This window comes from Sebastes umbrosus, chromosome 12, assembly GCF_015220745.1.
Source record: "Sebastes umbrosus isolate fSebUmb1 chromosome 12, fSebUmb1.pri, whole genome shotgun sequence".
NCBI classification, from domain to species: domain Eukaryota; kingdom Metazoa; phylum Chordata; class Actinopteri; order Perciformes; family Sebastidae; genus Sebastes; species Sebastes umbrosus.
The window spans coordinates 24,355,957-24,500,135 of NC_051280.1; the positions used below are offsets into that span (position 1 = coordinate 24,355,957).

At 39.4% G+C, this 144,179-nt stretch overlaps 10 protein-coding genes across 19 annotated transcripts in view; 2 read left to right on the forward strand and 8 right to left on the reverse strand.

Annotated features, from left to right (window-relative positions):
• The window catches only part of LOC119498601 (protein crumbs homolog 1-like), an 11,079-nt gene extending 3,997 nt beyond the window's left edge, over window positions 1–7,082 (reverse strand). Inside the window, exons 1-4 of the mRNA XM_037787610.1 lie at window positions 5,649–7,082; window positions 4,223–5,197; window positions 1,201–1,751; window positions 915–1,080 (exon numbers count right to left, since the gene is read on the reverse strand). Of these exons, the coding sequence (XP_037643538.1) occupies window positions 915–1,080; window positions 1,201–1,751; window positions 4,223–5,197; window positions 5,649–5,697 (1,741 nt within the window). The 5' untranslated portion in view covers window positions 5,698–7,082. The remainder of the gene's footprint in view (window positions 1–914; window positions 1,081–1,200; window positions 1,752–4,222; window positions 5,198–5,648) is intronic.
• A 1,208-nt stretch (window positions 7,083–8,290) lies between these two features.
• On the forward strand, window positions 8,291–17,793 carry zbtb41 (zinc finger and BTB domain containing 41). Its single transcript, XM_037787611.1, has 11 exons — window positions 8,291–8,467; window positions 10,779–12,044; window positions 12,284–12,491; window positions 13,446–13,515; window positions 13,673–13,820; window positions 14,057–14,186; window positions 14,303–14,398; window positions 14,487–14,593; window positions 15,923–16,028; window positions 16,163–16,251; window positions 16,633–17,793. Exons 2-11 carry the CDS (start codon window positions 10,802–10,804, stop codon window positions 17,265–17,267), a joined length of 2,832 nt encoding a protein of 943 aa, XP_037643539.1. The 5' UTR covers window positions 8,291–8,467; window positions 10,779–10,801; the 3' UTR covers window positions 17,268–17,793.
• A 397-nt stretch (window positions 17,794–18,190) lies between these two features.
• Window positions 18,191–50,381, reverse strand: LOC119498603 (complement factor H-like). Of its 7 annotated transcripts, none has more exons than XM_037787616.1 (17): window positions 50,220–50,381; window positions 49,930–50,121; window positions 49,326–49,505; window positions 48,983–49,174; window positions 47,272–47,323; window positions 47,056–47,123; window positions 39,222–39,251; window positions 39,023–39,115; window positions 21,342–21,440; window positions 21,175–21,261; window positions 20,984–21,070; window positions 20,793–20,879; window positions 20,584–20,640; window positions 20,028–20,189; window positions 19,767–19,937; window positions 18,629–18,654; window positions 18,191–18,454 (listed from the first exon to the last, which is right to left on the reverse strand). In XM_037787616.1, exons 1-17 carry the CDS (start codon window positions 50,278–50,280, stop codon window positions 18,443–18,445), a joined length of 1,656 nt encoding a protein of 551 aa, XP_037643544.1. In that variant the 5' UTR covers window positions 50,281–50,381; the 3' UTR covers window positions 18,191–18,442. The 7 variants fall into 7 exon arrangements, with proteins under 7 accessions (XP_037643544.1, XP_037643543.1, XP_037643541.1 ...); XM_037787615.1 differs by having other exon boundaries at window positions 39,222–39,242; window positions 47,047–47,123; XM_037787613.1 differs by having other exon boundaries at window positions 47,056–47,121; window positions 47,228–47,323.
• An 8,523-nt stretch (window positions 50,382–58,904) lies between these two features.
• cdc73 (cell division cycle 73, Paf1/RNA polymerase II complex component, homolog (S. cerevisiae)) lies at window positions 58,905–84,884 on the reverse strand. Its single transcript, XM_037787689.1, has 17 exons — window positions 84,716–84,884; window positions 82,253–82,358; window positions 82,019–82,088; window positions 81,505–81,567; window positions 81,203–81,255; window positions 80,094–80,182; window positions 79,631–79,844; window positions 76,538–76,636; window positions 75,838–75,916; window positions 73,812–73,876; window positions 65,605–65,662; window positions 64,323–64,358; window positions 64,039–64,126; window positions 63,716–63,877; window positions 63,149–63,249; window positions 59,915–60,056; window positions 58,905–59,825 (listed from the first exon to the last, which is right to left on the reverse strand). Exons 1-17 carry the CDS (start codon window positions 84,844–84,846, stop codon window positions 59,789–59,791), a joined length of 1,593 nt encoding a protein of 530 aa, XP_037643617.1. The 5' UTR covers window positions 84,847–84,884; the 3' UTR covers window positions 58,905–59,788.
• LOC119498656 (beta-1,3-galactosyltransferase 2-like) lies at window positions 68,859–73,100 on the forward strand. Its single transcript, XM_037787690.1, has 2 exons — window positions 68,859–70,281; window positions 71,375–73,100. The coding sequence occupies exon 2, from the start codon at window positions 71,454–71,456 to the stop codon at window positions 72,705–72,707; it is 1,254 nt and encodes a 417-aa protein (XP_037643618.1). The 5' UTR covers window positions 68,859–70,281; window positions 71,375–71,453; the 3' UTR covers window positions 72,708–73,100.
• A 791-nt stretch (window positions 84,885–85,675) lies between the features above and the next one.
• ro60 (Ro60, Y RNA binding protein) lies at window positions 85,676–95,040 on the reverse strand. The gene is made up of 10 exons (XM_037788441.1): window positions 95,025–95,040; window positions 93,188–93,333; window positions 90,774–91,377; window positions 89,925–90,145; window positions 89,639–89,785; window positions 89,410–89,547; window positions 89,201–89,317; window positions 88,771–88,887; window positions 88,375–88,521; window positions 85,676–87,458 (listed from the first exon to the last, which is right to left on the reverse strand). The coding sequence occupies exons 1-10, from the start codon at window positions 95,038–95,040 to the stop codon at window positions 87,306–87,308; spliced, it is 1,806 nt and encodes a 601-aa protein (XP_037644369.1). The 3' UTR covers window positions 85,676–87,305.
• A 136-nt stretch (window positions 95,041–95,176) lies between these two features.
• On the reverse strand, window positions 95,177–96,965 carry LOC119498825 (regulator of G-protein signaling 21-like). The gene is made up of 5 exons (XM_037787895.1): window positions 96,759–96,965; window positions 96,592–96,660; window positions 96,434–96,495; window positions 96,172–96,338; window positions 95,177–95,904 (listed from the first exon to the last, which is right to left on the reverse strand). Exons 1-5 carry the CDS (start codon window positions 96,851–96,853, stop codon window positions 95,614–95,616), a joined length of 684 nt encoding a protein of 227 aa, XP_037643823.1. The 5' UTR covers window positions 96,854–96,965; the 3' UTR covers window positions 95,177–95,613.
• A 6,153-nt stretch (window positions 96,966–103,118) lies between these two features.
• LOC119497826 (regulator of G-protein signaling 13-like) lies at window positions 103,119–104,881 on the reverse strand. The gene is made up of 5 exons (XM_037786233.1): window positions 104,708–104,881; window positions 104,530–104,586; window positions 104,373–104,434; window positions 104,121–104,287; window positions 103,119–104,006 (listed from the first exon to the last, which is right to left on the reverse strand). The coding sequence occupies exons 1-5, from the start codon at window positions 104,773–104,775 to the stop codon at window positions 103,821–103,823; spliced, it is 540 nt and encodes a 179-aa protein (XP_037642161.1). The 5' UTR covers window positions 104,776–104,881; the 3' UTR covers window positions 103,119–103,820.
• Window positions 104,882–109,904: 5,023 nt separating this feature from the next.
• rgs1 (regulator of G protein signaling 1) lies at window positions 109,905–112,136 on the reverse strand. Of its 2 annotated transcripts, none has more exons than XM_037787894.1 (4): window positions 111,906–112,136; window positions 111,615–111,699; window positions 111,369–111,535; window positions 109,905–110,323 (listed from the first exon to the last, which is right to left on the reverse strand). In XM_037787894.1, exons 1-4 carry the CDS (start codon window positions 111,936–111,938, stop codon window positions 110,147–110,149), a joined length of 462 nt encoding a protein of 153 aa, XP_037643822.1. In that variant the 5' UTR covers window positions 111,939–112,136; the 3' UTR covers window positions 109,905–110,146. The 2 variants fall into 2 exon arrangements, with proteins under 2 accessions (XP_037643822.1, XP_037643821.1); XM_037787893.1 differs by having other exon boundaries at window positions 111,615–111,694; window positions 112,006–112,123.
• Window positions 112,137–117,988: 5,852 nt separating this feature from the next.
• Window positions 117,989–122,961, reverse strand: rgs18 (regulator of G protein signaling 18). 3 transcript variants are annotated; one of them, XM_037788591.1, is made up of 5 exons: window positions 122,620–122,961; window positions 122,075–122,175; window positions 121,806–121,867; window positions 121,108–121,274; window positions 117,989–119,405 (listed from the first exon to the last, which is right to left on the reverse strand). In XM_037788591.1, exons 1-5 carry the CDS (start codon window positions 122,743–122,745, stop codon window positions 119,151–119,153), a joined length of 711 nt encoding a protein of 236 aa, XP_037644519.1. In that variant the 5' UTR covers window positions 122,746–122,961; the 3' UTR covers window positions 117,989–119,150. The 3 variants fall into 3 exon arrangements, with proteins under 3 accessions (XP_037644519.1, XP_037644518.1, XP_037644520.1); XM_037788590.1 differs by having other exon boundaries at window positions 122,075–122,179; window positions 122,624–122,951; XM_037788592.1 differs by lacking the exon at window positions 122,075–122,175 and having other exon boundaries at window positions 122,624–122,960.
• Window positions 122,962–144,179: the final 21,218 nt, after the last annotated feature.

A 144,179-nucleotide genomic window follows, 5' to 3' on the forward strand; every position in this document is an offset into this window, starting at 1 on the left:
TGAGCCCAGTGAGAAGAGCACGGACAAAAATCAATATGAATATAAAAAAAAAAGTAAAAACTGTTCCAACTTTGGCAAAACATTGTGTGTTCATGTAGGTACCCATCGGTCAAAGTACCAAGTTAATTTTAAAAATAAGTTTCATGGGTTTAACTGTTTAAATAGAGCAGTTTAAAACATTATTGTCTGTTTGTCTGCACAACAGACAAAACAAACCATGGGTAAACAGCATATTGTTCATCTATTGGGTGATTGGCGGTGACGTGACATCGAGGAATCCACAAAACAACAGAGGAAAAAGGCTTCCAAAATGTCTCAGTAATAACACAAAGAGAAAAAGAGGAGAGCTGGCGTTGAATGCAGAAAAGTGAGAAAACAAATTGTAAACGTGTGCAAAATACAACCACTTGATGGCATGGAAAACTCAGGAAAAAAAAGGCTTGAACTGGCAGCTACTCTGGATCAACGGCTCCCCTCCTTTTCTCTTTGTGAACATGTGACATCTCCATGAAGACTTGTCATCATAAACTCCCACAGGCACTTGGCGGTAGACTTAATCTGACCGGGGATTACCACGTCTTAGAGGAATCCTATGTGGGATCCCTGCCTCAACTCTGTCCCCTCTGTAATCAGCCTCGCTGTAATTAATCAGTGCCCGCGCACTGCAGAGAGTCCCTCCAGTGGATACAAACCAAGACCGGAAATGGGCTTATACATTTATTATGGATCCTTTTTCTTGGCAATGTCTTTACGTGTCAGGGTGGATGTACACATTATACTATTCATAGCATGGATCCTATCCCTTTCCATTCTTAGAAAGCCACTTAGACTTTTTTAGCCCATGTATTTTTAAGACAATGTTCTTTCCAGGACAGGAATAGTGCAATAACAGGTCCTCATCTCAAGACACTCACACTCAAAGCCCTGAGAGCGGGGTTGGCAAACAGTAGCGGCGGGGCAGGGAGAGAGCTCGCACCATTTCACTTCCTCACAGCGCTGCCCTGCGGTGTTGGGGGGGCAGTTACAGATGAAATCGTCCCACATGGAGTAACACACTCCGCCGTTGAGACAGGGGTTGACCTAATGAAGAGAAAACAAACCCGAGTAAATCAAGCCTATTGCCTCCAGTGTCCTCATTATTAGTGCAGATAAGGAATGAAAATGTGTTACAAGCTCATTAAAGACAACATAATGACTCACAGCACAGGCATTGTCACTGCTGCATCCTTGTGCAACATTGATGAGTTGCTCCAGGCTGTAAGATCCCACTGGAGTTGCAATGGCATAGAACTGCAGTCGTTTGCTGTTAATCCTCAGATCCTGGACACATCCTTTAAAGTAGCCACCAAACGAGGCAGAAGCCCTTGAGTCTGGTAGTCCGCCAACAAAAACCAGATCCCCGGGATAGGCTCGAATGGGCCTAATGGGCATAGAGCCCTGGCTCCGGGCTGACTGGAACAATGTGGCCGCCGTTCCTTCCAGCTTCACAGTCACCAGATGGAAATGTCCGTCATTGACTGCATCCCGACCAACAAGGGTCTCAAAGTTGTTGACCTGAACTTTGACCCTGCCCTCTTCCAGCCACAGACGGAGGTATTGGCTGGTGCTGTTGGCCAGGATGAGGAGCAGGCTGCTGGACTGTCTGGTGCGAATGAACATGGATGTAGTTACAGAATCACCTGGGTCATCATCCAATGAAAAGGACGCATAACTCTCCAGGTCTTTGTTTCCAAATCTTGCTGTGATATGCTCTGCATGGGCACAGGGAAGAGAGAGAAAAGGCCATGACAGTCAAACTTAAACAAGACTTCATGAACAGTGCATCTTAAAGGAATAGTATGACATTTTGTAAAATATGCTTAAACGCTTTCTAAACAGTCAGATAAGAGGATTGAAACAGTCTTATGTCTGTCCATTAAATATGAAGCTACAGCCAGCAGACGGTTAGCTTTGTTTAGCTCCATCCAGGAGTCTCCACTGGTTGCCTGGCAACTGCTCAGAGCCAAGAAATAGTCCAGCACATAACCCCCCGTAAAACGATAAATTGTCGTTTTTACATTCCGTTTCTTGTGACCAATGAGATACGACTTGTTAATAAATTAGTTTAAATCATAGACTGAATATAAAGATGGACGATGCGTCTCCACTTCCTCCAACTGTACAGAAGTGAATCCAAAATGTCCCGGATACGGGAGTTGCCTTCTTGAGATTTTGACGTCATTTGGAGCCAGAGTCTGCGCGGTAGTTATCGGGCGGTGGAACCGCAGTATCGAGGTCACCCGCCTGTACCAATCGCAAGCAAAGATCGGCCGCAGCTTGTTAGCGAGAGAGACTCACAGCTGTCAATCATGACGTCTCACTCCCTTTTTATAGCATCAAATAACTAATTAAAACCAAACTAATCAGAAAAATTAACACTTGAACGTACATCAGCGTGATAAGAACTACCTAAAATGACAGAAACCATCTTTGGGAAAAATGTATTTGATGTGTACTTTTGACTTTTTAGTTCGGTCCATGTCCCATCCGCTAACATTGAGGGGGCGGGCTTTATGACCTATACTGCAGCCAGCCACCAGGGGGCGATCAAGATGTTTTGGCTTCACTTTTAGGGAGCTGTCATGTCGTACATCTTTATATACAGTCTATGGTTTAAATATTCAGTTTCTCCCTGTTTCCGGTCTTTATACTAAGCTAACCTGCTGCTGGCTGTAGCTTCATATTTAATGGACAGACTTGAGAGTTGTATTGTACTGTATCTCTTTGCCAAAAAGCGAATAAGCGTATTTCCTGCAGCTATCAATATTATGGACCATGAACTTAATAAAAGCCTGTTTTGACAGACAGGTGAGGTTATGGACTATTTCCAGCATTGTTTTGATGATGAAGAATGCTCTCTATTCGGTGACAGGAAGCTGCCGCTGAGGAAACCAACCAACCAACTAACCAACGAAAATGCCTCTCTGTGACACGAGTCCATAAGACTCTCAGATTTGTCAAAGTGAAGGCATGCAGGGTGAGCAGCTCAAACCCACGTTTTTTTAATCCTCAGCCCAGGTGTTGCTGAATGCCTCCTAATTGCATGACTGTGTGGCTAAACATGATGCTATTTCTACTGACTCTGTAAGCTCCTTTAAAGTCTACTGACTAATTTTTTAACCTGCTTGGTGGCTCTCTTTGTAGCTAACCATTGAGATTTGTGCTCTGAGGTTGAACTTGACTTGACCTGTAGCATGTCTTTCAGTAATTCTGTTTAGACAAGTGTCATTACATTTCTACATACAGTAAATCTGTTCATACAGTTAAGCATTCGGTTTTATGCAAATCTAATCCTCATTAAAAACCTATAACAGCAATGAGAGCTACACACCATACTCAAACACATCATAACTCAGTTTCATCATCCTCGGGTAACTCTTGTCTGACATAGCCAGGCGGCAACCACCGGTTCTGAAAAGTGAAGCCAATACTGAAGTGCCTTAAACTTGCATTCTTTCTAATAGCCAGCAGGGGGCGACTCCTCTGGTTGCAAAAAGAAGTCTGATTATATAGAAGTTTATGAGAACATGACCCTACTTCTCACTTGATTTATTACATCAGTAAACATTGTAAACATGAGTTTATGGTCTCAATCGCTAGTTTCAAGTCTTCTTCAATACAGCATGATGTTCATTTAGTAAATTATGGTCCCATTTAGAGTCAAATTGGCGATAAAGCAGGGTATGATTTAGGGCGTGGCTACCTTGTGATGGACAGGTCGCTACCACGGCGTTGTTCGGTCTGAAACTAGTCCATATTTTCGTCTTACAACTTTAACCCTTTAAAAATGTCTTATTCAGCGTTCGGTTGTACATAGCTCCACCCTTTCGTGTCACTTCTGATTGCGAAAAAACAAGATGACGACGGCCAAAATGCTGAACTCGAGGCTTCAAAACCGTAGTACACAAACCCATGGGTGATGTCATGGGGACTACGTCCACTTCATATATTCTATGGTCATAGGCCATATTTTATAAATTAAATAACATGTCTTAAAGGTGTAAAGTGCTAAAAGTGGTGATGCCTCCTCAAAGCAAAAAAATAAAGTTAAACTCTTATTTCGAGAGGTAACTCAAGTTTGTTCGAGTTTTCTTGGAGGAAAGAGGCAAAAAGGAAGAAAAAATTCTGGGAACTGAACCCACTGGTTGCAATAATTTGCTGCCAGTGTGCGTGTACGTCTTACCATCTGCACAGTTGTTTCCTTCATATGGCCTGTGGCACTCACACGTGTAGCTCCTCCAGCCCTGGCTCACACAGCGCCCTCGGTTCTGACACGGGCTGTCATCGCACTTGTCTTTGTCGCTGCATCCCTCGGTGATATTTTCCTGGGCGTCTGAATCTTCTGGCACTACAGCAGGCAACACCAGAAGCGAGTCCACAAACACATCTCTGAAGCAGCCCAGAAAAGCAGGCAGGTAGTCTGCTGCTTCAACCGCTGCTCTGCCCGAACCCCAGTTCCCCCCGACTGCTCCTATGAAGAGGCTTTGACGAACTGTTCCTGGCTCGGGGAGAGCAGACGCTTGCTCAAGCAGCTGGACTTCACCCCTGGAGTCTCTGGTGCAGCCTCCTTCGGTGCAGAGCAGCCTGATGAGGCTGACCACGCCACCCAGTGATGCTTCCACTGTGTACCACTTGTTGTTGGACAAGTACTTCGGCAGCTCCTGAACCAGCGTGCTGGAGCCTTGACCTCTCAGGCTGCGCAGGCAGAGACGCCCGTCCATCAGCTCAATGCTGAGGAGCAGGTCATCCACCCTGCGTTGCAAGAGGGTGCCGACCGGCCTCGCCGTCCTGAAGCTGAACGTCACATTAAGAGGAGCCTCTGGGTCTAGAAGCCGAGTCTCTATGTACATGTAGCCTCGGGACTCAAATGAGAAGACGGTGAAGGTCTGGCATCGGGGGCCTACGAAGCCAGCAAGGCAGATGCATGTATAAGCGTGCTGATCATTGACAAGCAAGGGAGAGCATATTCCTCCATTCTCACATTGGTTGTCATCACAGCCTGAAAGTGCAGTTGTGCAGTTCTCTCCTCCATATAGGCGCCCATTTTGGCTTTGTTGGGAGCAAAGGCATCTGAAACCTCCATTGTGGCTCTCACATAGACCACCATTTTGGCATGGCTGCTGTTCACATCCGTTGATGTCCTCCTCGGAGAAAGTGCCTGGGGAGACAAATACAATCCAATATTTCCAATATCTACTATTTATAAGCTGCATGCAAATTTTAAGCACGTGTCAGTGAGGTTCAGCATACAGTCACAGATATGTGTGTATAAGCAAACTAAAGATGAGAAACCAAAACAACAAAACATAATAACTGCTTAATTTAATCTAATTTATTTTATTTTATTTTATTCTATTTAAAAAATACAGTGTAAAAAACAAAAACTAGAATGTAAATCAACTGTACAAATGCATGTTTTGTTTTACATTATACACTTGTTGGACACTTCAGCCAAAAATGTCAAAACATGACAATGATCAGGTTAGATGACAATCAGGAAAAACATATTTATTTTTTTAAACAACTTATCTTTAACTATAATGACTAACATATGATAAGCATTTGCAAATAATATCCATCTCTAATTACATACTGTATCCAAACATTACCCGCATAAAGCATCCATAATATCCACACATGCAGGCTGAATCTCAACATTGTCCTCAACAAGTCCTCCGAAATTGATAAATGTTTGGCAATGTCTTCATTTCAGGTCAAATACAGGTGGGGAGTTCTTTTGTGTGCAGCTCCATCTTCAGCTCTGCTCCTCTGTGCATGTATGTGTTAACTGATGTGCGTGGGAGCGGTGCAGGCCAGATAGAAGGGATTAGGCTAATGCACTTACAATGTGGTGGTGAAGGGAGGGGTGCATCCAGGTGGCTAATTTGAGCAACTCCAAAAATCCTCCCTAGACGGAAGTCTGATGAAAACAATGGGATGTGAGAGATAATGAACTTTACCAAAAACTGAAATTCAGTTTCTCTTTATTACAACTTCAGTAGGGAATATTCCCACAATTCAACCATAAATACTCCCTGAAAATGGACATAATCATGTTTATACACGTGGGCACAAGCACGCAAAGGTGTACTACAAGGCGTGTCCTCAATTGACTACTTTGGCTGCAGCAGTTGGCTGGACTGAGGCCCGGTCTTTCAAAGAAGTAAACTGGTACTTCTAATCTGGGAAGAACTTCTGCCGTTAAAACGTTACGGACGTCATCACTAGTAATTTACCTGAAGAGACCTGAGAGCTTTCAATTGGCTCAATAGTAATACTTACTGTTCTTTTTAGTGTTACTTGTTTTGCAGTTGCTCTGGCTCAGGTTTCTATAATTGCACGCACGGTTTGTTATGGCCCAGGATTTATAAGAGCATATGTTCATTTTGGAAGTATGTGTAAGTGCAAATATAGCCAGTGTATTTGCACACATATCTAAATCTATAGATAGACTCATAGGATAAACTTTGAGTTAAGACCAATGGTTGAATAAGTATCATATATTTTACTTAAGTAACAGTAGCCCTACCACAATTTTAAAATACTGTTACAAGTTAAATTCCTGCATTCATAACCTTACTTAAGTAAAAGTAGGTAAGTGCTATCAACAAAATAGCTAAAGTTTAATAGTAAAAGTATATCATAAAAGTACTCTATGAAGCCAAAACAGGCTCTGTCAGTGTTACATAATTATATATTATACTACTAAAGTATCATTAGTGGTGTGTTAACATGTAAGCAGCATATTAATGTTGTGACTGGCTGCATTAGAGGTAATTCTAATCATTATTATGTTGGATGGTTTCATTTACTGTATTTCACATGGTCAGGTTTTTTTAAATATTCATTTGCAAAGTACTATAACTTTAGCTGTCAGACAAATGTAGTGGAGTGAAAGGTATAATATTTTCCTTTTTGTGGAGTAAAAGTATAAAAAAACAAAACTTTAAAGTACTAATATAATAAGTAAAGTACAAGTAGGCCTACGTCAGAATTGTACTCAGGTATGCTACATACTGTATGATCATACATGTAATCACCGTATGACCCTGTAAGATCTCACTTGTAGGTCCATAACTGCACTGTGGAATATTGCACAAGCAAAAATAATAACCCATAAAGATCATCTCAAATAAAACAATGTTTAAATCATAAGTTTATGAAGGAAGGAAAATATATAAATAATTATCCTATAATTCTCACTATAAACATAAACCATCATTTAAAAAAACACGTATGTACAATATGTTTTCCTTCTCCATTTTAAAACTGTGATCATAGACAGTGTTTTCTTATAATATCGCGGATGAAAAATAAAATTTAACTAGTTGTCAGTTTTCATTGGGTCTAAAATTTGTATTTGTCTGCTTATCCATTTTTATTTTTATTATCACGCATATTCACTTAAAGCTTTCTTCGATTTGTTTTTGGTCTTTGCTTTTAATTTAAAGGTCCCATATTCAGAAACTCTGCATTCGATACAAGCTGTCAGGATTTCTGCCCATTCGTGATGTCACAAATATACAATATTTAGACCCTTGACACAATTTTAAAAGTAAACATTCTAAATGTGTCTCAGTTTATTCCTGGTTAAAGTGTATGTGAATGACATCAGCTGACAAGATGTACACATGGACCCAAGCTGTTGCCTAGCAACGCAATTCTGTTGCAATTCCGTCAAAATGTGCTAAAACGGAGCGTTTCAGACAGAGGGTAAATACAGGCATATTCAGGCTGACAGTATGAGGAAATAAAAGCTTTTTTTAAACATTAAAGTATGTAAACATGTTCTAGTAGAAACACAAAATACAAATATGAACCTGAAAATGACCATAATATTGGACCTTTAACTAGTTGTCAGAGTTTTCATTGGCTTTAAAATTTTTATTTGTCTGCTTATCCATTTTTATTTTTATTATCACGCATATTCACTTAAAGCTTTTTTCGATTTTTTTTGGTCTTTGCTTTTAATTTAAAATAATGAATACCTTGAATATTTTTGCCTTTCCTTAAGAGCTGTACTGATTAATCGATTAGTTGTCAGCAATCAAATTAATCGCCAACTATTTCGATAATCAATAAATCATTGTTTTTAAGAGAAAAAGTCAAAATTCTTGCTGCATACTTGAGTAGATGTATATAGTTGCTTTCATAGACATTATACTGTATATATGTTTATAGTTTCTTTCCACCACTGTAGAAGACTGAGTTACTGCTATTAGCTTCCAGACTACATTACCCATGATGCCCCTCGTCTCATGAACCCTCTCCTGAACCGTATGATACGTTGTCCGACATCTCTGCAGGATGGGACGCTGGGCCATTACAGACAGATACTCACGAAATGACCATTCCTCCGTGTATTTTCCACATTACCTGCATCAGTCGGAGTGCACAGTGCTTTGTAAACACGGCTCGTATCTTTAAGGTAAGATTTATAATAAAAAAACATCCGGATGTAACGGTAGACGGCTATTTCCGGGTAGCAGTAAGGGTCGTTTGTCACAACACTCCTCGGAGGGGGGCCAGGCCGTCACACTGAATAACATGTTGGGGGTCCTCGAGGTGGAGAGAGACAATCTGCAAATGTCTTGAATTCAGGATAGCAGTGAGGTTATTAGCTGAACATCTCCATCAGGCCTGTGTTATCTATTGTAACTGTTGGCTATTCTTTCTGCTTTGTTTTAATAAATGGGATAAATATACATCAAACGTTCGCAGTAAGTCGTTATTGTGCTTCTTTTCATGCACAATGTCCCCTTCATGAACAGCTGTTAAAGTCAAGTACATTTGCATGCTAAACCATTTGCCTTCTTGTATTAGGGATGTCACGGTACCATAAATCTAGTAGTCGATACCAATACCAGTGAATTTACACGATTCTCGATACCACGGTAAAAAAAACAATAAATCCCATGAAATTCAACAGGCACGCGTTTATCAAAACATTTAAACATTACAAAAAAAACAGAGGCATGTAGCCTTTAAAGGGACTATTTGTAACTTTCAGAAATGCTTCTTAACAGCGACACCTGTGGCCGTGAAATCAACGAAAGTCAGCGTCGGGCTCGCGCTTGCTCGCTCTAAATATACCTGAACGAGCATCGCTCAAAACAGTGAGGCGACACACGTCAGCTAAAACCACAATATCACTCTATATTTCAGCTGCTTGGCAGTAATGTTAGCTGACCAGACGAAGGTCTCTCCATGAACGTGATTTAGATCTGATCCTAGTGTTGGCTTTTCCTGCCTAAGTGCAGGCTGAGGCAGCGGGGCTCTGCAGCGGTGTCTCCCTGCTCTCTCCGCCCGCAGCCGGAGAGAGCAGAGGAGACACCGGCACCCGGTCGGTAACGAGAAGACTACGTAAATCTCTGTAGTGCTCCGTCACTTCACAAGACACGGAAAACCTCTGTTGGTCTGGAGGAGCTGCAGCAGTTATTTCTGCACAAACGTCCCCTGTGCATTCACTAGATATTCTCAGAGCTAAACTAACTCTTTTGCAGTGTGTTGTGAGCGCGCTTTCACGTCTAGAGGTGGAGCGAGCTGAGCTGTCTGAGTGAAGGCGAGCAGACAGAGGAGGAGGGTACAGCGGCTACACGCGAACGCGCATATGCGAGCGTGCATGTGTGACGACCCGCTACATTTATGCGCTTACAAAGTTACAAATAGTCCCTTTAAGTAATAAATAAAAAGATACGTCCATTAAAGGGACTGTTTGTATCTTTAAGAAATTGCTTGTTAACAGCGACACCTGTGGCCGTTAAGTCAACGAAAGTCATCGTCGAGCTCGCGCTTGTGCTCGCTCTAAATAGACATGAACGAGCATCGCTCAAAACAGTGAGGAGACACAAGTCAGCTAAAACCACAATATCACTCTATATTTCACCCGCTTGGCAGTAATGTTAGCTGACCAGACGAAGGTCTCTCCATGAATCACTGCTGATCATAGTGTTGGCTTTTCCTGCGTCAGCCTCCAGAGCTGAAGAAGGAAGAGTAACGTTATCGTCTGCGAGCGCGCCCGCAGGGAGACACCGGCACCCGGTCGGAGACGGTAACGTTTCTCTTCCTGCTTCAGCCCCGCTGATAACGTTTCTCGCTGCAGAGCCCCGTCACTTCACAAGACACAGGAAACCTCTGTTGGTCTGCACAAACCTCCACTGTACATTTACTAGATATTCTCAGAGCTAAACTAACTCTTCTGCAGTGTGTAGTGTGCGCCCATGCACGTGAGGTGGAGCGAGCTGAGTGAAGGCAGGCAGAGGAGCAGAGACTCCGGCCCTGGAGACCAAAGCTACGGTCTCCCCCGCGTCCTCCGACCGCGGCCAACACTGTTTTGCAAAACGGGCTTCACTAAATAGAACTTTGCGGTTTTGGTGCTTCTGTGTAGTTTGTGTTGGAGTCTTGTCTGAACAGCGTAGCCACACGCGAGTGCGCATGGGACACCGACCCGGATTGATTTATATGTGTAAGAAGTTACAAGCAGTCCCTTTAATAAATGGGTGAAATATACCTCAAACATTAGCAATAAGTCGTTATTGTGCTTCTTTTCATGCACAATTTTCACATATAACAATGTCCCCTTCATGTCAGCTGTTAAAGTCAAGTACATTTACATGCTAAGCCATTTGCCTCTTGTGTGTCACAATCCTAATCAAATCTGAATCAAACCCTAGTCATGGAGAGAGTTAGCACATCCATGTTCAATCTCAAACACTGTTTGTATTCCTCTGGTTTTTCAGGAGTGATTCATGGTCGCCCACCGATGAAGAAAAAGCCTTGTAATCCGCTGCGTCCCAAACGCAGCAGGCAGGTCAGCGCCAGCGTCAGCAATGAAGATGCTACAGAGCCGGGCACTGTGCTGGGCTCCAACGCCCAACCGAACTTTGAAACTGTCCTAGAGTCAACCTCACAAACCAGGAGCTTGGCCATGTCGCAGCACAGTCACAACCTCCTCAAATTCTTGAATGAGGACCGGACCCGACAGAGGTTCTGTGATGTGTCGGTGTCTGTGGGTGGGACGCTCTACAGTGCCCACAAGGTGGTGTTGGCCCATGGGAGCAGCTACTTCCACGCTGAGCTGTCCAAGAATCCTGCTACAGCGCACGTGACTCTGGACCATGTGGAGGACTCTGTTTTCCAGCACCTGCTTGGCTTTTTGTACACCTCTGAGTGTGCTGTCGCAGAGACGGACCTCCCGGCTCTAACTGAAGCGGCCCGATTCCTGGACATGATGGATATACTCAAGCTGCTGTGTGAAGAAGGGGGCAACAACCCAGTACGTGTGATCCAGGCACAGGATGAGATAAGAGGGTCTCCTGAGGTGGAAATGACCACCAGCGACTCGCCAGCAGGTGACACAGACATCCAGAGTCCAGGTGACGTTCAGTGCACCATGTGCAGTCGCCAGTTTACCACTGAAAGCTCCCTGCAGAGCCACCTGGCTGAGAGTCACACTGATGCACAGCATGAAACCTCAACTGAGAAAGAGAAGACAGCAGTTCAGAGGACTGCTACCACGCGGAGATCAGCTCGCCGGAGGAGAACACCCACCAAGTACCAGAGAGACAATGTGGAATACACCATCAACCCTCCCGAGGAAAAACAAAGGACTGTATCCCCAAGAGAACGAGATGAAGAAAGAATTGAAGAAGCAGGAAAGCTGGTTGTGGAAAACAAAGCGGCCAAACCGGACGCGAACGAGACATCTAAACCAGCTCAGGGGGAAGACGTAGTGGACGAGGAGGGAGAGGAAGATGACATGAATGAGGACGTGGTTGCCCAGAGGAAAGTTGTTGAGGTTTGCGCAGCAGACAAGAGCGGAGGTCAGCAGGGTTCAGATGTAGAAAGGGCAGAGCACCAGGTTGATGGACAGGTGGAAGTGCCTGCAGCAGGAAGCTCTACCCAGGGTCCAGTGTATCCTGAGGGTCTGGCTCCAGTCATCATCCAAACCTCCAACAAGCGGATTCTCAAGTGCCCCAAATGTGACAAGACCTTTGACCGTGCAGGTGGGAACCATGGAGTAAGATCTAGACTATTAGTGCCATCATTTATGTTATCGCTTAGTAGCTGTGTTACTCACTCAGCTTACCATGCCAGACAGACTGAGATGCTAAAAACAAGAATCTCCTCTCTTAAGTTTCTAGTTTTACTTACTGTTTGGTCTATAAAATGTCTGAAAGTAGTGAAAAATGCCAATCCTAATTTGCCCCAATATTAACTTATACACCTTTGCTGTATTTTATAGGGAAGTATGAGAGTCACACCAGAGTGCACACAGGAGAGAAACCATTCCAGTGTGACATCTGTCTTCAGCGCTACTCCACCAAGTCCAACCTGACCGTGCACAAGAAGAAGCACGCCAGCGACGCTCCCTTCCAGAAGAAGGAGCACAAATGCCCCTTCTGTAACAAACTCCATGCCAGCAAGAAAACCCTAGCCAAGCATGTCAAGAGGTGAGACACTACATTATATTATTATATTATTTTTTATCTGATGATAGCACTAGAGGAAAAGTTAAAAAGGACCTATTATGCTTTTGTGATTTCCCCCTTTCCTTTAGTGTTTTATAAGATAAGATAGAACTTTATTAATTCAGAAGGAAATTCTTGTATATATAGTTATTATTATTATATATATATTATTTTATATAGTTATTTGTGCATGTAAAAGTTCTGCAAAATTACAAAGCCCAAAGTCCCCGTCAAAGGAAGCTACTCTTGAAAACGCCTAGCTTGAAGTCCCACCTTTTCTTCCGTAACATGCTGATGTCACCAAGTAACACATTTGCATAATACCTGTCTAGCGGCTAGTTTGGCACGCCCTCAAACAGAGCGTTTCAGACAGACGGTGAACAGAGGTGCTGCAGCACAGCCAGCATGAGAAAAATAAAGTGTTTTTTGAACGTTAAAGCATGTAAACATGTTCTAGTAGAAACCCAAAATACATGTATGCACCTGAAAATAAGCATGATATGTCCTCTTTAAGGAATCACCAAAGTTTTTACAATTCATCCTGAGGGGGAAATGATTTCCTATACCATATGTCATGGCAATCCGTAGAGATATTTCATTCATGACCAAAGTGGTCGGCCGGCTGACATTGGCATTACTAAAATCATGTTGTTAGCATGGCTATAAAATCTTCAGTTTTACACCTTAACATAAGTGTATTATTAGGTGTAGTATGGTAGTATAACATGTCAGTAAAAAGGGGATGATTTGTAGTAGATTTTCTAGTCTGGTGAAATTTGGGGAAAATACTGTATATGTTCATTTCGACTGTATTGTCAATTTTATATACGTTTTAGAAAGCTAGCTACCTCTACAATAGATCTCCATGATGGCAACAGCTGTTTTTGCTGTCAGATTATATGATGATGGTGTCTTGTATCTTCACTGTCCTGCCAGGTTTCATCCAGACCACATCCAAGAGTTTCTTACCAAGAAGAAGAGGAAGAGTGAAGGCTGGAAATGTGCTGTAAGAATCGGTTTCAGTCATATTACTGCCTAATTATGCAAGCTGATCTTAAGTAAATGCTGAATGAAGATAGATAAATGCATTTTCGCAGTTAATAAATGTTACACTCTATATAAAGAGTTTATTTTGACTGTAACGTTTGAACCTTCGGAACCAGATTTGTCTGAAGACCTTCACCCGCAGGCCTCACCTGCAGGAGCACATGATCCTGCACACCCAGGACCGGCCTTTCAAATGCTCCTACTGTGATGAATACTTCAAGTCCAGGTTTGCAAGGCTGAAACACCAAGAGAAGTACCACTTAGGTGAGAAATATACAGTGAAAATAAATTCTTAAGCTCCTGGGGTTAAAAATAAACCTGTACTCTGTAAACCTTCAGAGAAAAATATGTGGTGTTTTTGCATTTGTCAAACCTATATCGAATGACAAATCTGTCCTTAAACCTTATAATGATGTCCCAGCTGTAACTGTGAACCATGTTACTGTGGGAATTCATGCATTAGATGAAAGAGTTTGTATCATTTCCTTTTTCATTTTCAGGTCCCTTTCCCTGTGAGATTTGTGGCCGACAGTTTAATGACACAGGCAACAGGAAGAGGCACATGGAGTGCACACATGGAGGCAAAAGAAAGTGGACCTGCTTTGTTTGTGGGAAATCTGTAAGGGAACGGTACGTCTCGGTCTCTAGACTTAACCCTACATCTTCCTTATTCCCACAGCTCTTACTTTGACATGCTGAGTGGCAAAAAAACTGCTTTATTGAGAGGTGTGCTTTTCTTCTTATAGGACAACCTTGAGAGAGCACTTGAGGATCCACAGTGGGGAGAAGCCTCACCTCTGTAGTATCTGTGGCCAGAGTTTCCGTCACGGCAGCTCGTACAGGTTGTAGATTTGAAGAATGTGACTGTGAATGTTTCAAGCTCTGTTTTTTTAGGGTTGCCTATAATGAACATTTTTTTTCCTTGGACAGGCTCCACCTCAGAGTCCACCATGACGATAAGCGCTATGAGTGTGACGAATGTGGGAAAACCTTCATACGCCATGATCACTTGACCAAACATCAGAAAATACACTCTGGTACGGTATAAGACAAGCTTTCACACATTTCACTTTGTTTCTTGTTACTATGTAGTACAGTCAGGAATACTGTTAAAAGGGATAGTTCGGGTGTTTTGAAGTGGGGTTGTATGAGGTATTTATCCATAGTCAGTGTATTGCATACAGTAGATGACGGTCGGCACGCCCCCAGTTTGGAGAAACGGACAGGAGTACCGGCAAGTTAAGCATTGTGCTGCTGTGGACGGGGGTAGCAGCGGAACATATTTTAGCAACCTATAGTAAAAGAAAGGCTTACCTGAAAAAGGCAAGAAAACCCAATAAAAACATTTGAGTAATAATAAAAAAAAAAATCAATATCAATTTAAGTGTACACTATATTTAGCATATTTTTACTGCTTTACCTTGCCGTTAGACAGCCCCTTCTGGCAGGGAACTGAAGCCGTTATCTGTGCTCTCTTCAAAGCCACCAGACTTCTTTAACAAAAACACCTAATTTTACATCGCAGAACATGGGGGTTGCTGGTCTACCGCTGCATCAATCAGTTAGTTAGTTTGTTTTATTGTGCAACTTTGGTGTTTTAAAGGGTTAGTTCAGATTTTAAATCCTATTTCAATCAAATTTCAACTACCACCAACCAAACTAATACTTAAAACTTAACTAACTTAAAATCTAAAAGATGAATTCCTTCACTTGGTTATTGCTCTTTGCAGTATGATAGCAGTTGGTTACTATGACTACTATTACTGAAATAGGATTATATGGCTTCCCTGCACTTTTAGGGTATGGCACCTTTGAGCTGATCTATTGTTTTTTAATGTGTGTGTATGAAACTGTTTGTACTGTTTGCCATTCTCGACCAGGTCGCTCTTGAAAAAGATATTTTAATCTCAATGGGTCTAAACCTGGTTAAATAAAGGTTAATGAAAAAATTAAAATTTACCAAATTACTGTTTTTGTTAGAGTCTGGTGGCTTTGAAGAGAGCATAGATAACGGCTTCAGTTCTCTGTCAGAAAGGGCTGTCTGACAGCAAAATAAAGCAGTGAAAATATTTTAAATATAGTGTGCACTTAAACTGTTATTGATTTTTTTAAGGGAGCCTTTCTTTTAGGTGGATAAAAATAAGTTTTGCTGATGGCCCTGTCCACAGCAGTGCATTGCTAAGTTTTCTATCGGTACTCCTGTCTGTTTCTCCAAACCGGCGGTGTGCTGACCGCCATCTACTGTAGAATACACCAGCTATGGATAAATACCTCATACAACCCACTTCAGACAATCAAAAATATCCCTTTAACCTTTCACTGTCTCCAGTCAGTGATTACTTTAACTTAACCTGTGTTTATTACAGGTGAGAAAGCACACCAATGTGAAGCATGTGGCAAGTGCTTCAGGCGCCATGATCATCTGACGGTCCACTACAAAAGCATTCATTTGGGGGAGAAAGTTTGGCAGAAGTATGTCACCTTATAAATCACAGTCACACACACTTATTCTGTTTTTTGATATTGTTGTAAAAGTGGTAATATTTCCTTTAGTTGCCCCTTGTGTTCTTGGTTTCTGTCTCTGTTAATGAGGATTTTGTTTACAGGTATAAAACCGCTGTTCATCAGTGTGAGGTTTGCAAGAAAGAATTCAAGGGAAAGTCCAGTCTGGAAATGCACTTCAGGACCCACTCAGGTAAGGAAACAGAGACGTCAGTGGATGTATTTGCTTGAAATCATATATGAGATCAGAAAAGTGGCAGTTAAATGCTTTGTGAGGCAAACGGTTGTTAGTTTTCTCAATAGACCGTTCACTAAGCCCCGCCCCACTTAGCAACTGTTGCTACGCTTGTCAGTCTTTCTATATTACCACGGCACATATGCAGTTTACAGTGACAATGGCAGATTTACGACTCAAAATACATACTCCTGTACGAAACCAAATGGGTCTTTGATTTCATACAGGAGTATAAAGTCAGCATTCTTACCAGTTGATGATCCATTTAGAGGACATGGAAATAAAGAAGCAAGCTATTTAAACATACCTTTTTGATGTTCTCTTGTATTCACGTGACAGGTGAGAAACCCCACAGATGTCCCGAGTGCAACCAGACATTTCGCATCAAGAAGACCTTGACAAAGCACATGGTGATTCACTCAGACGCTCGTCCTTTCAACTGCCCCCACTGCAGCGCCACCTTCAAAAGAAAAGACAAGCTCAAGTACCATGTTGACCACGTGCACAGCACCCGGTTTACTGAGCAGCCCCTCGGCACACTCCGCGAGGACAAAACAGTCTCCATTCCCTTTGAGGAGCCCTCCAAGGCATACCGCGCTGAACCTAAGTCAGCCCTCCAGAGCGCGCCTCCTCCTACGAATGTCTGCGTGCCCGTCACTTTAGTTCCCGTCCAGATGGCAGGAGGAGCGCAGGGCGTCCTGAACGCTCACAGGGTCTCGTCTCACTCCTCCCAAACTCACAGCGTTGTGAGCATGCAGGCTCAAGGACAGCAGCAGAACTCTAGCTACCAAGCCGCTACAGACCTGGCATTCTTAGAAAAGTACACCCTCACCCCCCAGCCCGCCAACATTGTCCACCCCGTGAGGCCCGATCAGATGCTGGACCCCCGAGAGCAGTCCTACCTGGGCACGCTGCTTGGACTGGATTCAGCTTCCTCTGTGCAGAACATCTCTAACTCTGATCACACACACTGATGCTCAGTCATTAAAGTCATTAAATAAGAGCAGAAGCTACAGTATTCACATTCACACTTGAGTACAGAGGGCAATTAATGTCCACTATGTAAAATGATGAAATTCAAGACAAGCATGGGCAGCATGGGAAAACCTCTTTGATGTTCAGCCTGGTCTCAGGAAATTCACACCTCGTTGTCACTAAAATAAATGTATGTGTGATGTATGTACAAAAAGAAAAAAACTGTATTTAAGCAGTTTTTTTCTGTTGTAACTAAAGTTAAACAGTGACAAATATCAAAGTAACTCTATACAATTGAACTAAAACTGAAAAAGACAGGCGTGGGAGCATTTTTTATACCAATAAATATGAGATGAAAACACAAATTTGAAATGTTACAAATACCGAGGCAACCCTAGTTCTTGGTGGCACAGAGTAACTTGTGTTTTAAGTGTTTGACATTTTTCATTGTATTTTTATAAGAGACAAAGCTATTTGTTTTTTAAGGAGTCCGTTGATCAGAAAAGTAATTGATGACAATATTGATAAATTTATGAATCATTGAAGTCATTTATCCAGTAAAAATAGCAATAATTTGCTGGTTCTAACTTTTCAATTTTGGTTGTATTAACTTATGATAAACTGTCACTATTTGTAAAAATGAATTGGCCTAACAAATAATCTGTTTTAATAACTAAGGAGTTCCAGTTACAGACATGTGTTCACAATTACTTGTTGGAAAGTGTCTGCTCTTCTCAAACTTTGTGTTGTGAATAAAATGAGATTTGAAAGTATTGATGTTTGTAAGTTATTAACCGTATGACAGACTGGCAGCCTGTCCAGGATGAATCCACCTGGGAGAGCCTCTAGCCACAGCGCGGGTATGGATAGTAGATGGAAGAATTTGGGGTCATTTTGACACAAAAACTCTGCAGACTCAATGTAGAGTTTAAATCCAAGTTGAAGACTTTATTGGGGCCTGTCCATCAAATATACACTGTATTTGTTGAGGTATTTTTGGAGCTTTAAAAACACACAGACCAATTTGCTTCTGCATTGTAGGCATTCACAGATCAATATGAAAAGCCCATCACAGTGTGTGACAGCATATTCATAACTTGGTTGTCTCAAAAGTTTTAAGTCTGTGTCGAGGAAAATTCAAAGGTGACAGTATCTCCCCCTTGGTGATAGAGCCTCAGCATTTATTCTGGTTACAAGACAAAGGTTTTACAATCAAAAACAACATAGTAAAATATAATAGAAACAAAGAAAAACATAATTGCATAATCGTAAATGTAAATAAGAAATTAATAAACAGTAGTAGTGCTTCATGTGAGACATCAGCGTAAATACTGTGTGTAAATTCAGGAATAACACTCACCCTCTTTAGGTCAAGCCAGTCACAACCTGAAAACAATCCCACAGAAGCACAGCGGTTAATATGTGGAGCAGCTTGTTGACTCCTCATAGGGAGGTGAAGTCTGTCTGATTTACTAAATGTCTGCAGGCTTTTAAAATCATAGTGCATGTCACAGAAGCATATGCATGTAATGTGTAAAAAAACAGGATTTGCTTCTTTCCACTTATTTTTCTTTGGTGCAAAAAAGTAAACAAAAAACTATTGTCAACGGCCAACACCTTAAAGGTGTTATTGATAACATTTTTATGTAGATGAATATTAAATAAAAAAAAATAAAAAAGGAAGATACTGAATAAAAGTATGGCTTCTCCTCAAAAAAATATTATGATTGTGAATTAATCATTTAAAAAAATCTGGCGGGTCCAAAATGAATGTTTTGTTTATCTCTGTGTGAAAGCTGAAATATTGCCTCAAGTGATGTCACTCGAGTCAGTGTATGTTGGGGCTAAAAACTACAAGTCTGAAATTGAAAGAAATCTGTTGCTGTGGAGTAAGAAAGAAGTGAGCTGTAGCCCGCTCCTCATCTCCGCTTGATGCACCAGGCTACATAAGCCACTACAAGCATAATAACACATTGGAATGACTGATCCAACAGTCGGGGGCTGAGTTGCATTCTGGGTAATATAGGCAGCCAGTTTTGACAGTGAGTCTGATAGTGTTAAATGAGCAGACTACAATGCTAAATCAGTGAAGTACTCTTTTTAAAGGAATAGTCTTGATTTTGAGTGTTAGATGAGAAGACCGATACGATACCACTCCATGTCTGTATGCTAAATATGTAGCTAGTAGGGGGTTTGCTGAGCTTTGCATAAAGACTATGAAGGCTTCATTCCAAATTGCATACTTTTTATTTGTATCTTTAGTATATACTGCAGCTGCCCTTATAAAGTGCATACTGTTGCATGTAGTACGCATACAATGCGGACATACTAAATCTTTTTCTGGCGTACTAAATAAATAGTATGGTAGTATGGATATTGGAACGCACAGACTAACTGAAAAACTATCTGGCAGATAGTTAGCACACACACTGTATCTTAGCTGACAATGATTAAGGAAAAAAATGCATGAAATGTAATGAGCTTAAAGTGATACTTACATCTGGAAAGTGACAGTCTTCCGAAAGTGCACCGGCCTACAGAATAATGTGTTGTCCACCAGTGATCCAGATGCACACACTCCAATCTCACCGTCTCACCATCTTTTATATATTTAACTCCACCAGGTATTAACTGAGGATATTCATCAGTGTTCACACTGCAGAAGGCAGCTGCATAACAGAAACAACAACAACAACAAAATGTTAACTTTTTTTCCAGTCAAACTCTTTGATGGTCTTTTACAATTGACTTGTTTTTACCTCTGCAGGTTGGTACTTCTGACCACGTGCCATCGCTGTAACACACCACGTCCTCTGGACCCACTCGTTTGTAAAACTGAGCGCATTGGTACCTCAAAAACCTTTGAGAATTTCCCACGACATCACCATTAGGAACTACGGGATGGTTTCCACAGTTTCTGACTGAAATAGAAAAAATAAAAAAAGTTTTTTGGAAATAAATATTTCAAGCTGTCAAAATTTCAACCCACATTGGGATTTCCTAAGCCTGTTACTGGCTGTCTCTCTGATGGACCTAATCTATCCCCAAATCACTCAATACGGTTATTGATAAATGACTGTAGATTCATCTTTGTAATTAACTGGCCAGAAAGTTATGAAATACATTTTTGACCAAATAACCCTGAATTGTCTGAGATACTATCTGGTACATGTGATGTACCTGTCTCATTGCAGTCCTGAAATGTTTTAATCTTGGTTCAACCATGTTAACCACGGTAATTTTGTTTTGAAACATGCTGTATAAATAAAGTTAATTATATATGATGTAAAAGGAGTTATTAATGTACTTATTTACTTGTTGTGATTTGATGTTCAGTCTCCATCTCATTCAACCCAGAGCTGCCAGAAGATCCTGTAAAATACAGTGGACACACCACTTAGTATCGCACTGGGATGTTGTTTTCATTTATTTCATTCAGAATTTGATGATACAGAAGAGGAAATTTAATTTGTATTTGACATTTAAGAAATAATAGTCTTCATCTCATACAAATCATAACCTACCTCCACCCACAGGTGGTGTCCCTCTACCAGTTGATGTAGTGTGTCCCCTACCTGCAGATCCACCATCTCCAGTATCCGGTCTGCTGCCTAAGTGGTAATAAAAGACTTTAGATATACAGTGTATACATATTCTATAGTGAGATTAGATAAATGGATATACTAATTCATATTTAATCTAAATCATAACCTACCTCCACCCACAGGTTGTGTCCCACTACCAGTAGATGTAGTGTGTCCCCCACCTGCAGATCCACCATCTCCAGTACCCGGTCTGCTGCCTAAGTGGTAATAAAAGACTTTAGATATACAGTGTATACATATTCTATAGTGAGATTAGATAAATGGATATACTAATTCATATTTAATCTAAATCATAACCTACCTCCACCCACAGGTTGTGTCCCACTACCAGTAGATGTAGTGTGTCCCCCACCTGCAGATCCACCATCTCCAGTACCCGGTCTGCTGCCTAAGTGGTAATAAAAGACTTTAGATATACAGTGTATACATATTCTATAGTGAGATTAGATAAATGGATATACTATACACCTGCAGGTTGTGTCCCACTGCCAGTTGACGTAGTGGACCCCCCACCTGCTCCCCCCACTCCAGAACCACCATGTCCAGTACCTGGTCTGGTTCCTCTGCCTGAGGGGAAAAAGCATTGCAAATACATACAATATATTCAGTCAATTACTTAAACCTGTTTTAATTGTTTTTACCACTTGGGGGCAGCAGAACAGCAACAAGCTAACAAAGGCAATGAAGAAGTTGCCAAGTGAGATTGGGGCCACATGTAGAAAAAATAAATACATCTGAGATTTCTAGAATAAAGTCATATTATTACAAGAATAAAGTCATAGGTTTACGAGAAAAAAAGTCGTAATATTATGAGAATAAAGTCATAATTTTACGAGAAAAAAAGTCGTAATATTATAAGAATAAAGTCTGAAGTTTACGAGAAAAAAGTCGTTATATTATAAGAATAAAGTTCAAAGTTTACGGGAAAAAAGTCATGATATAAGAATAAATTCAGGCGTTTACGAGAAAAAAAGTCGTAGTATTATGAGAATAAAGTCATAATATTATAAAGTAGTAATTTTACGTGTTATTTTAGAGGGGAAATCGAGCATTGTGTGAAAATGAGGAGCGTGGAGCATCTTGTGATGTTATACTTTAGTATAGGTTTTACAAATAACCTTGAAAAGATTGTGCAAGAAACTGCATTTATTCCGAAGAAAGAACCACACGGACCTGATGGGTAAACTACTCTTTTGTGAAGGAGGAAATTACTTTTTTTCTCATAAAGTTATGACTTTATTCTCGTAATATTACAACTTTTTTTTCTTGAAATAGTATGGCTTTATTCTCATTAAATTCCGAGTTTTTTTCTCATAATATTATGATTTTATTCTCGAAATCTCAGATTCTCAGATGAATGTAACTATTTTTCATTTCACACACATTTTTACCACCTCCAGTTTTATCGATTCATTTTTTTCCACCCCTCATACATCTTTAAGTCGTGTAAAGTTGCTATAATAATAATAACAACAACAATAATAATAATAATAATAATAATAATAATAGTAATAATAATAATAATAATAATAATAATAATAATAATAATAATAATAATAATAATAAATTCAACTTATATAGCGCTTTTCAGGACCTCAAAGACGCTTTATAAATCTCACTATAAATCTCTGTAGAAATGAGGGAAACTGCAGAGTCGGGTGATAATTATCTTAATATTATCTTTTGTAACTACGAGTGACACCTTTCATAAATTCACATTTGATCCATTGTTAATATAGAAATATTGATTATAGCAGCTTTAAGAATAACACAATCTATGTCTCCTAGAAATGACTCTTAATGTTCCTTGGCAACGTTCTTTCATGCGTCATGTGATCCACTGTTGATACAAAAACATTGATTAGTCACAAATTCATAAATTTATCCCGTCATATCTCAGCACATTGTCCACTTACTGCACTTTGGGCCTTCAGTCCAGTTTCCAGCGATGCAATAGATGGACTTTTCTGCTCCCTCTACAGTATACCCATCTTCACATTCATACTGCACTTCTGTATCTCCAGGAAACACCTCCTGGTATTCCTGATCAATGATGATGGCATGGGGGATTTGAGGGGGATCACCACATGCATGGATACTCTCTGTAAATAAGCATAGATAACAACAGGAAACGGTAGTTGGTGACATGGGATTAAGATTTTGACACTGATATGATTTTGGTCACTGAGTAACACATCCGACAGACTTACTCTCACAGATCGGCACAGAGGACCATGTTCCATTTACACATTCAGCTGTGGCGTCCCTGTTTTTGTGTTCATATCCTTCATTACATGTTATCCAGATTTTGTCTCTCTCCTCATACCAACCATTTGTGTTTTCAGTGTATATAGCATTGGGGATAGTTGGTGGCATACAGGCTTTTTCATCTGAGGAAAAAAGAACAAAACTACAGTCAACATTTTCATACTTTACAGAACGACTTTTATGAAATGATGACACTTTCTGAAGACAAAGTAAATTATCTACTTGTGTCCATATCACAGGTTTCAAGTTGTGAATAGTTCGATTTAAGAGTGATGCTTCCTTCTCAGTTTCATTTGAATCATTTTTCGAGGCTTAAAGATTTTAAACTATACATAGTTTCAAGAAGCAAAGATTAGAGGCTGTTTGTATAACAGATTTGTTCTTATTTCCGACTGGCAAACTCTTTGATTCATCTCATGACCACTTGTGGGGTCCCAGGTTTGAAATACCAATAAATGTCATTATAAATGACTCGCTCTTTAAACGATATGAAGCAGGTGGTTGCTCCTGGAAGACATTCAATATTTGAACATATAAAGCATTTGTTACAGGTGGAGCAACACATTTCATTTGCATTTTTACAAAGATTCAAAAGTATAGTGAATGTACTTCATACGTTTGTAGGTAATATAACACTTTAATTCTGTGTCGGCATCTTATTTCAGTTTGTTTTTTTTACATTTAGACACTGGACTTATAGGCCTTTTTGAAAGTGTTGCACCCAAAACATCATGCAGAACTGTAAAATGCCATTTCCATGCTATCTGATGTCATTATTTTGTTTTTATTGAATGTGTACTTATTTTCAGTTTATCTTGTAAGACATTATTCCTTGAATTCCACCTTGAACTTTAAAAGGTTTCACCCTCCAGACAACCCAGTAGAGATACTTATGGAACACTTACCTATACATTGTGGTTCATGAGACCATGTGCCATTTAAACATGTGCTTGTTGCCCACCAACCCTCCACTGCTGGTTTACGTCCGTTATCACAGGCATAAGTGAGCTTTGTTCCATGAGGGTAGGTGTCTTGTTCAGGGACCAAATAACCACCATTCAGTCTGGGAGCACGACAAGGCACATTTGCACTTTGTGCTGAAATACAACGACAAACAAAAGTAAATATTAAGCAAATATTTAACAAATTAAGATGTTTCTAAGTTAGAGAATTTAATGTTCTTACCATGCAGCGCTCCTGGAAACCAAACCAGGAGAACAAATCCAAGATATCTTCCCACGTACATTTTGTCAGGACTTAAATCACAACTGCTTTCAAATCAAAGCAGAGCGAAGAACCCATCTGGACCGGTTAATAATTGTTGAGGGCATTTTCCCAAAAAGCTAAGAGGTGAAGAAATAGTAAACATTACGCTGAGTTACAAACAGGAATTGTGTACTCTAGTCAGATCAGTCACATTTTTGCAGCAGTGTCTTGTTCAAATGAGATTACAAATGTAAACAAAGTACACATCAATATTACGTACAGCTGTTGCTTCATATGCTGTCTTTGTCTTTGCTGTCTTTCTACAAAACACTGCTCTTGTTATTTCACCTTTGTAAATTTGGTTTAGCTCAAAATGATTCACTTGATGTCTCAGACAATGTTTTCTACAAAAATCTATGAGACTGTTTACAGTACAGATTTCAAATTGATTACATGGACTACTGCGATCAGCATTATGAAATCACAAAACAAAAATCAGGGCAAAGGACAGACTTTAGAAAGAGATGTGAAATTTAGTAAGTTACATTTAATTACAAGGCAAGATAGATATGAATAAATGATTAATCATAGGCTCAAATACAAATTAATTAAGTTATAATAGTGACAGCTTGTGACACTTATGAGACCCTCCAAGATAGAAGAGAACATCAGTATGTGTGTTTCTTTGAAAAGAAGATTCAGGAGTAACACTCACCATCTTTAGTTCCCACCAGTTACAACCTGAAAACAGTCACATAGAAGCACAGCAGTTAATATATACAGTATGTGGATTCCACGTGGAGGTGAAATAAACGAAATGTGTGTTCCTTTTTCTGCCTAAAACAATCATACATGGTGTAAAAGGTTTTAGTGAATCAGCTTGTTGATAGTTAGTTATGCTCTCCCCAGTTCTTTCTTTTCTTTGGTGCAATGCAAGCAAACAACTAATTACACAGTCCAACACTCTAAAGTGCAGATTGCGTAACAAATGGGGGAAAAAAAACATTATTTTTCCTTTATATGATGATTTCACTAATATTTAAACTTTTGTGGTTTTAATTTTCTTGCTCTGATGACGGAGGACTGTGAAAATCAGCTTGCAGACACAACACTGTATGTTACCTGATCTTATATGATCTGAAATTATGTCTCATTTTAAGTCAAATTCACATTTTTTAAATCCAGTCGTCACCACATTTTCAATGCACAATGGCATTAGTTACAAATACCCCTACAGCATGATAAATATAATAAAATGTTACATCTGTTTAACTTAAACAAGTTGTTATAATCTCCTGTAATGATAATTTTTAGCCATGTTAGCAGCATTGCTCTATGTGGATATTAATGTTGATTGGTCAGTCAGTCCACCACTTTGGTCCAGACTGAAATCTCTCTACAACTATATGATGGATTGTTGTAACTAGTAAGCCTAGTATCATTTAATTTGTCCTATAATTTGGTTTATAACTAAATACCTGCAAAACTTATGACACCATGGCCCAGGGGGTAGAGCGGGTCGTCCTTTAATCACAAGGTTGGTGGTTCAATCCCCGGCTCCTATACTGTCTACATGTCAATGTGTCCTTGAGCGAGATGCTGAACCCCAAGTTGCTTCCCGGGCGCTTTACAGCAGCCCACTGCTCCTAACATGCTTAGGATGGGTTAAATGCAGAGGTCAAATGTCATGTACCTGTAGGCTATGTATGTGACGATTAAAATAAAGTTTTACGTTTTTTTAAACTTAAAAGTTTTCCACAGCATTAATATAGCAGCAAACAACGCTTTACTATGTAAAGATATACAGGAGTACCTGACATAACTGTTAGCACCATAAGCTGCAAGCCTCCGGCTCAGCCGTCGCCATGTTGAGAGCCGTACGGAGGCAATAGAAATGCTCCTAATCTCGCATTTAGCACCTTTAACTTTTATAGACTTACTGTACTCTGTGTTTACTGCTATTGACCATGTGAGCCATTGCCATTGTCAACATGTTAGCATGAAGCTCAAAGCAGCTGTGTCTAAATGCTAACGTCAGAGCCGCTAGGATGGCTGTAGACTCCTTAACTATGTGTTTACCTATAGAGAGCCTACGTCACGCCCCTTCCAGTGGATATGAACGGTAGTCAACGGAGAGACATACATATTTATTTGATCCCGTTTGAATTGCGCCATGAATGACACATATGATGTTTGTCAATTTAAAACATAATTTTGCAAGTCAAGAAAGTCACAGTTTGTCATAGGTTTGTCGTAGTATCATTTTGTTTTGTGTGAAACCGCTCAATCAACTACATCTCTCGTCTCGCATGATATATGTGACCAACACTAGCTAGATAACTTAGCTATGTTCCACACACAAATGTTGGGACTCACCATTCAAGATGGTGGCAAGAGACCACATGAACTCAGTCACATGATCCTTGACCCATGGACTCAGCTCAGTAGCCATTGGCTACTGTAGCATGATGACTCCAGCATTTATCCAGCGACTCCTGGTCTTTTTACCAATATATGATATTTGACCAATATAAGAGGAACTATTAACTTTTAACAGGGTATTAAATGATAAACTGTCACTATTTGTAAAAAATAATTGGCTTACCAAATAGATAAATATCCATAGGTGTACTTGTAATGCTGAGTACACTTAAACTGTGGCCTTAAAATGTATTGTAATACTAACAACATGTCACTCAACAGTTTTGCGTTTGTAATTGTGTGATGCACGGTTATGTGGCGTACATATGAGCACAATGATTACAGGTCGATGTACTTATGTATGTGTGCAAGAACCTTATTTTAAATACAGACGTTAAAACACATAAAATGTGATTTAAAAAATGAAATAAACACTTTAAAACAGATAATCTGTTTTAGTAACCAAGGAGTGCCAGTTACAGACATTTTTTCACAATTAATTGTTAAATTGCAAATTGTTCACCTTCACATTTTTTTTGTGAATAAAAAGATATTTGAAAGTATTGATGTTTGTAAGTTATTAACCCTATGACAGACTGGCAGCCTGTCCAGGATGAATCCACCAGGGAGAGCCTCCAGTCACAGCGCGGGTATGGATAGTAGATGGATGAATTTGGGGTAATTTTGACACAAAAACTCTGCAGACTCAATGTAGGTTTGAAATCCAAGTTGAAGACTTTATTGGGGCCTGTCCATCAAATATACACTGTATTTGTTGAGGTATTTTTGGAGCTTTAAAAACACACAGACCATTTGCTTCTGCATTGTAGGCATTCACAGATCAATATGAAAAGCCCAACACAGTGTGTGACAGCATATTCATAACTTGGTTGTCTCAAAAGTTTTATGTCGGTGGTGAGCAAAATCTTGAGGCGACAGTATCTCCCCCTTGGTGATAGAGCCTCAGCATTTATTCTGGTTACAAGACAACGGTTTTACAATCAAAAACAACATAGAAAAATATAATAGAAACAAAGAAAAACATAATTGCATAATCGTAAATGTAAATAAGAAATTAATAAACAGTAGTAGTGCTTCATGTGAGACATCAGCGTAAATACTGTGTGTAAATTCAGGAATAACACTCACCTTCTTTAGTTCAAGCCAGCCACAACCTGAAAACAATCCCACAGAAGCACAGCAGTGAATATGTGGAGCAGCTTGTTGACTCCTCATAGGGAGGTGAAGTCTGTCTGATTTACTAAATGTCTGCAGGCTTTTAAAATCATAGTGCATGGCACAGAAGCATATGCATGTAATGTGTAAAAAAACAGGATTTGCTTCTTTCCACTTATTTTTCTTTGGTGCAAAAAAGTAAACAAAAAACTATTGTCAACGGCCAACACCTTAAAGGTGTTATTGATAACATTTTTATGTAGATGAATATTAAATAAAAAAAAAAATAAAAAAGGAAGATACTGAATAAAAGTATGACTTCTCCTCAAAAAAATATTATGATTGTGAATTAATCATTTAAAAAAATCTGGCGGGTCCAAAATGAATGTTTTGTTTATCTCTGTGTGAAAGCTGAAATATTGCCTCAAGTGATGTCACTCGAGTCAGTGTATGTTGGGGCTAAAAACTACAAGTCTGAAGCTGAAAGAAATCTGTTGCTGTGGAGTAAGAAAGAAGTGAGCTGTAGCCCGCTCCTCATCTCCGCTTGATGCACCAGGCTACATAAGCCACTACAAGCATAATAACACATTGGAATGACTGATCCAACAGTCGGGGGCTGAGTTGCATTCTGGGTAATATAGGCAGCCAGTTTTGACAGTGAGTCTGATAGTGTTAAATGAGCAGACTACAATGCTAAATCAGTGAAGTACTCTTTTTAAAGGAATAGTCTTGATTTTGAGTGTTAGATGAGAAGACCGATACGATACCACTCCATGTCTGTATGCTAAATATGTAGCTAGTAGGGGGTTTGCTGAGCTTTGCATAAAGACTATGAAGGCTTCATTCCAAATTGCATACTTTTTATTTGTATCTTTAGTATATACTGCAGCTGCCCTTATAAAGTGCATACTGTTGCATGTAGTACGCATACAATGCGGACATACTAAATCTTTTTCTAGCGTACTAAATAAATAGTATGGTAGTATGGATATTGGAACGCACAGACTAACTGAAAAACTATCTGGCAGATAGTTAGCACACACACTGTATCTTAGCTGACAATGATTAAGGAAAAAAATGCATGAAATGTAATGAGCTTAAAGTGATACTTACATCTGGAAAGTGACAGTCTTCCGAAAGTGCACCGGCCTACAGAATAATGTGTTGTCCACCAGTGATCCAGATGCACACACTCCAATCTCACCTTCTCACCATCTTTTATATATTTAACTCCACCAGGTATTAACTGAGGATATTCATCAGTGTTCACACTGCAGAAGGCAGCTGCATAACAGAAACAACAACAACAAAAAATGTTAACTTTTTTTCCAGTCAAACTCTTTGATGGACTTTTACAATTGACTTGTTTTTACCTCTGCAGGTTGGTACTTCTGACCACGTGCCATCGCTGTAACACACCACGTCCTCTGGACCCACTCGTTTGTAAAACTGAGCGCATTGGTACCTCAAAAACATTAGATAATTTCCCACGACATCACCATTAGGAACTACGGGATGGTTTCCACAGTTCCTGACTGAAATAGAAAAAAAGAAAAAAAAGGTTTTTGGAAACAAATATTTCAAGCTGTCAAAATTTCACCCAAATTGGGATTTCCTCAGCGCTTTACCTGTCTCATTGCAGTCCTGAAATGTTTTAATCTTGGTTCAACCATGTTAACCACGGTAATTTTGTTTTGAAACATGCTGTATAAATAAAGTTAATTATATATGATGTAAAAGGAGTTATTAATGTACTTATTTACTTATTGTGATTTGATGTTCAGTCTCCATCTCATTCGACCCAGAGCTGCCAGAAGATCCTGTAAAATACAGTGGACACACCACTTAGTATCGCACTCGGATGTTGTTTTTATTTATTTCCTTCAGAATTTGATGATACAGAAGAGGAAATTTAATTGTATTTGACATTTAAGAAATAATAGTCTTCATCTCATACAAATCATAACCTACCTCCACCCACAGGTGGTGTCCCTCTACCAGTTGATGTAGTGTGTCCCCTACCTGCAGATCCACCATCTCCAGTACCCGGTCTGCTGCCTAAGTGGAAAATAAAGACTTTAGATATACAGTGTATACATATTCTATAGTGAGATTAGATAAATGGATATACTAATTCATATTTACTTCATATTTACCAATTACTTAAACCTGTTTTAATTGTTTTTACCATTTGGGGGCAACAGAACAACAACAAGCTAACAAAGGCAATGAAGAAGTTGTCAAGTGAACAGTTTTGATTTCAAACGTTTAGGAAAAATCAGCTTTGCAAATGATTTATGAGGAAGGAAACGCATTCAAAACATTTGTTAGGCTTCAAGAATACACATGTAGTTAATTTTGGTGAGTAACAGTAAATGTAAAAAGAAACACAGGGCATCTGTATGAGGGGTGGAAGTAACCAAAATTAACTGATGAAAATGTCAATTGAGAAATGGAGCCATAAATTGGATTTGAAATGAAAAATGGAGTGATAAATCATCAAGTGATTTGATTAATTTATAGTCGATTTGACTAAAACAGTTGTGATATGATGAAAACAGAGTCATGTTTCATCATTTTCACCATCTTACATTCATCATTCATAATTTACAACACAAAATTGCCATTTATCATTTAAAGAAGCCTCAAGGGTGGAAGTAACAAAAAATAATTGAAGAAAAGGGAAGTGATGGAAATGTATGTGAATTGAAAAATAGAGTGATAAATTATGTATATACATATAACACTCACACGCGCACACACACACACACACACACACACACACACACACACACACACACACTCACACGCGCACACACACACACACACACACACACACACGCACGCACACACACACACACACACACACACACACACACACACACACACACACACATATACGTATATATACATATATACATATATATACACATATATACACACACATATATATATATAAAAAATAATTTATAAACTAATTATTTCACATTACACAAACTAATGATAAACAGAAACAGAAATTATAGCACTACTAAGAATTAGTAAACATTATTAATTATCATTTCATTGTTTGTTAACAGTAAAATCACTATTAACTATGTTCAATTAACTATAAATTTACCATATATAAATGATGGTTATTATAAAGTGTTGATGTTAGACACATAAACCAAGTCATGTAAAAAGAATCTGAATGACTTGCTTGTTGTGAAATGGATCCTCTCATTGGAGCCAGAGGAGGTAGACAATCCTGTAAGATAAAGACACACCAGTTATTACTGTATCACTTTGGGATGTTCTTTGGCGTTTCTTCCTGATTCAGAGTAACGTCTAAACAATTTTCCCAGAGAGATCTTTATTTGAAACAGACTTTAACTTGACACTGGCCGTTATTCCTACCCTGTTATACAAGTATATTGAACATATTTGTTAAGATGTCTCCCTGTTTTTAGTGAACATCAATGTTAAACTTAAGCTAAACAGGCATGTTAACGTCTGTGACATATGCACAGTAGTCACAGACACAGTTTAATCACTTCCTTACACTTTTGCTTTGCATTTTTGGTATTGGATAGTTGGTTAGAAAAAAACATCACCCTCCAAATTCTTTAGATACTGAGTATCAATCTTTTTAGAAAAACCCAAAGCTTGACAGGCCTGTCATGTCTTATGGTTTCTACACTATGGTTGGACAATCGCTGTTCAGGGACTGGGTTTAGTGATCAATTGTCTCCTTTGCGTTCAATAAAAAGTATTTATAATCACGTCATAGCTCAGCACATTGTCCACTTACTGCACGTTGGGCCTTCAGTCCAGTTTCCAGCAATGCAATAGATGGACTTTTTGGTGTCTGCTCCCTCTACAGTATATCCATCTTCACATTCATACTGCACTGCTGTACCTCCAGGAAACACCTCCTGGTATTTCTGATGAATGATGACGGCATGGGGGACTTTAGGGGGCTCACTGCATGCATGGATACTCTCTGTAAAAATAAGCACAATTGTCATAAAAAGAAGAGATAAAAGATGAGTGGTTGGCTTGATTGACGCAGCAGGTAAGAATTAAAAGTGAGAATTACGTGTATTTGTATTACAGCTTTGCTGGTTTAGAACATCAACATCTGACAGACTTACTCTCACAGATCGGCACAGAGGTCCATGCTCCATTTACACATTCAGCTGTGATGTCCCAGTCTTTGTGTTCATATCCTTCATTACATGTTATCCAGATTTTGTCTCTCTCCTCATACCAACCATTTGTGTTTTCAGTGTATTTAGCATTGGGGATAGTTGGTGGCATACAGGCTTTTTCATCTGAGGGGAAAAAAGAACAAAACTACAGTCAACATTTTCATACTTTACAGAACGACTTTTATGAAATGATGACACTTTCTAAAGACAAAGTAAATTATCTACTTGTGTCCATATCACAGGTTTCAAGTTGTGAATAGTTCGATTTAAGAGTGATGCTTCCTTCTCAGTTTCATTTGAATCATTTTTCAAGGCTTAAAGATGTTAAACTATACATAGTTTCACACTAAAGAAGCAATGATTAGAGACAAAATAAACAAAACTTTGTGTAACAGAATTTAGTTTTTGTTTTCTTATTTCCTACTGGTGACCTCTTTGATTCATCTCGTGACCACTTGTGGGGTCCCAGGTTTAAAATACCAATAAATGTCTTTATAAATGACTTGCACTTTAAACGATATGAAGCAGGTGGTTGCTCCAGGAAGACATTTATTTGTTACAGGTGGAGCAACACATTTTTCATTTGCAATTTTACTTTATTATGTATTGAGATAATTGAAGACATTATTCCTTTGCAGCATACACAGTATTTCACGACCACTTTGAATTTGAAGGTTTCAAAGCACCTACAGACAACCCAGTAGAGATACTTATGGAACACTTACCTATACATTGTGGTTCATGAGACCATTTTCTATTTAGACATGTGCTTGTTGCCCACCAACCCTCCACTGATGGTTTACGTCCAACATTGCAGGTATAGGTCAGCTTTGTTCCATGAGAATAAGTCTCTTGCTTTGGGGCAAAGAAACCACCATCCAGTCTGGGAGCACTACACGACTGTGTTGCACTTTGCGCTGAAATAAAATAATAAGCACGATTACTCGACAGTGACTATATTTGTTTTCAACAAATTCAAATGGTTGTATGTGGAAGTATTAAATTTTCTCACCATGAAGCGCTCCAGGAAACCAAATCAGAAGAACAAATCCAAGATATCTGATGCACATTTTGACAGCAATGAAATCATCCCACGACAAAGTAGAGAGCCGAGTCCAGATCAGAATCAGTTAATTATTGCTGAGAGCGTTTCACCAAAACATTTGTGGAGTAAACACTCCTGTTGCTCTGGAGCCAAAAGAAAAAAAAGGGCAAACAGGCTTCATGCTCACACCTACAGAAGAGGAGAAAAAACATACATACACTCTAAGTTAGTCTTTCTTCTTCTTCTTACACAGACAGAAATCCCCTCACAAAAGCATGTTTGTTAGAATTAATTTACTTATTATGAGAAGGAAAATGTTTGGATCACTCCAGATTCAGATCAGTCACTTTTGCAAAAGTATCCTGTTTAAATGGGGCTCGAAACAAACATTATTTTATAGTTTTGTTTTCAGTATTGCTTTTTGACCTCAGATGATACTGTCCATTAAATTAGTTCATTAACTTCAAGGAGCAGCACAGTTGTTTTTTAATTCAGGCTATTGTATTAATTCCACATGAGTCAACTATCAAACTAGTTAACTTGGGAAAGGCCTGTGACAATGATTAATTTGTCCCTATATACCAGATAACCTCAGATCATTTGATTTACATCTCTTTACAAAAATCAATTTTATTATTTAGAGTCCAAATTTCAAAATGATTTCCCGGACTGGTGTGATCAGAGGTCAGTCTCCTGATTCAAATATTTATCCAGCCAGGTTTTCACAACTTCTGGGTTAACAGAATGATCTAAAAACACATAATTAACATTACATGATTCAATCTGATGTTCTCTTAAATGACAGCTTGACAATTTCTGTGAGCTGTTCAGAGGAAATACTTTGCTTTGCTGAAATCTGTGACGGTTTATTACATTTTATATACACTAAACATGTACATTCAATCATGTACAGTGTGAGTGAGTTACCTCCATCTGCACCTGCTATGACTCTTGCAGATAAAAACAAATATTATCTTGAGATCAAGTCAGCCTTCCACATTTTATGAGAAGTCTTTAGCTGCAGCTTCATACAGGAATGTATTTCAATAATAGTCATAGATTCTGTGTTTCTTCATGAGGAGGAAGGAGTAGTATGTCATTTTGAGAATGTTTAACTATTCAATTGAAGTTTTTTTTAGAAAAAAATACACATCATACACAAATGATCATTCAAAGCGGAGTATCTTCATACTGTATATTGTACAACATGTCTGAAGGGGATCTTTAAGCAATCAAATATAAAAAGGAGGAATTATGTCTCATTTTAAGTCAAATTAAAATGTTTAAATCCAGTCGTCACCACATTTTCAATGCACAATGGCATTAGTTACAAATACCCCTAAAGCATGATAAATATAATAAAATGTTACATCTGTTTAACTTAAACAAGTTGTTATAATCTCCTGTAATGATCATTTTTAGCCATGTTAGCAGCATGGCTTTATATGGATATTAATGTTGATTGGTCAGTCAGTCCACCACTTTGGTCCAGACTGAAATCTCTCTACAACTATATGATGGATTGCTGTGAAATTTGGTGCACACATTAATGTCCCCCTCAGGATGAATTGTTGTAACTAGTAAGCTTAGTATCATTTAATTTGTCCTATAATTTGGTTTATAACTAAATACCTGCAAAACTTATGACACCATGGCCCAGGGGGTAGAGCGGGTCGTCCTTTAATCACAAGGTTGGTGGTTCAATCCCCGGCTCCTACACTGTCTACGTGTAAATGTGTCCTTGAGCGAGATGCTGAACCCCAAGTTGCTTCCCGGGCGCTTTACAGCAGCCCACTGCTCCTAACATGCTTAGGATGGGTTAAATGCAGAGGTCAAATGTCAAATAAACATTATACCTGCTTAGCGTTAGCATTTTATCATTGCCATCGTCAACATGTTAGCATGAAGCTCAAAGCAGCTGTGTCTAAATGCTAACGTCAGAGCAGCTAGGATGGCTGTAGACTCCTTAACTATGTGTTTACCTATAGAGAGCCTACGTCATGCCATTACGCCATGAATCACACATATGATGTTTGTCAATTTAAAAGACAATTCTGCAAGTCAAGAAAGTCACAGTTCATCGTGGGTTTGTGGTAGTATCATTTAGTTTTGTGTGAAACCGCTCAGTGAACTACATCTCTCGTCTCGCACGATATACGTCACCAACACTAGCTAGATAGATAACGTAGCTATGTTCCACGCACAGATGAAACGTTATCTTAACTGATGTGTTTTATGCAGCGACTCCTGGTCTCTTTATCAGCCGGGAAGAGAGAGAACGATCAGACCCGTTGCTGGTGTGAGTACAACCCAGTATGAAACACACAGGTATCGTAGCTTCAGAGAGAGAGATACCTCACATACGCAATTCAAACGGGATCAAAAACATATTTGTCTCTCTTCGTTGACTACCGTTCATATTTCTTCCGAAATAAGGTCCCATAGGGTCCACCAGAAGGGCGTGACTTAGGCTCTCTATTGGTTTGTGGTGATTAAATTGAATCAGTACACTTATGATTCTGTCGATGAACCATCATGAATTGTGCTTCCACATTAGTGTTAGTTATGCAGCCACAGGCCTACCTGTATTTCAAAGATACATGGCTTCAGATGATACTTTGCCAGAAAAGCTGTAAATGGAAATTTGGACAGTGGTGTTTCGAAAATGGACAATTGCTTTGTGAGTCTGTCGGTCCGTGTGTCTGCATACTTCACAGTGATGCTGTCTCAAGTATATCAATATAAGAAGAGCTAACACTTTGTGATATATCCATATTTAGTGGAGACTGTTCCACAGAGTGTGTTGAGAAAATAATACAAAGATCTCTGTTAAGATTTCTATAGTGAACATTTTATTCAGACTTCGGTTAGACCATATAAACGTTGTTTTTATTCACTGTATATCTTGTGTTATTAGTGAAAGAGTTCCAATCATAAAGATACAAACTGACTGTTAAAGAAAAATCAGCTCCAACATTGTGGTATGTATTTTCAATCAAAATGAAAAGAAGCAACAACTGGTTTAAAAAAAATCAAATACAAATGTGACTGACGATGTGTTTCTGGGCGTAGTTGTTTTCTGGTGGAGATAGCAAGTTTCCGTTGTGTTGTCAGTCCAGCAGTGATTTCTCTGCTGTGCTTTAATAGCAATATCCCTGTTACAACACAGACAATAAGCAATAATGTTAACAGTTTAAAACTGCTGGATAAAATAACGTTAAAGTGCTACCAACAATAAACACACAAAAAAACTGAACAATCATGTAATTATTTGAAAAATAGATCCAAGAATAACACTTACGTGGTCATGGTCATATTGATGACAACCTAAAAATAACCCAATAACAATAATTAGCTATCATTTAGTTGTTTGTGAACAGTAAAATAACTATTAACTAAATTTAATTAACTATCAATTTACCATTTCTAAATGATGGTTATTATAAAGTTTTACTGCTTATTTCAAAGAGTTACTAAAGTCACATGATTTGGATATTTTCATGTCAAATTTAGGGTTATACTCATATACCGTATGTTATCTGACAATAGAAATGCTGAAACTAAAAGCATTGTGGCAAATTACAATGTAAAGAGCATGCTTATATACTTACACCGGGAATAAGATAGTCTTCCATCAATGCACTGAATAAGGCTGGTGTAAGTAGACGGCCAAATACATGGAATGAACTGCGGCACTCCTTCCTTTATATATACATCTCCAGATAGTTTAAGATTGGTTATAGGAGGTCTCAGGAGACAGAAACGCTCTGCACAAAATTAACAGAAAAAACATATCTATAATTTGGGTAACATCGTTAACAGACATTGGGAATGAAAAATATTGGTAGTGACTTGTTTATACCTTCGCAGATGGGTAGTTGTGACCAACTGCCATCACTGTAACACCTCACGGTGTCTGGACCGACTTGAGTGTAAAAGGCATTACATTGGTATTTCAGAAACATTGGCTCCTTTTTCACAACATCCCCGTTTGGAACGATTGGGTGTGTTCCACACCGAGTGACTAAAATTAAAAAAAGAGGTTATTTAATATTATCATAGAATCTCAGTGAAATAGTGATCACAGCAGCAATAGCACAACTTATTGTTATACAATAAACATTAATCAGCCTGTTATTTTGTTTACCTAAAACCTTGATGACTGGCTTTTTAAATAAATTTAATTCTTGTTTTCCCCATCTGTTATTCCCTTGCACTGTGGTCTTTGCCACCTGATGACGCCAGCTTCACAGGGAGTGTAACACACAGACAATACACACTATCCCTACCACATCCCACCCTCTCCTATGCAGGCACCCCAACCAATCATTACCAGTCATTAGTGCAGTGATAAATACATGATCCCTCACTGGCTTCCCACCAGCAAACCAGTTTTAGTTGTTACACTTCCAAGCCAGAGGTACCACTACTGAGAGCTGAAAACCAGCAAACTCTGCAGTAATGGGCAAACGTTTTGACCCCAAACCACTCAGAAAGACTGCACTCAATCGATACAGATTTCTTTTAAATAACTAGTGGCTATAAATTCAGTTTTTATTATTACAGTAACTGGTCAGTGAAGAAAAAAATATTAGAAATTTACAATGGTAACACTTTATAATAACCAGCATTAATAAATGGTAAATTGATAATTAATTAAACTTTAGTTAATAGTTAATTTACTGTTAAGCAATGAAATGATAATTAATAACATTTACCAATTATTAGTAATGCCATAATTTATATATATATATATATATATATATATAAATGATATATATAGTAAGGTATAATATATATATACATATACACATATACATATACACAGTACATATATATACAGTATTTATATATATATATATATATATATACATACAGATATACATACACATATACAGTATATACATATGTACACACATATACATACAGATATATACATGTATACATATGTACACATACATAAATACATATGTATACATATACATATATACATACTGTATATGCATATACATATACACATATATGCATATACAGTATGCATATACAAATATCTAAAACATCTATAAACATTACATGGATAGTTGGACCAGATATTTTCAACACTTTGTTAATGGTTAATAATTGATTTGTAAACCATTTATGCAATCGATGATTATAATATTTAATTAAATGGTTAATAAATACTTTTTAAAGCATCTATAAACATGATTTAGATCGATTGTTTATACTTTGTCAATGGTTAATAATTGGTTTCTGGTCCATTTATCTATGAATGTTTATATATGTTTTACAAATAAAATTTACAAATGAACAATAAACTGTTAATAAATACTTTACTATTGTAATCAGAATGTAATTGTTATCGTCTCCTATCAGCTATGATACAATATATAATTTATAAACTATTTATTTCATATTACACAAACTAAACTAAACAGAAATTATAGCACTACTAAGAATTAGTAAACATTATTAATGATCATTTCATTGTTTGTTAACTGTAAAATAACTATTAACTATGTTCATCAATTTACCATATATATAAATGATGGTTATTATAAAGTGTTGATGTTACACACATAAACCAAGTCATGTAAAAAGAGCAATGAATCTGAATGACTTGCTTGTTGTGAAATGGATCCTCTCATTGGAGCCAGAGGAGGTAGACAATCCTGTAAGATAAAGACACACCAGTTATTACTGTATCACTTTGGGATGTTCTTTGGCGTTTCTTTCTGATTCAGAGTAACGTCTAAACAATTTTCCCATTATTCTTTTTGAAAATTAAAGACTGTATATTGTAAAGTAAATCTAACTTTTAATCAAAGTCAATAACCTACCTCCACCTGCAGGTGTCCCAGTGCCAGTTGATGTAGAGTGTCCTCCACCTCTTCCTCCCCCTGTGGAGCCACCTTGTCCAGTACCTCTAGTGTCTAAGTACAAATAAGAAGACATTATATGCAATACATACATATTCTATGGGGAGATTAAATTAATGGATTTCTCATTCATTCATATCCAAATATGTCAATAATCTACCATCAACTTCTGGTTGTGTCCCACTGCCAGCAGATGGCCCAGCTGTTTCAACCTCTGCAGTACCACCCTGTCCAGCACCTGGTCCGGTTACTCTGTCTAAACGGAAAAACATAGAGAGATATTTGATGAAATGGATATACCGCAAATTCTCAAATTTACCAGCAGAGAGATCTTTATTTGAAACGAAAGCTTGACAGGCCTGCCATGCCTTATGGTTTCGCCACTATGGTGGGACAATCGCTGTTCAGGGACTTGGTTTAGTGATCAATTGTCTCCTTTGCGTTCAATAAAAAGTATTTTTTATCACGTCATATCTCAGCACATTGTCCACTTACTGCACGTTGGGCCTTCAGTCCAGTTTCCAGCGATGCAATAGATGGACTTTTTGTTGTCTGCTCCCTCTACAGTATATCCATCTTCACATTCATACTGCACTTCTGTATCTCCAGGAAACACCTCCTGGTATTCCTGATCAATGATGATGACATGGGGGACTTTAGGGGGCTCACTGCATGCATGGATACTCTCTGTAAATATAAGGACAGTTGTCATAAAAAGAAGAGTTAAAAGATGAGTGGTTGGCTTGATTGGTGTAGCAGGTAAGAATTAAACGTGAGAATTACGTGTATTTGTATTACAGCTTTGCTGGTTTAGAACATCAACATCTGACAGACTTACTCTCACAGATCGGCACAGAGGTCCATGCTCCATTTACACATTCAGCTGTGGCGTCCCGGTCTTTGTGTTCATATCCTTCATTACATGTTATCCAGATTTTGTCTCTCTCCTCATACCAACCATTTGTGTTTACAGTGTATATAGCATTGGGGATAGTTGGTGGCATACAGGCTTTTTCATCTGAGGGGAAAAAAGAACAAAACTACAGTCAACATTTTCATACTTTACAGAACGACTTTTATGAAATGATGACACTTTCTAAAGACAAAGTAAATTATCTACTTGTGTCCATATCCCAGGTTTCAAGTTGTGAATAGTTCGATTTAAGAGTGATGCTTCCTTCTCAGTTTCATTTGAATCATTTTTCAAGGCTTAAAGATGTTAAACTATACATAGTTTCACACTAAAGAAGCAATGATTAGAGACAAAATAAACAAAACTTTGTGTAACAGAATTTAGTTTTTGTTTTCTTATTTCCTACTGGTGACCTCTTTGATTCATCTCGTGACCACTTGTGGGGTCCCAGGTTTAAAATACCAATAAATGTCTTTATAAATGACTTGCTCTTTAAACGATATGAAGCAGGTGGTTGCTCCAGGAAGACATTTATTTGTTACAGGTGGAGCAACACATTTTTCATTTGCAATTTTACTTTATTATGTATTGAGATAATTGAAGACATTATTCCTTTGCAGCATACACAGTATTTCAAGACCACCTTGAATTTGAAGGTTTCAAAGCACCTCCAGACAACTCAGTAGAGATACTTATGGAACTCTTACCTATACATTGTGGTTCATGAGACCATTTGCTATTTAGACATGTGCTTGTTGCCCACCAACCCTCCACTGATGGTTTACGTCCAACATTGCAGGTATAGGTCAGCTCTGTTCCATGAGAATAAGTCTCTTGCTTTGGGGCAAAGAAACCACCATCCAGTCTGGGAGCACTACACGACTGTGTTGCACTTTGCGCTGAAATAAAATAATAAGCACGATTACTCGACAGTGACTATATTTGTTTTCAACAAATTCAAATGGTTGTATGTGGAAGTATTCAATATTCTCACCATGAAGCGCTCCAGGAAACCAAATCAGAAGAACAAATCCAAGATATCTGATGCACATTTTGACAGCAATGAAATCATCCCACGACAAAGTAGAGAGCCGAGTCCAGATCAGAATCAGTTAATTATTGCTGAGAGCGTTTCACCAAAACATTTGTGGAGTAAACACTCCTGTTGCTCTGGAGCCAAAAGAAAAAAAAGGGCAAACAGGCTTCATGCTCACACCTACAGAAGAGGAGAAAAAACATACATACACTCTAAGTTAGTCTTTCTTCTTCTTCTTACACAGACAGAAATCCCCTCACAAAAGCATGTTTGTTAGAATTACTTTACTTATTATGAGAAGGAAAATGTTTGGATCACTCCAGATTCAGATCAGTCACTTTTGCAAAAGTATCCTGTTTAAATGGGGCTCGAAACAAACATTATTTTATAGTTTTGTTTTCAGTATTGCTTTTTGACCTCAGATGATACTGTCCATTAAATTAGTTCATTAACTTCAAGGAGCAGCACAGTTGTTTTTTAATTCAGGCTATTGTATTAATTCCACATGAGTCAACTATCAAACTAGTTAACTTGGGAAAGGCCTGTGACAATGATTAATTTGTCCCTATATACCAGATAACCTCAGATCATTTGATTTACATCTCTTTACAAAAATCAATTTTATTATTTAGAGTCCAAATTTCAAAATGATTTCCCGGACTGGTGTGATCAGAGGTCAGTCTCCTGATTCAAATATTTATCCAGCCAGGTTTTCACAACTTCTGGGTTAACAGAATGATCTAAAAACACATAATTAACATTACATGATTCAATCTGATGTTCTCTTAAATGACAGCTTGACAATTTCTGTGAGCTGTTCAGAGGAAATACTTTGCTTTGCTGAAATCTGTGACGGTTTATTACATTTTATATACACTAAACATGTACATTCAATCATGTACAGTGTGAGTGAGTTACCTCCATCTGCACCTGCTATGACTCTTGCAGATAAAAACAAATATTATCTTGAGATCAAGTCAGCCTCCCACATTGTATGAGAAGTCTTTAGCTGCAGCTTCATACAGGAATGTATTTCAATAATAGTCATAGATTCAGTATTTCTTCATGAGGAGGAAGGAGTAGTATGTCATTTTGAGAATGTTTAACTATTCAATTGAAGTTTTATTTTTAGAAAAAAATACACATCATACACAAATGATCATTCAAAGCGGAGTATCTTTATACTGTATATTGTACAACATGTCTGAAGGGGATCTTTAAGCAATCAAATATAAAAAGGAGGAATTATGTCTCATTTTAAGTCAAATTAAAGATTTTAAAATCCAGTCGTCACCACATTTTCAATGCACAATGGCATTAGTTACAAATACCCCTAAAGCATGATAAATATAATAAAATGTTACATCTGTTTAACTTAAACAAGTTGTTATAATCTCCTGATCATTTTTAGCCATGTTAGCAGCATGGCTTTATATGGATATTAATGTTGATTGGTCAGTCAGTCCACCACTTTGGTCCAGACTGAAATCTCTCTACAACTATATGATGGATTGTTGTGAAATTTGGTGCACACATTAATGTCCCCCTCAGGATGAATTGTTGTAACTAGTAAGCTTAGTATCATTTAATTTGTCCTATAATTTGGTTTATAACTAAATACCTGCAAAACTTATGACACCATGGCCCAGGGGGTAGAGCGGGTCGTCCTTTAATCATAAGGTTGGTGGTTCAATCCCCGGCTCCTATACTGTCTACGTGTAAATGTGTCCTTGAGCGAGACGCTGAACCCCAAGTTGCTTCCCGGGCGCTTTACAGCAGCCCACTGCTCCTAACATGCTCAGGATGGGTTAAATGCAGAGGTCAAATGTCAAATAAACATTATACCTGCTTAGCGTTAGCATTTTATCATTGCCATCATCAACATGTTAGCATGAAGCTCAAAGCAGCTGTGTCTAAATGCTAACGTCAGAGCCGCTAGGATGGCTGTAGACTCCTTAACTATGTGTTTACCTATAGAGAGCCTACGTCATGCCATTACGCCATGAATCACACATATGATGTTTGTCAATTTAAAAGACAATTCTGCAAGTCAAGAAAGTCACAGTTCATCGTGGGTTTGTCGTAGTATCATTTAGTTTTGTGTGAAACCGCTCAGTGAACTACATCTCTCATCTCGCACGATATACGTCACCAACACTAGCTAGATAGATAACGTAGCTATGTTCCACGCACAGATGAAACGTTATCTTAACTGATGTGTTTTATGCAGCGACTCCTGGTCTCTTTATCAGCCGGGAAGAGAGAGAACGATCAGACCCGTTGCTGGTGTGAGTACAACCCAGTATGAAACACACAGGTATCGTAGCTTCAGAGAGAGAGATACCTCACATACGCAATTCAAACGGGATCAAAGAAATATTTGTCTCTCCGTTGACTACCGTTCATATTTCTTCCGAAATAAGGTCCCATGGGGTCCACCGGAAGGGGCGGGACTTAGGCCTCTTTTGGTTTGTGGTGATTAAATTGAATCAGTACACTTATGATTCTGTCGATGAACCATCATGAATTGTGCTTCCACATCAGTGTTAGTTATGCAGCCACAGGCCTACCTGTATTTCAAAGATACATGGCTTCAGATGATACTTTGCCAGAAAAGCTGTAAATGGAAATTTGGACAGTGGTGTTTCGAAAATGGACAATTGCTTTGTGAGTCTGTCGGTCCGTGTGTCTGCATACTTCACAGTGATGCTGTCTCAAGTATATCAATATAAGAAGAAATATGGATATAACACTTTGTGATATATCCATATTTAGTGGAGACTGTTCCACAGAGTGTGTTGAGAAAATAATACAAAGATCTCTGTTAAGATTTCTATATTTAACATTTTATTCAGACTTCGGTTAGACCATATAAACGTTGTTTTAATTCACTGTATATGTTGTGTTATTAGTGAAAGAGTTCCAGTCATAAAGATACAAACTGACTGTTAAAGAAAAATCAGCTACAACATTGTGGTATGTATTTTCAATCAAAATGAAAAGAAGCAACAACTGGTTTAAAAAAGATCAAATACAAATGTGACTGACGATGTGTTTCTGGGCGTAGTTGTTTTCTGGTGGAGATAGCAAGTTTCCGACGTGTTGTCAGTCCAGCAGTGATTTCTCTGCTGTGCTTTACACGCAATATCCCTGTTACAACACAGACAATAAGCAATAATGTTAACAGTTTAAAACTGCTGGATAAAATAATGTTAAAGTGCTACCAACAATAAACACACAAAAAAACTGAACAATCATGTAATTATTTGAAAAATAGATCCAAGAATAACACTTACGTGGTCATGGTCATGTTGATGACAACCTAAAAATAACCCAATAACAATAATTAGCTATCATTTAGTTGTTTGTGAACAGTAAAATAACTATTAACTAAATTTAATTAACTATCAATTTACCATTTCTAAATGATGGTTATTATAAAGTTTTACTGCTTATTTCAAAGAGTTACTAAAGTCACATGATTTGGATATTTTCATGTCAAATTTAGGATTATACTCATATACCGTATGTTATCTGACAATAGAAATGCTGAAACTAAAAGCATTGTGGCAAATTACAATGTAAAGAGCATGCTTATATACTTACACCGGGAATAAGATAGTCTTCCATCAATGCACTGAAAACGGCTGGTGTAAATAGACGGCCAAGTACATGGAATGAACTGCGGCACTCCTTCCTTTATATATTTATCTCCAGATAGTTTAAGATTGGTTATAGGAGGACTCAGGAGACAGAAACGCTCTGCACAAAATTAACAGAAAAAACATATCTATAATTTGGGTAACATCGTTGACAGACATTGGGAATGAAAAATATTGGTAGTGACTTGTTTATACCTTCGCAGACGGGTAGTTGTGACCAACTGCCATCAATGTGACACCCCACGGTGTCTAGACCGACTTGAGTGTAAAAGGCATTACATTGGTATTTCAGAAACATTGGCTCCACTCTCACAACATCCCCGTTTTGAACGATTGGGTGTGTTCCACACTGAGTGACTAAAATTAAAAAAAGAGGTTATTTAATATTATCATAGAATCTCAGTGAAATAGTGATCACAGCAGCAATAGCACAACTTATTGTTATACAATAAACATTAATCAGCCTGTTATTTTGTTTACCTAAAACCTTGATGACTGGCTTTTTAAATAGATTTAATTCTTGTTTTCCCCATCTGTTATTCCCTTGCACTGTGGTCTTTGCCACCTGATGACGCCAGCTTCACAGGGAGTGTAACACACAGACAATACACACTATCCCTACCACATCCCACCCTCTCCTATGCAGGCACCCCATTACCAATCATTACCAGTCATTAGTGCAGTGATAAATACATGATCCCTCACTGGCTTCCCACCAGCAAACCAGTTTTAGTTGTTACACTTCCAAGCCAGAGGTACCACTACTGAGAGCTGAAAACCAGCAAACTCTGCAGTAATGGGCAAACGTTTTGACCCCAAACCACTCAGAAAGACTGCACTCAATCGATACAGATTTCTTTTAAATAACTAGTGGCTATAAATTCAGTTTTTATTATTACAGTAACTGGTCAGTGAAGAAAAAAATATTAGAAATTTACAATGGTAACACTTTATAATAACCAGCATTAATAAATGGTAAATTGATAGTTAATTAAACTTTAGTTAATAGTTAATTTACTGTTAAGCAATGAAATGATAATTAATAACATTTACCAATTATTAGTAATGCCATAATTTATATATATATATATATATATAAATGATATATATAGTAAGGTATAATATATATATACATATGCACATATACACATATACATATACACAGTACATATATATACAGTATTTATATATATATATATATATACATACAGATATACATACACATATACAGTATATACATATGTACACACATATACATACATATATATACATGTATACATATGTACACATACATAAATACATATGTATACATATACATATATACATACTGTATATGCATATACATATACACATATATGCATATACAGTATGCATATACAAATATCTAAAACATCTATAAACATTACATAGATAGTTGGACCAGATATTTGTAACACTTTGTTAATGGTTAATAATTGATTTGTAAACCATTTATGCAATTGATGATTATAATATTTAATTAAATGGTTAATAAATACTTTTTAAAGCATCTATAAACATGATTTAGATCGATTGTTTATACTTTGTCAATGGTTAATAATTGGTTTCTGGTCCATTTATCTATGAATGTTTATATATGTTTTACAAATAAAATTTACAAATGAACAATAAACTGTTAATAAATACTTTACTAATGTAATCAGAATGTAATTGTTATCGTCTCCTATCAGCTATGATACAATATATAATTTATAAACTATTTATTTCATATTACACAAACTAAACTAAACAGAAATTATAGCACTACTAAGAATTAGTAAACATTATTGATGATCATTTCATTGTTTGTTAACTGTAAAATAACTATTAACTATGTTCATCAATTTACCATATATATAAATGATGGTTATTATAAAGTGTTGATGTTACACACATAAACCAAGTCATGTAAAAAGAGCAATGAATCTGAATGACTTACTTGTTGTGAAATGGATCCTCTCATTGGAGCCAGAGGAGGTAGACAATCCTGTAAGATAAAGACACACCAGTTATTACTGTATCACTTTGGGATGTTCTTTGGCGTTTCTTTCTGATTCAGAGTAACGTCTAAACAATTTTCCCATTATTCTTTTTGAAAATTAAAGACTGTATATTGTAAAGTAAATCTAACTTTCAATCAAAGTCAATAAACTACCTCCACCCGTAGGTTGTGTCCCGCTGCCAGATGAACCTCCACTATGTCCAGGATCTGGTCTGGTTCCTCTGCCTGACAGGAAGAGAGAAAACGCATTAGATATATATATCGTACATATTCTATAAAGGGACTGGATTGCAGATATAAATACTCATTCAAATCCAATTCATGTCAATAACCTACCTCCACCTGCAGGTGTCCCAGTGCCAGTTGATGTAGAGTGTCCCCCACCTGTTCCTCCCCCTGTGGAGCCACCATGTCCAGTACCTCTAGAGTCTAAGTGCAAATAAGAAGACATTATATACAATATATACATATTCTATGGGGAGATTAAATTAATGGATTTCTTATTCATTCATATCCAAATATGTTAATAATCTACCATCAACTTCAGGTTGTGTCCCACTGCCAGCAGATGGCCCAGCTGTTTCAACCTCTGCAGTACCACCCTGTCCAGCACCTGGTCCGGTTACTCTGTCTAAACGGAAAAACATAGAGAGATATTTGATCAAATGGATATATCGCAAATACTCAAATTTACCAGCAGAGAGATCTTTATTTGAAACAGACTTTAACTTGACACTGGCCGTTATTCTTTATTTCCCCTGTTATACAAGTATATTAAACATATTTGGTTTAGATAGAGTGAACATGAAAGTCGTCTCGTAATTAGAGCCGAGTATCCCAGAAAACGTCATAGATTTCCCACCGATTTTTGGGGGGTATATATATATATAAAAATAGAGGACAGAATTAATGTATTTTCTCTAGAATAAGGAAAATAACTTCTGTTATTATTAACAATACAGACTGTAACCAGGGATCATAGTGTAATTAAGTTACTGTACATGTAATTTACACTATTTAGTGTTACGTGACTCTTTAATGCAAACTAAAATCTTTCTGCTTGTTTACCTGTTAACTTAATAAATACAGTATAAAGGTAGGTCTACTGTATTTAGAACTTCCACAGCCACCATCTCTCTCGGCACAATGTCGTTTACAAAGACAACTTTGGCAGATTTACTGCACAAAATTGTTAGTAATTCTGGAAACAACAGGCGTTCAATTTTGTCCAGAAATAAACAAAAGCAGGTTCCTCATTTCTAGCTGAAGACTGTGGATTTTGTTGCAGACTTGCTCAGCTGTAGCTAGCTAGCTCAATCTAATGCTAAAACTCAATGAGTGGTTTGCTGTCTTTATAATGAGATAAGCCTGTGAAACGGTCTTAAATAGGTCTTGATGGCTACAGACATGGAATAATGCTAACAGACTGAGGCTACATGTCCCAGATGTCGGCATCCTAACCGGCTGATCCATTTAGAAGATATGGAAATAAAGGAGCAGCATTGTCCATGTAGAGCTAGTTAGCCCTAGTATTATAGAACAGTATTATAAATAACTAGAGACCATCTTGTGATGGGATCACCAGACGAGCTGCAATGCCAAATCGAGCCAGGGGCGTAAAGTGGGGGGCCAGGGGCCGCTATCCTCACTTCCTAACCCGTCCCTACTTCCGGCACCCTTGCTCAAACCACACCCATCTTCAAACTCTGCCTTCATTTTGATCGCAGCTACACACCTGTGAAGTTTCGTGACTGCATCTTGCACGGTTGGGACTATTTGTGACAAAAATTGTCAACAGACGTATTAGACACCTGGCAAAGTACTCAAAACCGCTTCTGTGCTAGTTTCCGCTACAGTAGGTGTGTCCAGGACCACATTTTGCCACGATGACACACACACACACACTCACAAGGTGAAAACAGTACCATCAACACCGTCAATGTCGCGGCTGGTAAAAATGTAAAATATTCGTAATATAACTAAATATAACCCTTGGAAGACTAAAAGCTTACTACAGAAAAACGTACTTGGACAAGCGACACAGTGGCTGGTTGCCCTAAACTGGCATGCTAACATCTGTGGCATATGCACAGCAGACACGGTTTAATCACTTCATTACACTTTTGCATTTTTGGTATTGGATAGTTGGTTAGAAAAAGACATCACCCTCCAAATTCCCTATGGTTGGACAATCGCTGTTCAAGGACGGGTTTAGTGATCAATTGTCTCTTTTACATTCAATAAAAAGTATTTTTTTATCACGTCATATCTCAGCACATTGTCCACTTACTGCACGTTGGGCCTTCAATCCAGTTTCCAGCGATGCAATAGATGAACTTTTTGGTGTCTGCTCCCTCTACAGTATATCCATCTTCACATTCATACTGCACTACTGTATCTCCAGGAAACACCTCCTGATATTCCTTATCAATGATGACGGCATGGGGGATCTTAGGGAGCTCACCGCATGCATGGATACTCTCTGTAAAAATAAGCACAATTGTCATAAAAAGAAGAGGTAAAAGATGAGTGGCTGGCTTGACTTGTGTCGCTGGTGAGAATTTAAACGTGAGAATTACGTGTATTTGTATTACAGCTTGCTGGTATACAACATCAACATCCGACAGACTTACTCTCACAAATCGGCACAGAGGACCATGTTCCATTTACACATTCAGCTGTGGCGTCCCAGTCTTTGTGTTCATATCCTTCATTACATGTTATCCAGATTTTGTCTCTCTCCTCATACCAACCATTTGTGTTTACAGTGTACATTGCATTGAGGATAGTTGGTGGCATACAGGCTTTTTCATCTGAGGGGAAAAAACAAAAACATGTTTTTACCATGGTGGCAGTCTTTAAACTCTTTATTTTTACAATGCCTTTTTTTTTTTTTTGCATGAAAATTATCTCCAATGATTTATTGTACTGTAAGAATAAATGACTTGCTGTTAAAGGGAATGCTCCACTATCTTTAATCACGATGAAAAAAAATCTGAATTTTCAAATATAATTGTTTGTATCATTCAGAAATATCACGTCAAGTTTTCACTCTACAGTGTCACACAACGACAGATGGGAGTCCTCTTGCTGTATTTACACATTGAATAAATATCATAAAAGTTTTTAAAGGTGTATTAAAATAACATTAACATGAGAGGTGACCTACAAAAAGACTTCTGCAGACTTTCAGCGTCTCATTCAAACAAACCAGTGGAGATATTATAGAACACTTACCTATACATTGTGGTTCATGAGACCATGTACCATCTAAACATGTGCTTGTTGCCCACCAACCCTCCACTGCTGGTTTATGTCCGTTATCACAGGCATAAGTGAGCTTTGTTCCATTAGGGTACGTGTTTTGTTCAGGGACCAAATAACCACCACTCAGTCTGGGAGCATGACAAGGCTGAGTTGCACTTTGTGCTGAAACAGTGATAAGTGAGAGAGCACTATAGTGAAACACCAAATCACCAAAAGAACAACAAATTAAAATGATAGGTGATAGAATTTAATGTTCTTACCATGCAGCGCTCCTGGAAACCAAACCAGAAGAACAAATCCAAGATATCTTCTCACGCACATTTTGTCACAGGAATTAAAAAACTGCAAGACCAAGCAGAGCGAAGAGCCCAGCTCACATCAGAACCAGTTAATAATTGTCGAGGGCATTTTCCCAAAAAGTTAAGAAACGTGGAGTAAACACTCTCTGTGACTCTGACATCACGCTGTTGCTCCGAAGCCAACACATTGATCAAATGCAGCAAACACATACACACATACTGCATAATGATCTCAGAGAAACATGTGAGATATAAAGTATGGAAGAATACTTCTAAAAAGCATTAAAATAAAATCAACACCGACAATTTATTTTATTTATGTCCCTATAATATGACTAATTTAAAATTATGAGGAATTTTCTCATAATTATGTGATAGTGAGTCAGAGTTATGATATAAACACAGAGTTATAAGACAGTACCTCATTATTATGAGTTTCTCTTAATTATAAGAAAATAATATTAATGATTTATGATATTATCTCCATATTACCAACAACACCTTAATTTTGATTACAAAGTCAGTCATTGGGACGGTTGTTGTTGTTTTCCTGATCAAAGATGATACCGTACGTTTGGCTTTAGTATGAACTCTAATTTAGTATATTTTATACGTGCAACCTTCCTGCAGACGTTGCAACATTCGGGAATGTTTCTTCCAGGTTTGTTTACACAGAATAGAACCCTTAACCGTGATTCATTTGTTTAGAGTCAACATTTCAAAATGATTTCCCGGACTGCTGTGATCAGAGGTCAGTGTTATGAAATACCAAACACAGTCAGGCCAAAGGCCAGGCTGCTGTAACAGAGGTGGAATTCTGTAAAAACAACAACATTTGATTATAAAACAAAAAAAGACTAGAAGCCATCCTCCATATTATGTATTAAAATAACTTGTATTATTGATGATTATGATGTGATCATACAGTTTGTCTTTGAGCTCCAGTCTGGTCTGTGATTGCCATCTGCTGGATCGTCATGTGCTCTGCATCCAGTTATAATCACAATGAACATGTCAGAGCAGCGTACTGTAACGTTTCTATGAGGAATACACAGATATATATTTATTATTTTAATAATAAATAATTAAATACATTTATATCTATGTATTCATTGGTCACATTTTGTTTTACAAAGTTAGGAAAAGAATGTTTAAGTCAGGCCTGATGTTGCCTTACACATAATAACAGAATTATCTCGGTGGCTTCCACACAGTGAGGCATACAGCTTGTTAATTAAACACTGGTATCAGATCGGTACTCGGTATCGGCCGATACCCAAAGCCCAGGTATCGCTATCGGTATCAAGACTAAAAAGTCGGATCGGTGCATCCTTAAGTTCTATCTTTCTATCAGAGGGGAGACATGGACATGCAGTGTCTCAGGAAAGATCTATGAAGTTGGAAATATATATGTAAAATACTGATATTTATTTAGGTTGGGATGTATTTACTTCTAAAATTGTTTTACATTTGTTCTAATTGGTTGGTATTGGACAATGCATTTGTGAACACCATAAAGCACATAAATATACACGTTTGTAAATCTTGTTTATATTTTTAGGTCAGCATGCATTTGTCACCAATATTGAAACAAATTTGTCATCACAGGAAACAACCTCAGAGACCTAAAATATGTGGCTTTTTAAATTGACTTACATTGTATTAAAAAGAAAAACATCAACTAAAATTAAGTATTTGGTTCCCAAATTTAATTATTTTGAATGCTGGAACATAAAATTGAATGAGTTTTACATAGTTTGTTATTTAACCTGTCATCTAAAGATAACTGCAGTGCAATTCACATGGTAGGTATGATGCTTTTTTATAGGGAAATTTAAAAAAGTAAAAAATTAAACATCAAGGTAAAAGTACTTCACAAAGTTTTTTTTTTTTTAAAGAATCTATATTTCTAGAACAGTACATACATATTTAGTATTTAGATTACACATTTAGTGTACCAGTAAGGCCCCTTTTAACGAGGCCAAGAGTCTGAATGCGTCACTGCAACCACTGATGGTTTCAGAAAGGAGCATTTAATGAGAATGCCGTATTAAATATCACAGTTAGTGCTAGGTTGATATTAGTTGATATTTATTTTGCATACTGAGAAATGTTACACAGATTAATAACCAGAAATTGGAATTTGTAATCTCATGTGTTTGATGGTTTTGAAGTGTTTGCACTAAAACATCCTTTAAAACAGAAAGCTCACAACGCCACAAAACACCTCACATTCACACATTCACACATTCACATACACACACACACTTTGTTTCTTCCTTTTGATAAGCCATTCTCTTTAGGCAATGTTTCTCATTTGCAGGCATGAAAAGAACAGCCAAATAATTCTCTTTCATTCTTCCCCTCCGTGCAACTTTGCCTGCTGACTTCAGGGCTCAAAAGTTACGTCGCAGTTTCAAAACAAGGAAATGAAAGCACACTATCTTAGAGTCTGATCGGCTTGTTTGTGAAACCTCAACTTTAATCCGAACCACATTTTTAACACTTTTAAAGTTTCAGACAGATTCTATAACTTCGTAGTGAAACTACACCATCAGCAGCAGCCGAGAAATGGTTCCCTGACTTGTGAATATAAAAATGCATACACTGGAATTTGTGCTACAGTGGCCCTGAGGGGTTAAACACAACAACATTGGACAAAACACATTAAAGCTAGGGTTGGTAATCTTAAGAAACTAGAAAAGAGTATGCTAGTATTTTTTTAATTATTCAACCAAAAAACTGAGACCAACTCTTTTCCAATGAAAGCAGCAGTAGTTCCAGACGTTGCTCTGCAACATTGACAGTCCGTCCTTTCAGGCCTTCCTCCAAAGCCACTCCCCCAAAATCATCATTATGAACAACAAATAATAATGAATTTAAACATTTAATTCAGGCCGAATTCTGGCCTGTGTCATAAACATCCTCTTTTGTTGCTGGTTTGTTATTATATTTATAAAATGCTGTTGTGTTTTCAAAATGTGTTGCGTTTTGTGAAATGTTGTTGTCCTTTCTATTTTGTAATGCGTTTAGTCCAGTGTCGTTGCATTTTGCCCCTCCCAGCCGCCGTACTTTAGGAGACAACACTGACCTTTGAGAGCTCAAGTGATTCAAGTCATTTCTAATCATGTCCTCCGTTTCAGTTTTGTCATTTTTAGCATGTTTTTTAGCTGAGTTACTCTTTGTTTTTGTGTATTTACTACATATTCGATACTAAGCTCTGACACTGCCATGACTGCTTAACATTATGCTTCAATTTGAGCTCCAGGGCCACAAGGTCTCGCTGGACATCATCATCAAAAACCGGCAGAAACCAATTACTGAGCCACAAAGAGTACTGTATCTCTCCTGAGGGCGACTTCAGAAAGTGACGCGGGGTCGAAGGGTCGGATGTTGTAAAAGAGGAAGGAGGCCTCGATGCAATTTGTCCATCTCTCTGTGAGCAAAGCCCCCGCCCTCCCCCCTCCGGTCTCCAGAGGTCTGTATTGATTTTATTTCTCCACTATCCGCTTTACCAATCTCATCCTGCCCTCGCCGATTGATGAGGAAGCTCACTCGTCTGCTTTTTCTCGTTCATCATCCGTCTTGCCCCACTACACCTTCCTTTGTTCTATATTTTCTTGGCACACCTCATACGACCCACACAATTCCAGTGCAGTGAAAACGAGTGAGCTGAAAGAAGATATAATGAAGACATTGTTTTGTGCCAGTGTGTGGAAAAAAAGGCCTTGCAGACATAATGAAATTAATTTGTCTGGTTTAGCTCAAGACTAGAATTAGTCGTGGTTGCATGCCTCCGCCAACCAGTCAGTTTACATCCATGCCATCACTTCATCGTCTTATACTATTAAACATCTCTGTGAAATTGTCATAACTAGCATATGAATTGGCCAAAAATGTGTTTTGTGAGGTCACAGTAACCTTTTTGTCCACCAAATTCTAATCAGCTCATCCTTGAATCCAAGTGGACATTTGTGGCAAATTTGAAGAAATTCCCTGAAGGCGTTCCTGAAATATCGCATTCACGAGAATGTCACGGTTGTTAGGTCACCGTGACCTTGACCTTCTGTTTTTAGAACTTGAAACCTTTTTATTATTTGTAAAAATCAATAAAACTGGAGTGTATTTTGTACATTTCAAACCAAAGTGTTTTGCTCTTCCTCTGAGGGTGCCTTTGCGTCTCTGCATAAAGGTAAAAGAACTCCTGCCTTGAGAGAAAGCTGACCGTAGATGTCAAAAGTGTTCTAAATTCCTAGCAACAATAAGCTAAATACTTGCTAATGGTTAAAATGGATTTGTTGTATTCTGACTTGTTTTTCTAAGGATTATTATTTTTCCGCTGTGAAATCACATTTTTGAAGCGCATAGGATGCACGAAAACTCACGAAAATTGGGATACGAATCAGAAAATTACAAAGTTCTGTCGTGATTGGGCTCGGGCGTCGCCAGCAGGCTCCATAGCACCCCTAATGCAGGCAGGGTTGAGAAAAACTTGCTTCGATCTTCACGAAATTTGAGTAGCTCATTTCTCACATCTGCAAGAGCGTATTAAATATTTTTTAGATTTTTTCAGACAACAAGAAGTCAGCCATCTTGGATTTCGTGCGTCAATTTAAAATTTATGAACACATGTTTGAGGACTTTAGGATGCACAAAAACTCAGGAAACTTTACACGCATATTCACATTAGTAATTACTTTGATTTGGTGGTGTAATTGGGCTTGGGCGTGGCATGTTGGCTCTTTAGCGCCCCCTTGTTACTTTTGACCTTTGAACATACCTTAGAGGCCCTTGGTATTCTTAAAAACTCATGAAAGTTGGCAAAAAGATGGACACCTGTGAACTTTCTGTGAATGTAGAGCGATCGGGTTCAGCGTCTTTAGCGAGCTCCATAGCGCCCCCTAATGCGTGGAAGGCCATAGTTTGGACAAAGTTGATCCTATATTCATGGAATTTGGTAGGCACATCCCGCTCATTATTTCAGACATATTTCTCATTGGGTTTCATTAGCTCTGCCCAAACAAAAGTCAGCCATTTTTAATTTTGTTAGTTTTTCATGTATTTTATGCATACTTTTACATACTCCTCCTAGAGAGTTTATCGGATTTGCATTAACTTTGGGTGGTATAACCCCCAAACTAATGTGACGCTAAATTGCGAAATCATTTTTGATTGCTGGAACGGTGATGTCATAGGTCAAGACATACACTCACCGGCCACTTTATTAGGTACACCTTGCTAGTACCGGGTGGTCTTCTGCTGCTGTAGCCCATCTGCTTCAAGGTTCGACGTGTTGTGCGTTTAGAGATGGTATTCTGCATACCTTGGTTGTAACGAGTGGTTATTTGAGTTACTGTTGCCTTTCTATCATCTCCAACCACTCTGCCCATTCTCCTCTGACCTCTGACATCAACAAGGAATTTTCGTCCACACAACTGCCGCTCACTGGGTATTTTTGTCTTTTTCGGACCATTCTCTGTAAACCCTAGAGATGGTTGTGCGTGAAAATCCCAGTAGATCAGCAGTTTTTGAAATACTCAGACCAGCCCGTCTGGCACCAACAACCATGCCACGTTCAAAGTCACTTAAATCCCCTTTCTTCCCCATTCTGATGCTCGGTTTGAACTTCAGCAAGTCGTCTTCACCACGTCTAGATGCCTAAATGCATTGAATTGCTGCCATGTGATTGGCTGATTAGCTGTTTGTGTTAACAACCAATGGAACAGGTGTGTCTAATAAAGTGGCCGGTGAGTGTATACGTGCCATTATGAGTGATAGTCATAGCGCCACCTAAAGGAAACAAGAAGTTGTTCGATTTACGAGCCCAATGTGGCATTATACTTGCCCCGGGCAAGTGAGCAATCGTTGAGCCGTGTCTGTGGAACCTGCTCAATAGAATCATGTTTTACTCAAATCAAACCATATCACTAATCTTTCTGACTTAAAGTAGTCAACACCGTAGAGTGTGAATAATTCACATCAAAACCAATTAATAACACAGACAATAAGTTTGTCTTTACAGCCTCTTTTCCTATGAGTGACAATGGGACACACCCAAACTCCAATGCTCACGTCGATTAGATCGCTCACCCAGTAACGTTGTTGTTTTTCACTCTTAACTTTGTCACTAGTAGCTGCAGTTTCGACTCCATGAATGTAATGGGGTACCAAATAACATACGGATATGCTTTTAGTCATGATTATAGGTGATGACAGTACAATATCTGAAATTACAGACACCAGAAGCTAATAAAAAAAGTGCAGGGCATTTCTTTTACCTGTAGTCTCTACACCATGACACTGACAACAGAGAGGTGACCTGAGTCTCCTGTCAGCTTTCATTGCACCTGTTTGGGCATTCTTATCATTCTTGTTGGTAGATGGAGATTTGTGACTTCATGAATTCCACCTTCAACTTGAGCAGAGGTTTAATCAGCCAGAATAACTGAAAACACCTGTGTGGGTGTTCAGATGATAAACAGGTTCAGCTTGTAGAGTTTGAACAAAGGGTTCAGATGTACAACAAAAAACAACAAATGAGTAAAGATCTTCCAGTCCCTTCGAGTTGGTACTAAATGTGATTACTACATTATGAAAATGCCCAGTGATTGGCCTTTTGGTTATAGCAAGTTCACTCTAGTCGACTTTAGCCCTGAGTTTCCACTTCCCGACTAGCGACTAGAAAGGAGCCTGTAAATTTGCTAAATTTGATCTGAGATGGGGGGAACAACTGTAGAATCTGCGTTTTTTTCACATTAAACACGGTGAAATTACAGTTGAGTTCGACCAAAGCACACTTGGTGATTGTTGGAAAGAGTAACGACGACGATTTAGGTGAGCTTCACGTTGTTTCTGTCCAGTTTGAATGAAGTGTTTTACGATGCTCTGCTACGTACAGCTGATCTCAACATAAACAAAAATACATGTGGATGACGTCCATGTATGTTGGTGTGAGACGTCCCGGTGATCGGTGCCCATGCGTTGGTTCCCAGCATGCTTCCTGGGAGTTCTCGGCAGTGACCGACAAGTCTCATTCTCCAGGCTGCCACTTTGTCGCTTAGCCTTGGTAGTCCCTCGTACAGACGGAATTAATTGTAGCAGTTGGTGTCAAGCAGGCAGCAGACGCGGCAGCAGATGCAACCACAATCCAGGTGTAACTTACACCGATGGGCACCGATCACCAGGACGTCCCACACCAACATACATGGACATACTGAGGAGAGATGCTGGACAGTGCTAGCGAGCTGTGACTGTGACATGAACTGACATATCCTGCAGCTTCTATGGCGTTGACACTATTTTCTTCAAGTAGATGTTGGATTTTATTTTGGTCAGAGAGGGAATCAAAATCTTGGGAGTTTACATTTAATTTTTGTAAAGAATTTTTTCCTAATTTCTTCATATGTGCTACATTGTAGCAGGAGATGTTGCTCTGTCTCCAACTGTCTCTGTGGACAGAGCTGACACAGCCTGTCTTCTCTAGGCAGCTAGGTCTGCCTGTGTCGGCCAGTCTCTATGGCCAGGCTGTGATCACTGAGTCTGTACATAGTCAATGTCTTTCTCTGTTTCTGGTCAGTCACGGTGGTCAGATAGTCTGCCACTGTGTATTGTATGTTTAGAGCCAAATAGCATTGAAGTTTATGTTTTGAGCTTTTGTTGTAGATGTCCAATAGTTGATGTAATTTTCTTTTTCTTAAGCTCTAATTTGGTTGGTCCAGATCGGGCTGTCCTCAGGCCTTGTGCTGTTAGAGGAGGTGAGCCTCAGGCTGAGGGGACCCCTCTCTATGTTCTCCTCTTGGCGATGGAGAGCTTTGTAATGGGAGGAGTTGGGGTCACTGGTGGTTGTAGAATTTGATGGCTCTTCTTTGTATCCTAATTAAAAGGGGAAATTGACCTAGTTCAGCTCGGCATCCATTGTTAGCGGTGTTCCTGTGGACCCTGAGAATGCTCTGGCAAATCTCAGCGTGTAGGGTTTCCATTGGGTGTTTGTCCCATTTATCAAAGTCTTGATTTGCAAGAGGACCCCACACTTCACTACCATACAGTAGAATTGGTTCAATTATAATTTGAATATTTTGAGCCAGATTCTTGCAGTAAGTATATCTATGTTTGAAGACTTTTAAATTGCATAGAAGGCCCTTCTTCCCTCGTCTCTTAGATCATCAATCAGTTTGAAATTCCCTGTTGAGGTTATTTTTAGTCCCAAATACAGCGGGTAAAATAAGTATTGAACACGTCACCATTTTTCTCAGTAAATATATTAAACTAAACTCTTTTACGCCAACAACATCAGGGACCAATTGTTTATTTATATTATAATAAATACAGTTATGTATGAATGAAGTTTTGTCTTAAAACCATTGTGATGTCTGGTGTGTGTTGAGGTTTACGGAGCTAGGGTTAGGATTCTGAAAGCTAACCCTAGAACGGCGCCAAATCCAAAATCCACCTATAGGACACCAAAAGGGCTAGAGCCAGCCCTGGTGCTACTTCCCAAACAAATGGGAAATAAGTAACTGACTCACAGAAAAGCTGGGAATTTCTGGGGCCCCTGGAAGTCTTCATTCTTTTATGATCAAGAAAAACCCTTTATGAAACTACAGGGAAAGAGATTATTAACAAAATGAACACTAATCATCTACAATAGGCAGTGCACAGATATTTGCATCTCTGAGGCTTTATTGTCTATTTTCATGTGACGACTTAAAGCAATACTTTCCATCATTTCTCTCCTCTAGCACAACACCAACAAAGAAGAAAAAAGAAGACTTTAACCAGGTCATTGCATGACCGAGAGAGATGTGCTGATCTGTCAAAAAATAACCCGAGCTAGGAACTGACTGGACCGCTCGACTGAGATCGCCTCACTGAGCCAGAGCAGAGTAGTAGTAGTAACAAAGCACTTACCTGCATCCTTCTCTCTGCTCAAAGAGCTTTGGATCTGACAGGTTTTAATCATATCATATATGTACATTCAGACCACAAACACCCAAAAGAAAGAAAAATAAGTGTAAGGGAAGTCTCTTTCCTCAAACTCAGTGGCCGTTTTGTTTATACCGAGAGTTCACGTTTCTCTCAATCTAAACAGTTCAATTCACAATTTTCCTCTTTACCACTGAAAAAAATGAAAAGCTCCTCTCCCTCCGACCCCGTTATGTTGCTTAATATCGCATTTAAGTTGTTTCCACAGTATGTTTGCTTTTTTTATATAAAACATATTTTGGTATTTTTGTTTAACTACATGAAAACATTAGAAAACAGTTACAACAAAACACAAAAAAAACTCTAAATCTCCTCTCCAGTGTCCAGAGCAACATATCCAGCGCATGGCGTTAGGAGTCCTCGAGGAAGTGCTGGAGGAAGTCCACTGGATAACGTGTCCTCCTCCTTCTGTTAAAATGATCATGTTGGAAGATGGGATGGCAGCTTGGATGAAAGGGGGCTACGTCTGCAAGAGGTGGACCGAGGAGAGTTTGAAGGTCGAAGAATTCATTTGTAGGATTTTCGGAGATGGACGCTCTGACCTGGGCTCAGAACCTGAGGTGAGCTTTGTGTTTCACCAGGTATCTGAAAAGATAAGTATGATAAGTAACAGTAGCACAGGAGACAAACAAATGAATGGGTGTACAAAAACGTTGCACAAAATAAAGACGGACCTGTCGAGGGTTTCCCAAAAGCGCAGGAAGACGGGCCGGTCCAGATGGCGCCTGTGGCGGCTCAGCTCCAGGACGGTCACATCCCACTTCTGCACGTTGGGGTCTATCTTTGCCTCGTCATACTTCAAATGAAAGGCTCGGACTGGAAGGGATGAATGCACATATTTATATGGATGAATCCGGTTTGAGGGCGGAAATAAACAACAGGGTTCCTACACATTACATCATTTCATACTTTTCCAGAATAAAATTGTCAGACTTCTCGGTAGATTTTTCAGACTATATTTGACCGCTGTTCTGCCTGGAATACTACTGCCTAAATCTCATTTAATTTGAATGCACTGTATGACTACTGCAAATGTTACATTTCATTTCAAATTCAATTTTTAATAGTAATGTTAAAGGGACTATTTGTAACTTTCAGAAATGCTTGTTAACAGCGACACCTGTGGCCGTGAAATCAACGAAAGTCAGCGTCGGGCTCGCGCTTGCTCGCTCTAAATATACCTGAACGAGCATCGCTAAAAATAGTGAGGCGACACATGTCAGCTAAAAGCACAATATCACTCTATATTTCAGCTGCTTGGCAGTAATGTTAGCTGACCAGACGAAGATCTCTCCATGAACGTGATTTAGATCTGATCCTAGTGTTGGCTTTTCCTGCCTCAGCCTGCGGGGCTCTGCAGCGTGTCTTCCTGCTCTCTCCGCCTGCAGCCGGAGAGAACAGGAAGACACCGGCACCCGGTCGATAACGAGACGATAACGTGTCTCTCTGCGGAGCCCCGTCACTTCACAAGACACGGGAAACCTCTGTTGGTCTGGAGGAGCTGCAGCAGTTATTCCTGCACAAAGGCCCACTGTACATTCACTAGATATTCTCAGAGCTAAACTAACTCTTCTGCAGTGTGTAGTGAGCGCGCGTTCACGTCTAGAGGTGGAGCGAGCTGAGCGAGAACGCGCGCTCTGTCTGAGTGAAGGCAAACAGGCAGAGGAGCAGAGGCAGCGGCCACACGCGAACGCGCATGTGTCCCGGCCCGGTACATTTATACACTTAAAAAGTTACAAACAGTTCCTTTAAGACAATCTATTTAAAGTGCATAGGCTGCTTTTGACTGGGATCCCACAGGAACCTAATACATTGGTCTTTTTAAAAAAAATAATCACTAATTAAAACAGAGACAGAAAACAATTATATGAAGTTATTAGGGAACAAATTGATAGACAAAATCGTGAAAAATTGCAATGATAGAAAGAAGCGCTATTCTCAATCCAGCAGGTTGCTATTCTCTACCGACTGAGTCCGCTATCAGTGCGGTGGCACCTCACGTCTAAACCTGCGTAATATCGCACTGTAGTGTGTGAAAGGATTTTTAACCATTCTTGCGACAAAAAAAACGACCAGGAGATCCTTTCGAAGCCGCTGCATGTCATCGAAATGCTATTTACAGAGGCTATCATATGATACACGATATTCCACAAACAGGAAAACTAAATTTCACTCAAATTTACCTCAATTAAATATTGTGCCACTTATCTCTTGCTACGTAGCTGGGCACACATTTCTGGCCAAAATTTCCACTTTCACAACTTCAGGCGTTGAAGATTTTGTATTAAATTGTGTTTTCCAGTTGATTATAGTGCAAGAAATCATAGCTTGCAAGTTTGATGATTCATAACAACAGACAATGCCCGGTTTGATGACTGCACAGAACACACCCAGCCTGTCATGGTCAAATAAGTTTTGTTTGTTTTCTTTCTTTCAAAGCTGTCATAACAACAACAACTCAACATTTCTTTAGCTCAAGCGGGTGATGTATCTTCTGTGTTGATGCAGTTGAAGATGTTTGAAGAGAAACTCCGCCGACACTGTCTTAGTTGTATAACAAATTTATTACAATAAGTTCAGTATCGTAAACAAGTAACACGTTACTTGGAGAGCCTCCAGCCGAATAATGAGAGAACTCTCCCAAACGTATACAGACAGCTCCTTAAATACCGAGCTTGTTTTGGTCAAATACTTAGTTTCCACATATGGTTTTAATAGAAACACCTCTTTTACGAAGCCATCATATGTCTCTTCAACTCTGACCCACATATTTGGTTTTAGGAGAGGGACTCCCAAGACCCTGCTGACCTAGCATCTGGTATATATTTACCTTGACTAGCTCTAAATCAGGAAGGCCCCTACAACAACTAACCTTCCAATATACTCTCCTAATACAAACCATTTATATAAATATGCTGCATCTAACAGCAGACACCTCACGGGCATTTTCAAGTGTCTTGTTTTGTCTGATCAACAATCTAAAACTCAAAGATATTCAGTTTTTAATCATGTGAAACAGAAAATCCTCAATTTGGAAGAGCGAGAACAATTCAAGCACATTTTTGCTTGAACAATTACTCAAGCGATTATCAAAATAGTTGAAGATTTTGCTTTGATCGCTTTCTGATCAAGTCCATGCTTATTTCGATGACTCAAATGCAATAAGCAATGGAAACATTAAAAATATGTAAAATATAAAAATGTGACTTTAATGGCCTGGCCAGACTGCCCGCACGAGCAGTGCGCAATGGCTGCCTCGCTGAACGGCTGCCTTGCTGAACTACTGCGTATCTTGCGCGTTTGGTGTCCACACCAGCAGCGGCTCTGCTGCAGCACTGCTGCTGCCGCCAGCCCTTTCTTTCTACATAGAGTTTTTGCCTTTCATAGTGGGCGTTTCATTTCATTATAAATGACAGAAAAAGGTTAAGAAGTGTGTGCTCATTTGTAAATAATAGTAATAATATACAATTAAAACTCCGTACTTTATTCATTCATGGAGCCGTGCAAGTCACTGCATTTATCTACAACACTGTCCTGTAAATATTTCAGAATAAAAGCCTTGTGTTAACAAATGAAGGAATTCTGTCCACAGAATTTTTATGTCTGTGACATACTCTACATATACAGACATTGAAACAGTTGTAATGTTGCTGGCATGATGCTTTTGGTAAAAATGGGCGAGACCTCAAAACAGGTTCCGCAGCCGCCATGACCTACTGACGTTCCCTGTGTGTCCCGGGCTTAAGATGGGTAGGACACAAGACATTCATACACTGGACCAATTATTATAAACTGTTTAAAATTATAAACCATTTAAATATTGCAGCCATTCTGTCAACATTGCAGATGTCTATTTACAAGTCTGGTAATATATTTTCTCAGGGAACCTGGCTGTCTGTATTACTCACTTTTGGCGAAAATGTCGACAGGAGATCCATCAGGCAACAGCCACGGCCAACCTTTGAACTGCCAGGCAGGACCCTGTACAAACACGGCCACCACTCGATCCCTGCGGGACGACATGTTCACTGGTTGTTGTTGTTGTGAAGAGACATTGTGTGTCACAGTCGGATACAAAGTGCAGAATTACTAAAAGTACTGTAATGCTGATTGATATCATACTGAGGTATTACGATCAATGTGACATCATGTATGTATCTTTGAACTGTGACCTAGCAGTTTTATGCTTAAGGCTATTTGTAATTTTTCCTCTGTGGTGAGCAAAAGCATTGCTAGGTCAAGGCAAGAGGACTCACAGTCAGTCAGTCAAGTCAAGGATACAGAGGCTAATGACATGAAATGATGAAACTGTATTTTTTCTAGTTTTCTAAACAACTTTAAATTAATTAAATTGAAATACAATTTTTGGGGGAGAACAAAGATGTTTTAATCTTGAGAAATTTAACAGAACAAAGACAGCATATGGAAATAAGGCTTTGTAACATTATCCACTGGGTAATTATTCAAATGCTCACCAGTCCTGTGGAGCCAGTTTGAGTGGCTGATCAATGATACGGTATGGCACAGTGACACTCAGCGTTGTGCCTCCAGGTTGGAGCTGGTCTTTGCGCCTCTGAAGCAAAACCTCATTATCACGCTGGATGCCCTGCTTCTTCTTCTCTTCTGGAGAGAGAAACCTGTAATGGTAAAAAAAACAATTTAATTTATTTTCTGCTTGTGCTGTTTAATGTTTCCTCTTCTCACTGGTTTGAAGGTGATGTCATATTTTTTAAATATGAAACCCAAGTCTGGCTTTTTTTTCAGCTTGGTATGAGAGGTTGTCAGACTGCACACTTACTTTAGATCCTGCAGGAGATCCTTAGCATTGAGCATTGTGATGAGTGAGGTGGTGGCGGCGGGGATGATGACGATGGGTGTCCGGGACCCTGTCGAGAAAGTCATGATAAAAGGATTTGAAAAAAGGAAGTGTTGGATAGACAGTCAATAAAAGGCAGTTATATGACAGAAAAGAAAAAAATGATACAGTTATATAAATGAATGTTGGTTTACATTACATAATGTACACTATACTGTATTTGATATGCATGCCAAAAACGTAGTAACTGAGTGAAATCAATGTACCTTTCTTCTGATTCGGTGGAGGTCTGGCTTGTGAAACTAGAGGGAAAAGAAAAATGTGAGGAATGTTTGTACACAAACACACAGGTGTAGATGATGAAAATAATTCTACCAATTATCCTCAATTAGACTGCTTTGTTACTTCTGTTATGATGATTCTTTTCCAACAACAACAACAACAACATGTTGTATTAGAGCTTGGGCTGAAGTAGTCTTGCACGGTATACCGATACTAGAAAGGTACCCTGCCGTTAAAAACGGTACTATACCCTATTTTATTGGAATTGATACTTTAAAAAGGTGCTAAATTTGAAATTCAGAAAATGTCTATTGCCTCCACGCGTTTCTCAGCACGAGCGAGCCAGTGGGACACGCTCACTTGCATGAACTATGCACTGCAGGCATAGTGCCAGGCCATAGATGGACCATGTGATCTGCAGGAGGTGTACTGCGTCCATCAAGTTCAGCTCCTTTATTAATAGCGCTAAGAAAAATGTGTCACAGTCAATTAGTGTGTCCTCTCTTACAATACACAGACTGATGCGGCTTTGTTGTGCTTTCCCATAATCTCATGAAATTAAATGTCTGCAGAGGAGCATCGTGGACCCGTATTCATTGAGGAGTGAAACAAACATGCGATTCTTCTCTTCAAACAAAAGTCCCTTTCACAGAGGAAGTTTCATCCAGAAAGCATGTAAATATTTCCTACGGTACGGTCATGTGTGGCTCATTTTTCTATGGAAAGCGGAAGCATTGCTTGGTCTAATGCAAGAGGACTTGGTGAAAATCACAACCAGTCAGGTCAAGGATACAGAGGATCATGACAGAAAGCGAGGGGTGCTATAATAGCACTTTTTTCTAGTTTTCTAAACAACTTTAATATAATTAAAATGAAATATAATTCTTTGGAAGAACAGAGATTTAACATCGTTTCACCCTTGAGAAATTTAAGAGGAAAAAAGGGAACCAACTGAAACTGCACGAGAAGAAAAGCTGCATGTTGGATGACATTCAGCACATTAAAAAACATTTGTATTTGTGTCAGTAAAACTTATTCAGTTCATGCAGTAATCAGATTTCTACACCTGCTCTGTAGTTACCAACAATCCTCTGCTTAAGAAGACAACTTTTACACAGTTCCCAAAATTATTCTCACCCTCTAAAAAAGAACATGTACATGCCAATACAAGCAGTTATTAAAACAAATTAGCATTATGAAACCTTTACAAAACATTGTAAGCAGACATGCATGAATGTACGTGGCTATTTTAAATTTTACACCAACCTGGACGAGGAACAGGCTGCAGCGCTGGGGTCTGGGCCTTCCGAGCAGATGCTCCTTCCTGGAAAACACAACAACACACAAGGGTCATATTAATAAATGTACTTCGCCTTTAAAGTAAATGTTTTAGGATTTGATGATGGTATTGCATGTCTTTAATGCACATAATTGTACATATTTTTATATTCTCATTTTTTATTTGTATTATTTACTTATATTTCTCTACATATATTGTGGTATATATTGTAGAATTATGTACATCATTTACATGTTACTAACTCCTTATTTCTATTTTCTTACATTTCTTAAGTTTATATAAGAGAAACTGTAAAGTCCCAATTTCCCTCCGGGGATCAATAAAGTATTTCTAATTCTGATTTGTTCAGACCGCTCAAACAACATTCATTAACTTTGAAATACGTATGGGTGTATAATTTAGAAAACATTCATGTACGGTCTAAAGGCCCTGACACACCACCGTTGGTGAGCGTCTGTGGCTCTAGTCTCCTGGTGGGTCCCGCACCGTTGGCTCTAGTCTGCCCGTGTCGGCGGCTTTTTGACAAATTCAGCATGTTGAATCAGCAGCGGAGCTCGTCGGTGAGAGAAATCATTCTGATGGGCGGTTCGGCTTAAGTGAATCAGTGCACAAGAAGAGAAACGGAGGTGAGGAAAGCAAGCCAACGAGTAAAGTCAAGAGGAAAAACACAGAAGGCAAACACCGCTTTATTTCATGTACGTATCATAACAACGGCTTGTATATCCGCCGTCCTCGGTCTTCCCGTTGCCCTTTTTGAATGACGAATACAGACTACCGCCGCCGCTGTAGTCTTTTCGGTGTGTTCCAAGTGCAACTTTTTGGCAAAGACACAGGCGACGCAACAGTCGGCCTTCGTCGCCACTAGTTCTCTGATGTTGGTTTAGTGTGTCTGGGCCTTCATATATATAATATAAGAAGAAAATGTCGATTAAGAAAAAAGTTGTGTTATGGGAAAAAGAGAGAAGTTCCCTTTAAAAGCTGTGACCCTTTTTCCACGTTAATAGAATTATCCTTGGAAAACACGGTTCTTTGCGGATAGCTGTTCTCCCCCCACTCCCTTCAGGTCACTATTGATTCTCTGCAGAAAAGTAAGTGTGTACATGTATGTGTGTGTGTATGTGTATGTGTGTGTGTGTGTGTATGGCGGGAGCGTTAAAGGGGGGCCACACTAGGAATCAGTCAAGTAGTAATCCATCATCCGGTGACATTCCCGCGGCCTGGAGCTCACACTGACAGGAGGAGCTACAGAAACATGCAGAGTTTTCCGATGGACAGTCTAAAACCCCAAAGATACTAATTTAGAAAAAAGAGAGAGAGAAAAGAGTCCAATCCTCACATTTGAGAAGCTGCAATAAATGTTAAATGTTCAGCATTTTAGCTTCTCAAATTTACTTGCATGAGTTCATCCCAGCCAATCAAAGCAACTGTGAAAGCAAAAACCCTGTGCCAAAGGTGAGGTTTAGAGGATAACATCTGCACATTGTTAGCACTTTTACAATAATAAAATATATTCAAAACAAAAACTTTTAGTGGGCCCTAAAGTCTGTTCAAATTAAAATGTATCTCCTCTCCTCCCATCCCACTAGCTGCAGGGCAGAGTCAATCAGCACCACTAAGACCAATAGGATCACTGTCAGTTGCAGATAAACTGCTCGTCCGCAGCTCAGCAGCAGCTGGGGCGCTTGTACTTCTCCTCCAGTGATAGTAAACTTTACACCAAGAGATCCTCTCCTCCACATTACGGCTTTACAATACAGATTGCAAATATGAAAAGAACTACAGAGAAGAGAAGAGAAGAAATACATAAAAGCAATTTACTGTATATTTGGGGTGTAAGAAAATATCGATACACATGAGTATCGCGATATTATGTTTTGTGATACTGTATTGATTCTCCAAAACGCTGTATAATTTTTTTAATTAACCTCTTAAAAATCCAACGACCGGCTGCTATTCTGTCTTTCGGAGGTTGTATCGGGCTTCAGTTTTCAAGCTAGAGTGAAGCTACTGGCGTCTAAGAAACTAGAAAACCTAAGGTTAGTAGTATAGTAACCATTTCACAGTGAAGTTTTTTACTCCAATTTTATAGATATGGTGGTGTGTCTCTATAATACTATAAAAATCGCAATATATAATGCTTGCTTACAGTATCGTAATATATCGCAATATATCGCAATATATCGAATCGTTACCCCAGTTACATGATACGTATCGTATTGCCAGATTCTTGCCAATACACAGCCCTACTGTGTGAACAGTGCTTCATGAGGGTGGGGGAAAAAATCTATACAGCAGAGTATCGCGATATTTTGCGCGGCAATAGTGTATCGATACCCGGACACCAAGTATCGCTCTTTTATTATATAAACTATTATAGAATAGTAAATATAGTATAGTAGAATATACTATTCTGTCCTTCAGAGGTTGTAGCGGGCTCAGTCTTAAAGCTAGAGTGACAATACTGGTGGTATATCAAACTAGAAAAACCTAAGGAATCGATTGGTTTGTCAGAAAAACGCTTAATAACGTTCCAAAGTTACGCTAAATTTTGGCGAGGGAAAAACTGGCATGGCCATTTTCGAATGGGTTCCTTGACCTCTGACTTCAAAATATGTGAATGAAAACTCTGAGATGAACAGTGTGAAAACTGTATCTTATTAGATAAAACACATGTTGACAAACTGCATAATTTGCAGTTGAAAACAGGTAATAAATCGCAATATATTTTATCGCAATATTCAGAATATCGCAAAATGTTTGAAAATTACTATAAGTTCGTATATGAAATAAGATCCAGGAAGTCCATGTTGAGTAACGGATCCTTGAGTTTGAAGCCTTATCAGATGCTAAAACACTGCACTGTGGTTCATATTATGGGACAGGATTTTACAGCTTTGGTAAGCCATCATGGTGGCAATCATTTTATCTTTTGAACAGAACGTACAAAGAAATCTATCAGGAATGTGTGGTTACAAATATTTGATTGTCCAGCGCAACATCTTGACAGATAACGCTGCATTGCGTTGTGGCTCAAGTTAAGCCGTTTTCAACTGTTTTACCGGATGACCCAAGGCCATACTGTATCCATTTATTGGCCACGTATAGAATATAGCTCTTAGTAAATACCAGTATGTCTGCTGAGAAAACTAATTTTAAATTTGTGTGTGAATGGAAGACACCACTTTACCTTTTCCTTTAGTCTAACCGTCAGCTTACAAAGAGATTAAATGTAAGCCTGATAAAAGGTGGGCAGGGTGCATCTGAAGGGATCATGACCGCCAATGAACACACATGCAATGCAAGCACCTCTCTACCCCTACCCTCCTCGGGAGGAACATATTGCTCCCAGTCACACTGTGGTAGAATTAAACTGACAATGCCTGAATATTAAAATTCAGGCGTTGCAGGGCACCACGGCTGAATGAGCGTAGCAGAAACACTGTTGTAATTATCTCTGTTCTAATTATCATCCGACACAAGAGACTGGCAGGAGACACATTAAAGACTGTGACTAAACAAGCTTTTGAGTTGCGCTGTCCATCACTGCACAAGAACGCTGTAACCTCACGTTTTACATATTTCAATACTCAAACCGTCAAGATTTGTGGAAGTGTCGACATGAAGGCTTCGCGCCCCAGCACGTCAAATTGAGATAATGCTTTATTCCTCTTTCTGGAGAGTGGGCGTGAATACAAATAGGTCAGCAGCCCAACCCCCCCCCTCCCCTTTAACAAGAGCAGGCAGCAACAGCAGCAAAGACGGCGTGACGTGGTGGAAGAGCGTACTGCCACCAAGCCTGGAGCTGCCTTTCAGAACGAACACACAACTCAGAGCACTGCCTCCTGTTCCATCCTCCTCCTCCCCCGCTGCTTTCGCCCCTCTAGCCCTCTCGCAGACAACACAACGACGACACGGAGCGGAGTGTATAGGGGCGGCTGAATGAGGAAGGCGAGAAAAGGGAAGCCAAAAAAAGGGGGGAGAGGCACACGGGGGGAGGGAAGTTAACATGAGAGCGTGTGAATCAAAGAGGACGAGCGAGAGGAAAAAAAGATCAGCACAGAAATTGAAGGAAAGCTGAACAAACGGAGAGATGTAATGCTTGTGCATCATCCAGAGATGATTCCCATCCATCCACTGCTGCTTTGATATACACAATACGACAGGCGAGGACAGCAAAAGGAGCCACGGCTGCAGCTAACCGTCAACCACTGGCTCTCTACTCCCTTTGGCCAAAGACAGCAGCAGCAGCAACACCGTTAGCATCAAGCCTCTGGGGACAATGCGCCAAGGCAGATGGAGAGACTGCAACACTGGAGCTCTGACACATGTTCCGCCTGTGCGCGCGCATACATACGCACTTGTGCGTGCATGTGGTAGATAGCTACGATAGCCTGGAAATGGACTAAATTTCCCCGTCTTTCTGAGTGACAGTCACATGCGAGTTGGGTTAAAAGAGGGTAATTTGTCACACGTTGTAGAGGAAATAAATGAGGACCTGAGTCGTCAAGTCCGAGCTGTATGCGATTTGGCTAAGGGCACAGTAGGAGAAGTGACCAAGAGGGCGATCAGTGTGTGAGGACTGTAATTCATCACATTCAGAAACAATGGATGCCAGAAAGAGACGAATGCTAAGATTAAAACGGGTGAGTTTATGCTGTTAAAATGCAAATGCACATCAGCACAGCGCTACGCTGAAGAAACAACTCATACTGCAAAATCAATGAGCAGTTTTTTTATGTATGTACTGCACAGGATGTGAAGGGTGTGCCTTCATAAAGGGAAACACTCGCTTCTGTTCCTGAGTGATGCATGCAAGAGAGCTAACAGAAGTCTTTTCAGTGCTCCTGTGAGCTCTCACAAACCAGTCTTTGTCTCGTTGGGGTACTTTGAGAGGGCAGTGTGTAATTCAGTAAAAAACTGAGAGACCACACTCCACTCCAGGGTGCTAGCAGCACGCAAACACAGGCTCGTCTTTCCTAAAGCCATTCCTCATGTGGATATTGTTCAAGAGCAAACTAAATGTCAAGTTGAGAAACATAATAGAACATATTCTGTTTATTCTTGTCCTGAAAACAACATATGCAAAGTAACTGAATCAGTAATCATGAAGATGTGAAGGTAACTTCCAGGAAAGTGTTGTGCAAACACTACAACACTGAGTGCTACAAAATGTGTGCATCATTTATTAGTTTACTTGCATTAAGTTTGTAGTTCATACACGTGCATGTGCGCACACTACACACTGCAGAAGAGTTAGTTTAGCTCTGAGAATATCTAGTGAAAATGCTGCAGCTCCTCCAGACCAACAGATGTTTCCTGTTGATGAGTGTATAGACGGGGCACCGGAGCGAGTAATGTTATACGGTTATTCCGGTGTCTCACCTGTTCTTTCTGACCACGGTCGGGTGGCTGAAGCAGGAAACACAGGATCAGCATTGATTCATGGAGAGACCTTCGTCTGGTCAGCTAACATTACAGCCAAGCAGGTGAACTATAGAGTGATATTGTGGTTTTAGCTGACGTGTGTCGCCTCACTGTTTTGAGCGATGCTCGTTCATGTCTATTTAGAGCGAGCACAAGCGCGAACAACAGGACGCTGACTTTCATTGACTTAATGGCCACAAGTGTGTATTTCATCTGCTGTCAGTATAACAATATTGAGTATAGCGGCTTTAATGTGACCATTTGTGTATACGTTATGTCTATCTCAAATAGCTCCTCTCTTCTGTCTTCTAGGACATCGCAAGAACCAACCCACCACACACACGCACTTCACTTGATCAGAAGCTGCTGACGAAATAGTCCCGCCGAAACCATGCAGTGGAGACGACGCCACTGCTGTGCACACACAGCTAAAGTTCTGTATATCCTCTCACTCTTGGGTCTACTGGTCTTCCTTGTCCACCAGGAGTGGCTGCCTAAGCTCGCAGGTATGCCGTGGTGTAGAGGCCATCCTGTGGTGTACGGAGGTGGTGAACTTCATACCACCAAAGCCAAACGGAACACGAGCGCCCCGCATTCAGCGTTGAGGTTTGTCATTGTTCCTCGGCCAACAGGCAAGGGCGATGCCAACATCAGCTCCCCTGAGAAGGAGGGAGTCTACTCTCCTCAAGGACAGAACACTCTGGCAACCAATACCAGCCAAAGTGTGAAGGGAAATCTTAGTCGCACTACAACCCACGGGCCTTTCACTTATATCATCAACGAGCCAGACAAATGTGCAGGCAGTGGACCTGCTCCATTTCTGGTGTTTCTGATAGCCACCGAGTCTCGGCAGGTGGAGGCAAGGAATGCCATACGGCAAACATGGGGCAACGAGAGTGTGGCTCCGGGTCTGGGAATAATCCGTCTGTTTCTGCTGGGGAAAAGCGAGGGAGAGCTAGGAGTCTTACAGCAGGGGATACTTAAAGCAGAGAGCCGGAAGTTTCGTGATATCATTCAGCAGGACTTTCGGGATACCTACAACAACCTGACCTTAAAGGTATTGATGGGAATGAACTGGGTGGCAGTTCACTGCCCACAAGCCAGCTATGTCATGAAGACGGACAACGACATGTTCGTCAACACGGAGTACCTCATTTACAAGCTGCTCAGGCCAGAGCTGAAGGTTAAGCAGAACTACTTCACAGGCAATAACATGAGAAACTTTTCACCCAATCGAAACAAAAACAGCAAGTGGTACATGCCCCCTGAGGTGTACCCAGGTAAAAGGTATCCCACCTTCTGCTCTGGGACTGGTTACGTCTTCTCTGGAGACTTGGCGGGGAAAATCTATAGTGCGTCGCTAAAAATCCCCTACCTGCATCTGGAGGATGTGTATGTGGGAGTGTGCCTGGCTGAGGTCAAGATCGAGCCCACCCCTCCGCCCAACGAGTTCCTATTCAACCACTGGCGGGTGGCTTATTCCAGCTGCAAGTACAGCCATCTGATAACATCGCATGGGTTTCATCCTAATGAGCTACTTAAATACTGGCATCATCTGCAGAGCAACAAACGCAACGCCTGCATCAGCCCAATGAAAGGCAGAACACACACAAACAGACTGACCAGAGACAGACCAGCTCATTAACTGGATACGGTTATCATTAAACTTTCCTTGTTAGATACAAATAGTGATTTATATCTCTGTTCTTAACGTGATATCAAGGGATTAATCTACACTTTATCGATATGAGAACTCTATACAAATTCTGCATAAATGTTGTGCTCTATAATTATTGCCAGTTTTGTACAAAACAGATGAAAAATGTTTCTATGTCTGGGTCAAACCACTGGAGGGTTTTATGTACACAGTTATATTTTCCACTAGAATAAGCTGTGTTTCACTGTGGTGCAAAGGGTACTTTTTTTTGTAATAATGTAAGATTTACTGTATGCGTTTTATATATGCTGCCTTACAGGTACAGGCTACTCTAAAACTAGAGTGGACAGGGTACAGTGCCAATAAACGTTTTCAAATGTGTGTCAAATAGTCAATGAAGTCATTTCAAAAGACATGAAAACATTAAGTCAGCTACTATAGATATTGAGATTGTCGCACATTGACGACAAATGTGGGACCGGCATCAAATCACCAAAAGATAACGCAATACATACTTCTGGAAATAATATTTTAAGAAGTTCAATTGAGGACTTAATGTTAAGCACAAAAGTTCCCCTTATTACGTGAGTGAGGTACTTTATCATGACAACTCCATTTCAAAGAGTCACAGTTACAACGGAAGACGATGACGCACCTCTTAAAAATGATAAAGATAAGAAATGTGAGATGTTCTGTGGTTTATGCTGATCTCTTTAAGATGCCAAATAGAATTAGAAAGACCAGTAATATTGTTATTTTCATAGATTTGCTCCATTTTATACCTGACATATTTTAAAATGTTATTTTTATTGACTTAATTTAAGTACTTGAGAAAGAGAGAGTAAGTGGGTGCCAACTGACTGATGCTGTGAGTCATTACATGGCAATAATCACAGCCAAGATATGTTACGCAATTTCATTTTTACTGCCTCAAAACCACATTGAGGCTTTCGTTAGCAGCTGCTCTAGCAGATACTAATAATTATAAATGGGCATTTACTGGATGTGTGCAAACTGAACCTCACACGCAGCGTAACTCTGGCATTAGTCTTCTTACAACACTATCAGCAAACAGCAGGGTTTTGTTCTTACCGTCACTGACTTCAGGGTCATGCCGTGGTAGGTGCCCATGGTATCGATCTTGAAACCCTCCGTTTCTAAGAAAAACAACACAGGATGAGTTGCAGGTTACTGGCAGAACAAAATTAGTCATTTTCAAAAGCATATATAATGCTCAAATATTCTGTGACAAGTTTTCATCTTTCAATTCAATCAGAACAAATTTTCAGCCTCATCTCTACTAATTTTTCCATTGTATGTCATCTTTATTGTTAGGGGTGTAACGACACATCAATCTGGATCAATATATCGATAAAATGATCAACGATCCAATATCATTGATGCAAAGTGAAAACATCGACACAAATCATCATGTTAGATTCCCATGGCACATCTGTGTCACCATCTCCGTCCAAGCACACCACCTTCCTACAGAGCCCAGTAATAAAATTGTCAAATCAGATTTAAGTTGCTTTTTGTGAGTTGATGTAAATATAACTTATTGTTACATCTGGACATCTGATATCGTCTTGTATCGTTCGCTGGCCCCTGACCTGAATTGAAATCGTATCGTGGCAGATTTTGTGATAGCAAATATCGATATAAGAATAGATATAAAATCGTATCGTGATGAAACTTGTGATTTACACCCCTCCTTATTGTATGTAATTGCTGAAAAGTAGAATCCCTGTTACAAATGTATACACAAGTGCACAGAGGATAATCACCGTTGCACTGAGAGCTGACGCTATGATGTGACTGCATATTTTTTTATTTTATCTTTATTTAACCAGATAAGTCGATTGAGAACCAGTTCTAATTTACAATGACGACCTGGCCGAGTCGAAACAAGACATTAGAACATAGAACATAGATACAACTAGTAATCTACTGTAGGTAACACACTGACTATGATATCATACAAATTCTTGCAACTTTGTGTGCCAGAAAAAGTGCACCAAAACATTAACAAGGATCCAGATCCATATAAACATTTAGAACGATTTTCAAACAAAATTGGACTACACTTCCTGTCTTTAATCGATATGTCTGACCCCACTTACATCTGATTTTTACATGTGATCTGTATCTTGGTAATTAGGTAGGCAATGACATCTCGTCACGAGCCTTTACCGTTTCACCAGGCCTGGGCGGTATCTGTTTTCTCACACCTCCCTGAGATTCCACTGAGGTTAACACATCACACCAAGCTTACTTTACACCTGGTATTAATAACCATTCTTTTATTTCAATTCTATCTGCATTGCGATCAATTTGTAAACAAGTAAAGCAAAGATTGTGTGCCTCGGGTCGAGGGAAGCAATGCTGCTGTATGGGCTCTACTTTTATTTTACCTGCTCTACTTTTATTTTACATCCAATCACACTTATGGATGTGGTCTGATCGATACAATGTGCTCTGCGTGCCTCTACAGCGCTCATTGACGTACGTTTATTGATACCTCACAGACCTCCTCCAGGAGTACACTCCCTCCCGTTCCCTCCGCTCATCATCAGCCGGACTTCTGACCACCCCCACCTCACGCCTCAGCACCATGGGAGCCAGGGCATTCAGCTGCTCTGCTCCCAGGTTATGGAACTCACTCCCCCCACACATCCGGCAGTCCGACAATATCACATCATTCAAATCCCTCCTGAAAACCCACCTGTTTAAACTGGCCTACTCTCTCTAGAACTCATCATCACCCATCCTATGTGTCTGTACAAATATGTTTCTGTCATGTCCTGTTGTTTTTAGATTATTTTATCTGTCAATGTTTTAACTGATTTTTGTAAGGTGTCCTTGGGTGTCCAGAAAGGCGCCACTAAATAAAATGTATATATATATATATATATATATATATATATATATATATATATATATATATATATATACATACCGGGTGTAAATGGGGCAAATCTAATCTAAGTTTTGTTGGCCCACAGACCAATGATCAGTTAACTGTGTATTCCTTAACTGCCACACACACACACACACACACACCTCTTTGTAAAGGTTCAAGACTAAAATTTGCTACAGAAGCAGAAATCGAACTCACCCTCTTTTCCTTTGAATCGCTCCTGATCGTATCTGTTGTAGGCAGGTGGGACAGGCTGCTTGCTCCTTAGAGACGGGTCCTGGAAACAACATGAAACACAAACAAGTCATTACTTAACATACATGTCAGTGCACTGTTGAGTCAAAATCTTAGTAGTCATCGATAGATTTGGGGCTGCTATAAAGCTGAAGTCGGTAACTTTGAGCAAATATGATTAAAAAAAAAAGCTATTTTTATAAAAGTGTCACTATATCCTGACAGTAGTGCATGAGACAGAGTCTGGAAAACAAGATTGGTTGTTTTGGCTCGAGTGCGGTGAAATCTTTCAAATGCCATTAGAAGCACAAAGGGGGGGGAAGAACATGATTTTTTTCACAGCTTATCTGTCTCATGCACTGCTGTCAGGACATAGTGCCAGTTTTATGAAAATAACTTTTTATCATATTTGCTAAAAGTTCCTTGACTGCAGCTTTCATCTAATTTCAAGCTTTATTTATTTGAGAAAAGGAACGTGTAAGGAATAGCAGGAATTGACTGGTTTGTCTAAGTCATGCCTTATTAGTATACAGCTATTAGTATACACACACACACAAACATTTATTTTGACTGGTGTATGGCCAAATATAAACTTCCTTGAAACGTTGACGTAACTGGAATGTACAGTATAATGCATATATTCTGCGAACAATGTCGTTCTTACCACTTGAGTAGTGTTCTGTGCTGGTCTCTGCTCCGGTGCTCGTCCTTCTTCTCTGGCTTTCACTGACTGAAGGATAGCGAAGATGTTCTTGGAGAAGTTCTGTAGAGGAGCAATACAGATAAGGATATGATGAGTTCAACACCCTTGCACAAAATGATTGCTTTTCTCGTCATTTGGTGAACAATAATAAGTGAAATACATCAAGGCTTCAGGGTCCCAGCCTAAAGGCTTAGATTAAACAGAAACAAACATGAAACTGACCTTCATTGGAATTGTGTAAAACACACCTGGATAGTAATTACTATGTGCTTTCAAGTTGCTTTTTTAAAAGGGGAACTACAACTATTTATTAAAAATTCATACATGTTATTCCTATGGTCTAAGACAATCCAAAAAATATTGGCAAACACAAACAACTCTGTCCCAAATCCAAAATCTAGAGCGTTAAAACTCAAACTTGTGATGTTATAGAGTATAAAGTGTGGAGCTGCTCCATAGACAATGAATTGGGAGAGGTGTTCTAGATGACGCTGAGAGCACCCAGGGGAATGATCTGAGTATACGGGAACATTTTCTGTTTCACAACTGACAAAACTACAATAGAATAAAGCTCATTTGGGTAAAAAACAAACAAACAAAAAAAACATTCTGTGGGTCCATACCAGGGTCTGAAATTAACTTTTTTCACCGCCTGCCATAGTGGCGGACAAGTATTATTTTTTTTGTCTGCAACTCAGAAATTTTATCTGCCACTTTTGAAATCTTTGTGCTAAATGAAAGAACAACATTTTAGATCTGATGCCATTCAATGTTCGATATTCGATATTTTTTACACAAAAAACATTATACACCTGGTAAATTAGTGTTTGAATTACACCGTGGAGGGAGGGTACTGTACACAGTACTGTACTTTGCTATTGTAATCTATAGTGGGTGCATAAAAACACACGATTCAAATGATTTTGATTTAAATATTTGCTTTGATTAAAAAAAATCTTGGCAAGCTGCTTAGCGCTAGTGTACGAAGTTAAACAGGTCATAATTCCCTCTCTAATATATATATATATATATATATATAAATATATATATATATATATATATATATATATATTATACTGCTGTGAAAAAAATCTCCTTGAAACAACTGGATTTATTCAAGTTTCTCACCAAAAACTTAATTTTACGAGATTACATTTGAACACATCATGATAACGTTGTAATTAACCTTCGCACAATAGTCCTTTTTCCTGAGCAGACTTTGAATGCCTCATAATAATAACAACTGAATGGCACCTCCGTTAACGTTAGTAGCTCCGCTATTTATCCAGTCAGGACTGTGCTGCCCACCTGCTTCTAACGCTTCTAACAGCTAACATCACTAACTCTCCTCCTGTTGGTTTAAACACGGGTTTGTTGTTTTCAGTGTCCCATTATCAGGGAAAAATAGGATGCGTCCCCTCAGGTTTAGTAGCGCCCTGTTTAGAGCTTCTTTTTCTCTCCACAGTGTCTCCGGTCCCAAACAAACTGAAACATGATACAGCGCGAGTATGTGTCATTGTGCAGCGTAAATGTCAGAAAGCATCAGTAAGAGGAGTCAATAGTCACAGAGACATGAAAGCAGATAACTACGGTTCTCTATTCCCATCACTAGCGTTTTCCCTGCCTGCCAAAGTGGCAGGTGTCCTGACGATTCCCCCGCCACAGCAAACAATTTGCCCGCATTTGGCAGGTGCTAATTACCATGGCATTCGGACATACACAACAAAGATGAAATTTTGTGAGAACAAATAAAGTTGTCCTTCGCACAGTTGTTTCAACAGATGTTTCAAAATGAACTGAGATGAGCATGTCAAAGTCCTACAGTGGCCAGTCCTTAATTTTTTAGAGTTAATACACACTGGATGAAAATCCTTCTATTGCTGCCATCTAGTGGTTGAGATTTTCATCTAACTACAAACTCGGGGTATTGACAGTTAGGTTGTCTTGAAGTTTTTTTTCCACACCAAAGGCCATTGTCTGAGAAAGTTTGTGACCTGGCAGCCATGTTGAGATCAGTTGAGGAAATACCCAGCACCGCCCACCAACCAGAGCAAACTTTCTCATTTTACAGCTAAACAGTACACTACAAGATGTTTCTGAAAAGACTTGAGGCGAGAAATAGGCATTAAAGTAACAGAATATTGATTCATATTTGATCAGCGCTGCCTAGTTTGACCGTTTGATCGGAGTTCACGAGTGATTGACAGCTGCCTCCGTTGAATGAACAGCCAATAGGAACGCTCTCTCTCTGAAATGAGATTGGCCAAAGTCTCCCTTCATGAGCTAGATTTTTTAAAGCCTGAAAACAGAGCCATGAGGAGGTGCAGAAGTCTAGTTTTCTTTCAGAACACTTGAATTACAATATGCTGAAAGGTTATTGTGGAATTTTTGCCCAATGATGCCAAAAATATTCTGCCTACTGCCGGTTTTAAGGATCACTTTGGTATTTCTCAATCTGGACCCTATTTGCCCATGATTTTTTGTCAAAGTGACTAATGGGGACAGCGCTTTTTGAAATTGGTCCAGTATTGAGGGAGAACGCTGCAGCCGCCAGCCGCTAAATGAGCTGTAATGTAATCGTTTGGGGCAACCTGGTACCGTCAGTTTACGTCCACTAAAAGTGCTTGTTTGTCAGTGGCAAAAACAAGAACTTTTAGTGGACATAAAATGATGAATAAAAATAAAAATAAAATACTTAAGTTATCCTTTACGCTCAAGACCATTTAAATGAATGTCAACCCTCGGTATGAACTAAACACCCTTAGACCCCAAACCAAAAGTTCTGCAACACTAAATTGCATTGCTACACCACTGTTTGTTTGCTTTCCAGACATACACTATTGAGTCCGGACTTTGTTTGTTCATTAAATCTCATTTACAATCGGTGTATTGACCCGGTCAGGACAGAAATTGAGGTCCAATATTGAGCCAAAAGACACTATTTGAAGGAACAGTCTGACATTTTAGGAAATACAACTGATTGCTGTCAAGAGAGACTGTTTGCAAAGACATATCACTGTGATTGGATATCATTAGCTTGGAGTGGACTCTGACCTTCCCAGTGCTCTGGAGAATGGTTGTCCTCGTCCTCCAGACCCTCTCTCTGCTGACAATATCTCTGGTGACGTCCACCTCAGCGTCCACAAAGCTTCTCTGCTTCAGGGTTATGTCATCATCCAGATCTGTTTTGATGGTGGAACGTTTCTTGGCCATAATCTTGGCTTTGATGGCTGCGATTTTCTCCACTGACATGGCCTCAGACAGTGATCTGGAGGAGGAGAGAAGTTAGGATCATTTGAACAGCTCACTGCTTCGAGGAACTGGTCTGGGTGTCATTGTGTGGTAAAACATGACATCCAGCTATCAGATTAATATTCACCAGTTAATACTGACACTGTTGTATGTTGAATAAAAATCACAGCTAATCTCAGTGGTGAAATAATGTACATTGGAGAGATTATTGCTTCATGCAGAAAGCACATTATGTATAAATGCAGCTGGGGCAAATCCATTATACCTGATCTGGTCAGTCTGCACGATGCCCTCTTTGTGGCCCTCCAGACGGGCAGCCAGACGCTCCTTATCCAGACGCACTCGCTCTTCATCCTTAAGAGGAAAACAGTGTACATACTATTAGCAAACAGCATACAGAATAGAACAAGAACACACACGGTTTCTTTTTTGGTTAAATACATACTGACTTAATCGGCAATCAAACGTTTCAATAAGCAAAATCGTTGGAGGCGATGCCAATAAAAATGTAATTAAAATTGGACAGCCATCTAAGATAAAACAGTTAACACACAAATTTGTTTTAACACCACTAATTTCTTTAACGCATCAATGCAACTTGCGATTTCTAGGTTGTAGCGGGCTCAGTTTTAAAGCTAGAGTAAAGATACTGGTATCATATGAAACCTAAGAAATCCATTGGTACCAACCATGGCATACTAGGCTAAATAACGCTCCAAAGTTACGCTAAATTTTGGCGAGGAAAAAAAATGGCATGGCCATTTTCAAAGGGCTTTACAGACAAGTCATAGTCAAGTCAGCACACTGACAGCTGTTGTTGCCTGTTGGGCTTGAGTTTGCCATGTTATGATTTGAGCATATTTGTTAATGCTAAATGCAGTACCTGTGAGGGTTTCTGGACAATATTTGTCATTTTTTTGTGTTGTTAATTGATTTCCAATAATAAATATATACATACATTTGCATAAAGCAAGCTTATTTGCCCACTCCCATGTTGATAAGAGTATTAAATACTTGACAAATCGCTCTTTAAATTGCAATTAATTGCGATTACATATTTTAAATCGATTGACAGCCCTAGTTCTTTTCAATTATTGTAAATATTTTCTGTCAAATTCAATTTGATTGCCAGAAAAAGAGCTCCCTACTCACATTTGTATTGGTTCACTATAGTGGAACTTGTTGATATTTCAGCTGTTACCAATAATCAACAAAACATCCCTGTCAGTAATAGATTCTCTATGTACTGGAGCTGTCCCTTCTCATGGAATAGAGATAAGGGAGGAAAGGCTCCAGAGCAGCACTGACCAACATGTGAGTATATAGTGTTTATACTAAGCAGCTGTTAGTGGGAGATATTTCATGTCAGTTTACCTCAATCCTTGGTTTTTTCGCTTCAGAAGATACCTCATCAGCTGCTCTTTTGACTAAAAAAGCAGAACAGTGGTATTATTTCACAGCACAAAGTCCATTTGGTATTCCACCAACTTTCCTGACCAAGATACAACCCCTTTAATAGAAAATACCTTTGAAAATATGACCCAGTTGCAGCAACAGCAGATAAAAGATTGTACAAGATACAGTGTAATAAGTTGTAGTCAATGTTTCAATAACAACAATGAATGAGGTGGGACGAGCTCTTCAAACTTCATGCAACACATATGGTGTGAACTTACCTTGCGTTGGCCTTTGCAAACCTATTTCTATAGGTGCACTTCTGTCAATACTGGTCGATGTAGCTGTGTAAAGACAAAATTAGAAACTGCATTAATAAGTTACCAATTGGACAAACTACAGCTAGGCTCTTCACATCCTGTGAGGGCTGGGTGATATGGCCAAAATCTTATATCACAACATTGCTAATTTCATATCTTGATAACGATCTACATCGTGATACAGCAAGTTTTCTCGTAATTCAATAAATAGTGTACATAAAATAACCACATTTTTGTATACTCCTGTGTGAATTAAAAGTATTTTATCATGTAATTAAGAACTTTAGTCCAAAATGATCAGATTTTCTGAAAAAAATTAGTTAGTATGTGCTGTAATTGTGTGTCACGATATCTCAATATATGATTTCCTCCCTATACGATTCCATTTAAAGACGATACATTATCATATTGGATTATCACCCAGCCCTACATCCTGCACACAACAGAAACACAACCTACGACAAGTGTTACTTACAACTCTCGCCATTGAGATATGACAGCAAGCCTTTTCGATCCGGTCTTCTGACAACAGGAATGTTCTCTGTCTATAAACAACAAACAATCATGTCACCCAAAAACACTTCCAGGGCATTTGTGGGGGAAAAATGCTGTATATGAGACAAAAAAGAGGCTGAAATAGTGGATTGTCCTCAAATAATACTGGTACTGACAGGTTAAGGTACTTTGATAGTTATTCCAGAGCACTTACTGCAGCTCTCCGCACATAGGATGGATGTGGAAGATGCACATTGTTGAGCAAGAACAAGATAGAGTCCAAAGTATAGTACTCTTTGGGCTGGCCCTCTTTACCAGTACTGAAGGTAGAAAGCACAAGCAAAGAAGAACAGAAAAATCATTCAAACAAGTTTATTTTGCCGTCATAGCATATGACTAAAATGCACAAAGACTACTGCAGGACAGGCTGCACATTTAAATTCATCTCCTCACTATAAGACCAAGAAAGTGGATCACATCAGTCCAGTTCTGAGGTCTCTACACTGGCTCCCTGTCTCTCAGAGAATTGATTTCAAAATACTCCTGCTGGTTTACAAAGCACTAAATACATTTCTGATCTTCTGCTATGTTATGAACCATCCAGACCTCTCAGGTCATCTGGATCAGGTCTGCTTAGTGTCCCCAGAGTCAGAACTAAACATGCAGAAGCAGCGTTCAGTTTTTATGCACCAAATATCTGGAACAAGCTCCCAGAAACCTGCAGGACCGCTCCAACTCTGAGTTCTTTTAAATCAAAGCTTAAAACTTTCCTGTTTGCTGCTGCCTTTTATTAAACCAGATAATGATCTTATACTGCACTATAACTTTTACTCTTGTGTGAGAATAGAGACTTTATTGTCATTGTAAACAACGAAAAACAGTTTAGCAGCTGTTATATTCTATTTTAGCTTCTATTCTAGCTTGTTTTTTTTTTAATCTTTAATGTTTTTAACTGTTTTGATTATGTCTTAATATTCTTGAATATTTATGTAAAGCACTTTGAATTGCCCTGTCGCTGAAATGTGCTATACAAATAAAGCTGCCTTGCCTTGCCTAAAGTGCACAAAGTTTATAATATGAAGTAAAAAAAAAATAGTTCACTGGTTCTGAAATCAAATTGACACAGAAATATCAGAATCAGAATTGTGTTTTTTGCCAGGTGTAGGAGGTATACACTAGGAGTTTGCTTTGGTTTTGTTGGTGCAAATAAGCAGTATAATAATAACAAAAGAACAGATAAAAACGTTAGAATAAAATAAGAATAAAAAATTTAAATTCTATCAATATACAAAATAAGCTATAAACTAAAATAAACATGATATAAACAAATATTGCCGAAATATCAACTGTTATCTTGTTAGTTAATCTACTAATCCTCCTGCAGGCTCATTTTCTGCGTTGCATAAGCAAAGTTAACATGGTAAAAGGTAAACAAAGCTGCTTATAGTTCATGACTGATACTAAAAAACACCTGCTGCATGCAATGCTGCAAGTTTAGCTGAAGCTACATCTCAAAAAAATGCATAAGAGGCTAGAAAACAGGCCATGTGGTCTTTAGTTTGTTTTTATTTTCTAATCTTTTTAATGTTTTTATAACTGTTTTAATTATGTCTTAATGTTCTTTTGCACTTTGTCGCAATGTTCTTGAATGTTTATGTAAAGCACTTTGAATTGCCCTGTTGCTGAAATGTGCTAAACAAATAAAGCTGCCTTGCCTAAAGTGCACAAAGTTTATAATATGAAGTAAAAAAAAAAAATAGTTCTATGGTTCTGAAATCAATAAATCAACTGTTATCCTGTTAGTTAATCTACTAATCCTCCTGCAGGCTCATTTTCTGCGTTGCATAAGCAAAGTTATAGGTAAAAGGTAAACAAAGCTGCTTATAGTTCATGACTGATACTAAAAAACACCTGCTGCATGCAATGCTGCAAGTTTAGCTGAAGCTACATCTCTGGTAAACACAATTTGAGTTTATAAAAAAAATGCACAAGAGGCTAGAAAAGAGGCCATGTGATCTTATTTACTAATCTTTAACTGTTTTAATGATGTCTTAATGTTCTTTTGCACTTTGTCGCAATGTTCTTGAATGTTTATGTAAAGCACTTTGAATTGCCCTGTTGCTGAAATGTGTTAAACAAATAAAGCTGCCTTGCCTAAAGTGCACAAAGTTTATAATATGAAGTAAAAACAAATAGTTCACTGTTTCTGAAATCAATCAATCAACAGTTATCCTGTTAGTTAATCTACTAATCCTTCTACAGGCTCATTTTCTGCGTTGCATGAGCAAAGTTAACATGGTAAACAAAGCTGCTTATAGTCTAAAACACTAGTGTTTCCTCTTGATCCACTAGTGTTTCCTTTTCTTGACTCCATGGGAACAACTCAGCTAACGTGGCTAACCAGTTAGCATCACATCACAGCTGCAAGTTTAGCTGCAGCTACATCTCTCATAAACACAGTTTAACTTTAAAACAAATACATGAATTGAAACGCATAGGAGGCTAACACATAGACCCTGTTGTGTAAGACACAATACTATAAGTATGAAGTAAGTAAAGTAAGTTTTAACAGCGAGGAAGAGGAGTTAGCATGTTAGCATGTAGCTAGCAGCAGCACAAGGTGCTTCACTAGCGGCCCACATAGAGACGTTTATAGATGCGTTAATCACTGACTTACCCCCAGATTATGTAGTTCGTCTTGACATTTTTCGGCCAGGAGAACTCCCCGAATATAACTTCATCTCCTTTAGCGACGATTTCCTTTTTCTGGATGTTATACTGCCGGAGAACGCTCAACACGTCCGCCATCTTCACCCGTCTTCATGTAATGTGTTCAAAGGACCCCACTTATCAACATCGAGTGGGCCTCGCAAGATGCCTGATCGGAATTTTTGATTTGGGCCAATTCATTTTTTTGGGGTAAATGCAAGCAAATGATGTGAATATAATCATCCTTATCAAAATATAAGTTTGTTATAAATCCAGAATACCAATTCATTACTTATAATATAACTTAATCACAATACCAGTTCATTACTTACATATTTAACTTAATCATATTGACTATTTGTTATCTTTTCTTATATGCGCAAATTATTATTTATAATATACAATTTATAATATACAATATGCACATGCAATACAACATGCAATATATACATACACACCTACATACACATATATACATACACCACACATTGCACTAAATGCGCACACTACATACCACATACCACATATGTATATAGACATATATACATATATACAATACACAGCATCCGACCATGCATACATTATTCTTATACCCAAAATCAAATATCCACAAATTTGCATTATTCTTTACAGAAAAAATAGGAAGATAGACTAATACAGAATAAATACTAAGTAACCAATAAACAAATAAACAGTAATAAATAACAGTAACCCCTGTAAACACCTTGTGATTGTTAAACCCCCACTTCATCCCTGTACCTTGAGAAAATCATGTCTTTATACCTTATTTTAAACTGGTTTAAGTTTGGACATTGCTTAAGCGCCACATTAAAACTGTTCCATAGTTTCACTCCACTATAGTTCAGGTAATCAGGAATTTCCAGGAAGGCAGACAGTTATTTGTAACATAGAAAACCAAACAACAATATTTTTAAGAGCAGCAAAGTGTTTATTAGGGGTTTACACTGTCACTACAGTCTAGTACTTGTAATGCATGTAATGGATGCAACAATAATGATGGAAAAGGAGTTAACCATGGTGGTGAAACAATGCCATACCTCATAATAACCATCTCTCCTGTCAAGACTTTCAACTATAAACGATCATATTATACAAATATTTTAGCTTTATAGAATTTTGACCGTTAACCGAACAGTGGACATTGTCTTACCATTGAAAATGACAGTTATCGGCATGAGGGGACAAAAAACCTTCACAGTAACATGGTCAGGAAATTCTTCCTCTTCATAAAATTAATGAGTGACAAGTTTAGTGAATGCTGTCAGTAATTACAGCAATTACTGTTGACTAAAACAAGAAGTACCACTGTAGTCGTTTGCTTTCATTTCCCCCAAAAAATGAATTGGCCCCTAACGCTAAATCACTCTGTTTTATTCTGTGTTTGAAGAAATATAAAGAATTGTACTTTAAATCGCTACAGTTACACGTTTTACAAAAGTACATTCGGTTACTTTTACTCCAGGAAGGTAGCAGTTATCTGTTAGTTTTTTTGCATAACATTCTTACATCAAAAATACGGAAATATTAATGTGCTAGCGGATTCAGTCTCTGTAAACAGATTTTAAATAGCTATGTCCTTCCTGGACATATTAATACAGTGAAATCAAATGCATAGAATTCAGACTAAAATATGAGAATAAGTCCATTTCTCCAACTTACAGTAAACTGACTTATCTCTTCAAACATTGGCATTATAGTTTCACAAAGGAAAAATCCCAAATAAAATGTATCATCACATTTAAGAGCACCAAGGGTATTGTTTTATCAGACACACTTGACAATTGTTAATACAGCTAAAACTGTACCTAGGCTAAAGGCAAGAGTAAATGGAATTCTAGTCATGAATATTACTATAAAAAAATCTCACCAAATTAATCAATTAATTTGAAAAATCAACAGAACACATTGCACTTCTTTGACTTTTGATGCCAAGTTTCAACTCCTCTTGTACTGTATATCTATTAATCATTTATAATAATGCTACATGAGACGGAGGGACAGGCTTTCAAATTCAAAATGCCTCTACCATCACATCAAACATGCTAAAATCATACAGTAGATACATACTAGAAACAGTAAATCCCCTACAAACAAACCTACAGTTGCACTACGCCTCAAACATTCAGACTCTGTTCCTCTTATTGAACCTGCCAACATCTTGCTATAAATGAGTGGAATTTATTGTTCAATGGGTTAGTGTCTCACCGAGAACCATCAAAGCACTTAACATACAGAGTGCTGTTTGCACTTAAACTCTTGACAGCATGATATGCAATAACATATCATGTCTTCTCACTTCCTTTTCAAATTTCAGAAAAAAAAAATATATGCACGTAACATTTCCATTGTGTCCAGCCCGCTGGACGCTTTGTCAATTGACTCGTGAGCTACACAATACAAAAAGAGAACTTGGAATTGTAAATGTCAACATCTTTTGGATTAGTGCTGCTACATGCTAAGTGCGCCACGGTTGGTACACTTCTGTGCCTTCCTTTTGTGCTCCAACGACACGATTCAGAGATGGTCCCGATACTTTATCAGATTAGATCCTGGGCGAGGTTACGAATGACGCTCAAAGCTCCGAGGTCGAAGCCACAGATGCTCAGTAAACCCCGGTCTTCCGTGTCTGTGATGGCGTGTCCGATGGAAGATAGCCCGCACATTACCAGCTTGGAATTGGCCCCTGATTTCTGTTGAGAAATTAAGTATACAATACAACAAATTTACTTTTGTTTGGTCATTGTTTCTGCAAAGAGCATGTGTATGTACGCTAGGGCTGCACAATTAATTGAATATTAATCGCGATCAAGATTTTGGGATCTCACAATTAAATGAATATGATCGACTGCGATATTGACGTTGAAAATGCTCCACTCATAGAATACTCTGCTGCATTGATCAAGCACTTCCTAAACTAACAGCTAGAGATGCACCATCGATCAGCAGCCGATAGAAGCTGGCTGGTGTTCAGCTGCCTCATATATCTGATTTTTTGCCAGTCACACACAATGTGAAAATGCAATAAAAAACACTTTGTCCCTAAAATCTCTGAATAATTGTGATAAATAATTGTGATCGCAAAATTGATCAAAATAATTGTGATTATAATTTTGGCCATAATGGTGCAGCCCTAATGAATGCTCTTATTTATTTCAAAACAGGCCCTTAATCCTTCTGTTACTGATGAAAGCAAATTTGGGGCTCAAAATGTTACACTTTCCTTATTGTGATCAAGACAACATTTTAAAGGGAGCAGATGACTGTTCAGTAGCTGTCATATGATTACAGAGAATTAATTGTGTTCTATGGCTCAACCCTATTACAAGTGTCTATCTAACATAACAACACGAATAACACTAACTCATGACAAACTGTGTGTTCAAATGCCTCGTCATTCTGGAAATTGAGAGCACAGGAACATCAGCATTAATATAAATGTGGAAAGGAACCTCGTCCCATTTGCCTGATTAAATCTGCATCCATTAAATTGAGAAATTCATTTTACCTGGCGTTTGTGAAAGCCTATTTTCTAAAACAATCTTTATTACAGAGGACATCATTCAATTAAATCCCCTTCCCCAAGCAGACATGAATGAATAAATGTACCTGTCTATGCTTCTTTAGAGACTCCACTGGGCTGGCGGTGAACGTCCACAACGGGTTGTTGGTCAGAATGATGAACGTGTCTACAGCTTTCCCATTCTCTGTGGCCCATGTGATGGGAAGGGTGCAGTCTGTGCTCCCACCCGGGATCTGGAACGTAGAGTACAGTGGGAAGGTCAGAAACACAACTCAGGAGCAAGATGTGTTCAGTGATGTCAATATGAACACAATGTACTGCAAGCCGTTTTAACATTTAATCGAACCGCTCTCCTATCTGTAAATTTGAATTTAAATATCCATAACAGCATTTCATCTAGTCAGAGTTGTATTCTCACTAGTCAGAGTGGTGATTAAAGATATCCATGATAACATTTGATAATCTTTGGTGCTGTGACTCACCTTAACCAGTTCAAATGTTGCTTGTGCGAGAGTCATGTCAGCAGAGATGGAGCATGGAACCAACGCACCTTCAGAGTAGGCCAGCACGTGTGTGTCTGCCTCCGTTCTTGCAAAAATCTGAGCCAGACAGAAAAGGTCAAAAGAAAAGCATGACATCACTATTTCAAATATCCTTCTCACACACACACACACACATGCTGCTACAAGTATTCTCGCATATTACTATTGGCACATCTCTCAGCTAATAACTCCTGTGGACTAAGATAAACGCACTGCGGAAGGAATTTCGCGTGTCAACAGACCAATTCTTTGACCCAGGCTTCCCTGAAAGACGGGGCGGCCCGAGCCCTGCTTACATACGCAGCTGTTTCAACTGGAACAACAGTTACACCACACACTGTGTGGCCATCTAGCTCTGTTATTGTCTTACCATGGTGATAGCTGCAGCGGCGACAGCAGTGCTGACTGACGTCCCTGGGACGATGCTGCTCAGTGATGTGCTCACATCTACTGCCACTACGAAGCGTTTACCCACAGGCTCCACATTCTGGGGAACAACAGAACGAGAGGTTAAGTGTCAATGCGATCGGTTGCGGTCTTCTTTTTATGGCCTGTGAGAAAAATAAAAAAAGAACCTACCATAAAACTCTTGTAGAAGGCAGAATCCATTGCTTTGAGGATGCTGCTGTCTGGATCCCATTTTGTTTTACCCTGATAGCCTTGGCCTCTTTTGTAGTTTTCAGAAAACAACAGTATGCTGAAAGGGTGGATCTTTGCCTGGTGATTTCAAAACGGGCATTAAGTACTTGAACACGGACTCGTGTTTAAATACAAAAACACAACTGTAGCAAGACCTATAGTGTCCTACCTTCGTTAGTGCCATCTCGCTCTGGATTCTTTCACACACAGCTTGTGTTTCTGAACTTCCTGGTTCAAGAACTTTGTTCGACGTCATCCTACCCAAAACCCTTAGCAGTGATTGGAGAGGCATTTCCTTCAACAAAGCTCTCCATACCTCCAGAGAAAAAACACATCACCTTTCTCAGTTGTAGTGATTAAAAAAACATATTTCCAAATGACAAAATGCTGTTTTGCAGCCGATTCTAAAGTGTTGGAAGTCAGAGCTTCTCTCCAGCATGAACCGCCTCACTCACCTGTTTGGACTTCAGGTGGTCCGTCAGCAGCTGCTCCCTCTCCAGTTTGTGTTCTTCTATTAAATTGACGACCTCCGTTTCATCACAACTGTGCTTGACCTTCTCCACCACTTTGAGATATGAAAGCACTTTGGCAACCTCTTCTGAGTTCTCTTTGTCAGAGTAAGCGAGCTGGACTTCTTTCCATCCTTTTGTTACATATTTGCTGATTAAGGCAATAGCTGAAAACACAAAAGGTATCACCATTACAGTCTTACTCAAGTGGTCTTTTTTCATCTAAGTCATGCCGAAGGGTTAAAACGTACATCTTACAGATTGTGAGTCAAGACAGGATTACAAATGCACAGGATCAGGTCAGATATTACAGATAGATCTTACAACATAGTAGCAATGCAGTAAATAACACACTCGTTAAGATCATGCTTTGGTTAGATTTTTTTGAACAGTCATTAATTTAGCTTGATGGCCATTTTTGAGGCCGTAGCTTGTAGTGTCTTTCTGTCAGTGTTGGTAAGTGTCTATGCTACCACCGTTTTTCTTTTCTATTGGAGTTTTTCTGTGTTTCATCATGACTTTTGGTGCATTTCCAAAGGTCACTACTTTTAACTTAGCTGCCTTTCTAATTTGCAGTTGTCACTTGGTATAGGACGATATGAAAATTTCATATCACGATTATCCTGGCCGAAATGATTGCAATTCACGATATTATCCTGACAATCATTAAAATATGGTTAAAACTCTTAAAATGGCACTCAGACACACTGGAATCACTTTACCTTAGGGTGATTTAAATACACTAAACAGCATATTTCCTTATAAACTGTATAATGTGGGTCTGTGTAAACCCACCTTCATTAGCTGGTTTAGTGTGAGAGAGCCTAAGCAGATCCTGATGTGACCATCCTTCTCTCTGTTTACATTTGGTCACAGCTGCAGCCAGACTCATGGCATCTTGCTCATTGTACCAGTCAGACACCGCTTTCCTCAGGGCACGTCCCCAAATGCCACACTTCATACCCTCTTTCAATTCCTTCTTGTTCTGGATGAAAGAAAACAGGTGGAAAGGGTCCCGACAAACTTCCTTCAGGGCTTTGAATGCTGCCTGTCTGGTCTTCAGCTCCGAGTGCTGGGAGCACAAAGCCAAGGCAAAAAAGGAGGGGCCGAGTCCGACAGCTCGCCCGTCCTGAGTGAACCGTTTTATCTCCTCCACCACCTCAGCACCTCGGCCCTCCTGCAGCAGGGACAGCAGACTTCCGGCGCTCTCCATGCTGACGTTACCCTCCTCTCTGGCAGTGTACATGTCTCCCTCCGAGCCGTAGCAGAGGAAGCGGCACAGTCTGGCCTTGTCGCTGACCTCCCACGGACAGACTCCACCTGTTGAGTTCAGGGTGTGGTTGCTAGATGAAGATATCGTAGTACGTCCCGATGGCTCCATTGTAACACTAGAGAAGGCCTGAAACAGAGAGTGGTGAAAGGGGATTTTATTAAACCTGCAGTAGGCAGAATATTTTTGGCATCATTGGGTAAAAATTCCATAATAACCTTTCAGCATATTGTAGTTCAAGTGTTCTGAGAGAAAACTAGACTTCTGCACCTCCTCATGGCTCTGTTTTCAGGCTTTAGAAAAATCTAGCCCGTGACGGGAGACTTTGGCCAATCACAGGTCATTTCAGAGAGAGAGAGCGTTCCTATTGGCTGTGCTCCAGCTGGTGGGCGGTGCTTGGTATTTCCTCAACTGATCTCAACATGGCTGCCGGGTCACAAACTTTCTCATTTTACAGCTAAACATTTGAGCTTGACCGTTTGATCGGAGTTTGCGAGTGATTGACAGCTGCTCAGAGACGGCTGGCTCCAGCTCGGCTCTGATTGGTTGTTTTCCTCAGGTCTGTGAAACCTTGCAGATGCCATTAGGAGCACCGGAGGACACCAGAGGCAAATGATATTTCACAGATTACCTGTCTCATGCAATACTGTCAGGATATAGGGACTGTTTTATAAAATAACTTTTTTTAATCATATTTGCTCTAGTTCTCCCCACTGCAGCTTTAAAGGTCCCATATTATAAAAAAGTGAAATTTTCATGTTTTTTTATTATAAAGCAGGCTTAAGTCCTATATAAATACTGAGAAAGTATTGAAACACTCAATCCACAGGGAAATACACACAGCCCGTATTCAGAAACTCTGCATTTGAAACAGGCTGCCAGATATTTCTGTCCATTTGTGATGTCACGAATATACAATATTTAGACCCTTGACACAATTTTAAACGTAAACATTCTAAATGTGTCCCAGTTTATTCCTGGTTGCCTTGTATGTGAATGTCATCAGCTGACAGGAAGTACACCAAAGTGGACCAAAGCTGTTGCCTAGCAACGCAATTCTGTTGCAATTCCGTCAAAATGCGCTAAAACGGAGCGTTTCAGACAGGGTAAATACAGGCATATTCAGGGTGACAGTATGAGGAAAATAAAGGGTTTTGTGAACATTACAGCATGTAAACATGTTGTAGTAGAAACAAATAATACAAGTATGAACCTGGAAATGAGCATAATATGGGACCTTTAACTTTTAAATGCGCTGGCCATAGATAATTAATGAGAGAACCCTTTTAACTTGACCACACTTCAGATCAAACTGACACAAAATAATCTGTGGACTAAATGTACCAACCTCAGCTCAGATTTAATAGGATGATGCTCATTCATTCATGATACTGTGTGTGAGGGGTTAAGCAGCAACTCAGGCAACCTTACCAAAAATGCCATAAGTTTTAAGATCCAGTAACCTGCTGTAGAGATCAATAACCAACCAAAGAGACTCCATGAACACTAGATTACTCATTGCCTCAGAGCACTGACACAAATAACTTAAAGCCGATTACAGGACATGATGATACACATGCGACAGATACAAGCCACACTGAGCTGTTCACAGAAGATACTAGAAAAACCCTAATTAACTTAGCTTGTCAACATTCAGCAAACTAATCCAGCCTACTCCTAATGTTTCCCAGCTACAGCTGTATAGTAATGTTAGCCAACCGGTCTCCTCTCCATCCACAAGCCCCGGATCTGAGCTGTTTCCTAGCCGGTCCAGAGAGAGAGGAGCTCGGATGCAGAGTGATGCAGCTCCTCTGGGATGGGCATCTGGTTACCTAGCTACGCTAAACCTCAATTACATTAAGCTTTACTTTACTGCAAATATACGATGCTTGATAATCAAAACATATCGAGTCAACAAATACATGATATATGAACGTACCACAATAAATGTGCACAGTGGTGAAGTTTTTGGTGTAGCTGGATGATGAAGAGGCCTCAGCTCTCTGGCCGTCAGGGAGAGATGATCAGGAGCGGTGCCGCGGAGGATGCTGGGAAACTGAGTTCCTTCTACTTCTACTTCTTCTTCTTCTCCTTTGGTGTTTATTGGCGGTTGGAAAACCAGTTTATAGGTGCTTTACCGCCACCTACTGGACTACTGGAGTGTGGAGCATTAGATTGGCAAGGAAATATAAATAAATAAATAAATAAATAAATAAATAAATAAATAAATAAATAAATAAATAAATAAATAAATAAAAAAAATTAAAAAAAAAAATTAAAAAAATTAAAAAATTAAAAAATTAAAAAAATAAAAAAATAAAAATTAATAGTTAATAATAATAATAATAATAATAATAATAACAATAATAATAACTACCACCACCAACTGGTATGGAGTGTGGATCAGACTGCTAGTACAGGGGTCAGCAACCTTTACTATCAAAAGAGCCATTTTAGGCAAAATAATAAAAAAAAAATTCTGTCTGGAGCCACAAAACATTTGAGCATTGTGATGAAGGTAACACAGTTTATAGTCTAAGTATATAGAATATAAGTCTAATGCAGTGAGGGCCAAAGAGACAATGTACGACAGAGTATTAGGGCCACATTGAGGGAAAACAAATCTGAGATTTCCAGAATAAAGTCATAATATTAAGAGAAAAAAAGGTTGTAATATTACGAGAATAAAGTCATAACTTTACGAGAAAAAAAGTCGTAATATTACGAGAATAAAGTCAGAACTTTACGAGAAAAAAATAAAATAACACGTAAAATTACCACTTTATAATATGATGACTTTATTCTCCTAATATTATGACTTTATCCTCGAAATCTCAGATTTTTTTCCCCCTCAATGTGGCCCTAATACAAAGCATCTCGAGATAACTTCTGTTATGATTTGACGCTATATAAAAATAAATTGAATTGAATACTCCGTCGTACCGTCGTACCATAGACCTACAACAATGATAAATAAAATTGAAAATGTAAACAAAAAAACAGTTATTCATCTCCACTAAATTTTTAAAAATCCACATGGAGCCACTGGAGAGGGGCTAAAGAGCCACATGTGTCTCCAGGAGCCGCAGGTTGCAGACCCCTGGTATAGTATTTACAATATTAAAAAACCATTAATAAATAAATAAATAAATAAAAAACTATATTTTTTTCAATTACATTAATTTGTCTACGATACTGAAATAATATTCTATAACACTAATTTAGTGAGTTCTTTTGTAGACTATCTATTAAATCAAAGTGTACTTTAATATCTCTGTAAGGCCTTGAGTTATCTCTTTACATATGGCATACAGTAACATAGATTTTGCTTTTGACCACTCAATTCACTTATAATCTGAAAATTGTACAGTGTATCTCCACCAGCACAATACTTGCTCCTAAGTTAAATATTCATTCACTGACTCTCCTTATGACCCAAAACATATGGTGGTCACAGGCAGTAAGTCTATACCTAAGGGCCCAAATACTACATATCTCCTCTCTCCTATAATTCTACTGCCTCTTTGTGCACTCCTACGTTCTTCATCTCCTCATTTCCTCTCTTTGTACCTGCCCTGTCTCCTCTTGATGCTGCCAGCTTTCAACCACTATTTCCATAATCAAATCAGAAATGCCACAGGTAGGCAACAGAACATGGAAGGACAGAGGACAAGTATTGCTCAGTAATAGGACTGTTTCGCCTTTGACACTATTCACTCCATCATGACTTTTGTAGCCATTGTCTTGCTGTGAAGCAGCAGTGCTCACCACAGTACCACCATGTAGCCCCATATTGAGACCAGTAGCTCAAAAAATATCCTTATGTATGTATGTATAGTGGATTTCCCAGTAACCACTGGGTGGCAGTAGCACATCAACTGTAAGGACACAGGGTGCATTTTAAAGATCCCAATGAAGACACAGATAGTCTTTTTGTTCAGTTCATGAATTTTGCAAAGTTTAACTTTTTTTTTTGTGAATTTATCACAAAGTAAAGTCTGTACTTGTGCAATGCCTTATGATGCATACATGGCAAAATCATTCAAATTTCCATAAATATTGTTTAATGCAAAATCACAAAATACACAACAGTCCTGCAGTCGTGCATTTCACTTGTATAAAACCATAAATATTTACATTCAAGACATCGTCTCAGCCAGGAGCCCCGCTGGGTTGAAAACCACAGTTTAACCTGGTTTAACAGCAGGTGGCACCGCCTGCAGTATGTTATGTCCACTGCACTGGCTTTCAGTCTTTGAGGTGACATTGTGAGGGAAGGGGAAGTGCCTGCACAGAGTCTGTCAACAGCAGCTCCTGAGCCCGTGTCTGTCTGTGCAACACTTTGCACCACCGACGTGCATGATGTCAGTCCTTGTGCAAGAGATAGAGCTGGCTCTGCAGGCTGATTGGTTTTGAATCACGCGGCATTAGATCTCCAGTGCTCCTTATCTTCAAGGCCTTTCTGTGCCTCCCAAGGCCTCTTTGCTTAGAAGCTGCATCAAACAGGACTCTGTGTTGCTCGGATTGAATGAAGCGTGGGAAGGAGCCGTTCTCCATCAGGCTGTAGATTTTCCTCTGTGCCACAACAAAACATGATGGACTTGGTTGATGGAGACTCTGTCTGATAATGTCTCTTGTGTAGAAATCTAAGTTTACCTGCAAAGAAAAACACAGCAGATGTAGACATTTATTGTGCAGTACGTACTGTACAGTGTGTGCAGCCACATGCATTACACTTGGAAAGTAACTGTGCTGTTGTTGATGCGCAGTAAATGATACAGGTCAGCGTTTTTTTTTAGGACTTGAACTATTAGGACCATTTTCTAGTAAATTGCAATTCCTTTCACTTCTTATTCCTGTTGGGTTTGAGCACATTTTGCTGCACAAAAGTTCATGTGGTCACCTCATAGAGTCTGTTTTTACCTGTCTGGGAGCTTCAGTCCCGATGAACTCTTCATAAATACTTGCAGCTCTCCGTGTCAGCTCCTCTGGACTGTCAGAGGTTTTGAACTCTCGACAGGCGAGCCAGAAATCCAGATTTTCCTCGCAGAACTCTGATTTCAGAAAGTCCCGAAATGCCATTTGTCCACCTTTCACACAAGGGAGCATAACTTCATTATAAAGAAAACAGAAACCGACTATGATATTAGTTTTGTAGTGTTGCTTGAAAGCGGATGGAAATTACATTTCTGGGAAAGAAGTGTCTCGAGAGATTCTCCCAGTAGGCTTGTTTCATTTGTTTCCTTTCTGCAGGTGGGGAAAAAAAGGAAGGTTTTTGTGATTTGTTCACATTGTAAAGAAAACATTAGACATTATTAATATGCAGTAAAATTAAAACAACACCTGTTGATTTTCCTCCATGGTAATGGATTCTGGATGATTTTATGTAGTCTGGATTTCCATTTATTATGTCTACAAGAGAGGATAACAGCAGGAATATTAAGATAAAGCATAAAACAAAGAGCCTCCAAAAGAAGCCTCATTGCAAATGAGACTTTTAATGTACTTACATTGTCTTTGTGTCCTGGAGGTCCAGAGATGTCTCAGAGTTCATTGTTGAACTTCCTCTGTGAATGATCATTTGACAGTATCTCTCAGTATGCATGATGTCGTTGAATCCTCAGAAGACTTTTCCTCAGTCAGATTTCCAAACTCACTGCTGGATCCTGACTGCCAGAGTTTCTCCCTGAACTGCAGGTCTCAGTCCTGTTTGTCTTGCTATCTTTAACCTCTGTTGACATAAAGCCCGATCGTCAAACCTTGTGCCCTTCCTTAATGTTTAATTATAGTACAAAACTTCGCTGTGTATCACAACCCCCGTCACATTCACCACAGTTAAATGCATTACATGGTCTCTACGTCACTTAGCTCGCCATTCAAATCTGTGCTATTCTTAGTCACAGGTCAGGTCGTCACAAGTTTCTTTTAGCAGTTTTGTTTTTTCAGTGCAGTTCCTCCTGCGTGTCTTTCTTTCACAGCTTCTGGATTACTTCCTCTCCGCTGTCATTGTTGGTTCTACAATTTTTAAATTCCAGCTTCTTTAAAATGTTTTTACCCATTTTAGAAGGGTTTTCCTTGAAAAAAAAAAAGTGGTATGCCTCTGTCTGTATAGAATCAATATTAATTTGTTAGGATCATTAAAATAAGTGTGTTTGTGTATTTGAAACTGTGTATTCTGAAGTTACAAAATTAGCTAAATTATGGATATTATATTTCAGTAGACACTCTCTTCGGGGCCAGAGCAATAACTTTTGGGTAAAACACTTCTTTCTCAACAATCTGATAAGTACCTCTTTAAAATTTTAAGAATAGCACTTAAGCAGATATCCAAAAATGGTCTTAGAGCAAAGCAACACAGACAGAAGATAGAAGATTATAAAAGGGGAACTACGACCATTTTCAAAAGTCATTCATGTTATTCCTATGGACAGTCCAAAAAATATCAGTAAACATGAACAACTCTCTCCCAAATCTAAAAACTGGACTGATAAAACTCAAACTTGTGTTGTCATAGGGTATAAAGTCTGGAGCTGCTCCACTGAATCATTTTTAGAGGCTTGAAAACAAAAAAACTCCAGTAATTCATAAGAGGAAACAGTCATTTCATGTAACAGAAAAACATTTTTTCCCTGCTTTGCTTTCTTGGAAATTCAATGGAAGCCTACTTTATTACTAATAATATTTATTACATATTCCCCAAGATTATTATTATTAGAAATTCTCTCACAATTATCTTCTCAGTCATGAGTCACTATTGTTAGGACAGAAATGGGCTTAAATTTGTTCACCTCCAACCACTGCACTACAACACTGACTGAATGAGACAAAACATCTATCATGATTTTGCTGCTGCTCTTAAACAAAAAAAAAAAAATATACATCTTAAGAAGTAATTGAATCAAGTATTAAATCTAAAAACATCTTCTTTTTTTTTCTCAAAACAAGAAAATATGATGTTCCAAAATTAAATTGGCACTTGATACCACTTACAGACGCCATCATTTGTCTTTATAACCACTGGAAATCTTTACTCTTCCTGGTTTAAATACATGAGCCTTTGTTTGGGAACATTTTAAATGATCTCACCCAGTTATGACTTAAAAACTAAGAATGGGAGAATATGATCATATATTATTAAGGTCATTGCTGAGGAAGCAGCGTAAACACAGGCCGAGCAGAGAAGCAAAACAGAATAATTATCTAGGTCTGCTTTCGAGTGTTACGCCATTACCTACGTATAACCACTGCAGTGTAGTCACACCCATTAAGGCCACAGGAGACCATATGCAACAAACCTGTGTGAATGAAACAAATACAAAAGTGGGTCAGCATCAATTTTGATCATAACCACCATCGTGTAGCCTGCATGACTCACAAATGATTCAGTATATTTTGCAGCATCCAAAACTGTTGTTCTAAATGAAGAAGTTATATAACCCCTCTATTGTAGATATAAATATAGAGCCTAGATTTGCATGATATGCTTTGAGCATTGTAGTCACTGGGGTGAACGTTTGATCAGATATTAGTTTTGCATAGTTCAGCTAGCAGCCGAAACCAAGGTCGAAAACAGTTTTACAACCTTTCATTTGCAATTCACAGCGTGTTGGATATGTATTGCTGGATTTAATATGTTAAAATGAATGCATGATCACGTGTGTTTTCCCTGTGTGCTCTAGCCTTCTCTCACAGTCTGAACACCTGCAGGTCGGGTGGACTGGAGACTCTTTGTGTGTCCTGTTTTTTTCGCTGTCTTCCAACTGAAGCATGCTGGGATAGATTTGATATCTCAAACCCTGACACAACATTGACTCATTTTTAGCATGCATTGGTAAATATATTTGATATATTTCATTTTTGGCAAAACCTGTGTTGACTTAATACACTAAAGTATTCTGTATGTAGTCTGCCCAGCTTTCGGTTTAAACAGAAAATGAAAACATGGAAAATGCATTTCAGTTTTCAGTCATGTTAGCAGCATTGCTCTAGCATAGACTGTAAGAAGCGGACAAAGTCACCGTGACGTCACCCATTGCTTTGTGGACTATGGTTTTGAAGCCTCGAGTTTGACATTTTGGCTGTCGCCATCTTGGTTATATGCAACCAGAAGTGACACAAGAGGGTGAAGCTGAGTACAACCGAACGCTGAATAAGACATCTTTACAAATTAACTTTCATGAACTGAAAACACACTGTGAAAGGGTTAAAGTTGTAGGACGAAAACATGGACAACTCCCAGACCGGACAATGCCGTGGTGGCGACCTGTCTTTCACAAGGTAGCCACGCCCTAAAGCATCCCCTGCTTTATGGTCTATTTGACTCTAAATGGGACCATAATTTACTAAATGAACATCATGCTGTATTGAAGAAGACTTGAAACTAACGATTGAGATCATAAACTGATGTTTACAGTGTTTACTGAGGTAATAAATCAAGTGAGAAGTAGGGTCATGTTCTCATAGACTTCTATACAATCAGACTTCAGGAGTCGCCCCCTGCTGGCTATTAGAAAGAATGCAAATTTAAGACACATCAGCATTGGCTTCACTTCTCAGACCCCGGAGGTAGCCCACTTGACTCTAAGGATGTCAGTGTTGGTCGGTCCATCACTTTGGTCCAGACTGAAATATCCCAACAGCTACTTGATGGATTTGCCATAACATTTCAACGACATTCATGGTCCCCAGAGGATGAAGCCTCTAAAGTATGGGTTGTCATGAAATTTGGTACAGACATTCACGTCCCTCGCAGGATGAATTGTAATAACTTTGGTGATTCCTCAACTTTTTATCCACCATCAGGTCAAAATTTTAATTTATTGAATACTTTGGTTTATGATCAAACACCTACAAAACCAATGACATTCACATCAGCCTTATTTTGTGTTAAGTGCTAATTAGCAATACATTAAATGGTGACCATATAAACATTATATCTGCTAAACATCATTGGTGTTAACATTTTACTCAAAGCACCAAGGTACATCCTCACAGAGCAGGTAGCATGGCTGTAGACTTAGTTTCATGTCTTCAAATGCCAGAAATTACTCTGTTTTCATTTTATGATGATCTAACTGGTTATAGGCTATCACTAGTGGAATTTTTTTAACCTCATGTCTGACTGAAGCAGATTTTATCTGGTTGAAAACTTCCCCACTGGAACATTTTTAACCTGCCTCTGTAATAGACTTGAAACAAAGCCTCCTTTGTTGAACTGGTTGAGTAACATCACACAGTCATCCAGTATAGTAGGCTATATCCTTCCTGTATACAGACCACGTGGGTCCAAGAGGATGACTTCTGTCTCATGACACACATGGCAGCTAAAGCTATGGTCTCATTCACTGAGTGGTATCTGTAGTGGATATCCTCAAGGTTTCATATACATAGCAACTTGTGGATGCATGTCATACAGTGCGTGACAAGTCGCACATCCTGTGTCTCAGATGTGACCCCGTTTTGCGAGTCATATGACTAATCTCTCGTAGGATCAACTTGTTACTAATAAGCAGAGCATTGCAAATAAGGAAATGATGACTAGTTAGGCAGTCAGTTTAACACCTCAGCTGCGTCTGTGTGAAAAAACAGCTAACGACCTGTGTGAGAAATAAAAAGGATATTCTCATCATGCTGAAAGCCGTTTTGGCAAAAACATGAATTGATTGCTTTTATACAGACAATTTGATGTCTATTGCTCTCTAAAAGCACAAAAGAGTTTCAGAGGGATTATTACTTGTCTATGTTCACCTGCCTCAGTGTGTGTGCTCGCGCCAACGCCATGTGTGTGAGAGTAAAAGAGGATGTGGTAGAGCAGTTTGGTCTTAACACTTCTCCCTATTATTCCTGTAACCTTTAAGAGAGTGATACTTGATTGGTTCCCACTCATAAACTTCCCTTTTGGTAAATTTTTTAAAAATATATATATATATAAATGCAGTTTCAGTTTTAAAACGTACTGCTCTATCAAGATTAATTTATAAGGATAAATTCTGATTGCTATACTGATAAATGAAAGACTGAATGGTAAAAAAAAAAAAAAAAGGCTGAATGAACTGTAGAAAGTACCTGAAACACATTCAAAAGCATCAAAGGTCAATGACACATGTGATGTAAGGTGCTGCGTCGTTGGGAGCATTATGCGACACTGCGGTCCTAGTTGTTAACCCTTCAAACCTCACTGATCCACATTAGAATCTAATGCTGTGCAGCCAGACACAGTTTAAATCCACAGAACTTTATTTAGATAACGGTACGGTGGATATGGTGGTCAAACACACCAAATGTGCAAAGCGGAATTTTTGGGGAAATGTGAGAGAAACGACGTACAAGACATCTTAAAATACTTCAGTTTAACTGAATGTTGTTTCACTCTTTGTAAACTTACAGTAAATAGTTTTGATCAGGACCAAAGACAAGCTGATGCAAAATACAAAGTACATAATAGTGGTGTCAGAGAATGTGCAATGAAATAATTTTTCCAAAAAATAGGCGGTTTAAGGGGGGAAAAGTATGTTAATTGTTAAAGGAATGATTTGACATTTTAGGAAATAAGCTTATTCACTTTCTTGCTGAGAGTTAAAGATCCCATATCGTGCTCATTTTCAGGTTCATACTTGTACTTTGTGTGTCTAATAGAACATGTTTACATGCTGTAATGTTCAAAAAAAACTTTATTTTCCTTACACTGTCTGTCTGAATATACCAGTATTTACTCTCTGTCTGAAACACTCCGTTTTAGTGCATTTCAACAGAATTGCGTTGCTAGGCAACAGCTTGGGTCCATGTTTACTTCCTGTCAGCTGATGTCATTCACATACACTGCAACAGGAAATAAACTGGGACACGTTTAGAATGTTTATGTATAAAAAAACGTGTAATGATCTATATATTGTAGATTTGTGACATCACAAATGGACAGAAATCCTGACAGCTTTTTGCAAATGCACATTTTCTGAATACGGGCTGTATTTCTCCATATATTGAGTGTTTTGATAGTTTAACAGTATTTATAAAGCACTTTAAACCTGCTTTATAATATAAAAAAGACATGAAAATCTCCTTTTTTACAATATGGGACCTTTAACCTTTGGACAGAGCCAGGCTAGCTGTTTCCAGTCTTTATGCTAAGCTAAGCTAACTGGCTGTAGCTTCATATTGACCATACAGACCATAGACTGTATAAAGATGGGCATCATGACAACTCCCAAAAAGTGAATCCATGTGGCTGCAGTATAGGTCATAAATCCCGCCCCCTCCTGGGACAAGGGTCAAATGTATATGTCAAATAAATTTTTCCCAAAGATGTTTTTTGTCATTTTAGGTAGTTCTTATCACGCTGATGTCTGTTCAAGTGTTAATTTTTCTGATAAGTGTGGTTTTAATTAGATATTTGATGCTATAACAAGGGGATGAGACGACATAATTGACAGCTGTGATTGACAGCTGCTCTGAGTGAAGTAGTCACAGAGCCGGAGGCTCGGGAATTGTATGAGAGAGGAGATGTAACTTTAACTTTCCCCTTATTCTTCACTTCTTCACTTTCAATCCTCTCATAGACTCTCAACAAGAATACAAATCAGCATATTTCCCAAATTGTTCAACTATTCCTTTAAGAACACGTTTGTTCAGTATGGCAGAGAGAACATGAGGAACAATTCTGGTGCGCTGCTGTTGACATTTCTAAACTCATAAAACCCACTCGGCAGTAGATATTCTAACTATGAGTAAGTATATGAATGAACGAAAACTGAATGAATGAATGAATGAATGAAGTGATGACTAAGTGGCTCTGTGGCTTCTTGAGGCGATGTGTATCTAAAGCTTGATGTCTGTTTACCTGATAAGAACACATTTTAGTCATTGCGGCACTGTACGTTTAAAATTATAAAGCATATCTTTTATTAAATATTTACAAATCCACCTTAATATTCACATTCACATAACGTTCTCACAGACTGTGGACGATTATGACACAACATTTAGCTTATTACAAATTATTATAGTTGTAACATATCAGTGATTTCAGTGTGACTGACACTGACGTCAGAATGTAAAACATTTCATGTAATTTTAACACTGTGCATAAAAATCCACATCTAGACGGCATACTTCTCTATTGCTTTAGTGAGATGACAATAAACTTAAGATGGTGTGCAAATGTAGATTCCAGCTCGTGCACTTGCATCTTGGGTGGAGCGTGTCGTTTGCACCACATACACTTCCTGGCGTCTCGCACAGAAAGTCCCTCGCATTTTCACGAGGCGTCTCTGGGAAGCCCTTTGCTTTACAGCGGCTATCGCAGCATCTGCTAATAAACGACTGTTTTTTTGGCCACTCGTCAGCTTTTTTACGACAGAGCTGACTTCTCCTCTCTAAGACAATCAATTATGTGGCCGTGGCCAACCCCAAAGCATGTCTTCTCCAACTCAGAATGAATGTGTTGAAAAGGGATCACCACCAGTGTTTCCAGTACAAGCAAACAAACACCATAGAGTCTCTCAAGTAGTCCAGTATGGGGCTCAGCTTCAACAGTACAGCTTCTACAAACATAATGTCTCTGGTATCTGTTTTCTTTACGTCAGCGCTGATTCTGATGTGGAGTCCAGCAGAGCCTGATAAATGTCAGACTTGAGGAAACGCGGATAAGAATCCCTCTCCATTAGCCCGTAGACGATCCTCTGGGCATCGCTGAAGCACACCGTGGTGGGCCTCTTCATGTTCCGTCTGATCAGCTCTCTGGTCTTGTGATCAATGTTGATCTGGAAGCAGAGGGAAAATAATGAGGATGATAAAGAAAAAGAAAAAGTAGCAGCAGGGGGTGGTATGAAAAAGAACTGTAAATCTGTCTGCGTTATAAAAACGTCTGTGCTCACCTCTCTCGGAGCCTTAGCTTGGATGTGGCGTTTGAAGATCTTTTTGGCCTTGGAGAATATCATGATGGAACATTTCATCTTCTTATAGGTCTCACACACCAGCCAAAACTCAATGTTTTCATCGCTGAACTCTGACTTCAAGAAGGCCTGGAATACCTGGATGCCATCTAAACAGAATGAGCAGTTAGTTAGTCAAGCATTGAGGAAGAATACCGATAGTGAATCTTGACTATGGGACTATACGTGACTTACATTTGGATGATAGAAGTCTCTCTAGTGAATGTGACCACTCGGACATCTCCTCGAAACAAAGCCTGCAACAACAGGGGTGAACGGTCACTCACATGTGCAACAAGTACGCTAACATTTAAGATGTTTTTCTCCCGGTGGAGAAGTTTTCTTCACTTACCCCTCAGCGGTAGAGGCTTGAGATGATCTACTCAGCCGAGACTTCAGGTTTCCTCCCCTGGTGAACCAAACAAACCGACAAGCCTTATGTTACCAACATGTTCTTCTTATACTAAAGTGCTGATCAGCAATGACAGAAAAAAGAAGATACAGCGCATCAGTTGAGATAAAATATTTACCTCTTCTTGTTATCAGTGTCCATGTTGAGGTGCAGCTCCGTCAGTGGGGATGCGACCAGACTCGGCATGGCAAAAATGCTCTGTACGTTGGTGATCGTGTGTTTGGCTCCACGGATGCAACTGTGTCTGTTTGATGAATCCGCTCAGTGTCGACTGTATATATGTACAGCAGAAGTCTGAAATGAGGTTGGTGAGTAGCGTCACAACATCATGCTGAACTAACCGCAGAAAAAGAGGAAGTTGGGGATGACGCAAACCTACGCGGACTGCGACTGCTGTCTGTGTGTGTGTACTGTACTTGGACCTGCATCAATACCTGTTTGTTTTCAAGTCTGGGGATGCAAATTGGGCAGTGGAAAAATTCAGCAGCAGATAGGCAAATGCTTTATTCTCTGTTCCAGCCTGGCCACGAGGCCCCTTTATCACGTTTTGGAAACAATCTTCCCTTAATGAAAAGTTCAACTCATAAACAATAAAATGCATCCTCACTCAATTCAATACACTGAGGGGTTTTGCTGCTACAGCCTTACTCGGCCTGGTGTGACCATCAGTCGGTTAACTACCCTTTTCCTCTTTTGCTACTGATACCCGATGTTTTAGCATTTACCTTTATCCCGTTCAGCAAAAGTTAGTCTCAGTTGAGCTGTACGATTTTAGAAATGTTGTTGTATAATTGCTACTCTACGAGTGGATCGTTTGCGATGAAATGCCAAAGCTCATGATTTATGTGCTCACACTGTATGCATTATATGTATTAATTGTTGTCATAAGTTGTATTTTCATTATGTTGTTATTCTGTACACAAGACATCTATTGCACGTCTGTCCATCCTGGAAGGGGGATCCCTCCTCTGTTGCTCTTCCTATGGTTTCTTCCATTTTTTATTTTTTCCCTGTTAAAAGGGAAGGGAGTTTTTCCTTATCCGATGAGAGGGTCGCACTGTAAAGGACAGAGGGTGTCGTATCCTTTACAGATTGTAAAGCCCCCTGATGCAAATTTGTGATTTTAGGCTGTACAAATAAAATTGCCTCGATTTGACTGTACGGTCCGATCGTCATTCACGACCTGAGTGCTCACACTGTACGTGTGAAATAGAAAAAAATTCACGGCCCGTCTGCCCCTGCGGACCGTCCCTGCTGTTGACAGTTAAATATTTGTTTGAAAGCTCCGAGGCAGGTAAAGTTTGTTTGTTAGCAGAGGTCTGTACGGGTCACAATGCTAACAAGGCAGAAACGTGCTGCCTTGATCTGCTGAAATGTCTAAAAAAAGAAAGAGGCGCCGGCGTATATGGACTCTCAAGTGGCAAGGAAGATGTGGACAGTATGACTTGTCCATTTTAGAGGTAAACTAGCTACGTTTTACTACAGGAGGTCAGAAGGAGTTTAATCCGGTCCGACTCTAAAATGAGTCGTGCGGCTCAAAATTCAGGCCAGAAACGGGCTGACATCGTACAGTGTATGCCCAGCTTAATGGCGCAATCAAATTAAACTCAATGTCTTTGGTTTCATAAATCTCTCAGCTCACCAAACCCGTCTAGAAATGGCTGTATTGTTGGTACAGATTATGTTTAATATCCATGTTTGTTGCTCCAGTATAACCTCAGCGTCTGAGTTTCTAAACATCAGTTATCCCTTCATCATGCGGTTCTTAGAAGCTTGTATTTCGGCCTCTCTCATATCTTGTTTTGTCTCTGACAGAAACATAGCCTCAAACATTTAGTGCCAATCTGCAAAAAAGTTTAGTTTTGCTTTGGGTCGATTTGAACATCCTCTCTCTGCTAATGACTTGTTACATAACTTTAAGACTGTCTTTGGTTCCACTTTATAGCTTCTTGCCATTAGTTGATCTTTGACAGTGGAGGCAGACAGGAAATAATGGGGGGAAACACAGAGGGGGATGATACGAAACACAAATTGCCCGCCGGAACCAAACCAGGGACACTGTGGTTATGTGGGATGCACCAAGCCCCCCTAGCGTTTCCATTCTAGACACAGAGAGTGTGATATGTCATATTGGTAAAATATGATCTCTGTGGCTTACAGCCGGCTAGATCTCGATCGAACCAGTTTGTCAACATCATTGAGGAAAACACCTTTCATTCTTCCTAAGTGTTGTGAGCTGTGTGTGTCACTGAAGACAGTTTTATTCACTTCCTGTTATGTTGAAAGGAAGTTGTAACAAAACAAAGCTTTCACCTCTCATCTGGGCATTCCTCTGGATTTTGAGAGAGCTTTTAAAAGAGAACATGATCAGCCCATTTTCCAGTTCCTACCCTTTCTTCTATAGGTCAGTGCCAATGATGTCAGCATTACGACACTGGTCAGAACTTTTTAGGAGGAAATTGATGCTGTTTTTTATGACAACTTTATGTTTAAAACTAGAATCACCGCATTGTGGTTGTATGGCTCCGCCAACTAGTCAAGTTGCAGTTTATAGTCTGTCCAAAATGTCCTCACTTCATCATTTTATCCTGTTAGACGTTTTTGTGTGAAATTGCCATAATTAGTTTACAAATTTTTATGGCCAAACATGTTTTGTGAGGTTACAGTGAGCTTGACCTTTGACCTCTGACCACCAAAATCTAAATTTGAAGAAATACGCTTGATCCTGAGATATGTCTTTCACGAGAAATATGAGAACTTCAGTTCTAATCCGTCCACATCTTGATACAAACACATCACAAACACTGGCACCCTCTATTGGTAGTTTAAAGGCCTTTGCACACATATTTTTTCAATATTATTATAAAATATTTCAATATTTTGTCATGAGTACTTTCACATAGAACGCAAATATTAAGATCAAATATTTTGTACGTTGTGCGGAACGGGTTAAGTTGCACCTATATTTATGAAACAACAACACGGAGGCTCCGTAGTCCAAATGCAGGTGAGTGACCATCGCCTGCCGGGGCGATATTCGCCTTAAAGTTCAACTCCACATGTATCCAAAGATGAAAATTTGTTTTGCAACCGGAAGTGAATGTTTTGTCTTCCCTTCGCTTGTATAAAATGGAAGTCTGACCGCGCCTTGACTCCTTTCAACCTTGACAAAGGCAGCGCACACCAGATCCACTCCTTCTGTTCTTACCTTTCACAATAAAAGCCCCAGACTTGACTATGACTTGCCCCAAACTGCATGTGATTATCATAAAGTGGTCATGTCTGTAAAGGGGATACTCGTGGGTACCCATAGAACCCATTTTCATTCACATATCTTGAGGTCAGAGGTCAAGGGACCCCTTTGAAAATGGCCATGCCAGTTTTTCCTCGCCAAAATGTAGGGTAAGTTTGGAGCGTTATTTAGTCTCCGTCACAACAAGCTAGTATGACATGCATACCAATAGATTCCTTTCTAGTTTCATATGATGTCAGGATCTTCACTATAGTATTAAAACTGAGCCCGCTACAACCTAAAAATCGAAAGTTGCGTTAATGCGTTAAAGACATTAGTGGCGTTAAGACAAATATATACAGTATATATATACATATATACATGATCATGACCTCTGAAACACATCTTAGTAAAGCTATAAGCTATAGCTTGTTTGGTTAATAAGCTATGCAAGCTTGATAAGTGTTGTGACATACAGTATAACCTCAAAATGTACCAAGTAAAGTGTTGAAGTAAACTTTGCTTTTGAACCACAGGTAATATGTGGACAATTTTTTGTCACATTGTCTATGATGATGATGTTCGTTTGCTCGACAGGAAGTGTTCCGCGTTAGAAGGCAGCTGTTGATGGCTTGCTGTGGTGACATTAACTGTTATCTCAGACGCTCTCTTTATCGGTTGCAGCACCCGTCTGTGAGTTTCCTCCGTCAACTGCCGTCACTCTGAGAGTTATGAACTATGCTCAGTTTCTGTCACATTTATGTCTTCTTCTCTTCCTGCAAGCAATATCTACTGCAGTTTTTTTTTTCTGGGCTAAACGTTGCTTCATAATAACGAGTGCAGATTAAACATGTGGTTTGTCAAACGGGATCTTTTTGTACAGTACGAACTTAACCCTTCTCCCACAAAGAGGCGCAACCAGCGCTGTCCAAACTAGAGGAAGTTGTGGTGTGGCTGTCTGCACAACCTACAGCGTGTTATATACAAAAACACCTCTTAAAATAAATCCCCCCCTCCCCACGTACGTTTAATGCCAGCAACACAACCTGCAGTCACATGGAGAAACCACACTGTGCCTACTTCCACTTTCCAAACATAAAAAAAACTTCAGACAGTAAAGACGTTAAGGTCATACAAAAGGGAACAAATGTAACTGTAGCATTATATAATTATAAAAGTCCTGAGTTCACTCTCTCTTGTGGATATGAACGTCTACATGTGGGAGCCCGGCGCTGTTGTGCTCCTTTGTATTTGCATGTTTTTTACATAGACGATCATAAAGTCCACCATGTCCTAGCTAGACATGACAAGGCAAAAAAAAACAACTGATAAAATGGCGACGAGTGTCTAAAACTCTACATGGCACACCGTACACTAATCATCCTTTGAAGGGAGATTTACATAAAGTACAATGAGCTTAGTTTGAGAGGATTTTCCCAATTCATCAGATCCAAAGTTGTGATTTGAATCCTCTCAGATACTTTTTCATGATGAATGAACTCCAACTGCATTGCCACCGAAAGTGCCCTCCCGCCCACGCCACCTCTGTGGTTTAACTTAAGACATGATTGATTCAAACAGTCCCTCCTCACAATGTACAAACTTTTAACTGCAGCTGAGTTGTTGCAGAAACACACCACACAAAGAGAGGGAGGAAATGTTTCCTCTTTTCTTCTTTTTTTGTGTCTTCTTGTTTACCGGATGATGCTGCTCTGTTGCCACCTGGTGTATTTTTTAACCAATGACTGTATTACCGTGTACAGACAGGTCTCCTATGACAACAACGAAGGTGATTTGCATTACATTCAAAAAGGACCACACCCAAATGTCAGCTGAATACATTTCGTTTTTAAGATAAGAAAACACCAAACCGAGACATTAACAATACACTCACATATTTATTTGCATGTGAAAGTTGAATTTCTCAGAGCATATTAGGATTTCTATTTGCATAATCAATTAAGTGTCGATAATACTTTACAAAAAAGGAATTATTTTTTATTATGAACCTCATGGGGCGAAGGAGAGATAATCATAAAAGAATTATGTGCACAATCTCTTTAAAGACTTTTTTTTTTTTTTTTTTACCTTAACATGATTAAAGAGATAAAAGTATAATACAAGCCACAAATTCTCTTGAGCTGTTAACTGTCTACTGAATCACACAGGTTGAGAAAAAGCTATTTCTGCTAGACTTGGGATCTGGATTGTATGGCCGTAAACCCGTTTATCTACGCTGAAATCAAAGAGGAGCGCTACAGCAGATCCAGGCTGGAGAGAGGATTTGGCGAGCCTTCGACTGAGAGGCTGTCAGTTTTAAAACAGTCACCTTGAATCAGTTCTCCTCAGGAGTCCCTGATAGATGTCAGATTTTAGGAAGCGCGGGTAGCAATCCCTGGCCATCAGACTGTAGACGAGCTTCTGTGCCGAATCAAACGAAGTCAGGGAAGGCTTGGAGATGTTCCTCGTTATGTTTTCTCTGGTACCGCAATCTATGTTGATCTGGAATCAAACAATATTATTGCCCAGAGGGCGTCTTACAGCGACTATTTTCATCATCATTCACTATCATGTTCAGGGGGGAAACAACTTGTGTGCACTTAAAGGGACAGTTCGGATGTTTTGAAGTGGGGTTGTATGAGGTACTTATCCATAGTCAGTGTATTACCTACAGTAGATGATGGCCGGGACGCCCCCAGTTTGGAGAAACAGACAAGAGTTGCCGCACAGAAGTAAACCAATGTACTACTGTGGACGGGGACGTCAGCAAAACATATTTTAGACACCTAAAAGAAAGGCCCACCTATAAAAATCAATATCAGTTTAAGTGTACGCTATATTTAGAATATTTTCAATGCTTTACCTTGTCACCAGACAGCGTTTTCGACGGGGAACCGAGGTCTTCTATGTGTTCGCCAAAGCCACCAGACTCCATTGAAAAAAACTGTAATTTTACCTTTACTTTATTTTGGTGAATCCGAACTAACCAAGGTCACACAAAAAACAAACCGATCCAGGCAGCGGTAGATCAGCAACTCCCGTGCACAAAAAAAAGTAAAATTACTGTTTGTGCCCATGGAGTCTGGTTGCTTTGGCGAGAGCATAGATGACGGCTTCAGTTCCTTGTCGGAAACATAGACTGTATAGCTGTAAGCTGGTGAAAATATTCTAAATATAGCGTACACTTAAACCGATTTTTTTTTTTTGAAGTGGCTAAAATACAGTTTGCTGACGTCCCTGTCCACAGCAGTACATTGCTTTGCTTCTGTTCTGTGACTCCTGTCTGTTTCTCCAAGCTGGGGCGTGCCGACCGTTATCTACTGTAAGTAATACACTGACTATGGATAAGTACCTCATATAACCCCACTTCAAAACACCAGAACTATCCATTTAAGGTAAAGTTTTGCTACCGTAAAACACACAAATACACAGCTTTTTAGCAGTCACTATATCACTACAGGTCTGCTAAATTTAGAATATAATCAATGACCCTTTTGGTGCATTTTTGCAATTTGAATTCCTAATAAAATGTGTGCCAGTGGTTTACCTGTCTGGGCGCTTCTGTTTGGACAAACTCTGAGTAGATCCTGTTGGCAGAAGAGATCATCTCCGGCACCGTCTTGATTTTTTTATAGTCCTCACAGGCGAGCCAAAACAGTATGTTCTCCTCGCTGTACTCAGACTTCAGGAACTCCCGGAAAGCTATCTGTCCGGCTGGAAATCACAGATGACATTTAAGCAGGTAGCAAATATATACAATCAGATATATGCACATATCGGAAGAGACTCTCACCTTTACAACTGAGGACTTTGTCCACAGACTCGCTCCAAGTCTCAACATCCCCCAGTGGATCCTTGGGAAAGCAACACAATCTACCCTTGAAAAGAGCATCGAGATCTATCACTAGCCCAGTTATCTGTGGACTCCACAGCACATAGCACCTGCAAACCACGCTGGCAGGTCAAGTTATTGAGCATTTACAGTATGTGTTGTGTTTTTAAGACGACTTTGACACCTGACAGCAAACTCACATCACTACAAGCCCCCTTCAGAAATAAAGGTACAATGCAAAGTGAGACTTACAGAGAGTGAAAACCTCCTCGGTATTTTCCACATGGCTGCTGTAAACTTGACGACTGCTGAAAATGGCAAAGGCCCAATAATCAAATGTGCAGTAACTCACTTTATCGCCATCTCCTCGTCCTCTACGTAGGGAGACAGAGATAAGATCCCGCCACACTGAAGATGGGGTTGTGATTGTTTGGAAATGAAGGAGTCAAGTGACTGGACAAATCTGAATGAACCCCCCCTGACCTGACCCAACATGGATGGAATATATGGAAATCGGTATGCAAAGTGTTGTTGCTTGGAGAGACGGGGCATCCTTCCGTGTCCATCGCACCTCGAGCTCGGCTGTGATTTAAGCTGACCGCACCTGTTGTCCAAAACAGTGGTCGCCATAGTGACAATATGAGATTAAATCTATATATAAATGATCTGAATTAAGATTATTTAAACCAGTTAATTCTAGATTACAGAATACTTTTTATTCATCAGCAGGATCTATATATTTATGAGTATAGTCAGGAATATTGTAACATAATTGCCTGCTGTGGTGGAGTAATGTCAAATTCAGAATAAAGATTTAACTAAAGCAATGAGCAATGGTCAGGAAGCTCCGGGGGGAAAGATCCTGACCATAAACAAATAGCCATAAACAAATTCACTATTAAGGAAAACTCTCGTCATCCCGCCGTTTGCATATCTGCAGTGTTCCTTATTCATTGAGGTGGCAAAAGCATGAACAAGCACTGATTTATTAATGTGTCTATACTTCAGTTGATCGCTGGCAGAGAGTTTTTAATTTGGACAAAAGTTTTGCATGTTCGTAGATTAGTCAACCTCGGGTGCAAATCTGAGGGAGAGGGGAGACACTACAGGTGAATAGGGTGAAAAAAAAAAAAAAACTTAACAGGTATCACCATGAAACTTCCCCAGTTGATTACTTACATAAAGAAAATAATGTTTTGTATTACAAGTTTTCTGAAATGTTATGTTTAAATATGCAAATGAGGCATTATCTTATTAAATGTGTTAATTTGCATACATTTCCGGAGAATCTGAAGGATTGGACAAAGCCAGGCTCAAAATTCTTGTTTCATTTTTGTTGACATGTCAAAGGTTTCTCTTTTTTTATCACAAAATAACAAAATATATCAGAAAATATAAAAGATGCATTTGCGCCATGTTGTTAGGAACAAAATGTTCTATAAATCAGGGTATGAATGATATATGAATGAACCCCTCTGTAAAGACCTTCAGAATATAAATAGGAATGGAAATGGAAAGTTTGGTGGATGTAAGTGCTGCTGAAGTGGAGATTGGCCTTGACGATATGTATTGTAAAATTTCATACAGGTGAATAGGGTAAAAAAACAACAACTAATAGATAACCTATCCTATAGACACAAATACAAAAAACGCATACAGACAAAACAGCGTTACATAGAAAACATACACTGCAAATACATAGATACAGACAGCTTGCTCACCATCTCCCACCCAGACCCCCAGCCCTCTGCTATTATACAAGAAAAATGTGATACAATGACCATATTTAAATCAATTACATCCGCATAAAGAACAATTGCAACAGTTTGTCTTCAGATTGTATGTAGCACAAATAAACTGAGGATCATAAGTACACACAAATTAAAAACATGAACAAGTTGTTTTAAGATGAGAAAATAAAGATGTCCTGAAGCAACGGAAAGAGGTAATAGATCTCAGAAAAAGAGAAAGATTATTCCAGTCTGATGGAGCTTTGTATTGGAATGACCTGCGTCCAACTTCTTTGAAAATTCTTGGGACAAAGAAAAAGGGCTGTTGCATATATCTGAGTGAATATGAAGATCTACATGGAACCATAAACTGTTTCAAATAGGAAGGACAATTAAAATAAACTGAACCCAGTGAGATTGCCTTCTAGATTTCAGCTGCAACCAATTAAGTGATTCATACATGGAACAATGGTGAGTTCTATAAGGATACCTCAAGACAAATCTACAAAGAGAATTATATACAACATTAAGGGGCCTAAGATTAGTGTCAGAGGTGTTTTGATAGACAATATCAGCATAATCAATAATAGGTAGTATCAACTGTGAAATTATTCTTTTTCTGACTTCAAAAGTAAAACAATTAATGGAGCGATAAAGTGAACTCAGACAATGCTCCACGTTCCTCATTTTCACACACGCTGCTCTATTTCCCCTCTTAAACAACACGTACCATATGTTCGTTTTATAATAAAATCAATATGGGGCTTAAAGGAGAGTTCATGGTCAATCCAAAGTCCAAGATATTTGGAAACAAACTTGTAATATTACAAGAATAAAGTAATTTCCTCCTCCACAAAAGACGCAATTTCCCCCCCGGTCCGTGTGGTTCTTTCTTCGGAATAAATGCAGTTTCTTGCACAATCCTTTCAAGGTTATTTGTGAAACCTATACGAAAGTATACTTCACAAGATGCTCCACGTTCCTCATTTTCACACACGCTGCTCTATTTCCCCTCTAAAACAACACGTACCATATGTTTGTTTTATAATAAAATCAATATGGGGCTTAAAGGAGAGTTCATGGTCAATCCAAAATCCAAGGTATTTTAATGAATCAACTTTCTCAAGGGGTGACCCATCAACAAAATTAATATGCAAATCCAAGTAATGTGAACGATTATGTCGCGTACCAAACACCATGCCATAAGGACTTCTTTTTATTCAATGCAAGTGTGTTGTTATGAAACCAGTTTTGGACCAAATTAAAATCAAACTGTAAAGAATTCTGAATTTGTAATATATCAGAGTTAGAAATGTAAATGAATAGCCTAACAACAGTCTAATCAGCTGATAGAGTCATGCTGCTAACATAACAACTAAAAACATCAAGTAAAGAATTCAATGAAGCTTTAACTCCACATATTCTCAGTATAGTGTGATTGCTGCAACTGAGTCAGCAGTTCACAGGGTCTATTGTGTATTTTTTAAACTTCCACCAATGGGTGTTTGATTTGGATGTAATAGTCTTTACTAAGATGAAGCAGACTTTACTTTTCCCTCAGCACATTTTGCCTAATGTTTATACGAGGATAGACGTTCTGTATGATTACATATTCCTGGGATTTGAAATAGATCAACACAGGAGAGATATTTCTGATTTGCCACTTCACAGCAGCAGAGAATATCATCACTCAGTCATGAGCTATACGTGGAGGACTGTCCTCCGCTCCCTTGGGTCTGTTGGGTGCATGTGAACTGTGAATCGTAGTGCATATACCATCACTAGTATATGTAACCTGTCCTGACCTTCCTGGCCACTGTTGGTGGAGATGTGATGGGACCAAACAAACCCGAGAATGTAAATCACAACAGGTGATGGAAAACACCCAGGCTGCCCCTATTTGCATGAGTGTGGACGCTCCGGGTCGAAGAATTTGTTTTTCAAAAAAGGCACCGCCGGGAGAGATATGAGGACCGAAGTGGGGAGTGTCGTCTTTGTGCGCTCACTACTGAGATGTTCTGTCTTGTTGGGATTCAACCTTTCATGTTCTTAAATCCCAAAGTATAATTCTGAGCGGTCAGCGTTACCATCCAAGGACAAAAGGGACTCCGAACAACCCTGAAAAGGCTCATTTTGTAAAAGAGCATTGATTTTTCTTTCATACACACATCTACAATGAAATCAGCAGAGTCTCACCAGTGAAACAGCAATGCATTTCATACAAAACTGCAATTTTTTCACCATACACCGGGAGGCACTCTAGTCCTCTCCAGGCCTCTTATCTCTAATTTACAATGGCATCATGTTTCCACCTTTCTTCTGCAATTGACAGCATTGAATCTTTGTGTTTCTCTTCACTGCTGGTCCTGCTTGCTTCATTCATTCGATCATTTACAACCCTTCCTCTGCAGGGTGGGTGGTGGTTGATACAGAGTGCAGATGTAACTGAAAAGAATCTACTTAAATTAGATTTCGAACCCCTGAAAGTAAATCAGTAAGCATGCCTTTGATTTAATTAGAAAGTGTCTCATCTCTTTCTCTCGACTCCTTTCAGCAGTAAATTTTGTCCAATATCTGATGGCCCTTAAATAATATATGAAGCCGGATAAACGATAGAACAACTGTAGGCCGAGCATCTGCTCAACCTCAGTGAAAAACTCAATGAGGAAAACATATATATTTGTTTTCAACGACAGAGTATTAGGGCCACACTGAGGGGAAAACAATCGGAGATTTTGAGAATAAAGTCATAATATTACGAGAAAAAAGTCGGAATTTAATGAAAGTAAAGTCATACTATTTCAAGAAAAAAAACTCGTAATATTACGAGAATAAAGTCATAACTTTACGAGAAAAAAAGTAATTTCCTCCTCCACAAAAGACGCAATTTCCCCCCAGGTCTGTGTGGTTCTTTCTTCGGAATAGATGCAGTTTCTTGCACAATCCTTTCAAAGTTATTTGTGAAACCTATTCTAAAGTATACTTCACAAGATGCTCCACGTTCCTCATTTTCACACACGCTGCTCTATTTCCCCTCTAAAAAAACACGTAAAATTACTACTTTATAATATTATGACTTTATTCTCATAATACTCAGAGTTTTTTCTCTTAAACTTTTGACTTTATTCTCATAATATTATGACATTATTCTCAAAACCTAGAAAAAAAAAAAATTCCTCAATGTGGCCCTAATACTCCGTTGTAGTTTTCAGCATGTTTTTATCAGTCCAATAGTCTTCCTCACATAATTGGTTTGAAGGATATTTAGCCTTCAGCCTGCAGAGATTCTTAGGAGAAACCTGGCAGCGATTCGCTGACGAACATGCTTTTAGAATCGAGGGAAGTTGTGCATTCAACTAACTGCATCCTCCCCCTTCACCCCACCATATAATCACGTGGAAGGCACCATGTCTCACCTTGAGACTTTCATCAACTGAACGCGGCCTTCTGCTTGCAGTTGCACTGAAATTTTATTTAGGTCTGTCAATATCGTTGCAGGCCCAACAGCATCAAGTGCAAACGGATTTGCGAGGGGGGTAATTTCACAACTCAATATCTGAGCCTGGGAGTCAGCAAATCTGTTACTAAATTTGTCTCACGTAGAGTTCCATAAAAGATTTGGAGATGAGACAAACTGGTTGTTGAAATGGGAACATGTGGTGTAAAAGTTTGGATCTGCCAGAGGGTGCAAAAGTACTGACAGAATCTGGCATAGATTGAGGAATCTCTTAAAAAAGAAACATATTTGTTTGAGAAGATCTGTGTAAAACTCCACCATTAGACACCTTACGGTAAACCTCTCTGTTTTAAACTCCTCTTAGACTGGTGTTCGACTTGTTTTACAAGCCTCATATCTCCAGGCAAACTGCTTTATGCTCTTTTGTTTCCCTTCAGCGGCTCTACAATACATCTTTAACTTGTGGATGATTTCAGAGGCTTTTAGCGCAGACTGAGCCACAAATTTAAATACCAATGGGAACGAAACAAGAAATATGCCAGCAGAATTCTTAGCGGGCAACTAATCTTTAAGCTGTGATGAATTTGGCAGGCCAGCTGAGCTCCTACCTTTGTCAACACATCATTACGTTTCCCCCTTCTCTTCTCCGACTGTTTGTGTGCGAGAGGACAGCAGGAACTGCAGCGTATACGCATGCCGTCTACAAGGATGCATAATTAACGTGAACTGTGCATCCAACGCTGTTTTCTGTAAAATGATGAGATGGACTTTATCCCTCTGAAGGATACTTAAAAACACTGACATCTGTGTTAATGAGATAAAGCAGCTCTGTGCGTACATGTGCGTACACAGCTTCATGCTGTGCACACGTATGTGCATACTCAAAAGTTTGGTGGCCGAACTCACTGACGGTTTATAATTAGTATGTATTTGTCTTGTGAGAAGGATAGCTTGTGCATACATATACAGTAACATGAATAATTCGGTGCTGGAGTGGTGGGAGTTGATAAAGTCCATTAATTTTTCAGTGATTTGGAATGAGGAGCTACACACGATCACAATTTTCCCGCTAGTGTAATATGCACACATTATGTCTCCATTTGTCACATTTATCATTCAAACTAATTAACGACACTTAGAGGGCCTCATTAAAACGGCTTTATAACAAAGTGTTTATTTCAGTTTAGTATGTACACTTTACAACAGCGAGGCAACACATACGAGCATAAATTATATTAGATGGTAGCAAAAAAAGCAATCATAATTAATATAATGTTAGTATTCAAATGAGATATATGCATCTTCCATGTGTGTGAAAACAGGACATGTTTGGATTCATAGATGAGAGCTATACATCCCTCATTAAAAAGTTACAGTGAGTTGCAGCCAACGTGGCTGCAGGCTTTCACTGCGAGTTAGCCTCGAAGGGGGTCGGACAGCGCGAGGGATAAAATCATGAACCCGTTTTAATGAGTTACGGTCAAATTAACTTTTATCAACTGCGTTAAGGTTGCATAAGGTGCTACTACTGGATTAGTAGACAAAGCAGTTGGAATGTAATGTGTCTGAAGTGTACGGCTGGCTGGATGCTGTCAGTAGCATACGGAGGCACTTCAGCTGAGCTTCTGTCTCTAAACCATCCCGCTGTCATTCAAGTTTTGCAAGATTTGAGGAAATAAAAATCATCAATAAAGGTTCAATTCACAAGCAGCGCAGTGCCTCCGGGAAAGAGGATGAATAGATTGTTCTGCAAGTGCAGAGTGAATACTCTGGTTTTATACTGCGTGGCCCCGGAGAATACTCAGTTCTGATTGGCCAGAGGGTGTCCATTATGTTCAGATAACCACATGGCTCTGACGTTGTGGCCTCATAACATTTCTAAACTTATTCTTGTGGCCGACAGGCTAATGGTGTCAGCTGGTATCCAGCTGTGTAGTATAGTACTTTATAGCTCGGCCTTTTTGGGAAATACGCACATTCTTGCTGAGATGAGAAGAAGATGAGAGGTTTGATGTGTCTGTACGGCGGGAGAAGGCTGTCAATCGTCTCATCTAACTCTCGGCAAGGAAGCAAATAAGCGTATTTCCCAAAATGTAGAACTATTCCTTTAAATTAATAATCGTTGGCAAGCTGCCATGGTATTACGTAAGTGAGATAATCCACTGAAAAAAATAACACTGCAGAAGCAAAACCTGTGGATGATAAGCCTCCGCACCGCACATTACGGTTCAACAATTGTGCTGCTAATCACGGATTACCTCCTATATAATAATCCGCTTCACAGAGTGAGCGACTACTGCAGTGTCACCACTACCAGGCCGACGGTTCGGACGTGGCCTCGCCCCGGTCGTTGAACACGCAGGAGCGTGACCTTCTGCGAAACATGGTGGACCCCGGGCCTTTCCTCCTGGTGAGACGCAGATAAATGTCAGAGTGGAGGAACCTGGGATAGGAGTCCTTTTTCATCAGGCTGTAGACTTTCATCTGGGCTGCTTCAAAACAGCTCTTTGTGGGCTGCACTATGACCTTCTGAATGGCTGTCTTGGTGTTGTAGTCAATGTTGACCTGAGTGGAAGGAAAGTAGAACATGATGAAAAATCCTGCAGAATAATGACATGATATATACATGACATCTATACTAAAGGAATGCCATATGTTATGATGCACACTTTTGTCTACATCTGCATTATTTGGGGTTTTGTGTCAGGATTTGAATAAAGTTTAGAGCAACACAGTAACAGAACATGGGTTGACCTAGTTGATGTGTTGAGAGTACATCCGATGGTGACAAATAGAAAGGGGAAACCCCAAAGTACACATTGAGGGCAGTGTAAAGTAGAACCACGAGAAACAGTGGAGAAAATCAACATCTGCATGTTTTAAAGGGCGACATCTAGCGGTGTGGTTGCAAACTGCAACCAACTGAGTACCCCTCTGCTCATACCCTCCCTTTCCAAGACTGCGGTAACGTGAGCCGCCGAGTGCGAAACCGCGGTGACGATGTTTGCATCACTCAGAGGCCATCCTTACTATAATAAGGAGGAAGTCAGACGGCGGCTGGCGGTACCACGGTTTTGCACTCTGAGGCTCACGTTCCCCCGAAGTATTACACACCGTTCCTTTGAAAGATTACACACCTGACATCAAACATGAAGTTTCATATTTCATTCATTTCAGACTGTCAAGATGCTTTTCAAGCTTTTTCTATTGAGAAACAAGTTCTCCCCAGGATCTATTTCCACCAGGACATGTGCATCAACTTGACATTCTTGGATTTGATTGTTTTTTTCTTTTCCAAAGGTGGAATCACGTGAACCGAATCTAAAAATCTGCTCTTTTTGGTGATAGATAAGACTGAGACTTGATAAAGAGAGATTCTCTGTTTTGTTGGCACCAAGTGACCTAAAGCTAATTTGAGTTTAAAGCACATACAAGCAATCAGGGACTCACATGAGCTCCCTGGATATCATCACAGATATGGATGTTAATTATCTGGTGGCTGCTTTTGTGAATGAGTTGTTTGTTTAAAAAAATGCTGATCAGGACGATGGTAGTTCTGAGAGTTATAGGCTGTGAGTCGTCTTCAAACTGGGAGTTTTTCTTTAAAAAACTTACAGCCCTGGCTGACTAGCGTCTCACACAGCAATAGAAATAATCACCGCTAACACAGCTCTCAAAATATTCATGTGTATCAAACTGCAACTCTCCCACCATCAATATTGAACATTCATTTACATTTGGATCTCTCTGCGAATCACTTGAGCTGGTGTGCGCTTTCATGTTGGTGCAGCATGCTCCATTTTTTACACAGGCATTCATCTTAGACTGAAAGTGTGTGGGTTGATGCTCTCTCCAGCTCTGCAGAGGAATGTCAAAACCTCAAAACCAGACACCAAAAACTGTTAACGGTCAGATCTGCTGCAGGCCACGAAAGCATATCAGATGGTGGTCACATCATCCCCGCGATGGGGAATGGAAACCTTTGAATCTGCGAGGGTTTTGCACAGAAATAACCCCGCGACCTGCTTTGCAGTGGTGCACTCATCAGACGCGTGACCTCAGCGAGCTGCAGCTCCTAAGGATTGTTCGCAAAGGTCAACACGCTGCAGGCTCATCACTATGCAATGCTTAAGATTTCGCCCACTGTTATTTTTATTCAATGACATCAATATTTCAAACCTCCAACCGTTGTTTGAGCTCCACTGTACAGCCTATTATGCAGCATTAATCTGTGCGGTATATGATGAATAAACATGCCACGCCGTACCTCTTTAGGGGCCTCCGATTCAATGTAAATCGTATAAATGTATTTGGCTTTGGACAGCAGCTTCGTCTCTGAATCAATGGTCTTGTATTCTTCACAGGCCAACCAGAACTCAATGTTTTCCTCACTGAACTCTGTCCTGAGGAACTGAGAGAAGCTTTCCACCCCATCTGATGTAGAGAAACAGAGACACTGTTGGTTACTAGAGTGACACACATACAAAGACAGAAACAGAATCTGTACTTCCTGAGCCTGTTGAGTAAACAAAGCTCACATCTGATTGGAGGCATAGACTCTACATAACTTCCTCTTCCCAAAGTTGCTAAAATGACTCTAATAATTACATTATGTAGAAACCTTTAATAGCTTACATTATTTAGAAAGTTTTCATAATGTAGCCCTGATTATTCAAACCATTCCCAAATGAGCACATAGTGTGGTTTACAGTGTTTCAATGCTGCACTAAAATGCAACTTCTGTGCTTATGAGGAAGTTGCAAAGTTTCTGCACCACTATCTGTACAAACAAACATTAAAAGATGTAGTGAAACTCTCACTGCTCTCTCCATTAACTATGTATCGCCTCTAGCACTTCTCAACAGTTTACGATTCAAATGGAGCAAATAGTTTGACAGCAAGAGAAACAGTTTCGGACGGCGGCTCGACTTGACGTTCTTGAGAAGTTTCGTGCATTAATCTGACCTGAGTGCTTCAGCAGTTCTTCAAAGGAGTCGCTCCATTGCAAAGCTGCCTCTGGTGAGATGCTGCAAAAAAGAAAGAAAGAAATATAAGAGATAAGGTCAACTCTTCCCTAACGATGCAGCGAGAAATGTTCTGGATTCTCGTGACACGTCTAGTTTCTATGATGCGTGCACTGAGTCATGGAGGGTGCTGGAAAGCGAGGTTAAAAATGAATAATATTTGTCAAACACAACTTTTCGTGTGTGTGAAATTAATGGGTTTTGCCTCACTTGCTGGATGTCGTATTTGTCTTTTTATGGGGACTGACGTTTTCATGGGAGCCTGACTTGGTGAGAAAAAGGCTTAGTCGGCTCTTCCTCTCCTTGTCTTTCTGTCTGCCAACAAAAAGAGAAAATACATCAGGTTCTACAAACTGTAACACAGTTCACCAAATCAGCAACTTATCAGAGAATTACTCCTCACAGACACATTTCTAAAGTGGTTACAAGACGTGCTATAAATTACACAACATCTTTGTGGCCCAATACAAATTGCGAGACAAGTCTTGCTTGCACACGTGTTTTTAACAAAAAGAAAAGCTCATCATGGAGGACAGACTTACATTGTCTCAGCTGTAGTCGCTTTCAACAGTATTATATAGAAACATCACATAGCTATTATACAGTTTTATGCTGCTTTTGAGTCACTTTGATACAGAAAGAAACTGTTGCTTAATCTCATGATAAAAGTTGTACTCACTCATTTCTAACATTTACTAAACATATTAAATGACTCAAATCAAGTAAACATTTGAAAACAACTGAGTTTCACACACCAACCTGCTAGTATCGTCCTTCATCTTTGGTGCCTGCAAGTCTTCTGGACCAAACATTTTGAAATACGCTTCCTCCTTCGGGGCCATGTAGTTGAATTGAGGAAATAGAAAGAGAAGCGTCTCCATGCTGTTCTCTGTCTGTAGCTGGTGTGCGAAGCGGCAGGCCACAAATAGCTCTCTGAAATTTTTTTTTTTAACCCATCACTCGGTGAGCCACCTCGTCTCTTATAAACCCTGCTCGCATTTAATTTACCATACCTTCTAGCTCTACTTCCTGTAATGGTGTAACCACTTACTGCTAACAGCTCCATCAGTGATACAGAAACCCCCCCTGGGTTCAACATCCTGTCAACTGTTTACTTAGAAATTTGAAAAAGACAGCTGGCTATGCTCATTCATGTTTTTTGTTTTGCTTTTGTTTCTTTGTTTTTGCTTGAGGTGATATCTCAGAATCCTACAATAACACCTTGTACTGAAGCAATTATGCTTAGGGCTGTCTTTCAATTAAAATATCGAATCGTAAATGAATCATACATTTTTTTTATCTGTTCATAATGTACCTTAAAAGGAGATTTATCAAGTATTTAACACTCTTATCAACATGGGAGTAGGTAAATATGCTTGCTTTATGCAAATGTATGTATATATTTATTATTGGAAATCAATTAACACAAAATATTGTCCAGAAACCCTCACAGGTACTGCATTTAGCATTAAAATATGCTCAAATTATAACATGGCAAACTCAAGCCCAACAGGCAACAACAGCTGTCAGTGTGCGTCACGTGACAAACTACCTACAATCAGTTCTTCTTTGCTGCTCTAAAACAGTAGTTTCCAGGGCAACAGCACTGTGAAGGCTACTGTTGATTTACGGTTAAACAAGTTGATTTTTTTTCTGGGTTAATAAAATATGGTATCGGATCGGTGCATAGACTGGCGTACTCGCCAATGACCGATAACGAATTTTGGGCAGTATCGGACATACTGTATTTCCGATACTGGTATACTACTAAAAATCCGTATATTGACTCCATATATTGTCTTTGTGTCATCATGTCGGCCCATGTCGGTCACTAATGAGCGGCCCATCAGTGAGATTTCTCTTGGTCACCATGTGGGCTGAACATGAGTTGCGTACAGTCAGCTAGAGTGGAAATCTAAATTGTAAATCAAATTGAATCCCCAACTCCTAACCCAGATGTTTTTCAATATTGATTGCTTGCACAAGTGAAACTCAGCTTACTTAAGACTAGTATCATGGCAACAACAGCTGTCAGTGTGTCAGTGTGCTGACTTGACTATGACCTGCCCCAAACTGCATGTGATTATCATAAAGTGTGCATGTCTGTAAAGGGGAGACTCGTGGGTACCCATAGAACCCATTTTCATTCACATATCTTGAGGTCAGAGGTCAAGGGACCCATTTGAAAATGGCCATGCCAGTTTTTCCTCGACAAATTTCTTTAGGTTTTCTAGATTCATATGATGCCAGTATCTTCACTCTAGCTTTAAAACTGAGCTACAACCTTAATTGCGTTAATGCGTTGAAGAAATTAGTGGTGTTAAAACGAATTTGCATTAACCTGTTGTTATTGCATTAACTTTGACAGCCATAGTTATGACCTAATAACCTAAGTAGCTAAAACCAACTTGTACAACCTACTTTTAGTCGATTCTGTTTATGCACTCTCAATGCTGCTGTTGATAAATGTCCTCTTTAAGCGTGAGATCCCGGGCATTATAAGAGTTTATTATTCTTATTCCACTTGCACCACCAGCAAGGACAGACACTGCAGAGATGGAGAGAATGAAATGTAATGAATAATAAAATGTGTCTGGGCTCAGCTCTTTCCAGAACATCAGAGCCTTAATGGAGAAAGACAAACTCACTGTGACACAGTGGAAAGCAAAAGGGAATAGGTGCGTTCTGGGGCAGATGGAGACGAATGTGATGTCTCTGTTAGAGAGAGAGACTGAAACTGTCTTTAAAGATAACAGTAGAGGGCTTTGACAGTGCTTAGTTCTGACAACAAATGAGTAAAGTGATGGGGGAAAAAAACAGCAGGTGTACCATGATGAACAAGCACCTGTTCCTTAAAGACCCCCTCCACTCAAAGATCTGGTTTTGCTTATTGTTACCATAGACTGTAGATAAGAAGAGGACATAGTCACCATGATGTCACCCATTGTGGACAGCCGTTTTGAAGCCTTGAGTTCTGCGTTTTGGATGTCGCCATCTTGTTTTTTTGCAACCAGAAGTAAGACGAGAGGGTGGAGCTAAGTACAAAAAGACACAGAATAAGACATTTTTAGGCCATGGATGTATTAAAAGAACTGGATACAGCGTTGGAGGCGGGGCCCCCTTTCATTCCTATGAGAGTTGCTCATCTGCGCATGAAGCCTAAATGGCTCGACTTCCATCTGAAAAAGTACCCGGATCTTGGCGGAGTAGCGTTCGCTCGGTCACATGACTTGGTCATGAGGTCCTAACGTCACGCCGTCATCACGGCTTGCGTTCCAGCCTCGGACTGGGTCTCACTCACATGAACGGAGGAAGGGAAATAACTCTTAATTCGGCTTTTAGTGCGTTTTACAACTTTAAAACTTAATTTTTCTAAATAAGGGCTATTAGAGTGTTCATCCTGGGAAGTTGATTCACCTAAAAAAAAATCTAGACTACAATAGTAGGGATCGACGACCGGCTTGGTTTAGGCGAACAAAACAAAAATAAAACTTTCAATAACTGAAAACACACTGTGATATACTCTCTTCTGACGGGAAACGACAGTTGGTGTAGCTCTATTGTCGTCCGGGTGGAAACAGAAGGGATTATACACACTGTTCAGTTCCAGAAACAGGCTAAGAAAACGAAAAGGGAAAAAAAGTGTGAACATTTTGCCATAAATTGGGAGAAATACGGGAGAATTGTGACTCCGGGAGGAAACCGGGAGAGGGCAGTGAAAAACGGGAGTCTCCCGGGAAAATCGGCAGGGTTGGCAAGTATGCTGCCCGAACCTGTGATATTTTCTCACCCAAACCTGCGGGTCAACACTACTCACAGCACTCACAGCTAGCAGCCTAGCTGTACCTAGACAGCACAGACTGCACAAACAGTCCAGGAGTCAAAGTCAGAGTACAGCAAGGTGAAAATGATCTTTACTCGTCATACACCCTTGTAACTGCAGGCTAAATCAATGCCTTTCATCCTCGCATTAAAAAAACCCATTGATTAAAAGAGACAAATTCTGTACTGCAAAGGCATGTGTGCGGCTAACCCAGTGGCCCGATAAACTGCAGCGGCAGTATCCTTTTCCCTTCAGGTAAACAGCGGACTGCTGAATCACTGAAAACAAATTAAACAGCAGTCATTAGCTTCGCTGTATGTATTTGCCTCTTGTCAACATACCAGATGAGAGAACCAACAAAATCAATACACACACAGAGAGAGAGAGAGAGCCAAGGAGGGTCTACTGCCAGCTGGGCACAAAAGATTAGGATTGTGTTATTTGATCATTTTGAAATAATATTCCCATTTACAGTTTTAATTATGTAACTACCAGCAGCAAGTCTTGTGTTTGCTTCTCCATGCAATGTGATTATACATTGTTAGCAAAGACTGAAACAAAAACAGAGACTGTGCTTCTCAATTTATTGCAGAGGTGTGTCTAAAAGCAATTTAGCTTAGGGATAAACAGTTTGTCTGAAGTGTCACTGAACTAAGCATTAAATATTGTCTGAACACAACAGTAAGACACTAATAGAAAATCACATGGTATATGCTCATTGGTTATCTGCAAATGTGCAACCAGCATTGCACGACTGTCCTCATTGTGTTCCTGTATTATGACATCACTGAACACAATTGTACATCTGTAGCAGTCATATGTAAATATATCTTTATGAGCGTGTTTTGGATGTTGCTCGGTGAAAAGGGGAAGTGATGGAATTGAAACTGCTGACACGGGGTGAAGAGGGAAGGAGGGGTGCTGTTACTTCCTGTCTGTAAACATCTGTTCACGTAGGTCTAGTCTGCCTGACTGCACATTGACATCACAGAAAGGTCAGACAAGAAAAAAGTTCAATTGAAAACATTACAGACTCAATTGAACCAGGAAGATACACACAGAAAAACCACAAACAAACTTACAAGCAAACATAGACACAAAGTTAAGGTTCTTCAAAGTACATCGTTTTTTTTTTGCAATATTCGATTTGCGGTCATGCATTCAAATGCCAAATGAACAATATGCCTCAGTGGGATTGCTTTCATCTAAAAATGAGACGCCGTTAGTGTGATGAAGAGAAAAAGCATTTGGGTAGCGAGCGGAGACGCTGGGCATCGATAAGGCCTTGATCTTTCCCAGGAGGGCACAGCATGTCAAACTAGGACGAACTAGACGACTGAAGGACTTCTTCTATTTCTGTTCATCATTTGCCACATTAGACATTCTATTTAATGACATCAGCTTTGAATTATTATAAGCTTCTATCCCATTTTTGATATCAAAACGGTGTTATCCACTCACTCATTCATTCATTCATTCATTCATTCATTGAATGATTAAAAAAAGAAAAAGCTTTTTTTCTGAGGAAATGCATGTCAGCTTGGAAATTAAAATTCACCATTTATCCGTACATGATTTCGGATTGCACCGCAATTACGGGCAGAAGTGTGGTCGACCAAACTGGCTGGGTGCGTTGAGGACATTTTCTCAATATATGTAGTGCGCTTTCTTTGATCTTCAACGTCGTGTGTCTGTGTGTCTGTCCTCTCCGGTAGAGCTTTTGCTGCAGGGTCGCAGGGGTCTATGATCTATGATCTATGTATGGGTTTAGTGGGGTTATGGGACTGCAGCCCACTATCCTAGGAGTTATTTTCATATTAGACAATTCTGCACCTGATGATTTACGTCCAGTGTCAATGTTCAGTGCCAATGCAGGAAACAGTGCGCCCTTTATGATAGATGGGCGTGTATCACACCTGACTTTCATAAAGAAGACCAGTTTGGGTCATCACAGAACTGAGATAAACGTTTTCACCTCTATCGATCAATCTTCCTCTATCCTACCATCTTTCCCTGGTTGCAATGTGCAGATATTGTAGAAAATGAGACTTAAAAAATCTTAGTATTGAACAAATTAGATTTGCAGAATAGTCCCGTATCAAAGGGACTGAGAGGGACTTTCACTTCTGCCCATAAATGAAGCAAAACCTTTGAACTAGTTCTGGCTGTCAACTCGAGATCGCTGCTACACTCGTTGCCAACGTCAGCATGTTGGCTCTTTGTCTACATTTCCCCCTAGACAGAAAGTTATTATCGTCTCTCCCAACTCCGTGCCGAGCTTGTTGTTTACTAGCCTAGACTACAATATCAAAAATGTAGGCTACGTGTTCTTCATTTATTAGGGCTGTAAATCGATTAAAATTTTGTCCATGATTAATCGTGATTAATTGCAAATTAATCACACATTTTTTATCTGTTCATAATGTACCTTAAAGGGAGATTTGTGAAGTATTTAATACTCATATCAACATGGGAGTGGGCAAATATACTTGCTTTATGCAAATGTATGTATATATTCATTTTTGGAAATCAATTAACAACACAAAACAATGACAACTATTGTCCAGAAACCCTCACAGGTACTACATTTAGCATAATAAATATGCTCAAATCATAACATGGCAAACTCAAGCCCAACAGGCAACAACAGCTGTCAGTGTGTCAGTTTGCATCACGTGACAAACTACCTACAATCAGTTCTTCTTCGCTGCTCTAAAACAGTAGTTTTCGGGGCGACAGGACTGTGAAGGCTACTCTGTTGGAGCGGCGAAGAAGAATTGATTTACGGTTAAAAAAAAGTTGATTTTTTACTGGTTTAATAAATTATGGTATCGGATCGGTGCATAGACTGCCGTACTCGCCAATACCCGATAACCAATTTTGGGCAGTATCAGAGACATTTCCGATACTGGTATGTGAACAACTCTACATAAAAATCTGTATATTGACTCCATATATTGTCTGTGTGTCACCATGTCTGCCCATGTGGGTCACTAATGAGCGGCCCATCAGTGAGATTTCTCTTGGTCACCGTGTGGGCTGGACATGAGTCGCGTACAGTCAGCTAGAGTGGAAATCTAAATTATAAATAAAATTGAATTTGCAATTCTCTCCCACTACTAACCCAGATGTTTTTCAATATTGATTGCTGGCACAAGTGAAGCTCAGCTTACTTAAGACTAGTATCATGGCTGTTGCCTGTGTGGTGCAGAAGAACAACATTTGCCAAACACTCAATACCCAGTTGTGGTGTTTTTCAGCTTCTGTCTTGCAGTTTTGCAGATGGTGTTGCTGCACTAATGATTCCTACTGGGTGGTTGGGTTCCTTGTGCAGTGAATGCCAAACAAAAAGTAACATACTATATGTGACCTGATGGGCATTACTGGCTCAACTTGGCTCAAATAGGAGCCCAATTAAATGGAGACATACAGTAAGCAGTCCATATGAGGCCTTGGGTTTCACGTGGGAGCTCTCGCCACTTACTCTAGCCACTTGAAGCTCTCCTTGGCTCCATACGCAACTCACATAATAATAATAATAAACTCTATTTATATAGCACTTTTCGTAAAAATGTTGCAAAGTGCTTTTCAGAAAAAAAGCAGATAAAAACACCAAACAACAATAAAATAAAATACAACAAATTATAAAAATCGCCAGATGATAAAATATGGTTAAAATATATAAAATGACCAGGGTGGGATGATAAAACCCAACAACATATAGAGCAAAGGCCCAGTCACCTTTGGTCACAAGCCGGGTTCAGTCGACAGCGCTCCGCACCAGTTGGAGTCGGCGAAGGGAGCTCTAACTGATATCAACATAAAACGCATTAGAGTAGTCCAGGCAAAATAAATAAAAGCATGTATTACATTATGTAAATCTGAAGGAGACAAAAAGTCGGATTTTAGAGATTCTTTTTAACTGAAAACAGCATCTTTACTTGAGTAAACTTGACTATTAAAAGTTGATTTTTCATGTATCTATAGGGGTGAACTATCTGCTAACTCTTTTCAGTGTCTTAGTGTTTGTACTAAAAGCTGACGAGCTGAGTTACCCAGCTGGATTGTTGAATGTATACTCCATCAGAAACACTGCAGTTCCATAATGGGCCTGGTCAATGTGCCGCTTATCAAATCAATACGAGTTCTTACAGCAGAAACACAAAAAGTGCTGAGAATGAGGGTGATGCCGAGCAGAACAGCAGGCACATGCAGAGAGAAAAGAGGCAAAAAACAATGGCATCCACATCAAAAAATCATGTTATAACCTGCGATAAACTCTGTCCAGAAACTTATACTTTCAATCTCACAAGCTGTGTACAAATAGAAAATATACAGATCCCTCCAAAAACATGATGAAAAGCTTTTATAGTCACATAAATAAGCCTGAATAATACGACCTGACCAAGAGGAAATGAACAACATTCTGGAAATAATAATCACATTATGTGATAGCATTAGTTGGCTTCTTATCTGTTGGGTTAAATGAATATGCAGTGAGCTGGCTTGAATGTGTAAAATGGTTTTCACAGGTTTGGCTGGTTCACAGCTTCACAGGCGTGGGATCTCCCTCATTAGACTTTACAAGAAGGTTGCGAGTTTCCAGGAAATGAGCTCCACTTTTAGCTGATGTGTCTGAGAAGCAACAGACAACATGGCTGCAGTGTGGTGACATCATTTCCCTGTCACTGAGTCACACAGGTGCTCCCTCCACACAGATGAAAGGCGCGCCACATTTCGGTGAAAATTGCCAGCTCACAGCGTGAAGTGAACGGGAAATGTACCGGAAAGCACACAAGTGTTTGCTCTGGTTTAATGTGAAACGGCTGTGATATTGGAAATGACTCAACACATATTCAGTGTGCGTTCACTTGTACTGAAGCGACAACATCCGACTCAGGAATTAGAAATATTTCTTAAAAATTCGATTGAACCGACGAGGTGTGCTTAACAGCATCATTCATGATGGTGTCAGATAAGCTGGTCACTTACAGTAACTGACTGTAAAGTTAATTTGTTCTAGACTAACCGACAGAGAGGAAGAAGTAATATATATGGATATCACAGAATAAATTTGACAGGCTTTAAATTGGAATTATTATCTTCAATCTTTACTTTATAGGGGACATATTGGATAGTTTACATCTCTGGACCTTAATAATGTATTAAAATGAGACAATATAAGAAGTTTAGAGGTCAAAATTTGTAATTTACGGACTTCTGAAACCTGCAATGACGTGTCATAAGCAGACAGTTGCTTTATCTTAAGAGGTCACTCACAAGCCAAAAAAGTTGGGAAGCACTGTCTTATGTGATTAAAGGTGCAGTATGTAGGATCTGGCGACATCTGGTGGTGAGGTTGCAGATTGCGACCATCTGAAAGTTCTCCCGTGTGCGAAGCATGTAGGAGAACTACGGTGGCCAACGCGAAAACGGGTATGGCCCTATCTAGAGCCAGTGTTTGGTTTGTCCATTCTTTGAAAAGTGAAGCCAATGCAGAAGTGACTGAAACTTGTATTCTTTCTAACAGCCAGCAGGGGGCAACTCCTCTGGTTGCAAAAAGAAATCTGATTGTATATAAGTCTATGAGAAAATGACCCTACTTCTCTAGTTTCAAGTCTTTTTCAATACAGCATGATGTTCATTTAGTTTAATTCATTTAACATTTAGTTAAATTATGGTCCCATTTAGAGTCAAATAGATGATAAAGCAGGGTATGCTTTAGGGCGTTGCTACCTTGTGACTGACAGGTTGCCACCACAACGTTGTCCAGTGTTTGTCTTATGACTTTAACCCTTTCACAGAGTGTTTTCAGTTCATTAATATATATAATTATAACCTTTATGGTCGCCTAAAAATGTCTTATTCAGCATTTGCTACTCGTACTTAGCTCCACCCTCTCGTGTCACTTCCGGTTGCAAATAACCGAGATGGCGACGACAACAAAAACCAAATTGCCGGACTCGAGACTTAATAACAGCAGTCTGCAAACCAATGGGTGACGTCACGGTGACGACGTCCACTTCTTATATACAGTCTATGGTTCTAGGCGACTGTACAAACATGGTGTCCACTCCATATGTAGATATAAACGGCTCATTCTAAGCTAACGAAAACAGGTGATTAAACACTAAAGAAAATATACCTAATAATATTATATTCTAATTCTGCCATTTGATCCCTACACTAGTTACAAACTGTTCCTTTAAAAAAAGAAATCAATATCTTTAGGTTTTGGAGTGTTGGTCAGACAAAAGAAGCGAGTTTATCATCTTGGGCTTCAGGAAATTGTCCCGGGCAGTCAGACCTTTTTTTCTGACATTTTATAGCCCAAACGATTAATCGATTAACCAAGAAAATTGTCATCAGATTTACCAATAATGAACATAATGAACCACATTACTTGCAGCTCTAATCTCAACACTAATATGGATGTGTGTCCATTAGCGGCCATCTATTTCTAATGATTAATGTTGCCCACTGATTAACCCTAATGCACACAGCCCAGCAGGTGTTTTTTATTTACACATAAGCCCTGCGTGAGATTGAGACTCAATGCCGCCACCTTGTGACGCGTTGAGGAATCAGAATACAACCAAAAGCTGAACATCATCAAGACAAATGTAAAACTAAGTCACACGTTCTTATGAGTAATCCGGTTTTCATGGTTTTGCGACTGTGGAACATGAATAGATATTTTCCTCAGTTGGAAGACTGGGTGGAGTCTCTAAACAGGATGATGTATTTCTATGTCTGCTAACAGTTACACATACAAGATGCACTGTCTGTGCTCGCTCCGTGAGCCAGGAGCTTAGTCAGACCGGGCTTTTCTGCCTGCAGTTGCAAAATGCTAACTCTGTCCTGATTACCATACCCGCTGCTGGAAAGATCGTTTTTCACATTTTATTTTTCTCTTTTGCCAGCGTGGTGTTTCAAATCAAAATGGACCACCCCCCGCCTACTCTCGTGAACAAATTGGCTCTGCTACTGCATCTCACTTCCATTTCAAATGAGAATCAAATGCAAGTCAGATTCCACCACTCTGCCGCCCCATGAATATTACATCTGTTTTCGCACACAGTTTTCACATTTATGTTTTGTTGTGATTTTTAACTTTAGGTTCTTATCCAATTCAAGTTTATTTCTTTTCCTTAAAATATTCCTTTCTGAGGAGTTTAGATGCGTTCCTGCGGGCCAGACACGGAATCTCTGCTGGGATGGAGCCGAGTTAAGGCGATTGTGCCAAGGCGAGGTCTGCAACGCGAGGTGTTTTTTTTGTTTCGTTGCAATGCACTGTTCCCTTGTGCAGACACCCTGAGTGATGTGGTTGTAAAGAGGCCTGGACAGAGTTCTTTATCATAGGTCTATGAGACTTTCAGAGTCTCTCCAGTAATCAGGTCCACATGCCAATAGTGATGGATTCTGCTCTGCAGCTACTCAGCCCCAGACAACACACACATACAAATCAGAATTTACATGCCCAAGTCTTTCTTGATCAATAAACATTTACTCCTGAGGAGAGGCTGCATCTGAGAGCCTGTCTTAGTAATCAAATCAAACTCCCTGTTGATACATAAGAAAATGCATAAATGGGACGACCACTGCCTTGATATTTTCTGTCGATGCACATAAACAAAATCTTGTTTTCTCACATCAGCATGTATTGTTTTTAATTTCAGCCCAGATTCTTACAAGGATGGACTGCTATTACTGTCAGACATCGAGCAGCAAATGCAGGAAGACAGTCGCCCACAGCTGCCAAAATTATAAGGATGCTAATGACGTCGCTGTAAAATACAGAGATCATTTTAATCAATTAGCTGAAAGCATTTGCCTCACTGATTAAGCCAGAGAGGAAAGCAACAAATCGCTTTGCTCCTCAGGTTGGATGAGGAGGAAGTCGCCCTATTTCAGCCGTGACAGATGTTGGAGCGCGCCCGGACGCTGCCGGACTGCTAAAACTTTGCAGACAGACGCTTGATATTTCACATTCGACCTCCATAGCGAGAAATGTAATACATGTCTGACTGCCGGACTATGAGAGAACAAACTCATACTGTGACACAGATTGGTGTTCAAATTCTGAATAGCCTTTCTGCAGGACCAGCAGTTTGTGCAGTCTTCTTGTGCTGTCCCATTTCATATCAGGGTAATATTTGTTTTTTATGTAAAACATATTCATCCCCTGCCTAGTGTAATAATTTTAACACTAAAGTGAACGGATTACAGCCCGAAATGGACTTTGGGAAATGGACTTGATTATTTTTTTTCTGTCATTATTATTCTAGGTATGAATACTAATGCGTGTCAATTTAGCCTCCCCGAATAGAAAAACTTCAGCCTTTTTTTAATAATCCCTTACATGCTCTAAATTCTTGCATACGAATGCTCCCGCCTCTTCCCACTGAATCTGTTTTGACCGGTGCTGCTATCTCATCCGTGCAGCCAGGGGAAAAGTAGATAGTGTATCATCCCTACAAGCAGGGAGATTTTTTTTTTGATTCACTTACTCCTCTCTGCAGGGAGGTCAGAGGTCAGAGTCAGCCACAGGCCAGTAGTCCTGGAGCTGGTGGGGATTTAGTGTCACTCTCAAGGACGTTTTGGTCAAGTGTCTCTTGCTGAGTCCTCCAGTATTAAGGTCGGTAACCCCACTCAGTGTGCCACCCTGCTGCTCAAAAGTCACCTCTGGAACACTTCTCCTAAATATACCCTGCCAATGTTTTTGCATTAATTTATTATTCTTTCATTGGTTTGAATAGAGTTTGGTAACTTGTATTTCAGAAAAGATGGTCTACAGTGTCATAAGCTCAATAAAATTCCAATATTATGTTCGGCCAACCGGGTCTCACTCCCAACTCGTCAAACACCGCCGATTAGGCAGCGCCCCACGGCATCGGAAACCGACGCACGGAGTACCCTTTGGCATGAGCTTTCAGCTAACTCCAATGTAAATCCCCCTTCCAGCGTTTTTCAATGGTCAGAGCCAGGGAAGTAGAATAAATAGCATGCAAGTCCGCTAAGGGCGGGCGGGAGAGTTGGTGGATGGGTCAAACAAACACAAGACTTTCAACCAGGAGACTGACGTTCATGTCCCGTGTGAAACTAAAAGTAACGCTGGCTTATTTTGTCACGTCAGTCGCTAGTCACGTGACTCGTTGGTATTTATTAGTCACGTTAGTCACATTTTGTTGCCAAAACCTAACTTCCTGTGAAAACGGAAGCTTATTTTGAAAGGATACTATGCAAATAAGGAGCGTATCTTGACACGTTGTCCCCCATGCGTCGGTCTCCAATGCCGAGGGGCACTGACTAAGCCGCAGTATTTGACGAGCTGGGAGTGAGAATGTGGTTTGGCACATTCCCAAAGCAGTGTTGTGTCCGTTGTTGTTCTGCGAGTCGTAATTGAACATTATTGCTGTGCAGAAAGCTCCCATGTGACTCCTGATCTGTTCTTCGCCATGTAGGAGAAAGTGAGTCACATTCGTCCCACTGTATGCTATTGTATCTCTAATTACAGATGGTACAGCCTCATATTTTCATTTCAACTATTTATGGTAAAATCATGAAATGCTGCCACCTGTTTTCTGTCCTTCCTCTCTTTCTCAGAATTATTGTGAAGGTTGGTATGTTTCATGACTCATCATTGAGGCCGCTTCCACTCCCCGCCCCCTCCCTCTCCGTCTCTCATCCCAGTAGCCCACAATCTCTGAAAGTTCCCTTCTCCCGCTCTCACTTTGTATGAGGCAAGTCTAATTAGAGTGAATTATTTGGCTGATGGTCTGTGAAACACATTGCGGCAATTATCAGTGTACTATAAACAGACTGTTATCTGTGAAATCCCTCTGCTTGGGAGCGTGCGAGGATGGAGGCGTGATTAATATGCAAAGAAACCAGGTCACAGATAAAACTATCCATCGGTCAAACTAGAGATTCCTACTGGGGGGACACTGTGGTGTCTGCTTTTGATTCGGAGCGGGGTGTTTTGTCTGAACATGAGGAACGTCTCAGTTGGAGGTGAAGCACATTGTTAACATCATTAAGTTCCATTATCACTGAATATATGTTAACATATTTAAGACTGTACATTTTTATACAGAGGCTTTAAGATGTAGCTAGGGATACAGCCTGCAATAGTCAATGATTATGATAGCTCCTAACCTTTTCATAGCTAGAGTTAATCATTTATTTAATAATTAAGTTAAAATTGTATTTGTTTTAATAATTGTGAACATCTGTTTTGAAAGACACACATCAGTGACTACATTAAAGGTTCTCAGGTTGTCCCAGTATCCCAGTGAAATCATATTGTGTCAGGAGTTGTTTCGTTGACCATTTGCTAAACCCCTCCCACGAACCGCGATTGGCCGATGATAGTTTAGCAATTTGCACTAGACTAGATAGCGTTACATTTGTCCAACACAGCAGTTAGTCCTCATCCTGAAAGCCTTTTCTCTTGTGACAGTAAAAGTGAAAACATACCTTTTAAAAACAAGAATTATTTCCATGTCTTGAGGATGTCCATGAGGATGCTGCCTTTTTGCCTGAGGCATTCAGGTTTAGCCTCTTTTAGCATAATTTAATGTATGTAGCCATAAATACATATTAAAGATTGGTGCTAAAGGTTTCTCATTTTAAAACAAGTCATCTGGAAACATCAGAAAGTCAGCCTGAGACAGTTAGTATACCCCAATACATAGTACGTCAATTACATTAGGCCAAAAACACTAGTATGTTCTACTGCATCCAGGCGCATTTTGCAGTAGGCTTTGCAAGCCAGCATGCTTTCCTGGCTATTTTGACGCACAATCCTCTGCACAGCAGAAGATACGTCACATTGACTGACCTGCCGAGAGTGGACAGACAGATGACAGCCTGATGATGAGCTCGGTGACAGAAGCCACTGGATATATGAGCGGGTCAAAGTTCAAGGCGCAACGTTATGACGAAGTAGTATGTCCCAATTGTATGCATACAACATACGTACTTTGTAATTGCGGCTGCAGTACGTACGAAAAGTAAAAAGAAAAAGTATGCCATTTGGAATGTGACCAGTGTTTTCAACCGACTGATGGAGCTAACATTAGCTTAATTAGATAGTTGGCTACAGATGGGGCTTAGCGAGGGGTCAGTTGTTCACTGTAGAGATAGTAATCGCCTCCAGACGACAACATCATCATTACAGTCCATCTCTCCTGCTCTGATTCAGCAGAGACTGGTTCAAACTAACAAATCAAAACTGAACTATAAAGTATTTTAGAAATAACATGTGCAACTCTCATTTCGGGGTGGACTTTGCCCTTAATGTAGGTTACATAGTGGTGAACTCTTAAAGCTCTTTGGTTCCTTAGTAGCATTTATATTGAGTTTGTAAACCTTAATGTCCCACCTGTAGAGACACCTTAGATGGTGCCAGGACCCTAAATCCTCTCACAGCAGCTAATGACAGCTAACCTCATTACATTAAAGAATGCATCATAATGTTTACACACTGCAGTTTTCAGCATCTCCAGCCCAATATACAGTACTTAATCGTATTAGTTATTCTAAATAGCTTGTGCTCTAGTTAACACATCTCATTTGGGTCTCATTAAAGTGTTCATAATGAATAAAGAAGCGACTTAATGTGCTGCTGTAGTGACCTGTGATGGTTAAGAACATCATTAGAACCACCAGCCATCAAAGTGTAGGCTGATCCTGGCTGATTACCACAAATGTGCACAGAGCAGATTTGGGAAATCTAATGAACATCAAGCGAAATGTGGCTTGTTTACAGTGTGCTTCTTATTGTAATTATATCGGGCAAAAAGTAAATACCTGCGCACAATAATAGTTTCCTTTACTAAAATTTGACAGATAGTACATCGTACTGACCCTGTGAGAGTGTGTGTGTGTGTCACTACTCATAATGAATTGTGATATTTCAATGCGACAAACGGGTAAATTACCATGGCTACCATGTGAGCATATCAGCGGCCTTGTCAAGTATTAATACATTATATACCAAATTTGCATTATGAGAATTAAACAGACACTAATTACCGTTAGTTATGATTCCATTTCATTTATTTAAATTAGCAAGTTGCGGAAATAAGACACTGGATATGCAACCCTGTCATTTACTGCAAGGCATGTTAGATAAAGTAAAGATCTGTTCAGTCCATTTATTAAGTGCTGGCTGCTAAATCAAAAAAAGGTTAACAAAGTTCAGCAGATAATGATGTGAGTTCTGTTTGTGGATATCCACTATCTCTAAATTTCACAGTATTTACCATTTTTTTACAGCTTCATTCAAAATATATAGTGCACCTATATTATGGTGATGTACCACATTTGATACTAAAACTCTGCTAATGTTTTCATGGCTGCAGCAAAGCTGACTATATGGAAGGAATCGTTCTTTTTGAAGGCGCTATAGACACTGTTAGCAGCGACAGTAGCCCAGAGGTAAGAGAATGAGGCTCATAATTTATGGGGGCGAGATGATTTGGATATCTGTATCGGCTGAGGACATGAGCGTGGAGAGCGAATGAATAGGAATTTTGTGTTCCTAGTGTTGAAAGTAAAGTGCGGAGCACTTTTCATCCAACCATCCGCAGCAGCATCGGCCTTCAGCAGCAGGCCACGCAGTCGGTAATACGCTGCATACTTTGTACATTTGAAAAGCCCGAGATACAAAACATAAGCATACACATAAAGAGACGCAAAATACAGTTGAATTAGGTGCAATTTACTGGATGAGTATCAAATTAAGATAATCTCACAGGGCTTTTCATTTCCACAATGGCTAAGTGGCTCACGCGGTCATCTCACAGTGAAAAGCTTGAAATCCACCGGCTGATTGGAGCCTTTCTGTGTCAAGTTAACATATGGTGCCTGTTTCACATGTCTCACAGGTGTGAAAGACATGCAGGTTAGGTGAATTGGAGACTTTAAATTGCCTGTAGGTGTGAATGTTAGTTAGTGTACATAGTTTTCTATCTGTGCTATGTGTGTTAGCCTTGTGATAGACTGGCAACCTGTCAGTGGGAGGTGGAACAGGATGTAGATCAATGCATGCTGGGACAGGTTCCAGCAACCCCCCCGCAAACCTGTATAGGATAAGACAGTGTAGGAAATGAATGGCTGTTAATTCCCAGCATGTAGCGCACTTGTTCAACTTTCTCTAGGACTAAAAGAGTAAAAACAAGCAAGTTAAAGACTAACTTCCTCTTACAAATGAAAATTCTAGCCAATGTACAGTCTCACTATAATGTCAAAAAATATTGTTTTCTGTGTTTATTATGTTTAATTAAAGAAGTATATCTTGTAATTTGTCCTTGTGTCTCTTGTGTAGTCACTCTATTCATAATTTATGAATTTAAATGTTGCTGTATTGGAGAACAACAGCATACTGTTCCTAGTGATTTATAGCTATACACATGGGAGGCTATGGGACACTGGCAAATTGTACTATTGTACAGAAGCATAGATGTACGGATGGAAATGACAACCCGTCGATCACTTGGCCCACCACTTTGGTCCAGAATGAATAATCTCAACGACTAGTTTTAATGATTTTTTTTACAGAAATGTATGGTCCTCTGAGGATGAAGCTACCGGTCTTTGGTGATCCCCTGACTTTTCCTAGCATCAAATATCTAATTAAAACCAAACTTATCAGAAAAAATGAACACTTGAACATACATTAGTCCGATAAAACTGCCTAAAATAACAGAAACCTCAAATAATTTAACTTTTTGTTTGGTCCATATCCACTAACATGGAGGGGGCGGGCTTTATGACCTATACTGCAGCCAGCCACCAGGGGGCGATCAAGATTTTTTGGCTTCACTTTTGGGGAACGATCATGTCGTCCATCTTTATATAAAGTCTAAAGGAGCCTTCAAATGAAACTCGTGAGCTTGTGTTTACAACATGGGAAGCCGTGTACACGATATGCTTGGCGTTCAAGTGGTTAAGTCGTGTGAACACTGCTGCTAAGCAACAGCAATATTAACGTTACTGTCGGCGTCTAGAAGCCACAGAGGCTAACAATTTAGCAAGCTAGCAAGCGGGTAACATAATGCAGGAAATGCAAAGACATAATGACAGACAATTTCCTCAGACATATTATAAAATTACAAAGAAAAACAATATATGACTAAATTTACATTATATTAACTTATTATGCACCGGGAAATTAACTTCTATGGCCTCCGCCATTTCTGACAACGTCAACAAACACGTCACAAGTCGTAAACTCAGAGCTTTCAGAAACTTTCCACTTACGAGGTTGTGAATACCACAAGAGGGGGCGTTCATACAGACTCTTCTAGTGAACACGGTAAACATGACCCTATTTGAAGGCACCGTATGACATCACCATCTAAGCATGTTGACATTAGCATTGAGTTTAACGCACCGTTAGCCCTAGCAGTAGGCTTTTCATCTTGTTTTGTTCACTGTGGTACATGCTACTGTGAGTGATTAAAGACCGATACAGGTGCATATTTTCAAGCACCCTTTCAATAGCAGAATACATACAGTGTTCACTTTAGATGATTTGTCCTTGAACAGCAGATATAGATCAAAGCTTTTTACTTCATAGACCTCATAGTCGTACACATTTCAATTGAATTCTTTGTAAATCCTCAAAGGCAAATCAGTGACGTAGTTTGTTTCACAGCTGAAGTGGTTATGTCGAGATGGAATTTGCTTTCAAGTCTCTGGCCATTTATTACTGTGCAGCTTTCATCCAAGCAAATTCAGACAAGTTGGACATTGGATCGAACAGGTCACATTTTTGCTGGTGGACCACAGAAATGTTGGCGTATGACGCCTCCACTTTCTATTTTTCAGATTCAGTTTCTGAACTTGAAAAGCATCTATGCAAATCCTCCCCATAACTATGCATTTCAAATCTGAGATGTATCATCACAACATCTCCCCCCGTGGTGGAAGGAGTGGTGTTTTGCCCTAATTAACCCACTTAGATTGTATCCGAGGCCAAGATTAAACGATACCTTTCATTCTGTGCCAGCAGTCGGCCTCATTTGTCTTCAGGACACAATCTTCTCTGTTTTAAGTCAAGGGTAAAAGAACAACACACTGGGTGGTTTACCAATTGTATAACTCTGGCCAGCTGAGGCGACGCAGGACAGAAGCACGCCAGAGCTCGCTTATGAATCGACGACTTGTTCATCAGACTGCCAGCCTCTTTCTTTTCTTTTTGTTTCTTTGTCTGTGTGTGTGGAGAGAGTGGAATGGGGGACTCATCATGTGATGTGATTTACTTTCAATGGAGAAAACCGCTATCACAAAAAACAGGAAATTAGATAGGTGAGGCATTCTTCTCCACTTCTAAAAAGTCCATCTTGGTATTCATGTGAGCCCATGAGGGACCTGTCGAGGCACCGCCCTCCTAATATTCAGAGGGATTAACTCTGGCTGTGATAGAGGACACCCTTCATTTCCCACATTCCTGTTATAAGAACTAATTAACAGGCAGGAAAAACATTCAGCCTCGAATATTCATTCTCTTCAATTCAAAAGACTTGCAGAGACCACTCATCCTGAAAATGTCAGTTTGTGCCCAATAGAATTTTTTTGGCAAAGTGAATAAGTCAGTACTTCAAACTGTGTTGTCAGTCAAGCACTTGAGTAATGAATAAGTAATTCCGGTGTTTGCTATCTAAAAGAGGAATAGATCAGTTGCAGAGATCTTCAAAATGCAGCCATATCACTCACTGACAGAAGAAGGGAGAGCAATCGATAGATCAGCTTTAAACCTTTAATCAGAGCGTGATGGCTTTTTTTTTTTTTCTTCCAGCCAGGACTTTCTGACAACCGATAAACAAGACACGTTTTGCATGCAGTCGATAATGTTTGCTGGGCCGTTCGACTCAGTCAGACTGATTTAACAATTAAGTTTTCACCCCACACTGAAGGCTATCCTTAGAGCTTGTCAGCTTTTGACCACACACTTATACAAATTAAAGCAATCTAGATATCTCGTTAAGCTGTCAACAAACTGTAATGAATCTTTCCTGCTGTTTTCCAGACTTCTATATCACACATGACTGTTTTAGATTCAACTCACAGACAACCGAGGGGTAGATAACGAGGAGAGACTGATCGACTGTAAGTTAACTCATTTAGAGTCTAAACAACAAAATTTTCCACATTAAATTTTACAGTGTTATTTCCCCTGAAGAGAGATATGTTTGTGCTCCGAGCACCTCTAAAGTCATTTTTATTCTATTTGTGTGAAAACTGTAAGCTGTTTTGATAGGACGACAAAAGGACTGTCAAAACAAATGTGTGGGTGCTGCAGATAAATGGTATCTGTAATTATTATGGATGCAACTTGAAAATAATTAGTTCTAATCATAAAACTGATTACTTAAAAAAAAGAGAAATATGGGATTGTTGTCGTACTCATAAGTGAAAACAGGAGATTCAAAACTGTTTTGAAGTGAAAGGTCAAATCTGTGATCACAGCTTTATTAATCCGGAGATTTATTGGACAGAAGATATATTCCATTAATCAGAAAATTATAAATTGAGCTTTTCTAATACAAGGCCTGTCATTATATGACAGAGAAAATATATGACGTGTTATACAAGAGCTAAAAATAGTTTGATTAATTACAGTGTAGGACTATTATGCTACGTTGGAGTTGCCACGAAGCAGTTTTTTTTTAATTACAATCAATGCTGATGTGTTAGGTTTTTAAAAACTTACTTTCAATTAAAGTCAACCTCCTCTTTGGCATTTTTCCCACAACATTTTCAAATTAAGTTTAAATTGCATCAGTTGTGGACCTGACAGCTGAACAATGAGCTGAAACTCACTGTAAAGCTCTGTGAAGTCGAGGGGAGCTGCAGATTCAGCTGGTATTTCTCTGTAGCGTCATCTCTGCAAGCGAGAATGTCACATTGTTTTCACATTGTCATTTATAACAGTGGAAACCGCTTATAGTGATCACAAGTGTTCGGGTCAAATTGATAACTACAAGCGGATGATTATTATAACCTAATTTTTGATGTCGTGCATCATTTCTCATACAGATTATCATCTAATTGACATCGTATATTTATTACTAGAAGTTATGAAATGGACCGCTTCGCTATTTACTGGCTCGCTGCCAGTATTTTGGCCGGCTCTGCATCGCGGGCGTGCATGCAGATGAACGGTGCCCCTTTGCCGGCGGCTCCTCGTTCTCTCACCCGGTAGTGGCATGGAGGGAGACGGGCTGCATGTGTGCCAAAGAGCCGGTTGAGGGTCGGCAAAGTTTCACTTTTGGGGCATTACGTGACGAGGCAATATCAATCCACTTCATAAGGGTGGCTTCAACCACAGTTGCATTAGTTTTCATTAATTTTCCCGTCATGATATCAATGTGCACGAATGTACAGGTATCCAGACAGAAAGCAGACGGTCAGCGAGGTGAAGTATCAAGAGAGTAAAGTAAAATAAAAATAACAAAAATGTGTTGTTTTAAAATGTTTTTCATATGTTGTCGTGTATGAAAAGACCCAAAATGAACACTGTAAGTGGACTACTTGGTTACCATTAGCAAATTATTTAAACAGCGTGTGCATAGGAATGACTCTATCCCAAGCTTTCTGATCCATACAAGCAGTTGATCACTGTAACCGTGATCACTATAAGCGGCTTCCACTGAATTATAAAAAATACTGATTATAGCCTCTTTAAACAGCACTAAAAATAAATAAGCATAAAGCATAACATAATAAATAAATAAAAATAAAATAAACAGCTGCATTAACTGCTTATTTGGCCACTTGGGGGCAGCGCAACAAGCCTTAAAACACAACACTTACATATAAGGTTAAAATGGCGAACTTGTTAACAAACCCACATCCAGCAGACATGGAGCGACATTAGTATTCATTTGGACTCGTGTTTTCTGGCCATCTCTAGCTCTGTTTTTATATCTATATTTATATTTGTCTCTTTAGCTGCTAAATGCTCCACTATGTTCACCAGCTAGTTAACTGTGCTGTTTCGTTCTTGATGTCTGGCATACAGGCGGCTTTTTTTGCTGAAAAACAGCTGTCTGCTATGCCTGGAAACTACGCTGATGAGTGAGAGTGAACCAAAACAGTAAAACTGTGGGAATGTAAAACCAAAACAATGAGCTGAAAAACACTAAAACTCTCCGTAGAGCTGCCGTGAACCACAGATTTGAGTGATAAGTCTCTCAGTTTGTTACTACATGCATCCCCGTTCACATTGCACATACGTCATTTGATCCATAATTTATATAAAAATATTGCTTAGGGCAACTTCAAATGCAACCGAGCAAAAATAGGCCAAGAGATGAATGTTGATATGTGTAACAGTATCCGGTTGAATGGTATTGTATTTGTTTGCTTGTGTGTGTTTGCTTGTTAAAAGGTAGCAGCATTTATTCTGTCAACCTTTCTGTCCCCTGAAGGGGAATAAGCAGGTATGAAAGATTAATGAAATTAAAATAAGTATAACTA

Coding starts and splice junctions, on each gene's coding strand:
- zbtb41 (XM_037787611.1), top strand. CDS start 10,802: ATGAAGAAAAAGCCTTGTAATCCGCTGCGTCCCAAACGCAGCAGGCAG. Junction 12,045..12,283: donor CAAGACCTTTGACCGTGCAG/GTGGGAACCATG, acceptor TGTATTTTATAG/GGAAGTATGAGAGTCACACC. Junction 12,492..13,445: donor CTAGCCAAGCATGTCAAGAG/GTGAGACACTAC, acceptor CTGTCCTGCCAG/GTTTCATCCAGACCACATCC.
- LOC119498603 (XM_037787613.1), bottom strand. CDS start 50,280: ATGTGCGTGAGAAGATATCTTGGATTTGTTCTTCTGGTTTGGTTTCCA. Junction 39,252..47,055: donor TGGGGGACACTCTACATCAA/CTGGCACTGGGA, acceptor CTGGGCCATCTG/CTGGCAGTGGGACACAACCA. Junction 21,441..39,022: donor TGGGACACCTGCAGGTGGAG/GTAGGTTATTGA, acceptor TTTTCCCCTCAG/GCAGAGGAACCAGACCAGGT.
- LOC119498656 (XM_037787690.1), top strand. CDS start 71,454: ATGCAGTGGAGACGACGCCACTGCTGTGCACACACAGCTAAAGTTCTG.
- cdc73 (XM_037787689.1), bottom strand. CDS start 84,846: ATGGCGGACGTGTTGAGCGTTCTCCGGCAGTATAACATCCAGAAAAAG. Junction 80,183..81,202: donor CGAAAAAACCAAGGATTGAG/GTAAACTGACAT, acceptor TTTCCTCTTAAG/GATGAAGAGCGAGTGCGTCT. Junction 63,878..64,038: donor GATCTCCTGCAGGATCTAAA/GTAAGTGTGCAG, acceptor TTACCATTACAG/GTTTCTCTCTCCAGAAGAGA.
- ro60 (XM_037788441.1), bottom strand. Junction 88,888..89,200: donor CCGCTGCAGCTATCACCATG/GTAAGACAATAA, acceptor TGTCTGGCTCAG/ATTTTTGCAAGAACGGAGGC. Junction 87,459..88,374: donor CTCTAAAGAAGCATAGACAG/GTACATTTATTC, acceptor ATTTCTCAACAG/AAATCAGGGGCCAATTCCAA.
- LOC119498825 (XM_037787895.1), bottom strand. CDS start 96,853: ATGCATACTGAGAGATACTGTCAAATGATCATTCACAGAGGAAGTTCA. Junction 96,496..96,591: donor CCATGGAGGAAAATCAACAG/GTGTTGTTTTAA, acceptor CCCCACCTGCAG/AAAGGAAACAAATGAAACAA. Junction 96,339..96,433: donor GACACTTCTTTCCCAGAAAT/GTAATTTCCATC, acceptor CTTGTGTGAAAG/GTGGACAAATGGCATTTCGG.
- LOC119497826 (XM_037786233.1), bottom strand. CDS start 104,775: ATGCCGAGTCTGGTCGCATCCCCACTGACGGAGCTGCACCTCAACATG. Junction 104,288..104,372: donor GAGACTTCTATCATCCAAAT/GTAAGTCACGTA, acceptor CATTCTGTTTAG/ATGGCATCCAGGTATTCCAG. Junction 104,007..104,120: donor AAGCTAAGGCTCCGAGAGAG/GTGAGCACAGAC, acceptor CTCTGCTTCCAG/ATCAACATTGATCACAAGAC.
- rgs1 (XM_037787894.1), bottom strand. CDS start 111,938: ATGTGGAAAATACCGAGGAGGTTTTCACTCTCT. Junction 111,700..111,905: donor CGAGGAGGTTTTCACTCTCT/GTAAGTCTCACT, acceptor GCTCTTTTCAAG/GGTAGATTGTGTTGCTTTCC. Junction 111,536..111,614: donor CAAAGTCCTCAGTTGTAAAG/GTGAGAGTCTCT, acceptor TGTGATTTCCAG/CCGGACAGATAGCTTTCCGG.
- rgs18 (XM_037788591.1), bottom strand. CDS start 122,745: ATGGAGACGCTTCTCTTTCTATTTCCTCAATTCAACTACATGGCCCCG. Junction 122,176..122,619: donor AGGACGATACTAGCAGGTTG/GTGTGTGAAACT, acceptor GTTGGCAGACAG/AAAGACAAGGAGAGGAAGAG. Junction 121,868..122,074: donor ACAAATACGACATCCAGCAA/GTGAGGCAAAAC, acceptor TCTTTTTTGCAG/CATCTCACCAGAGGCAGCTT.